Consider the following 144,179-nt stretch of genomic DNA (forward strand, 5'->3'; position numbering starts at 1 on the left):
CCTTGGTTTCCAACCCTACCTCACAGGGTTGTTGGAAAGATTCCATACACACACACACTGGAGATATAAAAATGCATACACCCCATATAATAGTTTGTTGTCAAAACCAGTTGGTAACTGCAGAACATTTTTTTAAAAATATCAGTATTAGTTTCCCACCAAATAAAATCAGTGACACCTAAGTAAGCCCTGCCTAACTGCTTAAAAAAAGAATATTGGAGGGCGATAGAAAGGTTTACAGTACAATCCTAGCCATGTCTACTTAAAAGTAAGTCCTACTGAATTCAGTGGGGTTTACTCCCAGGTATTTGGTATTAGCATTGCAGCTTTACTCCCAGAAAAGTTAGTACAGGCATACCCCGCTTAACGTTGCTTCACTTAACGTCACCTCGCTATAACGTACATGCTCCATATGTCACCATACCCCGCTTAACGTATGTGCACTTCTCAATTATGGACACTTAATGGCATGACGCCACTGCCATCTAGTGGCGATTGCCGTGCAGTACATGCATAGATAATTGCTTCACTTTAAGTACATTTTCACTTTACATACACGCTCCGGTCCCATTGCAGAGTATGCCTGTATAGTATTAAACATTCATACTGGGAAGGTTTTCAAAACAGGCTATGAATTAGACAAATAAACTGCCCTCTTCAACAGCCTAGGAAACTTTGAACTTGTTTAACTCCTTATAATTAGAAAAGAGTAACGCATTGTAGTGCCATCATAAGCTGCAGCATGTACACTTTTTCAAATTTCTCTTCAAAAATTATTTGAAAGATAAAATGTATAATATGCTGTTTTTTGCAAGTAATTTTTTAAAACCCCTGCATGTACACTTTTATTATAATCATAACTGAAATTATTTACTTTGCAATGTGTACCAAGATCCGGTTGTGATCTCCAGTTCTAGATTTCCCACTATATTATTGTAGAGAGAAATGCAATCTTGCTGTTGCTGAAAGTTATACAATCACTCAACTTCTGATGTGCAGACAAACAGGAAAAGGAAGCTTCTTTTCAGGATTTGCAATGGGTTCTAGCTATTGGCTGGAGGTCACCAAATCTCTCATCAATCACAATCCTGACTTCATTTATTGGCTAAAAACCTGCAAGGGTGGGATTAGAGCAGCTGACTTGCAACAGAAGTTGTGGAGGGAGGTGATGGCTGACATTTCGGTGTATATCTCTTGAACCAGCCCACCTAGAAACTTAATTTATTTTTAAATGAAAGCTATGAGTCTGGGGACTGGGGTGTCTCACCTGGAGACCCAGAGAGGCCCCCCCAAAAATGGACTCTTCGGGCAAAAACTGGAGACCTGACAAGCCTATCTAAGAAGATTTCTGCTGTCTTTTTAAAAGCTATCATAACTCTTCTTTGCCCCCTACCCTTTAAGCCAGTTGACAAAACTGGTCAGTCTTTCTTCACAGAATTCATTGGGCTTGAGTGAAGTGGGGAAAATGAATGAGACAAATTGGCTGCAACACAGTTACATGTCTATGGAAATCCTAATTCAGACTTGTTATATCAGCAGGAAATAAAATGCTTCATGATCTCTGACTGCCTTTCTGTGGAACTACTGTTGCAATTGTGTACTTAAGAATCTGGCCATGCAGTTCAAATGGTGAGAGATGCTATGTTTGAACAAGTTAGCTGCCGGTACCAGTATGTTTGAAAGCTTTGTGGAGCCTTTTCAACTAAAAAATGTATAAGAGTGTGTGTGTGTGTGTGTGTGCGTGTGCGTGTGCATGTGCATGTGCATGCAGGGAATCCTGTAGAGCCTTATTTAAAAGACCTATTCTAAACATAATGCTTCTTGACAAATTTGTTGTTAATTTTAATTGTTTTCAGCCTCCACCCTCCATTTCAATACAATTTGTATTAATGGAAAAGACAGATGACTAGAGTTGTCTTGATTCCCTGCTTTTAACTGAAATTAGGGCTTGAGGAGGACTATCCACAGGGTATTATAGATGACGGAGATAAGTTGTCATGGTAGCAAAGGGAGATTCCCCAGGCTCCTGCCCTAATGACGAATCCTCTATGGCATGGTAGGCCTATTCCTAATAAGCAGAGAGGGATTACAAATGGTTTCCTAAGTCTATGCAGAAAAACTTTCCTTCTGTAGTTCCTTAATATCTTCCTTCTGCAAAAAGACTGAAATGCTGGTTTTGCAGTGATTGTGCTTTGCTTTTTTTTTAAAAGGGGGAAAATGCCTCTTAAAACTTGGTACTTTGGTTTTGTGGAATTCTTTTCAAAACGTCCTGCTGTCTATCAGTCTAAATGATTATCTATGTTCCATAGTGCTACTACATATGAATGCAAGGTCAATGAAGTAGATAGCCTTGAATTGATTAACTGGCTTGCTTTTAGCAGGTTTATTGAACAATTAATTTAAGAAATATTATGGCACCACTATGTTGATTTTTAAAAAAGATATTTAATAAAAGTCATTAACAAAATAGTAAATGAAATAAAAATTATGTATAGTTTAAAAAAATATGTTGTAGCCCAATCCTATCCACACTTACTTTGAAGTAAGTTCCATTCCTTTACATAGAGCTTACATCCAACTATGCAGCCAGACTGCAATCTTATACATACATATTTGAGAACATGCCCTGTTGAATATAGTGTGACTTACTTCTCTATTGCTATGCTTGTGATTGGGTTGTTAATCTCATCATCTGAATCAAAGGATGCAAGTATATGATTTTCTCTGTGCGTTGCATTTGTCTGTCTAATTTATATGGTCAAAACACTAACACAACCCATCTTTTCCATGCTCTTATTCCCTATCTTAACTTTTCACTTTTAGTTTTGTTTGAATGTTAGTTTATTTGTATTGTTCAAAAAATTGTCATTAGCTCGTACCGTAGTCCTTGACTAAAACTGAATTAAAATTGAATTTGCCGATTGATTAATTATGCACATGACATAATCAGTTATATAAAAGGTCATTGAATTTTTGGAGATGTCTTGCAAGAGATCTTAATAAATGAAGTAGAAGTGTTCTCTTTTTGAAGAACATATTATTTTATGCACCCTATTTATCAATGATGTAGGATCTCTCATGGTGTTGTGCCCCAGACACACGGGGAGCTAGACCCGGGAGAGGAGTCAGATGAGGAAGAGGTCCCTGGGGCCGTCGGAGGGGGAGGGGACTCTGTCAGCCCACAGACTTTGTTGGCCGGCACCCCCATCGAGGCAGGTCCAGCCCCATCGAGGAGTTATCTGCCTGAGCCGTTGGCCCTTCATGTGCACCATCCCCACCTGGCACTTCAACTGCTTCCCCACAATCCTCTTCACTCCTCCTGAGGTTGCACCATTACCCAGTGAAGTCCCACTGTTGGATGGGCAGTCGGAAGCTCGCTCCTCCTTGTTGCATGCGAGAAGGCGCGAGAAGAGGGACTTTCCGAGGGTGAAACTCCAGCAGAGCCATCATTTACACGTGAAGACCTTCCTACTTAAGCAGGTGTCCACCCAGTCTGGTGCTAAGTCAACTCTCCCCACACACTGCAGAGACTGTTTAGGTAGACTAGGTAGGAAAAGTAGCGAGTCAGGGTAGACAGGTTTATGAAGCGCACTACTTTGGATATAACTATCACACTAATAAAACGGGAATTGGAGCAAACCTCATCTCCGTCTGGTTTTACCGACTGGACTGGACGCATGGCAACTTTATACCACATTTTTAGGCATATGGAACACACATTTGGAGCCTTTGCTGGTAGGGGTTTATATGTGTAGGCTGCTCACGCCTATATGGGTCAATACTTTTTATCAGTTTTGTGGATGTCTGCTGCATGGAATAGGTGGGGCCTACCTCTGTGGTTGTGATTGTATGTACAAACATACAAAAAAGAATGGCTGCACATTGCTTTAAATTTCATTCTTTTAAAAAGTGCTTTGGGTATGCTAGGTTCCTCCCTTTCTGCAGAAACACGTACACAAGCATGATGTACCCTACCTCTTTAAATCTATTGGCATTATTGGTACATTACCAGTGTAATTTGGCCATAGAAATTGTACTTAAGGAAGGCTCAATCCATTCCTATACCTCCATCAGCAAGGTATTGGGCTAAGGGCCTAATTATGAATGTGACATTAATAGTGTGAATTAAATTAAAGGGAAGGCGACATGCAAATAATACCTTTGGAGAAGTGGTGGTTTTTTTTGTTTTGTTTTGAGGCAGTGAGAGAAAGAGTTAGACTCCATATCTTCGTCCTCTTTGATCAGACTTCCTCTCAGATGCATGTTAACTGCATTCAGGCAATTCCCATGTCACATCTAGTTTGGTCTTAACGCTATAACAGCCTGATACAAATTGGAGTCTTCTGCCTTTGGCTATATAGTCAAATACCAATATGACTGATAAGCAATAACATAATAATGGAGCATTTGTCCCACTTTGTGATTGCTTCCCCCCCCCCAAATAATTGATTTTAACAAAATAGTATAATGCTCCAAATTCCTGGATTTGTTTGCCATGTCAGAATGATGCAGGCATATTTTTTAATACAGTGTAATTTTCTATATAATAAGACAAATTGTTCTTTGTTATATGATATGCATTGCAAATTAACATTGTTTTCTTCCCCCTTCTCTGTTCTCCTTCTTCCTCAAGCACATAAGTGAATATAGCCCCAAAGAGTTCTTTGGGGGCATTGGCAATATCAGTTCTTATTCAGTTTTTTAAAAGGATTTTCTTCTATGTAGATAATAAAAAGATTTATTCTAGAAAATGGCACCATGTTGAAATGAAGCCTAATGCTCTGCATTGAAATGGATTCAAGCAGCAACAACCCACATGTTCTCAGTTTATATGCCTGAGGCCAAGAGGCCTGAGAAGCATGCTGCGTGACTCCTTTTTTTGGATAACATTGTGTTTCAAAGAGGATGCCCTTTAGATATGTACATCCACAGAATTTATTTTTCCTAGGGGGTGCCTAAATTCGGAAAAGAGGTTAACATGAGCTCGTGTGGTGCAGTAAACACAGTTATCCCTTCAGTCTTATCATGCATTTCCTCCTGATGGAGATGAAAGTTGACACTTTTAACTCTTCACTTGTTCAGAGTTAATCAGTGCTTTCACACATCCATGAGAGAGCTCTTCTCACCCTGCGTAGAGCATTTTCTATTACTAGATGCAGAAAACATTGGGGCAAATTGGAAAACAAATAGCTTAGTAAGCCTGTCCCACACCCTTCCCTCCAGCATGGAATAAGTGTATTGATTAATTTTGTTCCAATCTTCCTTCAAAGAGCTCAGGATGGGTTGCCCCATTTCATCTACCTCCTTGTGAGGGAGGTAAGGTGGAGTTCACAGGGTTGGCCCTACCTTTAGGAAAAATGAGGTACCTGCCTCAGGTGGTGGATGCTTCAGAATGAGAAGTGATGGTGAGATGTAGGAAGCACAGACCTGTGTGTGTCATGTGGCCTCCCCTCCACCCCCTAAGCTAGCCTCTGTTGGTGGATGCGATGGAGTATGCTCTCACATCATCAGTGCTGAAGTAAGATTCATTCATTTATTGTTCTTATTTTTTACATGTATGTCCCACCTTTTCTCCAGCAGCTCAAGGTGGAAAGAGAGTGACTGAATCCAGGCCTCCCTGGATCCACTAGGTGAGCTTCATGTATAAGCAGATATTTTAAATGCCTTGGTCCAAGTCCGTACTCTAACCATTATACCACACTAGCTTGGGAAATGAAGGGAAAGCCTCATCATCTTGGGAACCTGCAGGTTAGGAGGTCAACGTCTCTCCTTTTCAGTCTCTGTCTATATGAGAATGTACTACTTTCAAGTCGATTCCGACTTACGGCGACCCTATGAAGAGGGTTTTCATGAGGCTGAGAGGCAGTGACTGGCCCAAGGTCACCCAGTGAGCTTCATGGCTATGTGGGGATTCGAAATGCTGAAGAAGGATGGGGCCAAAGTGTGAGTGTGTGGGGACTGTGTATATATGCTCCTCTCTTCCTGCATTCTTTTATACACATTTTCAACAAAATATGTCTGATGGCATTTTGTGCCCAGGTACTTGGCATTTTTGCAAGTGCCATGTTAACACAGGGTTAGGTTTGCCAACTTTCTGAAGAGTCCCATTAACAGCAGTTTGATTTGCAGCAATTAACAGGTGATTCTGTTTAACTTCATGATATGAGAAAATATGCCGATAATCTGGATATCAAACCATTGTGAAAGAAATGGGATGAATAATTTTTTCTGGCCAGTGTGCGACCTTACACAAAACTTCCAGAAAGTTCCTGAACAGAGATTTGAACCACTTAGTTTATTCTGAAAAAAGCTTGGCAGAATTAGAATTTGCATCTGAATGTCTGCTGAGCTTCTGCTGAACAGCATCCGGGGAATACCATTCCTGGACTAGTTACTAGTCAAATATTAGTAAATATTATGATAGGTAGGTGACACAATATTCACTTTTCCTATTATCTGTTTAATGCTATTTGCTGTGATGTTTGTTCTTTCTTTAAGTATTACACCGCTTAGGAATTCTAATGATTAAGCAGTACATAAATGTCTTACATAAATAAAAATAAATAATTTTTACTATTTGCACACAAGTTTGTACCTCCTTAAAGAGTACAAACTTTCCCACAATTTATCTGGGCAGACGTCTTGGGCTGTCCCTCTTCCCTATTTAAGAGGGCGGGGGATAAAACCCTTATGTAACCTTTTTAAAAAAAGAGAGTTAAATTTGTAGAGCTGATCACCTGTACATAGTCTTGCTTGCTAAGTTCTCTCAACTGTTTGTTTGAGGACAGGGTTCCAGGAAGTTACTTTGTTGACATCTGTGTCAGCAGAAACCAAGTCAGGAATCAGGCAAGTTAGAATCCAGCCCTAGGGGCTTTGCCTATCAGATTACGTTTCTTCCACATTCTTCTTCCCCAAAGAGGCTTTCCTTGAGTTTTCTTTTTACTCTTTTGCAGGCAAGATTACTAAAAATAAAAGGCACTATGCAACTGCAACAGGGTGTTGTGGTTACAATGCAAATCAGAGACAGTTAAGGATTAATTAGGCTGTTCCCTAGCACAGAGTCAGCCTGCATTTCACTTAGGATGGCACTACACATTTGCACTTTGTACCATAGACAGCTACTTATCTTGTGCCCAGCTAGGCCTCAATTTTGCCCATCCCTATTATTATTCTTAGTGTTTATAATGTGTATGTGAAATGCTATTAACACTCTAAAGTACTCACATACATGATTTCAATAATCTTTAAAATGACCCTCAAAGGTTGGCCAGTTTTACTCCTACGTTGTAGATGGGGAACTGAGGGGCGAGGTGAGATGTGTCTCCATAAGGCACAGGCCCTCCAGATGCTGATGAACTACAACACCTATAATCCTTAACCATTGGCCATGAACCAACTACAACAACATCAAAGGTCACAGATTCTCTATCCCTAGCCTAAGGACAACAAGTGAATGAATGGCTGGCTGAGATAAGATATAAAGCAGGGGTTGCTTTCACACACTAGCTGTTTTCTTCAGAATGTACATTGTTAATTCATTCAACTATAATGGAGAACCCAGACAGCCATTCTTCTAAACTGTTGCCTTACAGTGTTTTCCTTGTTGTTGTTCTGTCTTTTTAAGGGTCTGGTTGCTGGGGTCTATAGTGATACTATTCAGCACCCTATGGCACCATAGAGTTAATTCCACTTCCAGCAAATTGCAGAAGTGCAGTGCTTCAGCAATGCTAAAAGGACTTAGTGTGGAAAGCACCAGGGACTTTGCGGTTCACAGCACAGTCTCTTAGCTACACTAGTTGTACCCTGAAATCATATGAAAGAGACACGTTGAGGGTGTCTGATATTATGGAGCTCTTTTTCTTTCTTTCAGCTTGATTTAGTCACTAGCAACCACCCCTAAGCAAATCAAATGCTGAGTCTGTTCATTCTCAGTTTGACTGAAGGTGAGACAAAATGAGAAATTTTCTGGCTGATTGAATGCCACTGAGAAGTATGCAAGTGTTATTTGTGAGCAAACCAGCAGAATCCTGTTAATTTTATCTCTGTTACATTAGTATCTGTGCTGTAATAGCATTTCATAATGTTCACAGGCAAATAATATTTTCAAGGGCATTAACAACACTGAAAAACAATATGTCCCATGAGTTGCTCCCCCAAGGATGCTTTATCCTCTACCTTAGAGCAACAAATAAGCAGATATGTAGCAATTAGATGTGCATATAACCTCACTTTTGTGCAATCTGTAAGCCATACAAATATATTTTCTTGTGTCTACATCAGTGTAACTTCTTTATGGATGCTAAAAATTCAATGTTACAACAAATTGGCTGAGACTTCTTATGCTTACTAGACTCCAGGAGGAGCAGCTTCTAAAAAGACTCCAAATACTGTGATACTATTTAATGAAACAGAGAGTTGTCTGTGTATATCAGTGCATTATAAATAATAAATCTTAGTCAGAGTTAGTTACTTGGTTTATATAAATAAAGCATGGGTGAACAGTTTTTTCCACGAAGTTGTTTGCTGAGAGAGTAGTGAAATGGCTGTCATTTGATCTTTGGTTATCTGAGACTCCTAATTGTCCAAAATGCAGTGTGCCCTCTGTGTTATTCTAACTTTGTAGATTTTAATTTTATTACGATTTCCTTAATTTTATTAGTCAGGGTAATAGAAGTTCCACGTATGGAGGCGGTGAACTTCTAAATCCCAGGGGGGGGCTATCACATATAATGCCCTGTTTCTGAGTGCTTGGAGGAATCTAGCTGTCCACCCTCCACTTCAGAATGCTGGATTAGATGGACCTTAGTTTGATCTCTCTCTCTCTCTCTCTCTCTCTCTGTCTCAATCATTCACTGTCTCTCTCTCAATCATTCACTCTCTCTCTCTCTCACACACACACATGTATCTTGCTCTTCCTTCAAGGTACTCAGGGCAGTATATGTGGATTCTGTCTGCCATTTTAATCTCTCAACAGCCCTGTGATGTAGGCTAGGCTGTGAGATGGTGACTGGTACCTGGGTGTAAATTTGGACCTAAATCCCATAGTCCAAAACAAACACTCTACCTGCTCTACATCACACTGATTCTGTAGTGAGCCAATAAGGCAATTATTAGATTCTTGAGCTGGAGTTCTTATTTCCTGAACATTTTGGTAGTGTCTGGCCCATTCAAAGAAGCTTGTAGTGTGTTGATTTTCCAATCAGACCACAAAATTATATTAAGCATTATATTTAATACATATGTATGTGTTTTAAATCCTGCCTTTGAACATAGGATGGCTAGGTACAAAAGAATGAGACTCCATCTTTAGTAACTGCAGAAGAGGGAATCTGAGCATCTTTAACTCTTAATCTGTTTGAGTGCAGCCTAAAGTTAGGGGTCAACCCAGCAGACATATCCCTTCCAAGCACTAGTTAAAGCTCAACGCAAATCACACATAATAAAATGTATCTGGCAAAAGAGCACAGAATGCCAAGCAGTCATAATTTCTGTTAATTTTATTTCTGACATGGGATTCTGAGATGACACATTTGCCATTTAAAAAAATAATGACTCTATGGAGAATTCTCTAGCTTTTGCCACTATTGATTAAAAACAACCATGCTCAAGAAGCCCCTGCAAACGCTTTGGTTTCTAATGATCTTGTGTTCCCATGGATTAAAATCTTGTGACAGTGTCAGGTCGTAAATCTTCAACTTTCCAAAATGATTGTATTTCAAAGTTCTCATTAGATATTCTACAAGTAGGACCTGCAACAAAAAAGGTGCAGTATATTTATTTTATTTATTTATTTTATTTTATTTATATACCGCCCTAAGCCCAAGGGCTCTCTGGGCGGTGTACATAAAATAAAACAGTCAGGAATATATAAATACAATAATACAATAAAATCAAGCCAACAAAGGTAAACAAAAATAATCAAACAGCGGCAAAATACAATACATATAATAAAACGCATTAAAATGCCTGGGAATATAAAAAGGTTTTCACCTGGTGCCGAAAAGATAGCAGCGTCGGCGCCAGGCGCACCTCATTGGGGAGACCGTTCCATAGTTCAGGAGCCACAACCGAAAAGGCCCTATTTCTAGTCACCACCCTCCGAGCTTTTCGATGGGATGGTACTCGGAGGAGGCCCTTAGATGTTGAGCGCAGTGTACTTGATGGGTGTGTATATGTTTGTGCTGTTGGTCTATGTGATTGACAGAGCTTGGAAAAGTTACTTTTTTAAACTACAACTCCCATCAGCCCCAGCCAGCATGGATTGGGCTGATGAGAGTTGTAGTTTAAAAAAAGAGTGCACCTCTTCAGGGTTTCAGCCATACATGCCCTCTTCCAGGATATTTCATTGCAGCTCCTTCTCCTCAGTTTTCTGCCTAACACCCAAAAGAAGTCAGACAGCATTCTGTGGCCACCTGGTCCTCACTGGGCTGTTTTTGCCCCCTCTAACACCTTACTTTTTCTCAGATCTCTTCTATGTGAATATTGAAGGTACAGGTGTCCTGTCCTCTGTAGCATGTGGTCATCCTATCCTAATCTGAGCGAAGGAGCCTATTTTTCAGAGCCAACGTTCTGTCAAAGGAGACAAGCACAAGCACTACTGTTTCTTCATGGATATCTTCTGCTAAACAAGTACAAAGTCCCGGCCCCTGAAGCCACTTATTCTACACAATACTGCTCCTGTTCCCCCAGGAACCACAGCAAATGTTGCTGACTAAACATGCAAGCACCCAGTTCACGCATTACATTTGCCAATATGAGCCCACACCAGGGTTTGATAATTAAAAGAAATGTCTTCTATAAATTGACCCTGGAATCTAATAAATTGGGCCTGAATGCTAGGGGGAAAGCAACATATCTACTTCCATAATTCCCCTTCCTCAATCTGTTGTATAATTGTTTTTCTTGGGCTGCATCAGTGAATGTTGTAGTACTCCTATTGCCACTTGATGGGTGTGTATATGTTTGTGCTGTTGGTCTATGTGATAGACAGAGCTTGGAAAAGTTACTTTTTTAAACTACAACTCCCATCAGCCCCAGCCAGCATGGCCACTGGATTGGGCTGATGAGAGTTGTAGTTTAAAAAAATAACTTTACCAAGCTCTGGTGATAGAGATTACTGTCTGAACATATTGTAACTCTTGACCCACGACGTTCCTAAACATTGTCGTCCCCCCTGCCTGCTGGTATCTCTCCCTTGTGTTGGTGCTATTTTGGGTACAGAAGTATCTACACTTGGAAAATGAAATGTGTTCCTAGTGTATAGGATCTTCATCTCATTGGTGACATAATTATTAGAAGGTATAATCAAGGATGCCCAAATACAAAAAGGAAATTCCCTGTTCTATAGAACTATCAAAGGCACAGGAGCACTGTCCCCTTTTGGGGCCATTTACCTGTAATTTCCATAACAGAAGATCTGCCTGACTATTTTGCCACTGACTGTTAAGGAACATTTGTAGTCAATCTGCCCCCCTCCCCCCCTAACCAATCCCTTTCCTCCCCCCCCCACCTATCCTAATCTAACGGTAGAATTATTTAGATGTGCTGTTGCTGTGCAACTGCTGTTGCTTTTATCAAGCGTGTGCTATTGTTGCTATGTATATCAGTACTAGTAGCATAACATTACTATACAGATGATATAGTTTGAGTGTGCTTCTGGCATTGTTTCTGATGCTAGGTAATTATTTTGTTGCTCCCTCTCTTTTATGGAAGCAAAGTAAGAACCATTGTCCTTTTGAATTACGTGGCAGTTGCCGGCTCATTTACACCATTGAGCTGAAATTGCATCTCTGTAATAACCAGCTAACTTACATCACACTCTGTGTTTGATTTGATGGTAAAAGTGGAGAAGTAGCTGTGGTGGCTGATTGGGAAGTGCAGTCTCCAAGACCACCCCTTGTGCTTGTTTTGCTGGGGTTTAGTGACATCAGGAGTAATCTCAGCAGAAAGAAGAGAGAGGAAACAAAAGGCCCTATTCATTGCATCAACTTGCATTGCTTTCACCACTGCACTACTTTTCCTGAGCAATCGGTTTACAGAGGTCTGGTCCTGCTTTACCTGGATAAATATTCTTTTATGAGTGGGTCTTTAAAAAGCTGGGGTAGTGAACCTCAAGCCCATAGGCGAGTTGCAACCATCCACAATCATCCTGTCCTCAAACTCTCCTCAGGCAGGAGTCTGTCAGCTGCCCAGTCTGTACTTTCAAAGCTCCCACTTATCACGTAGGAGGATGATCAGGCCAGATTAGGCTAGCTGAAGCCAACTTGATTGTTATTTTCAAAGGCATCCCTCAGGCCATTGACCCTTACAGTTGGGGTCTCCAGTTGATGGTCCGGGGTCAATTGTCCTGGATAGAAAAAAAGGTTTCCTTTGATACCTTTGGACGATACATGCTTCAATCCTAAACGTACCAAGGAGTATGGTCCACTGAACACAGTGGGACTTTCTTCTGTGTAAATATGTCTTATATTGTATTATAAGAGATTTTATTTTGCTAAATAATGTCTTTTTTCTGATTCTTAACTTATTAGACAAGGGCTGTACAACTTGTGACCCACCAACTAAACTACATGCCATTACTCTTGCATTGTGAATTGGGTCCTTGACAGCTCCCATTTTCGAGCCCCCAGTGGGCTGCCATACATAGCTGGTAACTGATTTCAGCTTGATGGGTCACAAGTTGTTCAAGCCTGTACTAGACAAATTATGATGTCCGATTCATACTTTACATGATGGAAATGTTTGTCACACGTACATTGGCGTGTATTGCAATCGAATGGTGCAGCACATGAAGGTGAGACAAGTGTCCACTGTGTATCCCTGTCTGTTTATAAACATATTCCCCAAGTGTACATGTATCAAGCATGTCTACTGCCTAAAGTCCAAGTTCTCACTAGTTAAAGTGTTTCTTTCTGTAAAGATTGCAACTCCAGGTGCTGTAGTATTTAAACCCATTGAAAGGTAAAAGTGAAGTTGGGCAATGAAGTTACAGTTAGCTATTTCCCACCCTAATCCTAAACCCTTTTTACACTTTTGGACTCATAAAAAGTAGGTCATGTAATAGATTGTGACTTTTATTCTAGAACAGTGGCTCCCAAATGGTTTTCCCCATGGACTACTTGAAAATTGTACTTCGTGGTTTTTCTGCAGATTTTAGCCATTTTAATGTACTGCTAGATGCTGTATGATTTTAAATTGTATTTTCATTGCTTCTTTTATGTTTTGTATTGTGTTACAATTTGCATTCCATTGAATTCACATTGTAATACCATAAAATATAAGAAATAAAAGAAGCAAAAAATATAAATGTTTAATGCAGACATGCTGCAGACCACCTGAATGAAACTCACGGACCACAGTTTGGGAACCCCTGTTCTAGAGCATAGCTTCAAGAAGTCTGCCCAAAGCATTTATTTGCTAGCATAAGTAAGGACAGAATTACATGTTTTAAAGAAAACTCTGGTCCCCTTGTTTTGCTTGAGAGGGAAATATGGCCATGACTTCTTCCTGGAAAAAGCTCTCTTTAGGCCATGTTTAATTAACTTTTTTAACATCCAGGGTCTAAAACGAGAAGTAAGGCCGGCTGAGCGAAAATTGCCTAAGAGGGTGCGTTTTATAGGACAGAATTGGTGGGCAATGGGAGAGAGTAAGTATTAATTTCTCCTTCCAGTTCTTCCCTATAAATATTCCATTTGCCTCGGCACCTGTGTTTACCTTAGCAAATGTGAATTTGGGAATACATGTTTGCTAAAATAATGTGTAATTATCAGATCAAGCTGCTAGTCCCTTGTGATCTTCTGGCTGTTGGCTTTTGCTTTGTTTAAAAGCTTTTCCATGTACTACTTCAGAATTACCTGTATGGCTTGCCAAGCAGTCTACATGGGGCTTTTTAGGCTTCCGCACACATTGAGAAAACATTAAAATTAGTTTCTGCAATATATTGTGATACCTAAAGTATAAGAGATGGTGGCTGTTGCCTGGTCTGCAAACACCATAGCCCTGTTCAAGCATTATTCCTTGTTTGAAGAACACAGGAAGGGCCAGAGCTTGGAAATAACTAGTTACAAGTAACGGATTACTTGTAATTCATTACTTTTTTGAGTAACGAGTGGGTAATTCCTTTACATTTTGATTGCAATAGAACTAGGAGTAATTTTACTACTTTTGTGGAGTAACTGTAACGTTTCCAGAATTACTTTTGGGCATTACTTGGGGGGCGGGGAGCAGGGGAAGTCTTCGGCTCCTCTGATTTGTGGATGAAAATATGTGCCTCAAACTGGGCTTCTGTGCAGTGTCACTCTTTCCTCGTGCTCTGTGGATGGGTAGGAGGCGACGAGGGAGGAGGCGGAGAGTGAGACGGGGTGGAGTGGAGAAAACAATTATTTAAAAAAACGGATAGTGGTGGTGAAGAATGGAGTGGAGGGGAAAAGGATCTGGAGGTCAAGAACATGGATAAAGGAGGAGAAGGAGGCAGCAGCAGAATGGAGATAAAGAACTGTGGAGATGGAAGATGACAACGCGTGTGTGTGTGTGTGTGTGTGTGTGTTGTGTGTGTGTTACAGTATTTTAACGTTTTTGCATCTCAGGGGAAAATGTTTGCTTGAGTGAGTGTCCCTTAGTTGGTGGCAGGGCAGGGTCCAGGAGGTGGTTAAGTGAGAGAGATTATGCTGGCTGGTTGAGTGGCGGGGTTGCAATTGGCTTGATGTGCAAAGATCTGAGTAGTGGCCTCAGCCTCCCTCCCCACCACCCTTACCAGCGGAGAGACCACCATTGCTATTTTATGAATAAAAATAATTCTACCAACTCTGTATGTGTGTATTTATTTTTAATGTTGTTTTAGGCTACTTAGATGTGCAGCAGCCAAGGCCAGCACATTGTAGGCTTTTTTTAAAGTAACTGAAATGTAATTGTAGTGATTACTTTGAAGGAAAAGTAAAGTAATCAGTTACTTTCAGAGCAATTGTAATTGTAACAGTAATTACTACATTTTTGGGCCATGTAACTGTAACTGTAATTAATTACTTTTTAAAAGTAATCTTCCAAGCTCTGGGAAGGGCTTGGTGGTCACAGACTGCCCATGCATGTGCCAGCCCTACCTGCTTCACCCCTCATTTTCCCATGCTGAACGCAGTTAGACACCTCCCCTTTATCGGGAACACTGATAAAGCTGAAAGTTCAACGTGGCTGGGAGTGGACCAGAACATTTGGGGGCGGGGAACAGATGGGGTTGTTGGAGGTAGAGGAAAAAAGTGACCTCTGCCCTCCCCTACACAAGTTGTGTAATCAGAATAATGTCTGAAGAGGCATTAGATCAGTGCGTTTCACAGCATGTGAGGTGATTTAAGTACTGGATTAGATGCCCTCTGAACAAGATTACACAATTCATAAAATGTCTAACAGCCAGTGTGCCATCGCTATTGGTAGGGTCAATATCATAGCACCAGGGAGGAGTAGAGCTGGCAGGCACTGATATCACATTGCAAGTTATGGAGGCATAAATGTTGCACAGAAAGAATTCATATAGCAGTGAAATTCTCTATGATCCTTTTCTTTTAGTAATTAAACCCTAGCTCTGTATATAAACTGGTTTTGCTACTAAAGCTAATATTATGGACAGAACAACCACTCTTATTTTTATACTGCATTATGTGTCAGGTGTCTGCTGATTAGCAGGACAGATGGTAGTTCCCAGGAGTTGCAGAAAATAATTAGGCTAGCTTTGAAGTAGTATCTTGCATACGCAAACCGCTGTAGTATATTTTGTACAAATCAAACAAAAACATTTGGTCCTTGCTGAGTCTGGAGGTTTGATCTCTGTAAATTACCCCCCCATTTCCGAATAGCTGCTTACAATAGGCAAGATCAAAATGGAATGGAGCAGAAGTTAGAGAGCTCTCCCTTTTTCAGAGCATATTTCCAGAGCATAGACCTATTTGTGCAGCTCATCAGTTTTGGTTCTGTTGTCACAGTTTGATCATCTTGGATGAGCCTCTTCAGTACCTAAGATATGGCTTAGTAACAGGGTCAACAAAGGGTATGTCCTATCCTGTGACATCTGTCTGAATCCTCCTAACTTTTCATGGTGATCCCAGGGCAGGGGTGGAAAACTTGTGATTGTCCAGATGTTGTTCCATCAGCCCAGGCTAGCCTAGGCAATGGCCAGGGATGATGGGAGTTGTAATCTAACATTATCTGGAGGCTACAAGTTCCTCATCCCTGTCTTAAGGGGAGATTAAATTACTGCTCCCCCTATGAGATAGTGCTGATACAAACCAATAAATGTATTGGGTACTTTCATTCCGCTTGTACTTAATGAGTGGGACATCACAAGCCAACATTGCTTTGTAATGCAACACTCATTGCTTGACAGTGTAGCACAGAACGGGGGAGTAAAAGTGCTATCATTAGTCATCCTTGGAAGGAAATGAGAGTAACAAAGTGACCATGAAAAGCTGCACAGAGAAACAGACTCAGGTTATTGCTATAGCAACTATTTAGGTCAAACAACATCAGGGCCAGCCTTGCAGTTAGGCAGGGGAGATAGCCTGCCTCAGGAAGTGGATTTTTGGGAGTATCAAACAGAAATGGTTTAAACTATTTACCATTGCTGGTGGTGCCATTTAGCTTCTCTGGAAACCCTGTTAAGGTTGTCTAGTGGTGTATAAATACATGTAAATTAAATAAAATTGGGATTTCTTACTTCATTCTCAAAATGTCTTGGGGCTGTCTCTTAATAACAGCATGAAAGAGGGTATTAATGTACTTTTCTATGTATTTAAGTTCTAATTAACTGCTGGGTAAATCATACATTAACTTTAAAAAATGTTACAGCTTGACCATCATTACTACCCAGTCTCTGATCACAAAAAGTTAGACGAGTCTTACAGTGCTTCTGGAAAATGCCCAGACTAAAAATATGTTAAAGATTGTAAATGTAGCAATTGAAAACACTCCCCCCCCCCAAATGTTTCTCTATCTAAAATTATGAAAGCGAAGAAGAGTTTTGGACCCAGAAACTGGAACATGTGTCGGTAGAGCAAAGAAGGAGACTGTACCCAGGACCAGTTCATGCATCTGTTATCTATGGAACCCTACTTTACTCTAGCTCTGTTTGGCAGTGTTCCCCACTCATGGATGGAGACTGCAGACAGGGGGGTGAGACCTAAGTGAGGCAAGAACTGGGTTGATAGACAATAGAAAGGGAATGAACACTCCTTCCCTTGTCATCGTCTCTTACTCTTCCTATACACTTTCATAGACCTTCCGTTAGATAAAGCGTCATTAATTCTCTGCTTTAAGGTCCTTTCATCACCAAGACTGGGCCAAGCCATTTTGCTGCTTCTTGAGGCGGAACAGCAAATCACCCCTGCAAGTCAAGGTGTCTAGTACTCAAAGTCAGTCAAATTATGTTCACATTTGAGACAGAAAACACCACCAACACCTGTACACCTCCCTAGCAGTCAAAACACAGTAAGAGTGATTAAACAACTAACAATGTTATACTCTTTCATGACACCCAACACCAGAGACCTGAGACTTACTCTACATAGTGTTAGAGCCAGCCATGAAATGTTAGGCTATAGGTCAAATGCAAGCAACTAAATTTCACCTGAGAAATATTTGTTTTGTTAATTAACTCTTCATTATAATAGGATTTATATGGTGCGAGGCCTTCTATCAGTCCGGTTTCAAAATCTCAGAGCAGCTACTGAACTAAAAGAGGCCAAGGAAGGAGAGCAAGTACTGGGTCTTCCCTCTGTCCTATGTGTTTTATGTTGGCACTATATGGATGGCTTCAAAAGAGGATTAAACAAATTCATGGAAGATAAGGCTATCAGCAGTTACTAGCCATGATAGGTAAGCTCTAACTTCACAGTTGGAGGTGGGATGCTTCCTAATACCAGTTGCTGGAAACCGCATGACGGGAGAGTGCTCTTGCACTCAGGCCCTACTTGCAGGTTTCCCATGGGCAACTGGTTGGCCACTGTGAGAACAAGATGCTGGACTAGATGGACCATTGGCCTGATCCAGCAGATTCTTCTTATGCTCTTATGTTAACGTGACAGGCAGGCAAAGTTGTCCCATTACAGCATCTTAATGGTGAGGAAGCTGCACCATAGTGGGGAGGTGGACCTACCTGTCCCATGTCTGAAGATATTCCACTAAAGCCCTTCTCCAAATGCTTTCCTTATCAGACATGCATTATGTAATCACAAAGGAGAGGGCTTTTTCAGTGGTGGCATCTGGGCTGTGGTACACTTGCCACCTACTTTTCACTTATTTCAGCACCAGGTTACAATGTTTTTATTTACCTAGGCATTTTCAGTTTGTAATCCTTCCGTCAGCTTTGTAATTTTTACCTGCTGTCTTTTATTATGTTTGTTAATTCTAGTGTTTTATTGCATTAAGTTTTAATTACTTCATTAGCTGCTTTGTGTTCACTGCCCCGGAGTCTGCTCGTGAAGGACAGCAGAGAAATGTTTTAAATAAATATTTGTCTGTCACATAATTGTTTAGCACTTGAGTGCTACAGGTGGAAATGCTGGAAGATGGAATGTGCAGCTAAACAGTGATATTTATTATTGTTGTTGTTGATGATTATGATAATAATACCTTGCACATATGTCCCAAGGAGATGTAAAATATATAATAAAATACAGGGTTGCCATGTTGTTATTCCCATGAAAGGGAACAACTGTATAACAGGCAAGAACTGAACAGGTGAAGTCTTTACCAACCATTGCCTTGTTGGGAAAGGCTATGCTTCAGATCTAAAAACATAAGAACAGCCTGCTGGATCAGGCCAGTGGTCTATCTAGTCCAGCATCCTGTTCACACAGCGGCCAACCAGATGCTTATGGGAAGCCTGCAAGCAGGACTTGAACACCAGAGCACTCTACCCCTCTGTGAATTCCAGCAACTCTGACTATGGAGGCAGAGCAAAGCCATCATGGCTGGTAGCCATTGATAGCCTCAGCCTCCATGAATTTTCTAATTCTCTTTTAAAGCCATCCAAGTTGGTGCCCATCAGTGCCTCTTATGGGAGTGAATTCCGTGGTTTAACTATGCACTGGATAAAGAAGTACTTTATCTGTCCTGAATCTTCCAGCATTCAGCTTCATGGATGTACACAAGTTCTAGTGTTATGAGAGAGGGAGATAATTTTTTCTGTATTCACTTTCTCCATGCCATTCATACATTCATACACTTCTATCATGTCACCTCTTAATTGCCTTTTCTCTAAACTTAAAAGCCCCAAGTGCTGCACCCTTTCCTCATAGGGGAATCACTCTATCCCAGCCTTTCCCAACCAGTGTGCCTCCAGATGTTGTTGGACCACAATTCCCATCTCTCCTGACCATTGGCAATGCTGACTGAGGCTGATGGGAGTTGTGGTCCAACAACATCTGGAGGCACACTGGTTGGGAAAGGCTGCTCTATCCCCTTAATAATTTTGGTTGCCCTTTTCTGAACCTTCTCCAGCCCTACAATATCCTTTTTGAGGTGAGGCAACCAGAACTGTACATAGTATTTCAAATGTGGCTGCACAATAGATTTATATAATAGCATTATGACATTGGCAGGTTTTTTTTTCAGTACCTTTCCTAAGGATCCCTAGCATGGAATTTGACTTTTTTTTCACAGCAGTCACACAGTGGGTCAACATCTATATCAAGCTATCCACTATGACCCCAGGGTCATGAACATATATGTGAAACTAAGATTTTTTTGCCCCAACATGCATAACTTGCTCACATTAAATTGCATTTGTCATTTTACTGCCTATTCACTCAGTTTGGAGAGGTCCTTTTGGAGCTCTTCATTTTTTTGTTTGTTTTAACAACCTTGAGCAATTAAGGGCGCATTCCAAGTCATCCTTCCACTGAGCTAGGTTGAGTTGGATGTTGTGGATCTCTGGCAGCACCAGAAGGCTCCCAGCTGTGCCAGACTCTGTTGGCAGCAGCCCTCTGTGGCAGAGATGTGGCTCTGCTAGGAGCCTCCTGGTCCTGCCAGGAGTTCGCCGGGGACAACCAGCCTGGCATATGGTGGCCTGGCAGAACCCAGTGGAAGGTCCAAAAATGGGGTATTCTGAAGGCGTGGCTGTGGCTGGGACTTATGTGAGATCTTTCCTGTGTTCAGATCCCTCCACCAGGTCCTGATCCACCTTCAAAATCCCATTGTGGCCTACATGGAGCTGTGTCCCCTCACCAGCTGCCCAGTGATTGGATTGCTCTGTTAGTATCACCAGCAAACCTGGCCACTTTACTGCTTGCTCCTAACTCTAGATCATTTATGAACAAGTTAAAAAGCACATGTCCCAATACCGCTGCATGGGGGACTCCACTTTCTACATCCCTCCACTGGAAGAATTTATTTGGTATTTTAAAAATATAAAATGAAATAGGAACTAAGTTTCGTGGTCCTATTTCTTAGCAGAGATATAAAATTGCAAGCAGCAGAGTGAGATAAAACCAGTCCGCACCTTTCCCTAGGCACAAATAACAGACACAATCTTCTTAGGTAAAAGATAAAGAATATTTACTCATGACCTATCATATGTTCAGAAACAGGCTCTAGCTTAGATGAAAGAAAAAGTAGAAGTCTTAGTCCATCTTAGTCTTTAATAGTGATGCTCTCAGAGGAGAGCATCTGCCATGCGGCCTCTCCCAGAGGTAAAAAACTCAGTAATGGAGAATATGCAGGAATCTCCAGGACAAAGGAGGAGGAACCTAGGTAACTAACCCCAACCATTAGGAAGTTACATCATGGTAAACAGGTACATGGGATATTTTCCCAAATATCCCTTAAAGTGAACATGCAAGTTTGCCTATTTCAACAGAACTGTCCATTTATTCCTACTCTCTGCTTCCTGCCGCTTAACCAGTTCCTGATTAGAGTTGCCAGATTCCTGGCCTGAGACTGATCCTGTATCTTTAGAAGAGAAATTCAGCCAAGTGCAGGTATTCCAGAATTCTCCCTTCCCCCTGCACAACTTTTAAAGATACAGAAGAACTCTTGGAGGCTGGGCCTGGCAATCAAGAGGTCTTCTGTATCTTTAAAAATTGTGCAGGGGGTAGAATTCCACCTTGTGGTTTTTCTCATTACAATGTTGCAAGAACACAGGCACTTGGCTGAATTTTCTCTTCTACTAAAGGTACAGGATCAGTCTCAGGCCAGGAACCTGGCAACCCTATTCCTGATCTACAAGAGGATCTCTTCTCTTATTCCGTGACTGCTAGGCTTACTCAGGAGACTTTGGCGAGGTATCTTGTCCAAAGCTTTTTGACAGTCCGAGTACACCTGTTGAATTTCCACACAGCTGTTAATGACACAGAGTGTAAGAGCACAACTGGAGCGACTCTGCTGCTCAAATATATTTATTTATCATTTATTACATTAATATCCTGACTCGCCTCCCTTCCCCCATGCATCTATTAGTTCTAGTACTATTTTTTTAGTCGCTATTTTTTTTTCTTGTGTGTGTCTTTCACAGAGGCGCGGTGGACAGATATGCAACAAGTTCAGAATTACAGCTTTTCCTGGCCACGCATTGGGGGAAAAGCTCTCCCTGTTGAATTATTGCCTGTTCCGCGATCTCCCATGGAGACCCGCACCCGTTTCGGATTAGCAAAGGGATCCCAGTTTGTGCCTTCAGGCCATGCCCAGCTGGGAATAAATTCCTGCGTCTAGGGGAGACTGGATGGGCTTGGGTGGGAAATAAAGTTTGAGTCGAAAGTGGCGGGAAAGACGCAGCAGCAGCAGGCAGCCTTAGGGCCAAGAGACGGCGGAGTTTACGCTGGGCGCGGCGGCTTGCGGGGTGTGGTGCCACCTCCCTCCTCCGGGCGCTCCAGGGAGCGGACCAGCCCTCTCGGCGGAGGAGGCGTTGCTTTGCCGTCTCTTCAGTCTGTCGCCGTCGCCAGAGCGTGAGGAGACAGAAGGAAGGCGAAGAGGGAACCGGGCAGAGCCATGCCTGCCGCTGCCCCGCCGCTCCCCTTGCACCCCGCAGCGGGCCTGGGAGGCTCCTGCGGCTGCCCCTCCTCCAGCCATCCCGGTGAGTGGTCCCTCGCGCCGTGGAAACTTCCCGCCCCCCTTAAGTCGTCACATCTCCTGGCCGGGTAGCTGATCCCTTTCTCTCCGGGACCTTCACGGTCCGCTTTCGAGTCTCTCCCCCCCCCCCCCATATCGGCTGCGTGGATTTTGCACGCCATTCCCGGGAGTTTTTGTCGTTCTGTACTCATAAACATTTGCAAGGGGAGACAAAAACGTGCCGGGAGAAAACGTGCTGGAGTAAATCCCCGCCCGCCTACAGATGATATTTCTCTTTACCACCCACCCCCTCGCGCCTCTCTTTTATGTGCTGTCGCGTAAATCTCTTTGCTTCGGATGGTTAACTTCGGGGCGGGGCAGTTTTCAACAGGATCCTAACACGGGATTAGCCACTGCATTTTCCGGATTGCTCGACTTCGGGAAAGGGGGGAAGATTTGTTATGAAAAGGTTAAGAGGATTTAAGCCTCTTCTGGGTTTCCTAGCTTCATAGTCCTTGGAAGAATCTTGGTCTGAAAAGGCGGTCTAAGTAGCGACTTGTTCTCCATCTCTGACATAACCGTTGCAGACTCCTTTTTTTCTGCAGGAGTTCCGACAATAGATCAAATCGCGGCAAGTCGGCACTCTGGCATTTTGTCATTTCTCTGTTTCTTGCCCACGAAGAACAGTACAGTAGTAGTAATAGTATTGCTAGTAGTAACGATACATTGTTTTAAATCATAGAAGCGAACATCGTTAAGGTTATTTTGCAAAGGCTTAAACAGTGACTCGTAATATTGTGCAGAGGGAGCCTAATTTAGTCACCCCAGTGATGTGAGCTCAATGTCTTTCTTTTCATTTGCAGCAGGGTGGGTTGGAGAGAGTTTTGTGAGTTCCTCTATTTGGTCTTGGGGCATCTAGTTTCCTGGGATAAAAGGAACAAAAGAGCCCTTCCAGTGCTCTCTGATTCCTGAGAGCATGTAGGTCTGTTGCCCCCACTTCCTTCTACTGGTGGCTAGGTGATCAGGTGTAGTAGTTGTCAAGATTATGGGAGTAAGTAAGGGTAGGCAGAAGACAGACTGTGTGTGGTCCACTGGGGAATTAAAGGCCAATGTGTGGTGGGCCACCTGTTGAGATTTTTGCAAAAGAATGCCAGACTTGGTGAATCATGATTACAACTTCTACAGTTGCTTAATGCTAATTAGTTGGTGCCTAAATGTTAGTGTCTACATTTATATATCCTCCTGCTTCATAAAATACATAATGCATTAGTAGACTGTGGGGGCTCTATTTTTCAGGCAACTGTTTCACCACCCTCTCTGGTGTTCTCCTTCCATGCTGTAGGTGCAGGATAATATAACTGCCCCCCTGGGGCAGTATTTTTCAAACTCAACGGGCCCCCCTCCCATCTTGATATCAGCCGTCTGGTACACACAGACTAGCATGCTGAGATATTGGTCTGCTGCCAAGTGCGAGGATCTGTGGATTAATCCAGCACTTGTATTAGCTTGCTGTTCTTCTATTTCTGACACCCCTCCTAAAGCCCTTTACTGGAAACTTCATTGGAACAAAGCTGGTACGCTTCCACACCCCAATAAGGATGGGATAATGGGGCAGTTACCCAACCAATTCAACTTGGATCAATAACGGCCCTTTACTTGGGGATATTCAACCCATCTCTGTTCAGGCTGGAAGAAGCAGGAATCCATTTCCTTCATGGTCCTGTCCTGTTCTAGAATTTATTTCCCATGAGACGGTTGTCTCCTGAAAGCCATTGCTTTGGTGGCAGGGCTGTTGGTTGCAAAGTTGCTACAGTGTTCGGATTGCAGCAGGGACAACTTCTAACAGGCTGAAACTAAACCCCGACAAGACCGAGGTATTGCTCGTGGGTGACAAGAGAAGGTTGGGAGACATTCACTTGGTGCTTAATGGGGTGAGATTACCCCTTAAGGACCAGGTCCGCAGCCTAGGGGTCATTCTTGACTCCCAGCTGTCCATGGAGGCTCAGGTTTCGGCAGTGAGCTGGACAGCTTGGTATCAATTACATCTGATACAGAGGCTGCGGCCCTACCTTCCTATGCATCTGCTCCCACAAGTGATACAGGCCCTGGTCTTCTCTCACTTAGACTACTGTAATGCGCTCTACGTGGGGTTACCCTTGAAAACGGTCCGGAAATTGCAGCTGATGCAGAATGCGGCGGCACGCTTGATAAAGCGTAGCCGTCACCGGGATCACATCACCCCGGTGTTGGTAGACCTACACTGGCTGCCTGTGGTGTACCGGGCCCAATTCAAGGTGTTGGTGTTGACCTTTAAAACCCTATACGGTTTCGGCCCAGTTTATCTGAAGGACCGCCTCCAGTATCACCAATTAGGCCGCCTTACAAGATCTGCCACACAGGACCTCCTTGCAGTCCCACCGGTCAAAACAGCTAGGCTGGTGCGGACCAGGGAGAGGGCGTTCTCGGTTGTGCCCCCCACCCTCTGGAATTCTCTCCCTTATGATCTTCGACATGCCTCCTCCCTGATGGGTTTTCGCCGAGCTCTTAAGACCTGGCTATTCAGGCAGGCCTATGGGAATCTTGGGGTGGATTAGCTTGCTGATGTATTAATTGATGTTTCTTGATGTTGGATTAACTGAAATTATGTTTTGGATTGTTATTGTATTTCATTATGTTGTTGTAAGTCGCCTAGAGTGTCCGTTAATTCGGACAGATAGGCGACTAACAAATAAAATTTTATTATTATTATTATTACTAACACAAATGCAGAAGCAGGACCTAAGTGTTCATCTCTGTGCAGAATAGTAGATGTAGTTCTTTAGTGTGGGATACAGCACATGGGTAGTTCTTCAGCAATAGAATTCAGAGTCCTTTTTCATGCCATCTCCAGCTGGGAGCATTTTTAGGATGGATTTAAATAACGTTGGCTGTGTTCAGTTTTGTGCTTCCTAATGAGTTACTTTCTGTATCTTCCTTTTCAAAACTTAATATTTGGAAAAGAATATTTAATTAGAGAATCCTGCAATAGGCTCTTGTTATGGAAGGTGGAATGATTGTGACTGGAGAAAAAGACAAATATTGCTTCACAGATTTTCAGTTAGTTTTTCATTCAAAGTAGAGTCATGCTGTGCTCATTAAAAACCTCTTCTAGTGTCAATCTGAGTCAAGGGCACATGGGACAATTTGCATGTCATATTAAACCGTAGTTAAAAACTATACTTTTAATGTGAATGCACAGTGTGCTAGTACATGTGGGTCAGAAGTTCTTGCTCTGCTGCTCCCCTGCTCCTGTTGTATCTGTTTGTTGCCAGGTCCAGTGGGTGATCAACCACTGCCCTGAAGGTGGGTGGATCTTGTAGAGAAAGAAGTCTGAAGACAGTAATGAAATTACTTTTTATTTTATTTTTTGTTTTAACAGGATAGCGGTACACATTGCTAATATCATTCATACTCGCACAAGCACATGATGGGGGGGGCTAGCACCAGTGTGGCCCATTTGGTTAAGGGGAAGTTGTTGGCAATGCACTTTTAACAAGCCAGAGACTGCCTTGTTCTGATGTCCAAACCTGGCCTTGTGGTTTGTACTTGAGTGATAACCATGGTTTGTTCTTCGCGTACTGCATGTGGTTTGGAGAGAAACAAACCAGAGCCCAGAGGTGAGAGCGGAGCAGAGTGAAAACGTTTCAGCAGTGTGGATGAGCTTGCTGTGTATTCACATCATAGTTAAAAACAAACTATGTTTTTAATGTGATGTATGAACTAGGGCACTGTTTTCATGTATTCTACAAAAAACACCTTTAAAAAGTTGTTTTGAACTGTTGTCATAGTATACATGATGTTATAGTAGCTTGTGATTATTGGGGTGCATGTTAAAGACACTTTGAACAAAGTAAACATTTCTTAAGAACTTCTTGGAAGGAAAATTGAATCTGGTTCTGTGTATGCTGCTATCCATTTTGTTCATTAAAAAGAAAGAAGAAAAGTCTAATAAATTGTAGACAGGTGTGGTTCATCTGGTGGATAGGAAAATCCAAACCTTTCAAAATTCCAGTTGTTTCTTTTATAGGAAAAAAATAAGTATATCTTCTTGTTTCAATTCTACTGAAAATAATCCTTTTTTAAAAGTGTGGCTGCTCTAAAATTCAAGAGCTTTGAATGAGAAAAAGAATTAGACAACTCAGATGAAATAGATATAGATTTCTACAGACATTTTTTGGCCATGTTTGCAGTCTTTGCATAAAATAAATGTGTTGTAGTCACTTGAGAGACAAGCAAACAGCAGGCTTTTTGAAGGTGTTCCCCAAGTTATGTATTTTTTTCACTCATGCATATCTGCCTTTAGGAGAAGCGTAAGTTTTTTGTTTTGGCTTTCCACTCCTCTCTATCATGGTCATTCCATATCCGTACAGCTGTGGCTTCCGCTAAGACCATGTCTAAGGCTCTCTTCCTTTTTTTCCCCTCAAAGGCGGGCAATACATTCCTGCTGCCACCAGAGTCTTTCTTGCCAAAATTGCTGCACAACTTCTCTATGGTGCCCCAATTTGGATAAAGGACTTCGGCCCCAAAATCGAAGCTGTTCTCTCCAGCTTTCTTCGCCTAATTTTTGGAGTCCCCCGTTGTGTTACAAATGCAGTACTACGGCTGGAAGTTGGTCTTCCATCCTTAGACTGCCTTTCTTGGACTCGAACTTTATGTTTTTGGTTCAAGGTGGCTCAAGCAACCCCCTCCTTTGGCTATCTCAATGCCATTCAGAAAGACTGTTTCGTCAGTTCATGGGCTAAAGCCATTCAGCATAAATTATCCTCTCTCGGTCTTTCTTCGGACTTCTTAGCCTTATTTGACTACTGTTCAGCCAAAAGGATCATTGTTAATCGCATAAAGGACATTGACCTCCAACGAGATGTAGCAAATGCCACCAAAATATGTTCTCCACTTCATTTAGGCCTAAAGTTTCATTCCCCTTTCCCAGCTCACTACTTGGAGTTTTTAGATTTCCCATGCTATAGATTGGTTTTTACTAGGGCCAGATTTAATTGCCTAGCATCTGCCTTTCTTGACGGCCGCTATCGCGGGGTACCCTACGATAACCGATTCTGCCCCTGCCGTCAGAAGGACATCGAATCTGTGTTTCATTTTTTTTTATTTGCCCATTTTATTCTAATGAACGTACCAGGTTCTTAAACCCTATGGTTGAGAAACTGCCGGGAAGTTCAACAGCCGAGAAGCTGAAACTTCTCCTTTCAGGCACAGACAAGCTTTTAACTATTGGGGTGGCCAAATTCCTCCACGCAGCCCAACTTATACGTAAAAACCAAGTCCCATAAGTCTAGGTTGGTGCCCCCATTTTTGTTTTTATTTCTGTATCCTGATTGACATTGTTTATTTTAATTTTATATTGTATACCAGGTCTGTGACTGTACAATAATAAATGAATGAATGTTTTGGCTTTCACTTTTAAGTTGCCTTGGTATTACATGCTGAATGACTGAGAGAAATACTTGGGGAACCAATGGGGAAGGCTTGAGTGAAGGTGGCTTCTCTGTGCCATCTCAGAGCTAGCAGCCTTAGCCTGCAGAATTTCTGTCTGGATCTTCTGTCCTTGTCCAGCTGTGTAAAACCTTGTCTTTTTATTTCTGCCGTAGCCTACTAAAAGTCAGGAATCTCTCTTGGCTCTTAACTCCTCACTGTAATGGAACCAAATCTGGGCTCCCAGCTAAATAGCAAGCTGCTGGTTTCCCCTCAGCAACTTGAGTGTATGATATATATGTACTAAGCTTGTTGTGAAGTAAGGAGTGTCGCATGTTTCAAATACTATAAATAGATGCATGAACATTATGGAATCAAACTGTATAGATGGTATTAGTGTAGTGAGTGGTTTCTCTAGATGAGTCTTGGATTCCCATTGAATACTTCAAAAGAAATGTGTAACATTTTCATTCTTTGAAGGTTTGGTAGATATAACTATGAAAAACAGTTTGAACAGTTATTGGTGTTCCTTTTAATATAACATTTTTTGTATTGTGTGAATATTTTTGCTCTTGGGTCCAGAGCTATGAGATAAGGATAAAAAATGTTCCCTTGGTAGAAAAGCATCTCCTAGATTGTGGGGCTTCTTGCACCTTCCTTAGTGCTTAGCAAGCTATCCTCTTTCAGTTCAGTCTGTACAAGAAATGTAATTATTGATAAGAAGGACAATTTGGATATCCTATCAAAATCTAAGTAGTGCTAATTTGTAAGTGGTGAGTTCCTCTCCACAAGAGAGAGATGTGATGCAGTTGCACAGTGATGCTATTTGTACAGTGTCTCTTATGAGGTTCTTATGATCAAGAGGTATATGTCCTTAAAATAAGATGTTTTACTCAGTACTCAGCATGCTGGTTGAAAAGCAAGACTCACAAAGGCCTGCAACAAACCAGAAAGCAAGTAACTAAAACTGAGTCTTTGGGGAGAGGAGGAGGAGAAGGAAAGTGCTTGAGCCCAAGGTTTGATCACTCAACTCATGTAATGCCAGGTCATGACATTACATGACCCTTATGGCTGAATTCAAACTTTATGTTCTGATCCTCCAGATCATAGGTTGGAGCACTTAGAACAAGCCATGAACTTGTTTCCTCATCCATTTCTGGGTTTGCTCTAAATAGCCTGCCATAATGGCTGAATTTGGCAACCTGTATTTTGTGTTAATCTCCAAATCAAACTCCAAACCAGACTTTGGAAAGATACCCTGTCCAGCATCAAGGCAAACTATGGATAGAGGAAAACCAGAAATGGAACAAGTTATTTCCATGGGGTAGAGGAAGGACTGTGGTTCAGTAGGCTCTTGCATATTTTCAAGTGTGTATCTAACAAACTGTGCAAGCTTTAACTGTGATCTCACTTTACTTTTGCAAATTCAGTGTGTGAAAAAAGCGATTTTCCTGAATGTATTAGTTGTAATCCTGATATAAAAAATAATGCTTACACCCCCCAAAAGCAGGAAGCTTCTCTTTCTCCTCCCCCTCCCATGTTGCACAACTATTAGTTGTAAATGATGTTTTTAAGTTGGATATGTTTGTCTGATTTAACTGCAGTCTTTGATTATGTTTTGTGTATGGAAAAATGTTGAATAGATTATTTTTAAAACATGCAACAACAAAGAAAACGGGAAGCAGGTAAACTGGTACAAATAGAGTGTATTGGGAGCCAAGAAGAAATGTTTACCGGACAAAAGATGCCATACCTCTGTTCAGAGCTTGGAAGTAATTCATTAGGAAAAACAAACTGCTTGTAATTTATTACTTTTTAAAGGAACAAGTGGGTAATTTCTTTACATTTTGATTGTAATAGAATGAGGAGTAATTTCATTACTTTTGGGCTGTAATTGTAATGTTTCCAGCATTACTCTTAGGCATTACTTGGGATGGGGAGCAGGGGAAACATTCTGCTCCTCTGATTCGTGGATACAAATCATGTGCTTCTGCACAGCCTTGCTCTTCCCTCATACTCTATGGGTGTTGAGGAGGTGGAGAGTGAGATGGTGTGGAGGGGAGAACAAAATGGCTAAAAAAAATAGAAGGTGGTGGAGAAGAATGGAGTGGAGGGGGAAAGGAGCTGGAGTGCAAGGAGGCAGCAGCAGAATGGACATGAAGAACGATGGAGGTGAGAGATGATGACTTGTTTGTGTGTATTAATACTGTGTTTGTACTTGGTGCGAGGGAGTAGCCCTTCGTGGCTACTTTGCTGCATTTGCAGTTTTAACTTTTTTGCACCCCAGGGCAGGGTCCAGGAGGTGGTTGAATGAGAGAGACTATGCTTGCTGGCTGAGAATGTGTGTGTGGGACGGGGTTGCATGTGGTTTAGCATGCAAAACTCTAAGCAGTGGCCTCTGCCTCCCCTCTCTTACCAGTGGGGAGAGATGAGAGACCACTATTGCTAGCTAGCTGGCTGCCCAGAAGTAGCAGGGCTGCTGAGAGATCAAGGAGCAGAGTTAAAAGCCTCCTCACAGCTGTGGCTTCTGGGCTAGCGAGGGGCAGGCAAAAGTTGCAGCAGCAAACAGCCAGGGTCCTAAGAACTGCTGCTTCCAGTTTTCTTTCTTGCCCTTCCCTTCTTCCTAACAGCAGGATGCATCTTCATTGCCTGAGGAAGGTATTCCCTGGAAGTTCTTTGTGCAAATTAAAAAATCCCAAACAGGCACCGATTAAAAATCATGGTAGTTCAGTACAACATATACAAGTCTAAGGCTCTTTATGTTTAATGGCGCTTACTCCCAGATAAATCAAATTTGGTATAGGATTGCATTAATTAGGAAAAATAAGGACTGGTTGAAGCCTTGAAGCTGTACTAATTTGCGGGGGGGGGAGAGAAAAATATGACACTTTATAGTACAAAGATGCATCAATCTGGTTAAGCCAAGTAAAATTTGATGCCTGTAATACCTGCAATCCAGTACATGTCTGCTCAGAAATAAGTTCCTTTGGGTTTAATGGGACTTATTCCCAGGTGAGTGTGTGTGCTCCAGTACATACTTGCCTGGGAATAAGTCCCATTGAACCCAATAGAGCTTACTTTTGAGTAGACATGTATTGGATTGCAGCCTTACTTTCCTTTTGTAGCCATTTTAATTCTGCCTTTTGTATATTCACAACAGCCATGTAAGGTAGGTTAGGCTGAGAGTTAGGGACTTGCCCAAGGCAGTAAATAAACATAATCAATGATGAGTAAAAAATTAAAATGTGAAAATGCTGATGCTTGAACTATTTTTTTTGCTGTTTGTCAAGGCTTTGTGTGTGTGCTTTTCATGTCTGTCTCATAACTTTTGATTTGTGCATGCCATGACCATTGCCTCCCCCAGTTATCTTTGGAACAACCCTGTGAGGTAGCTTTGGCTGAGACGATATATGTATATAAGTAGCAGTTGGTAGTTGTAGTTGGTACAGCATTAATAAAGTATAGGCCCTGAAATGTATTCTGGTGGAGCCCAGTCCTATACATGTCTACTCCAAATTAAGCCTCATTGAGTTAAATAGATATATGGGATTGCAGATCAATTTTTACTTCTGAAAGGAACGCACTGTCAGAATTTAAGAGAATACTTTTCTAGACATGTTTGAAATAGGTGGTGAGGGAGTTGTGTTAATCTAATTGGGTCATCAATTTAGTGCCCTCCAGATGTTGCTGGACTACAACTCCCATCAGTCTCAGACGACATAACCAGTTAACAGGAATGATGGAAATTGTAGTCCTACAACATCTGGAGGGCACCACGTTGGCAGCATTTCAAGTGTAAAACTTGATTTCGAGTGAAAAAGAATGTGTGTGTTGGGGTATCACCATTGCTGGGTGGGGGGGTGAGATTGTTATTCCATTCTGTTAATCTTATGGATAAAAACATTTATTCTACTGCCCTCTGTCTATGTGTGCTTATTTTTAATGTTGTTTTAGGCACCTTGTAGGCACTCCATTTTTTTAAAAAAGCAACTTAAGTGTAATTGTAGCAATTACTTTTGAGTAAAGGTAAAGTAATCAGTTACTTTCAGAGCAATTGTAATGGTAATTCATTACTTTTTGGGGCCATGTAACAGTAATTGTAATTTATAACTTTTTAAAAGTAATCTTCCAAGTTCTGCCTCTGTTAGTTTCCAGGGGATTAGTAGCTAGTAGCAAAAGGAAGAAGCAAGAAAGAAGAGATTTTACAATTAAAATGTGTGCACTGACTTTCCTGATACAAACTAGAGAAAACAAGATAGTCCCTTATTTATGTTAGTACGTTAAGTAAGATAATGATTGCAGTCATCATGCTAATTATGTGAAAAGATGCAGAATGCTTTTCTCTCCCACCTTTCTTTCCTTCTAGATATTTTTCTTTTTTTCCTTGTTGGTCTCTTTCTTCGCTTTTCTCTTGAAGTAGTTCAGTTAACAACAAAGAATAAATGTCTTATGTGTTGGCATTAGGCTGTACTGCCTAAGGATGTTTTCATCAGGTCTGGAAAGTTACAAGCATGTGTTTTGAGAAGCAGTCTTATCTGCCATGTCTGGCCTGAGAGAGCAGACTTGAAGGTCAGACAGGTTGTCATGGTAACGGGAGATAACAGCTGGGAAAGTTGTAACAGAGTCCATGTGTTGTCGTCTTCTGAATTATGCCTCTGAGCTGAGAGGCTGTCTTTTGTGGTTTATCTATGGAGAGAGATGTACCAGAAGGGGGGTGACTGAAGAATCTCTACATGTATTTACTCTTAAGCCTCTGGCCTTAATGTCTTTCAATAAAGACTCTTAACATGCTCTGAAGAAGTTTCTTGCTCAACTTAACTCCAACGTAATGTATGCTGTTTCACACAACAACGCACACAAGCCAACATTATGACACAACCTTTTGTGGACTAGGGTTCACAAATCTATCAGAATCTTGGGAATGATCCACTTTTGGGTATGTAGAAAGGAGCTTCAGTTGACCAGAATTGTAGCTGGGGTGGGGGAAAGCTTTGAGGCTTGACCCCTGGACCCCAAACTTAGAGGCCTTTTCCTTGAATTTTCAGCTTTTATATCAGAAAATTTGTGTCTGATCATTTTTTTGTGCAGAGACATAAGAACAAAACAAGACTGTTTCTCACCCCATTGTTTCTGGTCAGTGTGCAAAGGTTGAGATGATTAACAATGGTTCGAAATTGTTTTAAATTGTCATTTTATTATCATTAAGTTAAAACAATTAGACTTTGTATTTTTTGTTGTTGCTATTTTGCACTGAAGTAAGATCACCTCCCCCTGCAAATTTCTAGCTACAAGCCTGCATATTTGCTTTCTGTCTTGCTTTTGTTGCTGGAGTTACCACTGTTTTTCACTTTCCTATAATTTTTTTCAAATGAGGTAGTTGCACTTTAAATATACCTACACATTCCTTTCTTTGTTCCCTAAAGAGCTATGCAAGGCATGACAATTCACACATAATGGATTGAGTAGGAGGGTGCTGGAGATTTGTTGAGGGAGACACATGGATATCTGAGGAAAAAGAAGTTGTTGTACATCAGTCTACAGATTACTTTTTACATGATCCATTGTTCCAAAATAACAGTGCCCTAACTAGCATCTGATCTTGTTTAGGTGGATTGAAAAGAAGGGGAGAAAAACTTGCAGAATAAGTAATGGCATGGTCATCATCTTGGATGTGGAAAGGTGGTCTCAATGATGCTTTCAGTGGGCTAAGTTTACGAAGCTGCCTTGTGCCTAGTCAAGTAACTGGTCCGTCTAGCTTTACACAGGCAACAACACTCTAGTGTCTTGAGCGGGCGTCTTTCCCAACCCTACCTGGAGATGCCTGGGATTAAACCTAGGACCTTCTGAATGCCAAGTATGTTCTCTGTTAACTGAGCTATGGTCTTTCCCCTCACTTTGTGATCAGTGGTAAGTAATCTAGGATTTGTAGCCTGTGCAAATAAGAGCTGTTGATTTCAGCCTGTAAAACAATAGGATGGTACATAAATAGGAAAGGGATTGTGCCTTTCTGCACATAGACTGACCAGCATATATAGTATGATTTTCCTAAGTAAAATTCTGTCAAACACTGAGGAATGTAGGTGATTGTTTAGTATGATTGGGCCCTTTCGTTCTTTGCTGTTGTGCTTGACCTAAGCATTGAACCTCCACAGTCTTGCTGACTTCCTTCCATGTGATAGAAAATGATGAATTTCAAAAGGAAAAAAAAATAGCAACTGTCTCTTGTGCATAAACATGCAAATAATAAAAACCTCCTCCCCTTGCCTCCTTCTTCCTCCGCTCCCTCCCTCTGCCCTTCCTTCTCCCCTACCCCTACTCTTTCTCCTTCCTTTCCCCTTCTCTGTGGTCAGTTTCATGTGTCCTAAGCATGATTGCAGAAGAGAAAATCCCATTGAACTCTATAAGCATGCAAATGATTAATCCATTCTCAGCAAACTTGCACAGGATCCCATTTCGAGACCTGACCTCCTCTTTGAGATATTGTACTGCCCTACAAATTTGTCAGAATGCAAACACAATTTGGATCCACTTGCTGTGTAGCTTGGAAGAATTTGGTAACGTGCCTCTGAGCATATGGTGAGTGGTGGCAACACCTGCAATCCGCCTAAATAACAGAATGAGACATGTGGTGCTCTTGTTTTAGCACGGAGAAAGCAACAACATTAAGACAGTTGATATAGTTCAGATAGTCACTTTAAATATGTTTGTTTACTTTGTAATTTTAGTGATGTTTCCTATAGTAAATCATTTTCTTTTGCTTCTGTTTCTGTGAATATGTGAAGTACAGCAACACCTTGCATAGTTTACTAAAAAAATTCCAAAAACAATTGTGGAGTAATGGCCCTGACTATTCTGCAGAATAATCTCCAGTGGACATGAGGAGTGTCCCAGTTTGCACATGATAAAACAGTGGGAGGTGAAATATATTCTAGCAAGGTGTGCTCTATGTTTTTAATTGACTATGCCCACCTTTCCTTAAGTAGAGTCGTTTAAGCATAGCAGGCTTAAAACATGCATCTTGGGCAGTCCAAGTTTGTTTTTTCGAATAGCTAGAGTCATTGCTGAAGTAGCAACATATTGTAATCAGTCTGATTTTACATCAAACTGCAGTGTCAGATTCAACTGTTAATGCACCCAAAATAGAAATAGAACATAACCTCCAGTGTGAAACACAGAAGGCTGTCTTCATCATCATGTGACATTGACCAATAAAAAGGCCTTGAGATTAATGGAAATTTGACAGATTTCTAGGACGCATATTGAGAGAAATAAATGTTCTAGCTTAGATCCTCTGTAGAAACAGTAGTAGCAGGAAAGAAATAAAGCAAGAACAACACCAACAAACATACAAAAAAATGTAATTCTCCATCTTTGGAGAAATAGTCTTGATTGCAGGTGTTGCCACCACTCACCATAGGCTCAGAGGCACATGTTACCAAATTCTTCCAAGCTACACAGGAAGTGGATTGGACTGTGAAAGACCAACCCAAATGGTGTTTGCATTTTGACCAATTTGTAGGGCAGTCCAATATCTCAGAGAGGAGGTCAGGTCTTCTGCTCCCATGGTGCATTCACTATAGCTTCCCAATTTCCTTGCTTTTTAAAGTTTGATAGAAATATCTGTTGGCTATAGGTATAAACTGCAAGGATTTTTTGTGCCTGTTAGTGAATATACAGAACACGATTGACTTAATACAACAGGACAAGTATCTGTGATTATTTTACTTACAGTGGCAACAAATTTTGTAGATTCATAGACAGCCAGAGTAAACAAATCTGTCAATATTGAAAATGGGCTTCTATACAAACATTAACAAAATGTTAAAATATTTTTGCACATAAAAATTATTCATTTAATCATGAATATTCATATTATAAGAAAACTGCAGAGTGCTTCTTCTGCCCAAACAAATGATGCTTTTTTGCCCAATTGTCCACCATGTTGTTTTTTACTTTTGATTTTTCTTTGTAATTTTACTTCTGGATGTCTAGAGGATGTTTTGTTTAGTTGTTTGCTGTGTTTGTTATGAATTTTCTTTGGATTTTTGTAGCTGATATTTATGTGCAATGTTTATTTTGATACTAAAGAGGATGTTCTATTAATTGTGTTTTATAGAATGTAAAATTCCCTGGTATTTTTGGTTTTGCAGTTTATTTAAATTTAAATTATGTTGTCAACTGCTTAGAGTTTTCTTTAAACTTAAGTGGTATATAAATTGTCAAAATAAAATAATTTTTTTTTCAGTGGTGCGGTTTTTTCAGTGGTGGCCTCCCTAGCTATGTAATACTCTCCCTATGTAGGGATGTTCTCAAAAAATCACATTGTTGTCTTTTGGGCATCAGGTTAAGACTTTTCCGTTTCCCCTTTTAAGATGTGTTTTTTAAAGTCCTGAAGGTACAGTTCATAGTTTTAACTGTATGTATTTGCTGAGCGTTTCAGTTCTATGCTGTAAATATTTTATTGTGCTTGTTCAGTTGTGCTGGTTTTGTGTCTGTCTCTTAAGGGTTGTTATAGTATTGTTTTAGTTTTATTTTGTATTTATTTGTACAACACCTCAAGAAATTGTTTTATGAGGAGTCTCAAATATAATTAATAAATAATACAATTAAAATTTGTTTTATCACATTTGTATCCTGCCCTTCTTTAAGGATCTCAAGGAAGCTTACAACAGATAACTCCGTTTACCCTTATGAGTCCTGTGAGAGAGCTTTGGTTGAATGCTCATTACTCATCATTTGGCGCCTTGTAAACTTTTTGGTTCAGAACCTAGGTTTTCCCACATTCAAATTCTAGCCACTAATAGACTACGTTGGCTCAGTACTTCACACCAGCAATTTGAGTTACTTCAGATCCAAAACTACTACAAAAGTGCTAAGCTGTAGTATACCTAAGTGTATGCTATAGTGTATCCTTTGTTGCTGCAAGGCCTCAATTTTTGATTCTGCAAATAAGCTGCTTGAGTGGCAGATCATTTTCAGAAGGATTATTGAAAGCCTCCTTTATGTGTACAGGTAATTGCTTGCATTAGTGCCATAATTGCACTAAATGAAATTATACTAGGAACAGAAGGAAGTCAGGAAACATTCCCAATTTTTAATTCACAATGAAGCAAATTATTCATAGGTAAGATAAACAGCTTTCAGACACTGTACAAAACTGTATTTAATCCAATAAACTATTTAAGTAAAGAGAATATAGGAAGCCTCCCTTGAGTCAGACTGCCTTTCTGACGCCAGGGCTTCGATCTTCTGTTGTCTGTATTTTCTTTTAAATAAGTATCGGCTCTTAACCTGCTTTGAGAAAACATTCACCCTTGCATGCAACGCTCTGCCACTGAGCTATAGCCCTTCCCTTCCAACAGACTTCTTCAGTCTCCCACCCATTTAAAACAGGAGCAGGTTCTAAAGGAGTCTGTTTGACTCCTTGCAGTGTTCTGTGGATAATTACATTTGTGAGATGATATAAGCCACCCTCAAGCAACAGAAAAATAATTCAAAGATCATAAATGTGAAGCATGAGAGCTAATGCATAACATTGATTTCCTTTTGTTGAGACACTTTGTTAGTAGCATTTGAACTGCATCCCCAGGATTTTACTACTTAGTCCACTTCATGAAATATTTTATTTTGGGAGTTTTTCATTGACAGTGCATTTTAGCGTTCTCATTACAAGAATGGTTTTCTTTGATTTCTAAGAGCTGCTGCAGTGAAAGCTCTCTTAACCATTGTTTAAAAAATCTTTAATGGGCTGTGGGATCGTTTACTCACTACCTGCCCAGATCAAATTTCCCTCCTTTGATTTTTAAGAAAGTTTTGGATCTGTCTAGGAATCCTGGTTATGTACAAAACTTTGGCCCAGTATAGACAACCAGCTACTTGGTCATCTGTATTAATGAAAGTGACGTGTGGTTTTTTCCTGCCTCTTTCCCTTATGATGTGTGCTCAAGACCATGGGTAAGGCTTCCCCACTTAACCACTTGTTAAATTGGCCATCTGTATCAGCATTCCATGGCAGATAGCAAAAGAGTGGGGGAGGTATTTCCCTGAGCTATAGAATCTCATGGGTAGGGTTGTCTTTAAAGGAGCAGCTCATCTCCCCTGCTTTTTTAGCATGGTTTTCAGATTTTAAGTTTAAGAATATTTCGGATTACTATTACACGTGGTGTTGATATATTTTGAAATATATAAATATTTGCAACTTTTGTCAAGTATTGCTTAATATACACTTAAGCTTTCCTGTTTTAGAAGAATATATTAGAATAAATGAATTTCAGGCTTCATTACAGACAGAGATATCTGCTGAAATATGCAGGGCAGAGATAGAGGCCGCAATCACAGCATACATTTAGTCCACTATGTTTGTTTTAAATACTTCAAACAACAAAGTATCCTGGGACATGTAGTTTGTGATGGGTGCTGAGAGTGGTTAGACTCCTATTCTCCTCACAGAGCCACAATTCCTAGAGTGATTTAATAGTCAGTTCATCTTCCCAGGGCACTCTTGGAATTGTAGCTTTGCGAGGGGAATAGGGATCTCCTAACAACTCTCAGAACGCTTCACAAACTACACTTCCCAGGATTCTGTGGGGGAAACCATGACTGTCTAAAATGGAATAATGGCAAAATAAATGTATGGTGTGAATGTGGTGAGAGACTAAAGATGGAGTTTTGCTCCAGCCCATATGGAAATGGACTGCCTTCAAGTCTATCCCGATTTATGGTGACCCTATGAATAGGGTTTTAAGAGGTTCTAAATTTAACTCTGTAACGGTCAGAGTACTAGAGTCTCCCCCCATCCCCCAGCTATTAATTGAGAAACTGTAGTCCTTTCTCTGAAGGTACCGTTCTGTGTGTTGTGTGATGAGAGGGCTGTATGTGAATTTGAGATTAAGGTGTGAAATTTTACACAATAGGTAGCTTCACAGACTTAAAATCAACAGTCTGTAGTAAAACTGAAGTCTGTTTTTTCAAAGAGAATAACTCCAAAGAGAGAAATATATTTCATTGACCTTTTTGAAACACCGTTAATCAGTATGAATACACTTCTAATAGGTGAGAAGAGATTAATAATCTACTTCCCTAAATACAGAATTGGGAAGTAGTGGGAAGACATTGCAGCAATGCACGGAGGGCAAAGTCTTCACTCCAAAACAACTGGTCAGTAATTGGGAGTGAACTAACAGCAGCTACAAAGTGTAAAACTGGTCACAGTGGTCTGTATTGCTCCACTTTCGCAGTGGGCAATCTTTCCAACATCAACCACAATTGGTTGTCTTGTATTTGCCCTTGGTTGGCCTTGACCACAGTTAACTTGATGCGGATGTATCCCCATCTCTTGCCTTAATCACAGTTAAGGAAGTGGATGAAGCCCTCCGGCTTGTGCCTGCTCTGTCAATTTTGATTGAGACACCTAGCATTAAAATGGTACAGACCTACAAGAGACAAGGCTGAAACAGTGAACTGAACTGTTCTGGCAGGTTAGTCTCTCACTGTACTAGTGAGTTCTCACGCTATTAACACAGATGGTTCTTCCCTCCTTCCAAACCCTGGACAACTCTGGGTTGTATGCTGACTTCATACCTTCATTCCGTATGCATTGAGTAAGATATGTGGTTCTGAAAAATGACTGGCTCAGGTAAGTATATGATCTTGGGAAACGGGGAAAAATGCATGAAACCTTGCTTCCTTGGGTGTGTTCATTAACGAGTGCAAAATCAAGTGTACTAATCTTGTACTTGGATACTAAGTATGACACTTTTAGAATGGTAAAAGTATTTGAGTCTCAGAGTCTCAAATTTGCTTGTGTATGCATTGTTTTCTATTTTAATGTACACTAATTTTTGCTTTCTTAAATCCTCATAGCCTGTTTTTATTTCCACTTGCTGTCCAGAGGTTTCTATTTCTTAGGTGAATGTAAACAATGCCACCGTAAAATTCACTTGCTGTAAAAGGATGCCTGTGGTCACGTTTTGTTTCCATCTGACTAATTTAATACACTTGTTTGGTATCCTACCTTCTCTCTCCCTCTTTTTGTACAGTCTCATGCACACACAATGTACATTGGCCTTGCCAGTTGCAATTGTGAATAATTTACTTTTAAGGAACAAGAGATCGAAGTCAGTACCGTTCTAAAAGATTCAAGTTACATCTTACAGATAGTTACTTGTGCATTGCAGACCTGTGCGTGTTAGGTAAAGAAGCCATGGCATTACAAATGGCTATCCTGAACTGTGCTTATTTCAAGTGTGCATATGTAAGATTTTCTTTTCTTTAGTCTGCTTTTATGCAGTGATTTGTGAGTCTGTAACAGTACAATCCTTTGTGTACTGTAATTTTGGTATGGTTGGGATTAATGCAGTGACCTGAGTTCGGGTGGGGGCAGGCATGAAAGTGCTTGCAATTTAGTCATCAGGTTCATGAATTGACCAATGAAAGGTCTTTTGCATGATAATATACTAAATTATGGATCACTGGAAATATAAATTGAAATATCATTTTGGTAGCTATGGTCTTTCAAAGGCCTGGATGCATAATAAGTATGCATTTTGAAGGATTTTTTCCCCATTTGAGAGACAGTATTAGTAATGGAAATGCATGTCACTCTCTCTTTAAAAACCCAACAAAGAAAACCCTCTTGTCCACTCCTCTTCTTCGTTCCCCCCAATGAATTGTGAGCAAGAATTTAAAGAACTGGATTGCCTGTTTAAAAACACAGTGCCATGTTTAACTCTTCTTGTACCCCAGTGCCTGCTAGACATTTTGCATGAACAGGAGTCTCTGGAGTGATTCAAGAAAAGCATAAAGGAAATGCCCAGAGTGGCTGCCTCATTCCAGCAGCTCTTCCTGCATGGTACTGGGATGTTTGAGCTGGAGCTGCTGGAACCACACCTGCATCCACCTAACTCCTATCAGCTGTTTTCATCCAGAGGACTCCTCAAGAGGAGGATCTTATGAGAACACCTTAACTCATGAGGAGTCCTTGCCTGCAGTTGGGCACTACTGCTATTTTATGCAGCGCATAGTTAAACTGTGGAGTTTGCTCCAACAAGAGGCAGTGATGGCCACCAACTTGAATGGCTTTAAAAGATTAAGACAAATTCATGGAGGATAAGGCTATGAATGGCTACTTGCCATGATGGCTGTGCTCTGCCACCATAAACATATGCAGTATGCTTTTGGAAACCAGTTGCTGGAAGCCACAGAAGGGGAGAGTGCTCTGGCACTCAGGTCCTGTTCATGGGCTTCCATGGGCATTTGGTTGGCCACTGTGAGAACAGAATGCTGGACTAGATGGGCTACCGGCCTGATCCTGCAGGCTCCTATATTCTTATGAGGGGGCAGGCTTGGGACTCCTTCAGCCTTATTGTTGGAGGCCCAACTCCCCTGTGGTGCAGATGACCCCTCTTCTATGGATCCTGGCTCTTCATCCCTAGATTGAGTCTGATCTTGTGTTTGGTGCAATGTCAGGGCCTCCAGCTCATCCTCTGATGAAAAATCACTTGGCTGAGACATGACAGTTACCTTCTAGTTTTTAAATGGGCACACATAGGTTGGAGATGGAGTCTTGTTACCACATTCCTCTTCTCCACTCCATGCACATTTATCCCACTGACACTGAAAGTCTGAAAAAAAGGTTCATGTTGTGTCCTGGAACATCCTAAAGTATCTTCAAGCACTGAGTTGGACCGTGATTTGGCAACTCACAAAGTGGGAATATGTTGTATGTTCCACAACACTCATTCTCTCTATGCAAATCTGAGAATGTCAACTTTCAAAATGATTATGAAAAGATGCTCTTAGTGTCATTACTGAAAGGCAAAATACATTTGCTCTATAAACTGGTGTCTGGGCATATCATTCAAATAGGAATATCATGCATAGGGTGTTAGAGATAAAGTATTCCCACTTCAAGAGCTGTGTTTCAAAATTGTTGGGTTTTCACTTATGTTTGTACACTAAATACACACACAACACCAGAAAATCAAAATTTATGCATCAGATTAATCCACATTATTTGACAAGAGAAACTAAATTTTGCAGTCAGTATAAAGCACACAAATTGATTTCCATGGTTTTTCTAATGTTTGCATAATCTATTCCATAGTTTTTGCTACTTTATGCCATTTATTCTTTTGGTCATACTTAGGGGCAGTGAGTAAAGCCTCGCCCTGACGACAGGAAAATATGTTCAACAGCTTAACTTTCTTCATTCAATTTATTGGACTAGTCAACAGATCTTGCAGTAAGACTTGTGCAGATTTACCTGGCTTCAAACTTCTCCATAAACACTCTCAGATATGTTTTTGCAAGTATAAGGGGTAGATGTTAAAAAATGTGTGCTATGCTAGCCATGTTGATATTTTTGCAAGCAATTTCTCCTAATAGAATGTATTTTGTATGTTAGTTTTACTAATGTATTCATCTTTATGCACACTTTCTCTAATATCTGCATTTTTGTAAATGTTGGTTGGTTGGAGAACTGGACTGCAAAATTCGGATAAGGGTGAATTGGTTCTCTTACTGTTTCAGAAAGTACAAATTTGAAAAGTACAGGTTCAAAGGTGGACTGAATCGAATTTATTCCCAATCCATAATCTTCCTTCAGCTTAACTTTGTCTTAATTGTTTGTTTCAAACAGGCACTGAATTTGCTCATTCCACAGCTGGGAGGGTGAATCTAATTCCCAAATGGCTCTCTCCTTCCAGAAAGGTCTCTAGTCATTAGCTCCTATGCTATGGTAACAAATCTCCTGCGCTTGAACACTATTTTACATAACAACCTAAGACCTGTTTGGCAGATATGACCAATTACGCAGTCTGTCTGTTGTCTAGGCCCTAACTTTTTATTTGTTTATAGTTTTTAATTAAATTTGTAAACATTTTATATACTTAAACAGAAAATAATAATTTTATATACTTAAACAGAAAATAATACATAAAAGGGGAAAAACAGTAAATCATCATTGTGGATGGTGGGGGAAAGAAGAGGTGTGGGGAAGACCTTCAGATGGCAATCCCGACTTAACAGAGCATTTTTTATACAACCATATGCAAGCATATCCTGTTTCCTTTTATGAAATGTGACTTTCTTAGTATGCTGCTTGCATAGTCGTATCTTTCAACTACTGCTCAATCGGACGGGATGATTATTCTTTCCAGTACTAGAATATCACATGTTTAGCCACCATAATTGCATGTAGAAGCCAGTTGTGTTGTCCCTCCATCAGGCTGCATAGGGTTGGAATTAAATTTTAGAAGATACTGATGTCCTTGAACTTCAGATTAATTTAATTCATAATTATATGGCTGACAACCTCTGACCAAAATGTTATAATGTTAGGGCTTGAACATATGTGATGTAGTGATGCCTTGGGGCAGCATACTGCCATATTTGTTTGTGCCTGATTTAAAAAAAGAACACACAACATTGTGGGGTGTACAGTAAGCTCTGAAGATGGCTTTTGGCTGTATCAGGCATAGCCTGATACCCAGAGAAATCAATGTCATGGATGCCAGAATTGTTGTCCATTGCCTATCATGTACCAGATGTTCTAGTTTGCCACTCCATCCTCATTCCATTGGGGTCAAGTTTAGTCCTGTCCATTAACATTCTATATAAAGATATTATTTATTAGATTTATATCTTGCCCTTCCTCCCGGTAGGAGCCCAGGACAGCAAACAAAAGCACTAAAAACACTTTAAAACATCATAAAAGCTTTAAAATATATTCACCAATAGGCAAATAACTGCATGGTTGTAAGAACATACCTATAGCCAACAGATATTTCTGTCAAACTTTAAAAAGCAGGGAAATCGGGCAGCTGTAGTGAATGTACCAGGGGAGCAGTAGACCTGACCTCTCTGAGATATTGTACTGCCCTACAAATTTATCAAAATGCAAACACAATTTGGATTGGTCTTTCACAGTTACATTCCATTTCGATTACTATAACATGCTCTACGTGGGACTGCCTTTGAAGACTGTTTGGAAACTTAAACTGGTACGAAGAGCTGCAGCCAGAGTGCTAACTGGAGCTGGTTACAGGGACCATACAACCCCCTTGTTGCGACAGCTCCACTGGCTGCCAGTTTGTTTCCGGGCACAATTCAAAGTGCTGGTTTTGACCTATAAAGCCCTACACGGCTTAGGTCCAGGCTATTTGTCAGACCGCATCTCCCTATATGAGCCTGCCCAGGCCCTGAGATCTTCAGGAGAGGCCCTTCTCTGTCCAACACCTTTGCAAGCATGTTTGGTGGTGACACGAGATAGGGCCTTTTCGGTGGCTGCCCATAGGTTCTGGAACTCCCTTCCTAGGGAGGTACGAATGGCCCCTTCCATGCTATCCTTTCATCGGCAGACAAAGACTTTTTTATTCCGACAGGCTTTTGGTATAGACGGTATTTAAGATAGGACTCTATAAGGTCGGTTATATTGTCCCATGGTTTTACCTGTATTATTTTAAAAAAATAATTGTATTTTAGGTGTATGCTTCATGGTTTTAATGTCGTGAATAGTTTAATTGTATTTTAATTGTATATTTTTGTATGCTTTTAACCATATGTAGTTTTTATCTGTAAGCCGCCCTGAGTTCCAGCTTTGGAAAAAAGGTGGGGTAAAAATAAAGATTCATTCATTCAATCCACTTCCTGTGTAGCTTGGAAGTATTTGGTAACATGTGCCTCTGAGCATATGGTGAGTGGTGGCAACCCCTGCCATCTCCAAAGATGGAGAATTACATTTTTGTATGTGTGTTGGTGTTCTTCTTACTTTGCTTCTTTGCTGTGTTACTACTGTTTCTACAGAGGATCTAAGCTAGAAAATTATATTTCTCTTATGATTCATCCTAGAAATCTGTGTCAAATTTATTTTTATTGATTTCAAAGCTTTTTATTGCTCAATGTCATATGATGGTGAAGACAGTCTTTTGTTTTTCAAACTGTAGGTTATGCTGTATTTCTATTTTGGGCGCATTAACATTTGAATCTGAAACTGTAAAATCAGACTGATTATAATATGTTGCTACTTAAGCAATGACTCTAGCTGTACTTGAATGGCAAGGAGCAGCACAGCAAATATCAAGGCAGGTTGGATTCCAAAGGCAGGCTTGTCCTTGGCGGACTTCGGCATATGTTTAGCACTTTCCTTTTCTTTACCAAGCAAGTAAGTAAAGGGGGTCGAGGAGGAAAGTAAAGCGAAGTAGGAAACTTTGTCACAGGTGTGATTAGGAATGGCTGCAGTCTTACCAGTCATGAAGTACTGTAGGCTTCCTCCTATAGAGATCATAACAGGGGATGGGGGGATGCATTTATTAAAATACATTTGTTAACTGCCTTTCAAAATGTGATATTTTCACAAGGTGACATACAGTATCTGATAAAATGAGTTGAAATATATACAACATTAAAATAATAAGCAATACAACAATTAGCAGAAAACAAAATCAAATCATTTCAATTTCATTCAGGTGTTTTTAAAATTATTATTATTCACTAATAGGCAAAAACCCTTGTGGTTTAAGAATGTACCTATAGTCCACAGATACTTGCAGCGCATAGCCGGGAAGTGAAGAGGCAAGACAAGATGAAGTGTGGGCCACGTTTATTGGAATAAAGCCAATTACATGCTTGATTGCATAATAAAATGATCTGCAGAGACAAGTGGGGAACCTAATGTTGATGTGTGTGCGTTGTTGCATGAAACAGCATACATTACGTTGGAGTTAAGTTGAGCAAGAAACTTCTTCAGAGCATTAGATCATGTTAAGAGTCTTTATTAAGACATTACGGCCAAAGGCTTAAGAGTAAATACATGTAGAGTTTCTTCAGTCACCTCCCTTCTGGTACATCTCTCTCCAAAGGTAAACACAGAAGACAACCTCTCAGTTCAGAGGCAATACACAGAAGACACAGCTTAACACAGATAGCTGCTAGAACTTTTCCCAGTCTATCGCGATGGTTACCATAGCAACGGCCTTGGCAGTCCGCTCCCAGACTGGGCAAAGACATAACTCCCCCTAGTTACAGTTTTTCAGACTTGATGGAAAAACAGACTCAGTGACAGTGCGGTTCAATGGTCAACACCTAACTCATACTCAGTCGGGTGAGGATACTCTGCCATGGGAATGGGGGTGGTCCAAGCCCCATCCCCACAGGGTGGTTAGGGAGGCCTTCCTGCTTCACCCCTCCCCTCAGGGCTGCACCACTCTAAGTGGGTGTTACAGATTAGCCCTAGAGGTTTGCCTTATCCTGCCAACAGGGTGCACAACCTGGAAGGCAGGCCTCAGAACCCACCGATCACCTTAAAGGGTGCCTAAGGGTGGTCACCAAACCCTACCTTGTGAAATTCTGCACATATCCACCACCGAAGAGGACAAGCCTCAGCTTAATCCCTCTTCCTCCACCTGTGGCCAATTATTTCATGCAGGGCACTCTGCAGACCACAAAGAAACAGATCATTACCCAGGTCAGACATATGAACACTGTCTGGCCATTAAAGATCAGCCCTGCAGCACTTCACCTCCAGATGATTTATTACCTCACCCTGCTTATGAGCAAGGGGAATCGGACGTCCCTATTTACCTTTTGACTAGCCTTGTTCAGGACCCTGGGATCAATCCCACCCCTCCAAATCCTCCTAGGGAGGATATCGGACCAAACAATCACAGTCCCAGGCCACCTCCTGCGTATGTCTGCAAAGTCCAGGCAAGCCTGAATGATAAGGGCTTTCCCCTTCAATATTTCCAGGTCATTGCCATCCAAATGTGTAATCAAACCCTGTGGAGGGTGCTGCACCAACAAAGCATCAAACAGCATCGGCAGAAGGCATTCCCACAGCATGCTTTGTCTACCCAGCCACTGGACTGAAGCGCAATGGCTGAGCCCCAGCTGGGTTCTGTGCCTGGTCTGCAACACCCTCCTCTTGGCCCAGAACACCATGCTGTGGCCACAAATGAGTACGTTGACTCTCTCCAGCACCCTCCAACCTGTTAAAACAGAAACAATTAACAATACGCTCATTAGCGCAACAGGCAATGTGGGCCCCTGATTAGCCTAACATACGCACAGAAAATACCCGATTGCCAGCATCCCACTGCCTGAATTGCTGTGCTTCCAAATCCCAAAGTAGCTGCTGTGGAAGCTGAAAGAGTGCATCCTGAAAGGGTGCATACCAAACAGCCCAGGGTCCAGACCCAAACATGACAAGGCCTGTCTGGTGATGGACCAGAACTGAAACTTAGTCAAAGGCTGACCACCCTGATGACAAAACAGAAAACCCCCAGACTCACCCCAGACTCGCAGAAATGAACCTAAAGTTTGAACTGGACACAGCCCACCTACCGGGGAAGAGGCCACCACAATAACAGCACCTCGCCTCCTCCGGTCAGTCTTTGACCTGTGCAGACGAATCCGCATATTGCTGCCCTCTACCATCACATCACCTACCTTCATCGCCTGACCGGACCTGTCAGTCCTCAAAGAAGCAAGCAACTCTCCCATGCGAAAAGCCCCCAAAAATGCTAGAACACCAACTGCATGAAATAAAGCTGCCTCATAACTAGAACTACATTTTATTATTATTATTATTATTACACAAGGACAGCCAAAGTCCATGAAAACCCAACAGAATCTCAGGTGTAATGGGGCTACGAGTGTCTGGTGCAGGAGGATGGGCTCTAGACCACCCCTCCAACATCTTCCTTATCCTAAAGTCCCTGGAGGAATCAGTTACGCCCCTCAGTTTAGCCAAGAATCCAATTCCCACTAACTTACCCCAAATGGTCTTCACTGAAAGTCCCTGGTGGTGCAGAGCCACGCAAAATTCCATCAACCAGTCCACTGGTATGGGCCAGGGAAGAGAATACCCCTTGCTCAAGCAAAACTGCTTCCTATCTGCTCTCAAATAGGAGTTTCTTGTGCTGGTGGCAAGGGACAGCATTCTGGCCTCCTCAGCTTCAAGCTGCCAAGTTCCCACAATGCCACCGGCATTGGCTCCGATTGAAGCCTGGCCAAAGGGGCCAACTCCCAAAAACGTGTCATCTGATAGCGAGACAGGGCATCAGCCACGCCGTTGTCCAGACCCAGGAACATGGCGAGCAAGAAAAAGAATATTAAATGTAAGGCACTGAGTTAGAAAAGCACGCACCATCACTCTAACACTCCTAGAAGTAAGAGAGTTGATAACGCATACTGTGGCCTGGTTATCACACCAGAAATGCACCACAGAGTTAGCCAACTCAGCCGCTCACAGGTGCATGGCAACCGCTATTGGGAAAAACTCCAGAAACGTCAAATCCCTAGTGATGCCAGCTTCTGCCCATGCCACTGGCCATGCCTTAGCACACAATCTGTCCCTAAAAATAACCCCAAAGCCTAAAGCCCCAGAAGCATCAGAGTGAACTTGCAACTCCGCCTCCAACAGCAAATCTCTACGCCAAAATGAAACCCCATTAAACTGCTCCAAGAAATGCGACCAAACTAGCAAATCCTTCCTCATGTCCCTAGTAACTGTAACCTGATGATGAAGCCTGCTTAGGCTCCTCATCAGGTCACAAATCCTGCACAGAAATGCTCTGCGAGGTGCTATGACTCTGCACACAAAGTTCAAATGTCCCACCAACTCCTGAAGCTTCCTGAGTGTAACCTTCCTAGCTTCCTGCATGCTATCAACCCTGCACTTCAAATTCCTTAATTTGACTGCCAGTAACTGACAAGTCTGTGCCACCGAGTCAAGCTCAATACCCAAAAAGGTGAGCACAGGTGATGGACCCTCAGTGTTTTCCTTGGCCAAAGGCACACCTAACTCCTCTGCGAACTGGCCAAACGTCCCCATTAGCTGGCTGCATTGCTGTGAACTAGCAGGACCAGCAAACAGAAAATCATCTAAATAATGCACTACTGCATCACAGCCAGCCTGCCTCCTGAGAGCTCATTCAAGGAATGCACTAAAGCGTTCAAAAGCTGAACACGAAATAGAACACCCCATGGGCAAACCTCGATCCCCATAAAACAAACCCTTGAAAGAAAATCCCAACAGATCAAAGTTCAAAGGGTGGACTGTCACTCCCAACAGAGCAGGCAGAGTTGAACCCCCTGCCCCATGGACCCACTTGTAGGAGCCATACTGGCAGACTTACCAAGCAAATGCCCACTATCTGCCCTGTCACCCTGCATGGGTCAAGCTACAGTCATAAACTGCAACCACAACTCTGGGTCCTTCCTGTCCCACTGCAGGTGAACATCCACTGCTGCCCTCATCCTAAAAGATTCATCATAGGCCAGCCATGCTGATCCCACGAATTCCATATGCGCTCTAAAAATTATATCAAGGTACTTAACCAAGGCCGTTGCTCTCATAGACTGGCGCTGGATCACTACCCCCATATAGATCAAAAACCCTGCCAACCAATTGCCCCAGGTCCTATCCACCTTTTTCTTTTTAAACTTCTCATTGTCCCTTTCCTCTTGCCTATCCTTCTGTTTGGGCTCTCGGTATAATAAGGAAAACACATCAACGTATTCCCCTTTCCATATATGCTCTCTTGTTGCTAACAACAAATGAGCCCCCAGGGGAGCACACGTCTCCCCAAATGGCACGGCGCCAGCCCGAACATAAGCTGAAGGACCAGCAGGCATCTGAGCCGGCCCCATGGTAGGACCGCCCATAGAAATCCAGCCTGCAAGCCTCACTTGCAGGCTGCTATTGGATGGGAGGAGACATCCCCCTTCCATACCCAGAAGGCACTGCATCTGCATAAGGAGAATAAGGCCACTCCTGAGCCTTTCCCCAAGGCGTGCCCCCAGGCCCCATTTCAGGCCACCCAGGCATTCCCCACACATTACCTGCGGGTGTGGACTCACCATAACCCAGATGGGCCGCAGTCTTCACCAACACAGGACTCCCAGGAGCCACAGTGCTCCACCTCAGGTGCTGAACAAGGAGGTGCAAACTGACCTGAGGAGCCCTCCAGCGCAGCCAATCAGCCTAAAACAGAATCCCAATCAGTGCCATACTGACTGTTCTTATTCTGTAGAGCCTTAGCTACCTTAACCCTTGGCCCACTAGTTTCCTGAGGCTACCTATTCCACCTCTCTAGCGACTCAATGCAGACTAACGCTGAGGCCATATCAGGCCCCTCATCCTCTGAGGATGAAGATTCCTGAGGTGGAGGAGGCAGCCCCTGAGCCGGCCGCTTCACTGTCTTATCCTTACCTTTTGAGGCCCCGGAGCCCTTCTTGGAAGGTGTAATAGCATCCACTAGGCAACCCTTCTCCAAAGAACCAAAACAGCTAAATCAGAATGGTGTCCCAAAATGGCTGCCACACACGAGGCAGCAAAATGTGCTCAAAATGGCTACCCACATGAAGGAGCTAAATGTGCTTGAAAATAGCCACTCCAAAAGGGCCGCTACACACAAAGCAGCAAAATATGTTCAAAATGGGTTCAAAATGGCCACTCACATGAAGGAGCAAAATATGCTCCAAAATGGCCACTCCAAAATGGCCGCAGCACCCCAGGCAACCCAATGCACTCAAAAGACCTAAAATGGCTGCCCTAAAGCTGGCTGCCTCAAAATGGCTGCCACCCACCCCCCGGAGCAGAAAACTCCCACATAAAAGTGGTGGGAAACCAGCAGAATGGCCTAAAATGGCCACTTGCCACCCCCCAGGAACAGAAAAAAACCCCACCTAAAATTGGCAGGAAACCACCAATGGCCACCAGCTGCTATTGTAAAGGCAAAACGCCATCCCCCCTCAAAAGCTGCCAGGCCACCGCTGCCCTCAGCAGCCCCTGGGAAGAGTCCCAACCGCCGCCCCCTCAAACCATGCAGGCCCAAGAAGGCCTGCCAGCAAGGCCACGCCATATCCTCACCGCTGGTGCTGCTCTACTTGTGTGCTGCTGCCACTCCACTGCGGGAGCACCTGCTAAGCCTACGCAGCCCTGCAGCCGCAGCTGTCAATCGCTGCCGCCCTGCACTCACTGCTGCTTGCCAGGCCCGCACAACCCTGCAGCTGCCAATCACCTCTGCCCCGTATTCTCCGCCAAGTGCCGCCACTCGCCATGCCCATTATCGCACAGGCTCCGCTGCTGCTGCACTCCACTGCTGCTGCTGCTCCATCAGCCTCCTTCTGTCGCCCCAACGGAACAGGCCGCAATCCCAAGGTAGGTCGCGACCCGCTCCACTGTTGCATAAGGGTGGAAAGAGGCTGAAGGGAGACGGAGCAGGGTTTAAATAGCCACCCTGCTCTGCCTCCTATGAGACAGGCGCGCATGGCCATGTCGCACCTAAGGGAAGGGGCTTTTCAAGCTATGCCAGGTCTTCCCTGGCATGGCTGCAAAGGCCCACCATCGCCACAGCCCTTGGGTCTGACGATGGCGGGAATTCTATCAAATTTTAAGAGCAGGGAAATTGGGCAGCTATACTGGATACACCAGGGAAGCAGGAGGCCTGATGTCCTCTCTGAGATACTGTACTGCCCTACAAATTTGTCAAAATGCAAACACACTTTGGGTTGGTCTGTGGGCTATAGGTAAGTTCTTAAACCACAAGGTTTTTTGCCTATTAGTGAATTTCTCTGCTTTTTAATTCAAGAGGTAAGAAATGGGATCCTGATCAAGTTTGCTGAGAATGGATTGATCTTTTGCATGCTTATTGAGTTCAGTGGAATTTACTCCCCTGCAGTCATGCTTAGAATAGGTGAAACTGACCACGGGATGGGGAGGGGAGGGGGAGGAGAAGGAGGAAGGGGAGGAAGGGCAGAGGGGAGGAGACGGATGGGAGCAGGCAGGAGGGGGAGGGGAGGAGGAGGACAGGTTTGATCATTTGCATGTTTATTGAGTTCAGTGGGATTTACTCCCATGCAATCATGCTTAGGATAGGTAAAACTGACTGGGGAGGGAGGGCTGGAGTGGGCAGGGGAGGAGGAGGAAGGGAGGGGAGAGGGAAAGGAGGGGAAAGGCAGGTCTGATCATTTGTATGCTTATTGAGTTCAATGGGATTTACTCCTATGCAGTCATGGTTAGGATAGGTAAAACTGACCATGGCGGAGGGGGAGGAGGAAGGGGAAGGAGTGCATTGGAGGGGGGCAAAGGAAGGGGGAGGGGAGAGCAGGTTTGATCATTTGCAATGGGATTTACTCCCATGCAATCATGCTTAAGATAGGTAAAACTGATGATGGGGGGGAGGGGAAGGAGGGAATTGGAGGGGGAAGGGGATGGGGAGGGAGGGGCAAAGGAAGGGGGAAGGTAAGGGGCAAGAGGGAGGGGATAGGAGGCAGGAGAAGGGACAGTGGGTTTGATCATTTGCATACTTTTTGGGTTCAATGGGATTTATTTCTGTGGGATCATGTTTGAAAATGGAAATGGACTGCCTTCAAGTCGATTGTGACTTATGGTGACCCTATGAATAGCATTGCCTTTCTCTGATGCTGAAAGGCAGTGACTGGCCCAAGGTCACCCAGTCAGCTTCATGGCTGTGTGGGGATTCGAACCCTGGTCACCCAGGTTGTAGTCCAACACTGACCAGGGGGAGGGGCAAGGAGGGGGGAGGGAGAGGGGAGGAGATCGGGTGGGTGGGCACTGGGCAGAGGGGAACCCCCTTTCCTTTCCAAAAGGAAAACATTGGGAACAGTATCATTCTTTTTCAGGGTTTTCCCACTTTTTTATCATACAGCAGGCACATGTAGCCTCCTACCCAAATTTAAACCAAAGCTGTTCCTGGCCACATGCACACCAGGCCTTTATTTCACTTTGGACAGTCATGGCTTCTCTCAAAGAATCCTGGGAAGTGTAGTTAGTGAAGGGTTCTGAGAGTTGCTAGGAGACACCCTATTCCTCTCACAGACCTTCAGTCAGAGTTGCTGACTTTTAAATCAGTCTGGCCACTAGAGCTCTGTCAGCGGAATAGGAGTCTCCTCAGCACTCTTCACAAACTACACTTCCCAGATTCTTTGCGGGGAAGCCATGACTATTTCAAGTGAAACAAAGATCTGGTGTGGGTGCCCCTGATTAGCCAAGTGAAGCAGGTGTGAGTTTAGCTTTTAGAATACTGACAGTTGGTTCTTACTGAGCATGCCTGACACTATCATTCAGTTCAATGCAAAATTTCTAAAATTAATTAAAAATCAGCCAGGCATGATTTTAACTTTTAAACTGCAGAAGATGAAGGTCAGAGTATGGGGCAAGGTCAGTTATAGGATTACAGGTACTCTGTGAACATGGCTGATTTTTAATGAATTTCAACAGATCGTGAAAACTCTGACAAAAAAGTCCAAAAGGGCTCTGGGGTTCCCCCCCCCCTCTTTTTAGATTTTAAATTGTCTATTCTCTCTGACTGTTTTGTGTATCGCCATGAAAATTTAGAGGGTTATTAAGTAAGCTTTTCTGAGTTCAAGACTATAAGTTTTGTCAGGTTTTGTTTTGAAATGAGTTTATGGGAAGCATCAGAATGGCATGGGGTATTTTCAAATTAATATTGCGGAATGTGAAAAATCCATGCTGGCTGTAGTATACAGCCACTCTCGTGGCTGTATATGTTTGGTCAGCCATTCCAGCACAAGTAGTAAAAACAGAAACATAAAGAAACAACTACCAACCTAATCGGTTAGAAGCAATCTGTAGGGTCCACATAAAAGACAACAAGGAAGGAGTTCATTATATTTATTGATGAAGGATGTTGCATGAATGTGGGGCTACCACTGAAAAGGCCTGCCTTTTGTGTCCGCCGATCTGACCTTTCTGGTCAGCATATGATCAGGGGCTCTGTGCTGATCTTAATTCTCTGGTGTGTTCATATGGGTACAAGCAGCCCTTTAAGTAACTTGGCCCCAAACAATTAAGGATTTTAAAGGTCGATACAAGCTCTTTGTAAATTGGGGCTGAAAACAAATAGATAGTGAGAGCAGCTGGTTTGGAATTGGTGTTATATGGCCTGAGTGTTTTGCCCCTCTCTTTACATAAGCAAGTACATTCTTCTCCAGTTGAAGCTTACAAACCATCTTAAAAGGCAACCATTCCCAGAACACATTACAATAATCTAGTCTAGATGTTATCAGGGCATGAAAAACTGAGGCAAGAGCTATCCCATCCAGGTTAGGGTCACAGCTGGTGAATCAGCCTAAGATGGTAAAAGGCACTCCTATTCACTACAACCTCTGTGCTTCCAAAGATAGCATTGCCTCATCTAGGAGCTGTGAAATTGGTCTTTCAGAGGGACTATAACTCCATTCAAAATTGGTTGAACCCCTCTATCTGGAGGAAACCGCTTTCCCATCCAAAATACCTCTCTCTAATCTGGATTAAAGTTCAATTTTGTTCATTATAATCCATATAAAGACTGTCCCCAGATTCCGGTGGTGGTGACTCATTGGCTGTTAGGGATATGTAGGGCATGTAGATGGAAAAGATTGAGGGTAGCACTTGTAGTCCGTAGGTGCTGCACAAAATGTTTAAATGGCAAAGATCCCTGCTTACAAGCCCTCAGTCTAAAAATCGGAACAAACAAGGGTGAAGAGGAGGATAAAGGACCCCCAAGGTCACCAACCTTTTGAGGCTTGTAGGCACATCTGGAAATTTTGAAAAACTGCTGTGGGCACCATCTGAGTATGAGTCATAGCTTGCGTATGCGTCTCAGAATACAAAAGTACTCATTTGAACCCTCGGTTTTGGGTCTAAACAGAATACACACACACGAAGTCAGTTAACTTCTGCAAGCGACCTTTAAATAAAACTCAGTCCCCCAGTCTCTCCCCTTTTCAGTCTTCTTTCCCGCGTGCACATTCTTACATTCACGCACCCGAACCCCATCTATCCATTCACAAGCATGTACCCAATTCATCCAACACACATGTCCTTCCCACCCTCCTCCACGTGGCTATATCTGCTCTCTTTTAACTCCCCCAAGGCCCCATTTACCCAGTCTTCTCCCTCCATGCTGTCCAGAAGTGGCTATGTGTGGCAAAGGCTTAGCAAGGAACTGCAAGCAGCCAGAGGAGTCGCATAGGGAACCCACTTTAATCTGATTTTTCTTTTTTGTAATATGATGCAGAGGGAAGCAGCCTGGAGGCAATGTTAGATGACCTTGGCACTATTAGTATAATACGATGAAAAATGATTGCTGGCAAGCTACTTGTTTTAGGTTTGTGTGAACACTTATCTCCCTGCCCCCCCCCATTCTCGTATCCCATACCTGCATTTATTTATTACATTTATATCCCCCCCTTCCTCCAAAAGGGCCCCAGGGCAGCAAACACTACTGTAATAAAAATACTATTAAAAATAAAAACATATTTGAATAATCTAAAAACAATTAAGCAATAAAACATTTAAAACAAAATTTAAAACAGATGTATCCAAATCGTGTGTCTGGATAGTCCTGATGAAACAGAAAAGACTTCAACAGGCATCTCAAAGAGTACAGTGATTGTACCTGCCTAGTGTCAATAGGCAGGGTGTTCCCAAATACTGATACTGCCACCCTAAAGGAATGACTCCTTACAAATGTGGAATACTGTAAACGTTGTGTGGCACTTGTAGAAGTGCAAGTTCTGCAGATCAAAGTGATCAAATTGGCACTTATAGGTTGTTAAATTAATGGGATGGGAAATTAATTTAGATTTGGACAGAAAAGCAGGTCTCTTTTTCTAGTGATATCTAGTCAATGGAGGAAGCTTGAGCATTGAATTTATGAGGATCCACATTATATAGAGGGTGTGGGCACTCCCTTGTCAGTTTCACTGGAGGGTTTTGGCAGGAACTTCAAGGGCACGTTCTCTTAGCATGCTAGATAGGTAGTTCTCCCCCCACCCCCACCGGTGCTTCAGTCCATCATACCCTAGAAGCCGAGACAAAATGTAGCCTTTTGAGCCAAGGTGCTTCTGAGGTGACACTCAAAAGGGTGATTGCTTTATGGCAGCGATTCCCAACGTGGGCAGTAGCGCCCCCCCCGGGGGGCGTTACAGCCTTTCAGGGGGGTATTGGCGTGACTACAAACTTTAGGGGGGCGTTTGGGTTCATGGGGCGTTGACATTTGGTGGTCTGATGTGACAGTTGAAGCATTTAAGTTTAATTTTATTTAATACACAAATCATTAATTGTTAAACTGTTTTGTTCCCAGTTAGAATGTATTTAATAGTCTCAATTCATGGAAATAACACTATAAATAGTGTGTGCTCTTTAGTAAAGAAATTCTGAATAGTGGCCACTGTCATATCAAGGAATGGGGATATTAGCCACGCCCTGGCACTAGGTAATGTTCCAATGCTGTCTTGAGGGATGTTGGAACCAATCACGAGAGAGTGTTTGATAAGCTGGGTGTATTGATGGAGGGCGCATTCTTCCAACAGATGAATGCCGTGAGCAAACGGGTGATGCAGACAGTCAGTTATTTGCTGGTTTTCTTCAGGAATGTGACACACTCGCTACCCGTTGTTTCTGTGACGTTTAAATGAACTTGTTTAATGAAACAATGCCGGTAAACTGAATGAGTTTGTTGTTAAGTAACACAGTGTATTCTGTTGGTTCATACTGTGCGGACTTCCAGATATTGTGAAGTTAGCCAAAACTCATCAAGCTCAAGGATCACACTAGTATTTTATAATAAATCTCATTTTATTTACTTTTCTATAACTATGTATGTATATTAATAAATCATACTAAGAATTCAGTGTGTAATCTAAGTGCAATAAAAAGGCATGATAAAAACGATCAGTAATAATAATTGAAAATACCTTTTATGCATTACTCATATTTTTAGGGAAGAATAGGAAGCATTGCCATATACTTAATCTGAGGGGGGCATTGGGCACAAAAAGATTTTGCAAAGGGGCATTGGGTCGAAAAAGGTTGGGTAACACTGCTTTATGGCAACAATTCACCTAAGTGAAAATCATCTGTGCTGTAGCATAGTTTGATTACCAACCTATTTAAATATGGGAGGTGTTGTATTGCTGTTTTTGGAGAATTGTACACTACAGCTAGAGAGCTTTTTTTAGGACGGGAATATTTTTATCATAAAAATTTACTTATCTTCTGCAGGGTCATAATTATAGGTGCTCTAAAAGCAGGGTTGTGGAGTCGGAGTCGTGGAGTCGGAGTCGGAAGCAATTTTGGGTGGAGTCTGAGTCGGTAGAAATGTACCGACTCTGGCTTCAAAATAAATTTTGATTGACAATTTTTTAAAAATATAAATTCAAAATGTCAAAGAAGCTTCCCATGAAGTCAGCTGTAGTTGAGCATTTCACCATACCTCAAGATGGAAAACATTTTGTGTGTCAGTGTATGACACAGGACCCAGATGAAGTCAAATGCGGTGATGCCAAGATCAGTGCATATTCAGGCATCGATAAAAATGCTCCTATGAGAGCTTCCAATTTAAAAAGACATTTACAGCCCTTTGCAGGGCTGTGAGTTGGAAGCAATTTTGGGTGGAGTCGGAGTCGGACAGTAGAAAAATATAGGAGTCGGAGTCGAAGGTTTGGCGTACCGACTCCACAGCCCTGTCTAAAAGTATTCCTTAAACAACTTCTGTTTGTTCAAACCTTTGCTACAAAAAGTGGTGCTATACTTTTATATTGTGTTTTTCTCCATTAGAAAATATTTCAATGACTGTTATAAAAAACCAAAACAATGGCAGCTCAGCATGAGAGAAACATTAGGAAACAGCCTTTAAATTGATTGGCTTTTTAATAGATAAATTATTCTGGATATTCTCTGTGGCATCCAAATGCTCAAGACCTATTTTGGGTATGCGACAACACATGTAAATATCTTCCCTGAACATTTAGATTCCAAACTAGACAAAAGTATTCCTGATATAATGGGTCACGTTAAGTAACATGTACATACTATTAGTGATCAGTTAACAGATAGCAGTTCATTAGTTGAGGGTGTCTGTTTTTGAGTACTACACCCATCCGACATGCAGGAAATGTTCATTAGCAATAGTGTAGTGGTAAATCTAGAAGTGCAGGGTCCCTTCATGAGTCATCAGGATCGGCCTCACAGGCCAAACTTGATGGGTGGTGCCACCCACCTGTCAATCACATGACATGATTATGGTGTCAAATGATGGATAGGTGGGCTCTCCAACCCACCAATCAAAAACCCTTGTAGGGGGTCCCCAAGCCACATCAGCTTACTGGCAAATCAGATGCTTGCAAATCACTGCATGTGGGGCTTTGCTAGCCCTGTGCTTGGCACTTCCCAAAGCACCAAACATAGGGTTAGCAAAGTGGTTCTTTCTCCCCTCCCCATGGGGGGTGGGGCAAAGAAGTTGGTATTTTATAGGTATTGCTGTGTGCAAGACAGGTCTTTTCACAGCTGATTTGCAAAAAAAAGTTTCTTCCCATGCTTTTTGCATATCAGCTGAGAGAAGGATTTCTTTCTTGCATACAATGCCTGCAAAATACAAGGGGCATTGCTTGACAAGCAGCTCTTTCTCCTTGCACAGACTCACTGCAGCCATCACAGAGGGTGTGTGGGAAGTAGAGATGAGGCGAATTTTTGCATTTTCGGATTTGTTGCTGAATTCTGTCAGAATCCATAAATCCTGTATGTCTCGGGTTTGACTAATACTTGCAACTGTCAGCAACACTGGCTTTTAAAAAAAAAACAACCCATGGCTTATTTGACAGCTCTGAAGTGCTGCAGTGTGTATTCCTTTGAAGTTTTGGCTCAGTGAGGTGATAACAATCTCTATTAACATCTTTGGTCAGCACTGCAATAACCTGAGGCAAGAGGCAGAATTGACAGGCAATGATCTGCGTAATTTAAATTTAAATAGAAAACCCAAAAGATCATAGGTAGAAAGATCACCAACAGCATTAGCAATTTTGTTAGCTATTATGAGTGGATCAAAAATAGCAAAAAAATGAGGGAGGGGGATGTTGTGGATCAGCACCACAAGCCAGTTGTGAAAACCAAAACATGGACCAGAACCAAAGAGTGAACCCCATCCCTAATGGGGAGACAGGGAAAGAGAAAAGGGCTTAAGAAGAGTCAGTGGAGAGTGAGGTGAGGTGGCATTTCCTCACAAGAAAGTGGGTAAAGGAAGGAAGCCTAAAGAAAGGAAGAAGGAAGGTTGCCTGTTAAATACAAGGGGAATTGCTTGTAAAGCAATTCTTTTTCTCTCTATTGTGTTTTTGTAGATTGTCTGTGAGAAACTGGGGGGGGGGAGAGCCTTGCAGATGGTGGGAGAAGACAAAGTGCAAAGGGCTAAGAAAGTGGGCGGAGAGTGAGGCTGCCTGTATTCTACAAGGGGAAGAAACCTTCTTTTTGTAGATCACTTGTGAGGAGTTCTCTCACGTGCAGTGATGTCTGTAAAATACCCCCACTTTTCTTAGCCCTTTGCCTCCCCCCATCCACTTTCTCATAGACAATCTGCAAAAAGCACCATTGTGGGAGAAAAAATGCTTTACAAACAACGCACCTTGTATTTTACAAGCACCTTTCCTTCTTTTAGCCTTCCTTCCTTTGTCTACCTCCTCTAAGAGAAAAAGCTGCTTTTCCTCAATCTTAGCGCTATGCTTTACTCCTGCTCAGTATAGCTCTCCTCACGCATCCTCCACGTTGGCTGCTATTAGTCTGCATGGATTTGTTTGAAAGCCCTTCATTTTAGTAAGATTCTGATGCAAACCCCCTCTCAAATAGGGCTTGGCTGTCCCTCTCCTCTGTAAGTGTCCCTCTCTTAACCCCTGCTGTTGTCTCTTCCCCACAACAACAAGGAGATTAATATTAACTGCTAATTGGCTGTAGTGACTGCAAACATTGCTAGATTCTCCCTATCTCTCCTAAGACAAGAGGAAAGGGCATAGCTTTTAAAAGCAAGCATGTGGCAGCTTGATTGGCTATAGAGACAGACAGAGGGATGCTTGGAGGGGGCCACCTGCAGAAAGAGTTACAGGTTTTCGTCCTGGAGCATCCCCCCTCCAATACACACCTGTTTAGAAGTTCATGGTGAACAAAAGTTGATCTGTTTTATTTTCTTTTGCAGAACCTCGAGGATTTTATGATCACTCTTTAAACTGTATAAGCTCAAATATAACAGAGAGAAGACTACAAGGTACTTGTCCACCAATTGGCCGTGGAAGTTTTGGGAAGCCATTCTTCGGTACAAACTGCTTCAGTTCCCCATTTATAAATTCCAGGACTGGTTTCCATACAATTCATTCTGAGAATAGCCCAGTAAAGCCAAGGATTGTCACTGTAATAAAACCTTGTGGACACACTGTCAGGAAGATAACATTGCTCCTAAATCGGAGGTCTGTTCAAACATTTGAACAGCTGATTGCTGACATATCGGAAGCCCTGGGATTTCCACGCTGGAAGAATGACCGTGTGAGAAAACTATATAATTTGAAGGGAAGGGAAATCAGAAGTGTTTCTGACTTCTTTAGAGAAGGTGATGCATTTATAGCTATGGGAAAAGAACAGCTAACTCTGAAGAACCTTGAAGTGGCAATCCAAGAACTTTATCCTGAAAACCCCTATGCTTCTTTTACTGGAACTACACAAAACTGGGAACAACCCCAGAAACCCAAAAACAGGTTCTATGAAAAATCTTCCAAATTGGAGAACAGTCTTGAGCCCATAGCTGCCAAGAACTGTATGGATGCCATACCACCTAAGCTAATTAATAGGCATGAAGTAAAAGCTCAAACGAAGGTCAGGCAAGAGGAGAGGGTGAGGACCAAAAAGAGATGGGTCAGAGACGACTGGAATGGAGAGCTAGATGTGAAGCCTTCTAGAAAAGCCAGAGAAACTGAGAAATATTTTAATCAAGAGAAATGTCTTGAAAGTGAAGCAGAACACAGTTTAGAGATAATTGTCAGATGTGAGAAGTGCCAAAGAGAAAGAGAGCTCAGGCAAAAACTGCAGAAGGAACGACAAACTGATTTTCCATTTGAGAGCAGAGACTTGAATCTGAGAACGTGTCAGAGATACAATACAGAAAGGCCTGCAAAATTGAGAAATTGCAGAAAATTGTCAGAAAGCTCAGTGGAACAAGGCAAAATTACATGGAATGATGCTGGTTGTCAAAGTATCCATACAACCTCTCTTAGCCGTGCTAATAAAGTCTCAGAGAAGCAAAAAAGGAGCAATGACAGAGAGGAAACCATGGAAAGACATGAGAAGCACTGTGAAGAATTAGAAAAAATAAAGATAAAGCCCATAGAAAGTCAGCGTACCATAGTAGGAGATGCCTATGAACTAAAAAAGGAATCTAGAAAATGTTCTAGAATGAATCAAAGCTGTTGGTTGATCAAGGGTTCCCAGGCGGATGCAGAAAAAATACCAAAAATTCAGGGGCATAGGGAAGAGGTACGGAAATCAAAAGAGAATGCTGCTGGAGGAGAAGACAAAGTAGGGTATGGTGAGAGCAAACTGACTAGACATGAAAGGGAGGAAGAACCTAAAGCCAACAAAGAGGTTAATAAGACATGTAGGGCCAATGATGTGAAGCTGAGACATGATGTTTCAAGCAGAGCAGATGTGGAGAAGTGCTATGAGATTGGCAGAACCATTGGAGATGGGAATTTTGCTGTTGTGATGGAGTGTCACCACCGCAGCACTGATCAGAATTATGCTATGAAAATCATTGATAAGTCTAAGCTGAAAGGAAAGGAAGACATGCTAGAGAATGAAATCTTGATAATCAAGAGCCTTTCTCACCCCAACATTGTCAGTCTGATTGAAGTATTTGAAACTGATGCAGAAATATATCTAATCTTGGAGTACGTACCCGGCGGTGACCTGTTTGATGCCATAATAGAGAGCGTGAAATTCACAGAATGTGATGCTGCTGTCATGATAATGGATCTGTGTGAAGCCCTTGTTTATATTCACAGCAAGAACATTGTCCACAGAGATCTTAAGCCAGAAAACCTTCTGGTAAGTATTGGGAAATGCATTGCATGCTTTAATCAACTGAGGGGTGGTTGTTGTTATTTATTTATGTATTTATTTATACCCCGCCTTTCTTTCACCCTGGAACCCAAGGCATCAGTCTCCCATCCAGGTACTGACCAGACCCAGACCTGCTTAGCTTCAGCAAGGTGGTGGCCTCATGTGCCTTCAGACCATAAGCCATCAGTCAGTGACCTGACTTGGATGTGTTTTTGGACAGCAGTATTAATATTTACTTCAGAAAATGTATATACACTGTAATGTGTGAATGATAGGTTCTGTTCCTGTAAAGAGAGAGTGCTGAAAGCCTACAATAGCCTTACTTGGGGCACAAGTGCTGACACCACATCAGATTCTGAGTTCTTAAAGGGCCAAGGCATACATTACATTTATAACACACACCTATATTGATCATACTAAACAGGTAACGTGCACACTTATAAAACAGCCTTGCAAACAAGTCTACAAAAGTTACTAGCCCATTAAACTTTATTGGCCTAGCTGTCTATGCAGCTGTTACTCATTTGTGCCAGTGTAGTGGCACAAATGAAAATAAAGTGTGCCAACCCTCTTTCACTTCATAAAACCTTCTCTGTGTCTTGTCACCTGTAGCTAACTTGTACTTGTCTCTGTTACTCAGACAGTTGGTTCTTTACAAGCTTATCATAAGCACCTGATATGGGTAAATGGAGCTTCTGAGTGACTATGATTCTCTGTGGTGTGTACCCATATGGGGGAGACTCCCATGTTTTCAGGCCCTATACTGTAAAGGCTACCCCAGAAGACATTATTCTACGTCTTGCCTAGCAATACTAGGAGTAGTGAGTGGCAGGTCTGCAGTGCAGAGGATATTTGGAAGAGGTGCACTCTTTGACTCATTAAGTCTTATTTAACTTAGAGGTTAAACATAATAGGCACATTAACAACCTTTTGTGTGATTCCTTGGCTTTGGTTTTCTTCTTACGTAGCTTTAAGAAGCTAATAACTTTGCAAGGAAAATGATAACTATAATTAATACAACTAATGCTTTATAGGTTGGCATCTCATTTGTTTCTGTCTCTATTTTGGTTGTGATATTGAAGTTCAGTGACTGCATCTCTTTTCCACCCACATATCCTCCCAAACTCAAGGCCATACTTCTTCCACACCCTTTCTTAGAGACTGATTTTCTGCATTCAAGCTTGAAAATTCAAGCAAATGTTAGCAATAAATAAGATCTGTAGCCTTTCTCAAACAGAAAACTTTCTAGCTAACCAGAATTTGCAATCCACCCACCCCGCAAATTCTGCTGTATGCATCTGAGTAACAGTGTGGATTTAACTGTTTGACAAGAGGAAGAGCAGGCAGACTCAGGTAGTTTTTGGCCCTTATCTCAGCTGGCTTCTCCCTCTCTTCTAGTAGCTTCTTGCTGCTGAAAACAGACACATAGGTAAATGGAAGTGGTTGGGTCTTTCTAGATACTACCAGTGGTAACGTGTAAGTGTGGTTGGGGAACAGGAAAAGGGAGAGAAGAGGCAGGAACTCCTTCCCCACTTTCATTTTAGTGAAAGCACTCTTGGTGTGGAACAGGGCAGTCCAAAGTTTTTGAAGCTGGTCCCTAGCTGGAAGGGGCATGGAGATGTGGTGAGAAGGGCAGGAGTTGACAGTGGGATATAGAAGCAGTTGTTCTTGGTGAGGCATAATTTGTTGGCAGTTTTGTAGCCCCATGAATCTATAATAATATTTTTGCTGGTTGGAAGTCCCTCGCCCCGGTTCCATCTTGCCTGCCTAGTATTTATCCTTGGATGTCTCAAGCTCAACATATCCAAGATCTAAATGCTCATCTTTCCTCCCAACATTCCCTCCCCTCTCTTAGTCTATGTACCCATCAGCATAATCTCTCTCCAAAAGCATAGCTTTTTCTTGGTGCTTCTGGCCTCTTTCCTTTACTCCTTTTCTGTCAACATAGTTGAGGGACTGTGAAATGAATGGCAAAGATTTTATGCTTCAGTTCTTCTATGTGCCACAGTTGTGTTTTGCACAATATCAAAACATGCCCCCCAATTGACAAAAAGTTCCCTTCAGGCTAAACAACTGTGCTCAGGTTTAATTTATTAAAATAAACATGTGCAAGCACATCTCCTTGAGACAAATATTTGAGCACCCTTTTAGTTTACAGCCAAGGTGTGGTGATAACAGTGTCTGAGAGGAGGCAGTGGAGAGGACCCAAGGCAATTGTAAAATGGGAAAAGCCTTCTACGCACTGTCTGTCACTAGGGCACTCAGTTCTGCAGCACCAGTGACCGGAAAGAGAAGGAAGTGGGAACATGGGCAGGAGCTGGAAACAGTAGTGCCCTGTGAGAAAAATACACAGCCGTTAAGAGAAAGGGGAGGGAAAGATTACCACCACTTTCCATCAGACATGTTGCAAGATGCTGGTATGAGAGGCAGTTGCACTGAATGCAAGGCCCGCTTTCAGCAGGACTCTTTGCAGCTTTGACTTGAATTCAAGCTGCAAAGGAAGACTGGAAGAATCCAGAGTACACTTGGGGTGCACACCCAATTCTTCTTTTGAAGTTGAATCACCTGATGTCACCTATTTAATAATATGAAAGAGAATGCAACAAATGAAACATGTAGCTAGGTTTTTTTTTTTAATCTGATTAGATTAATTTACAATGTTTAAACAGACTTTTAATGTTTTGCAAATAGCAATCTTGGAAGTGGAGACTATATCTAGCTACTAATATAATATAATATAATATAATATAATATAATATAATATAATATAATATAATATAATATAATATAAGCTAAAGGTGGGTGCAGAGAAAAGAACAGTGACATTAATACCATGGCTTTGTACTGTTCCCTTAGTTTTGTACTGACCTAGGAATGTACAGGAAGTTTTGTTCCTACAAATGTTTTGAAATAATGTAGTGCTGCCATCTTGTGTTGTGAGGAGATACAGCATGGGAAAATGGAAAGGTTGCAAGCTTGCAGCCTGTGGACACCCATGCCTTCACTAGTGAAATCATTAGTGTCTTCCTTTCCTGACCATATTAACATATGAACATGTGCATAAATGCAGACTGTAATTTGAACTATTCTTTTGTTTCAGATATAGATCTGCCTTATATTGACTTAGATTAATCATCCATCTAGCTGAGTATTGTCTACTCTGACTGAAATTAATCTCCACAGACTCTTGGGCAGCTGCTTTCCCCAAGATCCTTTTTAACAAGAGTTCAAAGATTAAATATGGGATCTTTTTATAAGCAAAACATGTGCTTTAACTCTAAGCCATGATTGTTTCTCCAAAACAGTGTCCAATATATTAAAACCTCCACTTGGAATTGTCTGGTGAGCTATTATTACTTACCCAAATTACAGAGGCAGGTTTATAAAAGGGACAAGAAAGGGAAAGAATCTGTTTGTGGACTGCAGTGATTAAACTTGCACAAGGGACTTGTACTCATCCCAGTAAATCCATTTTTTAAAAAACATTCCATGCCATCACAGTTGCTCAGCTAATATTTGGCAAGCAAGAGCTCACTACTGACAGCCAGCTATGTACGATATTCTCAGTCCTAATCTCAGGCCTTATAGAAATTTGGAAAGCACATGTTAAGCTTCTGCTAAGTTAAAGGTATTCATTTCCTAATATTCTGAATATTTTGTTTCTGCACAGGTTCAACGTAATCCAGATAAAACTACTACATTGAAACTAGCAGATTTTGGCCTTGCAAAGCAGGTCACAAAACCCATATTCACTGTGTGTGGAACTCCAACTTACGTTGCCCCTGAAATACTTGCTGAGAATGGTGAATATAATGTTTAAATCCTTTAATATCAGTCAAGTAGTTTAGTTCGTTGGTTAATTATCCAAATGTTTGTTAAATATATAGTGTTGAATGAGAGAGGCCATTAATTTCTCATTGCTGTCATTTGTTAAAATATGTAAAGATATTCTAAGGTATTGGAATCACTGTCTACTTTTTACCTTTTTATGTTTTTCACACTCGCCGTATTCAGTTCCTTCATAGAGTTAGAATTGATGGACAGCTGAACTGGCAGTATCAGGTTTCTTTTGAAAACCTGCTTGGAAACCACTGTTCTGTAAACTGTGGGGCAACCCTCCCATGTGGGTGGGAGCGTGAAAGTTTAGGTTGTGATCTTCTAAGGAGGGAGAAGAACCTTAAGCAGCTGGTACCTTCGTATCCCTCTAGCCAAGTCCTGGGTGGATTGCTTCCTGGAAGAATGTTGATCCACACTGGATTTTTTGTTTTCTGTTGTTGAGGTGACAGCACACTCACTGTTCCGTCGTCCTAATGCGACTTGGAAAGAAGAGAGCTTGAAGAAGTGCTGCTTGTTCTTATGATGATTCCCTGTGCGTAGTGTTAGGAGAGTGTTGATGCATGATATTAGACACATTGTATTTCTTTGCTAAAGCCGGTGTTGGTATTAGTGCTTCATCCTATGGATCCTTTGCATGTAAAAGATCTGTGCACGCAATTGTCTTGCATTTTCCCCCATAGAACAGTTGATTGATGCTGTCCTGAGAATAGGAGGTGGTGGAGAAACCAGAGCAAGTTTATCAGGGAGGCACAAGTTTTAAAAGATTAAGAAGCACGCTTAGGCTGCATTCCTATGTGGACTTACCTGGAAGTTAAAGACCAATATAGCTTACTTCTGACATGGCATCTGTTAGAGTGCACTGTACGAGTGTCATCTCTATGCCATTTGAAAGGAGATTTTTCATTTTAATCTCATATTTCATTCACATTTTAAATATCAAAGCAACAGTTCCTTACAAATTATTTGCATATATCAATGTTTCTGGAATTATCTGTCTTCTCCAATAGGCTATGGACTAGAAGTGGACATGTGGGCTACTGGTGTTATACTCTATATTTTGCTTTGTGGCTTCCCCCCCTTCCGAAGTCATGAAAGAGATCAAGAGGAGCTGTTTCGAATCATACAAGTTGGGCATTATGAATTTCTGTCACCATACTGGGACAATATTTCAGCTGGTAAGTTTCCTAAAAACAGCCTGAGAAGTTCATGACCAGGGCTCTATGCACTGCATGATTCCATTGTTGTAGCTGTGAGAAATTTGGTATTTCATATAGAATTCTGGTAATTTTTTAAGACAAGATTTTAATATAGCTCTTAAAGCTGGAAAGCTGGCTTGAAAATATGTGCCCAATGCCTGATAAAACTTCAGAAGCTGGGGGGAAGGTGTTGCTCATCTGACTGGGGGTGGGATGTGGGCCTTACATATGCTGCATATCTCTTTGGACATCTTTGAGTAGCAAATTGGAACAAATTACATAATAAGCAAATGCTCATTTGCATATATGTACAGATTATGACAAGAGATGGATTGATTCCATAAAGGAAGCCACAGACCTGAACTTTGAAGGATGGTTTACAACAGATGCTATTGGAGGTCGCTGATTCATAGGATCGCCATAAGTCGTAATTGACTTGAGAGCACATCACCGCCGCCACCACCAGCAGCACAGATTATGGAATACAGTTTCATTGGTCTTGTTGGCACATAACAATAAACTATAGCTTAGTGTTATGAGGATGAGCTGCAGCAAACTTAACACTTGTGTGCTCCCCACCCCTTTGGCAAGACCATGAGCAGTGCAGAAGTTTTGGGTTCTGACTAGCCACAGCTTGTTATTTTGTACAAACCTGTACATAACCATGGTTGGTAGAAACATGCCAGCTTTTAAAAATAGTATTTGAAGCTAACTTGTTTTCATTACACATAGAACAGGAGTGGGAAACCTTTGTGTCCCAAGGGATGCATGCAGTGGGTGAGTGGTTGGTTGGGGCCCACATGCCAATGAATGTGGCCAGAGCTGGTTGTGTTTGGGGCCTCTCTTTCTCTCTCCCCGTCTCCCTCCCTCTCTCTCCCCCTCCCCCTTCCCCTTCCCCCCGCTTGGGCATCCATGTGGACTGCACTGAATGCCTCCAGGGTCCACATGTGGCCCATAGGCTGTGATTACCCACATATGCCTTATACGTTTGGTTAACTGATGTTGAAAGTTGAAAAAGAACACTGAGCTATGTTTAATCTAAAATAGAAGTGTGGAGGAGGGAGTTTGTCAACCTGAGGCTCGCTGCAGCTCAAGCAGGGTGTAAACCTTTGGTCCAAGTGCTGGAAGCAGCCCCCTTTCTAATTTCATCCACCCCCTGAGCAATTCCAGGTTCTTTTTTCCACTGCACCTGCTCAGGGCTGAGGCCACTGCAAAAGGAAAGAGTCCTGCCTAAGCAGCATCTTAGGAAGAAGTGGGACAGTGCCTGGCTACGGAAGGCAGCTTTGGACTCGGCCCAGGGCATCGAAAGGGGAAGAGAAATAGGAAAATGGTAGACACAAGGAAGGAGGGGAAGGTTGAGAAGCCAATGTTCCCGTAGGAGTTACAGAGGGCAGATGCTGCTCTGCCTACCACGAGGTGCAGGTTGTGATGCATTATTGCTTCCTTCCTTCAACTCAGTGTGCAATCATCTCTGTGTTGACTCTGCTGCTGCACAGGGTATTGGGAGAGAGGCACAAGAGAAGGGCTAGGAAGGCTCACTTTGTGCTAACAAGAAAGATTTCCATCTCTGTCCGGTTAAGAGTCTCCTACCTTTCCTGTTTCCCACAACTGTAGTTAAAACCTAGGCACCCAATCCCAAGGACATTTACTTGGGAGAAAGTCACATTTGAAAGCAATAGAATTACTTTTGATTAATTGCATTTAAGACAAGGTGGCTGAACAGTAACTCTAACCTAGGGTACTTGAAACAAACTGCTACTAAAAAGGACAACAGGTTGCTTGCATTGAGCATCATTTACTCCATTAAAAATGTTAGAAACCTTTTAATTTTTTTAAAATCCCTGATAAGAAGGAGTAGGTATGTGTCTTCACCTCCCTCTCTCTGGAGAGATAACTATAACACTGTTCCTCTTAATCATTGGGATCCCAATATGAGTAGCCAGAGTTTCAGGAGATGGCTAGCACCCCAGTACTACCTTCTTAGTCATTACAGTGTTTTTTTCTTTGTTTGTTTTATGGTATTTATAATACAGTTTAATGGAATTCTTGTGTTTCTGCCATTGGTTGGTTCCCACCCCCTGATGTGTCAAGAGCCCTTGATTGAAAAACATTTGTCTTCTCATGTGCTAAGTCATGGTTTAGTGTTTGGAGCAAACAAGGCTGCTATGTGAAATTTGGGTGCAAAATTGTAATTGCATGTTTTTGCAGAATATATACTTTTTTATATTCCATGTTGTGTTTTTTGTGTGAACCCTCAACCCATATTTTAATTGTATGTGAAATTCAGTTTTGTCAGATAATGCCCTGATAAGAAAATGCTGCTTTTAAAAGTATTACTTTATATTACAATGGGCAACAGAAACATGTCCGATGCTTTGCCTATAAGGCTTATCCAGGGTAGTGCAGTTTATAGCCACCATGTTCATAGATTATTTTGATGATTTAAACCTACCGGTGTGTGTCATAATGTTGACATGCACTTACTGTTAACTATTATCCATTTCTGTGTTCTTCCAGTTTGAGAAGCTGTTCAAAGCAAACTCAGGTTAACTACTTTGTGTTTACCCCAATAGCTGCAAAAGACCTGATAAGCAGACTCCTTGTGGTTGATCCCCAAAAGCGTTACACTGCTCAGCAAGTTCTTCAGCATCTGTGGATCCACACCGCTGGAAAAAATAGCAGCAGAAACCTGCAAAGGGAGGTGACAATCAACCTTGAGCGCCACTTTCTGAGCCAGCGCAAGGGTGAAGCTACCAACAAAGATTCATGAAGACTGCACCCACATGTACATAATTTGATGAGTGAGCCCATTGTGGAAGCACACTTACTGTATTTTGTTCAGATATTCAGTCTTTTCTCAAGGACTGAGCTCAGGGGAAATCCATTATTCTTGTTTGAAACTGAAATCTACTGTGCACAAAACTGATTGGCTGGTTTCCTGTGATGTCATCTCCCTCTTACTATAGGGGTGGGAGTGGGAATACTTTGTGTTTTTAAGAATGCTATTGAGAACCCATCTGAGGCATTGGAAAGGGGCAAGACTGAATTGGCATTCGCTTTGCTGGTTAGCACATTTGTCATTAGCTTTCCAAATGTAGAAGGAATCCGGGTTGTCAAAGGACTGTAGCTTGGCGAAGAGCATCTATTTTGCATGCAGAAGGTCCCAATCCAGACCATCTCCTGGTAGGGCTGGGAAAGATTCCCCTTTCTGATATCCTGCAGCGTTACTGCCAGTCAGTGTAGACAATACCAAGCTAGATGTACTGTTGGTCTGACTCTGTACAAGGCAGCTTCCTTAGTTTCTAGCCTATGAAATATATGATGTGTCTTGTTTTCTTTTTGGTACCTCTGTGCACACCAAAAGGCTGCCTTAGTGTTAATCTAGTTCTCTGAATGCTACTGCCTTACACCTACACCATTCCTTTGAAGCTAAGACACTGCATTGTTATTATGGAGACTTCTTTTGAAAAATGCAACCTGCAAAGACCTTGTCAAACTGTGAGTTAAGTGGATGAGATTGGATTCTGTTTGTAATCAGTCCAGATGTTTTATGTTTCCATATTGACCAGAATTCATAGAATTTCTATAAGTGTGCCTGAGAGCTTGTGAAGGGAAATGCCCAGTGGCATTTCTGACTTTAAAAAGCAGATGTGCATCTCTCCTTTAAAAAGTCTCCTCAGTTAAGCTTACCATAGGGCAGTGGTGGACAACCTCTGGTCCACGGGCCTAATTCAACCAGCGAGGCTTCCCTGCCAGGCCTCTTGGGGCGAAACTACAGTCACATTTCTCGGTCTTGATGTCCTATATGATGTCAGGCATGGGGAAGTTCAGCCCACAGTTTGAAACTTGATGCTGCAGCTACAAGGAAGAAGAGTCGGGTGTACTTGAGTGTGGTCCCAATTCTTCGTGGGGAAGATAGTTCCTTTGTAACTCCGGCTTGGATTCAAACCAGGCTATAAATGAAGAATTGGGAGCATGCTTAGAGTGTGCTTCCGATTCTTTTCTTTGAAGCTCCCTGCCCATCTGTCAAAGTGGCCTGGTGGGGTGGGGAGATAAGGGTGAAGTTGAACAGGATCTAGCCCGCTGGCAGGATGCAGTTCACCACCACTGCCATAGGGCATGTTTTGCTGTTTGAGAAACATATGCTGCAAGCCCCCTTGGGCATATAGAATTAGGTGCGAGGTTTTTTTGTTCTGGCTATTGAATTCAGCCTTGGTATTACATTTTTCTTTGTAGATTTAAAGCAGTTGTATGTTTTACTGATAAAGAATTGGGAGGGTTCTCCATGTATGTGCTATGTATTATGTATGTGGGAACCTCATTTCAAGTGTGTGTGTGTGTATATATATCTGGACGTTAGAGATTGTGGGAGAAAATTAATAGATTGTGCTAATAGGATGTAAAATATTATCTCAAAATGATTTAATTCCTCCGTATAAATAGTGAAGAGTTGGAACATATAAGAATAAAATTCCTCTTCTTTTAGCCATGGTGTCCAACACTTATTCCACAAATTTAATCTATGAATTTATACACAGATATTTCTGCTGTTTCCCATATTGTATAATCTGAATATTTAACTTCTGTCCTTTTCTTTGAAACATCGTCTTTAAGTTGTTGCTTCGGCCAACCCATGAGACAAAGAGATAGTTTGTCTCCTGCTTCAACATAACTTTTAACAATGAGTCTGGCACTTAAACCAAGGAACTTACATTCTGAGGCTGTGACCTGGCCTAGATGGCTGCCTGGGATTGTGTTTATTCCAGGCTCAGGGATGTATGACATTGGGAGCTGAACCCTCTGGGGTAGCCTGGTCTGGTGTAGATACTGGGAAGCTTCCCATCTGTCCTGTCCTGGTCATCAGCATCTGCCTGCTCCATGTCAGCCTCCTGCCTCTGACTCCTGATACAGATCTGGGTATGACTACCTGTAACCCTGATAAGATTGTGAGAAGTAGGGAGAAATATGAAGACATTAACTGAGGACAGAATTAATTTTTTTAAAATCAAATTTATGTTAAATCTGGAAAAATAAATTTTTCTAAAATTATTTGCTTCTAGAATAAAAGTCCGGTTTCTGCATAAACGCTAGTTATTACTTTGGAAGGAATATGTGGGAAACAGATTGACATGTGTAGCTAGTGAATGATAGTGACACAATTTGCACAGAAATTCACTTTTGTTCCCCATTGGCAGTTAAGAGGGGTGGGAATTGAACTCTACTGTTTGATCTCAGTTGGGAATTTGCTAGCTCTGTTTTTGTCTCTTTTCATCCCTTGTTTTCACTGGTCTGATGAGCAGAACAATTAAACAAAAACTCAGGAATATCATTCTTGGTGGTGTCTGTTAAACCACAACTGTCACTAGAAGCTAAAATGATGAAACTGAGGTTATCATACTTTAGACACAATGAGAAGACATGATTCATTAGAAAAGATAATAATGCTGGGAAAAACAGAAGGGAGTAGAAAAAGAGGAAGGCCAAACAAGAGATGGATTGATTCCATAAAGGAAGCCACAGACCTGAACTTACAAGATCTGAACAGGGTGGTTCATGACAGATGCTCTTGGAGGTCGCTGATTCATAGGGTCGCCATAAGTCGTAGTCGACTTGGAGGCACATAACAACAATGGAATAGTCTCTAGTGGCAAAGTTCATTTTGGGAACTGTTGGAAAGGAGGCTATGTGAGGTAGACTTGTAAATACTACTGACCTAAATAATAGGTGTACCTTCTTGGTTACTTATGGCAATGGGACTAAAAACATGTGTAATTGTTAACAATATAAACACTTTCCACTGGATTTTGGTGTCTAATCTTTAAAGAATGGGACAGTTCACACTTTTCAGGAACAAGTTAGACGTTTATTCTTCACATGCCTGTCCCATCCATGTCTTAAACAAAGTATGTTGTATTACTTCAGTGCACTGAAAAGAGTGCGAGTTTAATTTCATTTTAATGTAGATTCTGTATGTTTTAATTATATGTGCTTTTATCTGGAAGCTGCCGCGAGTTCCAGTATTGGAAGGGTGGCGGGATATAAATAAAGAATAACTAACTAACTTTCCCCTTCCCCCATTTCTCTTTCCTCTGCTCTACCTCCTAGTGGCTCCATTTTTTCAGGGTCTTCTGAGTCCAGCTTAATACTGGTATGGACTGGACCTGGAAGAAAAGTGAAATGATGAGGTGAGGTGAAGGAGAGGGGGCTCCACACACCCATGCGTTCCCTCTGATGTAAAAATTGAACTTTACCCCTTGTCTTAGAAATGAATGGAAAATATATGCTAATAGACACATATGGCTGTCCCATCATGTTTATCTTGAAAACATACAGGCTATAGTTTATTCAGCCTGCAAGTCGTATTTAGTGTCTGTTGATTCATTCTGTTGCTCCTTCTACCAATAGAGCCAGTGTGGTGTATTGGTTAAGGTGTTGGACTATGACCAGGAAGACCAGGTTTTGAATCCTCACTCAGCCATGAGGCTCACTGACCTTGGGCCAGTCGCTGTCTCTTAGCCCAACCTACCTCACAGGGTTGTTGTGAGGATAAAATGGGGAGGGAAGTGCCATGTGTACCACTTTGAACTCCTTGGAGGAAAGGTGGGATAGAAATGTTAGAAATAAATGTAAGAAATAGCTTGTGTCATGCTAGAGGAAGCTATATGTGGGCCTTCACTATAGGGTTGCCATCAGTTCTGCAAAAAGACAACAAATCCTGATTTATTAAGTCTTAATTTGACTGCCAAAATGACTTTTGTCCATCATGAAGTCTAAACTTGTCCTTTGTGCAAAAGAAATTCTGGGTTCCAGAAATTCTGCATGAAGTATCTGAATTCTACACTTCTATAAACAGATAGGGGTGGGAGGTGAGAGAATTGTTCACCCTTGGTTATAAAAGTGGAACTACTAAACACCAGAAATTACAGCTGGCATGGCCCCATTTTCACAAAACTGGAGGATAAAGATTTTTGTGTGTGATGGGAAATTTTCCAAGTGGGCTCGGTGGTGGAATAAAGCTTGGAAAGCTAAGAATTGCTAATGTAGACCTGAAATGGAGATGTTGCCTCCAGTATTAAGAGAGGATTCAAAGCTGCCTTTCCTTAATTAAGTGTGGATTAGATGTATGCTGTAGAGTTCACCTGCTTATCAAAGTTCTCAGACCTGTGAAGGATTCTAAAACTTTTATCGATTTTCATGAAATGCCACTTCATATAACAAGTCTAAGGATGCAGGAGGCTTTGCGCCATAGTAATTTTAAAAGGTCAGAGCTGGACAAGATGAACACACGTTCGCAAGTTAAATGCTGCTGCCATTCTGGATTTCAGACAGCAAGAATTACCCTATTGTGACTTTCACAGTGTAGAGGAGGAAAAGACTGCTTATAATTAATTATTAAAGAACGTTCTTTGTATTGCCTGTAGCCTATCGTTCTCTAGCTACTTAACTCCCAGCTTAGCCATGCAGACAAAAGACTACGAAACCAGAGCTAAACCAGGCCTTCACATAACTCTTTATTCTCCTTCCCATTCTGCCCCTATTCTCTTGTCTGATTTAGATGTGAGACTGTTTCCTCTATCTGTCTGTGAGATTCCCAGATTAAGGAGGACACCATGGTTTCTGGCAGCGCTCACAAACTGGACTTCTTCATTTTCTGCCATCCTGCTATAACAAATTGCAGTGCACTTGATGAGGATGATGTAGCTGGCGGTGGGAATGTCATACAAAGACATCCGCTATTCACATACTTTGAAAAGTCTAGTATTTTTCTAGTCAAATTGGCCCTTGTAATCAGTGGAACTGTGGAGCAGGAAAGCACACAAGTGCAATGCCGGGATTTTTTCTAGAGCCAGAATGATGTCATTGGCTGAAATAGCAGGGTAATTGATGGGCTTTCCTTGCTCTGGCAAGTGAGTGAGGCGGTAATAGGGCTTTCAAGTTTTACTATTGTTTGTGACAGAGTAGCAGAGAGAAAGTCATATCACTTCTGTGCTGATCCAAAGAAATTGCATATTATGTCATGTACTGCTTTCTCTCTCTGTGAAATCACATATTCAGCCATTTTGGACTTTCCTTAAGAGCATAGCAGCTGAACTCCTGCACTTCAAAATTTACCACTACACCACTGCTTGCAATGCTAGGTTGTCTGAACTCTTCATTGTGCAGCTGTGAAAGGAACAGTAATGCACCATATGGTTCCTCTTTGAGCATATGAAGGTGATTTATGATGTGCCAGATCACTTGGCCATCCAGCTGGCTGCTATCTACACTGATTCAGAGCAGCTCTTCCACTGATGGAAGGATCTTTTGCATGCAAAGCATGAGCTTGGCCACAGAGCTATGGTCCCCCACCACAACAAAAACAATGTTGACTGCAGGCCAGTTCTTTACCAGTACAGCTCCTGTCTGGTTTATGTCACAATTGACTGCAGAGCGAATAGCTGCACTGTATGGTACAGACATCACATCCAAGCCATGAGCAATCTTTAGCATGAACAGCTAAACACTCTAGGTTTTAGTCCAAACTTCAAGGAACTGTCCAAGATGCTTCAGCACCATGGACAGCTCCTTGAAAATTTGTACTAAAAGACAACAGATTCCACTACCCCACTGACATGGAGCCACCACCTGCCACTGCTGTGGCTTATAACTGTTCTGCACCATTTCTGAATACAGAAAATAGTTTTTAAAACATATTTCTCCTGTTTCAGACTGCTCATCTACTGTTTATTACTACCCGTTTAGCCTGTCCTTCCTCTAAGAAGCTCAGGATGCCATACACAATTCTCCGCAGATACACGTTTTAGCCTCTTCTAATCTTTTTGAGGTTACAGGGAGTGGCCAGAGGTTCTCTTAAATTTCATAGCTGAGTGGAGATTATGAATCTGAGCCTCCCCTCTTTAATCACATTCTGCCCCACCGCGCTGGTTCTTCACTTTTAATCAAACCTATACTACTGGGCCTATCATAGCAATTTCTCCTGCAACTTTTTTGTTGTTGCTTTAATTAATCCTATATAGTGAACACCACTCTGAGTGTGGCTCCTTAACATGCGAAAGTGTCATCTTCTACACACAAGTGTCTTCAGTTTAGGGAGAATCTCAAGGCTTGCAGAAGTACAAACACTTTGGGGGGGAGGGGGGAGGAAAAGCTCCCTCCAAACATCCCAATGAGGCCAGAGAATGTAAGAAGGGGGTTGGAACAGACTATCCTGGAAAAGGGCTTGGCTGGTGGAACTCTGAACAGGAGCATTTCACAATGCAGGTCCCAGTCGTATATTTTTTCTAAAACGTATAGAGCAGTCTAGCAATTCAGATGTCCCAAGACTGTGTCTAAATATGTATCAGTGGAACCTTTTAATAAATAAAATATCTTAGGACTTGAGGAGTCAGCTAAACATGGGACACCAAAATGGAAATGGACTGCTTTCAAGTCGATTCCAACTTATGGCGACCCTATGAACCGGGTTTTTGTGGTAAGCAGTATTCAGAGGGGGTTTACCATTGCCTTCCTCTGAGGCTGAGAGGCAGTGACTGGCCCAAGGTCACCCAGTGAGCTTCATGGCTATGTGGGGATTCAAACCCTGGTCTCCCAGGTCGTAGTCCAACACCTTAACCACTCCACCACACTGGCTCTAAGCTTGCCCTAATGAAGACTTAAACCTCTGCTTTAAAAAGCCTCTGTACTATGAAGCAGCAGTAGTCTTGGCCCCATCTGCACTATACAGTTAAAGCAGAATTGTACTACTTCAGACAGAGACCGTAGTCCCTTCACAGGCTACAATTCCCATAGTGGTTTCACAGTCAATCCCTCTTCCCATGGGACTCTGGGAATTGTAGTTCTGCGGGGAGAATAGGGGTCTCCTAACAACTCTCAGCACCCTGAACCTGCTACAGTTCCCAAGATTTTTTGAGGGAAACCATGACTGTTTGAAGCGGTATGATACTGCTTTCAACACTGTATATAGTTCAGATAGTCTTAGGGTCTTTGCTGGACCTGTTGCTACACCTTTCTCCTTGCCCCCCCACTGTTGTCATTGGAGATAAATGCTGGCAGAAGCTGAATTGTAACAGGATCCCTGTTTGAAGGAGCAGACTTTATTCCGCATATAATCACACTGAGATTCTGGGCTTCAGCAGAACCCTAAAAGTTCAGTCTAGTGCTGGAAGAAAAGTCAGCGTAGGTCAGTGAAACAGTCTAGAAAGCATGGAAGTTCCCTTCTGTCTACTCTTCCCCATGCAAACCCATCAGCAAGCTGAATTGCATCGCAACACTTCCAACAACAACAAAAGGGTTTTTATGTGGTAATTTCTCAGTTGGTATCTTTATCTCTGGCCTAGCTCACTGGTGTTTCTTGACCATGTAAAGAAGGAAGATGCCAAAGGCCACAGAGATCCCATTGCTTAGAAAGGGTTTCATATAGTAAATATTAAACCCTTTCTATCAACCAAGAAACAAAGGCTCTTTACATATTGCTTTTTTGTCATTTTATCCCATGCTGTCTCATGCGCACCTACTTGGGGGTAAGCTCCAGTGAACACGGGGCAGTCCCTCTTCCCAGAGAACTTGGAGAATGGTAGCTCTGTGAGGGGAATAGGCATCTGCTAACAACTCTCACAGCTCTTCACAAACTACACTTCCTATGATTCTGTGGGGGAAGCTATAACTGTTTAAAGTTGAATAATAGTGGAATAAATGTATGGTGTGAATGTGGCCAGGATCTGAATTATAGAGGGTAGAGTGGCAAGGTCATTCCTCTGCCAGCATGCAAGGATGGTGCCACTCTAGCAAATATCAACTATGGCAAAGGTTCACAATCATGCACTTTCCTATGATGTGTTACTAGTGTGCTTTAAAATACGAATTTGAAGAGGCATCTGAAGACAATTGGAACACCAAGCAGAAGAGACCAAAGTCTAAGTAATTAGGCAAGTGCCCTTTTCTTTTCCCCAAGATGGCGTTAATTTCTTACATTAATCAGCATGGTAAACAGGACAAGCCCTTAGTGAGTGAGATAAAAGGATGTTTTCTTTTGCACGGGTAACATTCCAGTTGCCATTTGCTAGTTGCTGCTGTGTGGGCTTTGGGGACATTGTGGTTCTGCATAAACATACTAATAACCCTAGCATCCCTCCTTGGGGATTGTCACTCTAAATGTGAGGCAGGGCAGGAAAAAAACATCTTATCAGAAATAAAAACTGCCACTGCCCTACCATATAAATAAATGAATAAATATTCAACAATGATTCTGAGCAACGATTCTGTTGACATTTATTTTTAAGTGCCTGCAAAACTGTCACTTTTAATTCTCAAAGGACTGACATGTCAGACAAAAGGCTGTGATATGGAGAAATCCCTCTGGCATGGAAGAGAGGAGGCTTATAACTTGCTGAATGCCTGCTTCCAGATGCTTAGGGGCTCTATAAAACAGGAACAGTGGGGGAAATGGACAAAAGCTGAAAACAAACCTGTAGAAGATGGGATATTGGATAAATGCTTCTCCAGGGTCTCAAAATTATATTGGATAAATGCTTCTCCAGGGTCTCGGATGGGGGTATTTGGCTGGGAGGCCAAATCCTGAACTCCCCCCTCCCCATGGGCCATTTTGACAGGTGAGTGGAGCCACCCACCTGTCAATCACCTGAGATCACCACAACATCAGGTGCTAGAACTTCAAAGAAAGGAACTGGGGGCACAAACTGTGTGCTCCTGATTTTTCCTTTCATCAAAGGAAGGTTACTCCTTTGCAACCTGGCTTGAATTCAAGCCTTGATTGCAGAGGTCCAATCTTCCTTTGCAGCGGTGGCTTACATCGTGGCTACAAAGGAAGTATCAGGAATGCATTGTAAATCCACTGTCAAGTCTTCCTTCGTATCCCAGAGTTGGCACTTTTTGAATTTGGTACATTTTTCTGTCGCTGTGAACAGTGACAGGAAAAGGCACCACATTCAAAATACGCCACCCTTTCACTGTGAAGGAAGACTGAGCGCAACCTTTGAATTTGCTCCCAATTCTTCCTTTTCGCTGTGGCTTGATGTTTCCCACAACTGACATGATATATGAGTTTCCCACATTTGACATCATGTTTTTTACGCTTCTTACAAAACATTTCCTAACATAAAACCAATGTCACCTTACAATAATTGATTTTGAATTTCAGTGTTTTAAAGTCAAATATCATACAGAATGAAATTGCAGTGTACCATTTGTAATTCAGTAATATGAGAGCATTGGTCAGGGGTCTGAGTACTTTTGCAAGGCACTGAATGTGATGCCAGGCCAGAGAAAGGTGGGTGTGATTTGTCTAAACAGCCTGGCAGGCCAACCTCCATCCAGGCCTGCAGGATGGAAGTTCCCCATCACTGATCTAGGAGAAAGCCATCACCTTCTTTCTCTGCTTGTGATCTAGAAGCATTTCACTGGATGCTGTAGAAAAGAGAATGCAGGACTAGATGCCTCTTAGCAAAGCAAACCTTAAACAGGGCTGGTGTCAAGGTCTTGGGCATCTGCTGAGGGCCCACACCCCAGCCAAGTATCCACCGAGAGATGGAAGGCTTTGTCAACTTCGGTTCAGGTATTTTTCCAGTCGTAAATTCAGTTCTCCAGGGTTTCTGCAGCAATTTCCAATTTTTTATATTAAAAAAATCCTCATGAAAATAATTTGGTATTTTAGAGTGAATTTCTCTTAATAAACACATTTTGAATGCAGCTTTGACTGATGTACATATCTTTGCAAGCAATTTCTCCTAATATAATCCATTTTGTATGTTATTTTCACAAATATATTGTTTTATACACATTTTCCTCTAATATATGCATTTTAAAACATCAGTTGGAGAACTGCATCACAACATTTGAATAAGTGCAAAGTTTGAAGGATAGCCATGTTTTGGTTCTCATATTGTTTTGGAAAGTGTGAATTTGGTAAATTCAGTTGCAAATGTGAACTGAATCAAATTTCTCCTCCAGCTCTAGTAGATGCCACAGCCTGCTTGCTCATTGGCTCTTGGTCTGGCAAGCAAGCAAGTAAGCAGAAGTATCAATGAGGAAGAGGAGGGGCAGTTGATGATGATGACAGTGAGGAGCTAGATTCACTGAGAGAGGAGTGCCCATGGAGGGTATCTTGGTCAACAGTCCTCCAAATCCTGGATTTAGCCGTTGTCACATTCTTGAAACATAGCATAATCAGGAAAGTATAAAAAAACAATGCAAGAAATTGAAATACAAACTGCAATATAATGTGAAACAATAATGCAGAAATCTCAAAAAAAAATCACATTTTGTGAAACCTCATTTCAGATGCCACAAACATGAACCAATTTTCCAATAAAGGATCAGCTTGATGTCCTTTTGTTAATTTCTTCATGGATGCTATTATCCAAGTTTTTCTAAACCTGTTTTGAGGGCATTCAATTTTCTTCTCAATTAGATGCTGTATAGACACTGGTTTTTAAAATTTATATTTTATTTATTTGTTGTTTGTAATTATAGCCCAGCTTGCATTGAAAGGTCCCAAGGTGGGTTATAAAAGTGTCCTAAAGTCCAACCATAGACATGTTTACTTAAAAGTAAGCCCACTGAACTTCAATGTCCTGGCAAAATTGAATAATGAAACATTTAAGTCATTAGATCAAAATCTTTCTCCACATTTTTGCTACAGATGGGGGGGGGAGAGAGACCTTGGTTTTTTAAAAGTCTTTAAGCTATACTGGGCTGAGTGGGTGGGGAGAGAATGCATGTACACTTGCCATTTTCTCCCATTTATTAGATTTATATCCTACTTCCAAATAAATCCAAATGTGTTTCTGGCATTTCTCTGGGAATCATAGAATAGTAGAGTTTGAAGGGCCCTATAAGGCCATGGAGTCCAGCCCCCTGCTCAATGCAGGAATCCAGTTTAAAGCATACCCAACAGGTGGCTGTCCAGCTGCCTCTTAAATGCCTCTAGCCTAAGTAATTGGTTCCATTGTCGTACTGCTCTAACAGTTAGGACATTTTTCCTGATGCTCAGCCGAAATCTGGCTTCCTGCAACTTGAACCCATTATTCTTCGTCTTGCATTCTGGGATGATTGAGAAGAGATCCTGGCCCTCCTCTGTGTGGTAACCTTTCAAGTACTTGAAGAGTGTTATGCTATCCTATCCTATCCTCCTCAGTCTACTTCAAGACGAAACATGCCCAGTTCTTTCAGTCTCTCCTCATAGGACTTTGTTTCCAGTCCTCCAATCATCCTCGTTGCCCTCCTCTGAACCCATTCCAGTTTGTCTGCATCCTTCCTAAAGTGATGTGTCCAGAATTGAATGTATAATAGGAGTATAATAGGACCCACACGACATCTATATGCTGCATTCGTTGATTTGGCTGCAGCCTTCGACTCCGTTGATAGGAATGCCCTTTGGTTAAAACTTTATAACCTGAATATAGATCGCCGTCTATCTCTATACTAAAGCTGTGGTCAGAGTAAGCCAAATTGGCGACATGACGAGCCCGATAGTCATAGAGAGGGGCGTTAAACAAGGCTGTCTCTTAGCCCCCCTTCTCTTCAATCTATTTATTAATAACATCATATCTGACCTTTCCGGTCCACAATACTTTCCACCATCTATCGGCCACAGGAAGGTGTCTGCGTTGTTCTATGCGGACGATATGGTCCTCCTGTCTTTAGTACCAATTGGCTTAAGAAAATTAATGAGAAATTTACAGGCCCTCTGTACAAAGGAAAGCCTAGAAATCAACTATAAAAAAATGAAAGTTTTAGTTTTTGGCAAGAGATTCGTAAGACACCGTTGGTCAATGGCAGACCATCAGTTGGAGCAATGTCGGATGTATAAATATCTGGGAATATATTTTGTGGACACTCTTTCCTGGAAAAGACACCTGCAACATATAAAACAAACAGCCGCCAAAACTGCAGGAGCAATTCTGAAGTTCTATCGCTCTGTTGGAGGTAACTCAATTCTCCCGGCTTTAAAAATCTTCCAATCTAAAGTAATTCCTCAGGTTCAATACGGCACATCAATATGGGGCTGGGACAAGGAAATAGTTCTGTCCTTAGAGACTATCCAAACTAATTTCCTTAGGCGCCTACTATCCCTCCCTCCAGTAACATCAACAGCTATCTTACGTGCTGAGACCGGCCTTCCTCCCCTGGGAGCACATATTCACCTTGCCCTTTTGAAGTTCACGAAATTAGCTGGAAGGTTGCTGGGCAAGGAATTACTAAATTTGTGCCTAAACCACCCCTTTGCCTTTAATCTTTGGGGCCCTAAACTAGAAGAACTATTATCTAGTTATCATATAACTCCTCAGGTTTTTATATCATTATCATCTAATCAAAAATTACGTGAGATTGTTTTCCGCCACTCTGAGTATTTGGATAATTTAACACTAACTAACTCTAGAGTGGCCCCATGGTATGGGAAGTTTAAGACCAGTCATTATCTCTCCCCATACCTCACACATCCTCTTCCTTAAAACCTTAGACACGCGTTCACTGCACTACGTTTCTTCTCCCTCCCTAATGCAGACAGAGAGGGACGAATCCTCGGTATTCCAAAAGATCAAAGATGATGTCCCTGCGGACACAACAAGGAGGAGGATATCCCACATATATTGCTTCATTGCACAATTTATCAGGACCCCAGAACTAAGTTCCTTAAGAAGCTTTTAGATGATTCTGAATATCTTACAGAAGCGGGGAAAGTAATTTCCTTAATGTCCGATTCAAATTTGGAGGTGACACATAAGGTATCCCTGTTTGTGTTAGCAGCTTTGAAACTACGAGCTAATTTTATTCTGAATCTTAATAATAGTTGATGCTCAAGCCTGTTTTAGAATCTAAAATTTAGATGCTGTATAACCAGCACAGATATCCGTCGATTCATGATGCTTTAAATTGCTTTATAGAATCCTTTTAAATTCAATTATAAATTTTAACTTGGTAAGTCTGTTGTATATGTTATATTTTCTAACCTTGTGTTGGCCTATGGCCCTGCAATTTAAATAAATGATGATGATGGAGAATTGAATGCAGTACTCAAGATGAGGTATAACCAGTGTCAAATAGAGGAGAATAGTACTTCAGGCAATTTGGAAACTATAAACTATTAACTTTAGGTTAATGCAGCCTAAAGTAACATCTGTCTTTTTTTGCAGCCATATCACACTATTGGCTTATATTCAGCTTGTTATTAACAATTCCAAGATCCTTCTCACATGTAGTATTCCTGAGCCAAATATCCCCCATCTTATAACTGTGCACTTATCCCTATTAAATCTCATTCTCGTGTTTTCAGCCTAGTGCTCCAGCTCATCAAGATCACTTTGAATTTTGTTTCTGCCCTCTAGGGTATTAGCTATCCCTCCCAATTTTGTATCATTTGCAAATTTGAAGCATTCCCTGAACCTCCTCATCCAAGTCATTAATAAAAATGTTGAAGAGCATTGGCCCAGGACTGAGCCCTGTGGTACCCCACTCATTACCTCCCACAAGTTTGAGAAGGAACCATTGATAATCACTCTTTGAGTATGATTCTGTAGCCAACTGTGAATCCACCTGATAGTTGTTACATCCAGCCCACATTTAGCTAGCTTGCAAATCAGAATATCATGGGACACTTTGTCAAGTCAACCAGGGAGGTTACCTGATCAAAAAATGAGATAAGATCAGTCTGGCGGGATTTGTTCTTGACAAATCCATGTTGGCTTCTAGTAATGACTGCATTGTTTTCAAGGTGCTCACAGATTGACCGCTTTATAATCTATTCCAGAATTTCCCCAGGGATTGATGTCAGACTGACTGATCTGTAGTTCCCAGGTTCCTTGTTTTTGCAGATAGGGACAGCAATAGCCCTCCTCTAGTCATTCGGCACTTCACCCATCCTCCATGATTTTACAAAGATAATAGACAGTGGTTCCAAGAGTTGTCCAGCCAGTTACTTCATTACTATAGGATGCAGTTCATTGGGCCCCGGAAATTTGAACTTTTTCAAAGTGATTAGATATTCCTTGACCATTTGTCTATCAATCTCAAGCTGCAGTTCTGCCCCTTTAACTTCACTTGTGCCAGGAGGGTCATAGAACCTCTTTGGGGAGAAGACTGAGCCAAAGTAGGAATTGAGCACTTCTTCCTTTTCTTTGTCATTTGTTACCATTTTGCCGTCCTCACTGAGTAGCTGAACTACCGTTTATTTTCTCTGTCTTTTTTCTGGATACCTGAAGAAAGCTCTCTTTTTGTTGCTTTTAGCATTCCTCACTAACCTCAGCTCATTCTCATTTTAACCTTCCTGACACCATCCCTGCAATTCTGTGCTACCTGTCTGTATTCCTTTCCTTACTTGTGTCTCCTATATGTGTCCTTTTTTTGTTTTCAGGTCATCTCTAAGCGTTTTATGAAGCCACATTTACTTCTTCTGCTGTCTTCCATTTTTTTCCTTGTGGGAATTGTTTGCAATTGTGCTTTAGAATTTCCTTTTTTAGAAACTCCCACCCATGTTGGACTCATTTTGTTAAGGTTGCTTGCTATGGGACCTTACTTATAATTGTTCTAAGTTTATTAAAATTGGCTTTCTTGAAGTTGAGGGTATACTTACGGCTACTCTCAGCTTTTGCATTCTTTAAAATCAAGAGTTCAAGTATTACATGGTCACTTTTCCCCAGAGTTCCCGTAACTGTCACTTCATCCATTAAGTCATCTCTATTGGTTAGAATCAAGCCAAGGATAGCTGATCCTCTAGTTGCTTCCTCCACTTTCTGTAGGAGGAAGTTATCTTCCACATAAGTCAGGAATTTCTTGGAGGGGCTGTGTTTGGCATAATTTGTCTCCCAACATATATCGGGATTATTGAAGTCCCCCATTATTAATTGATTGATTGATTGATTTCTATCCTGCCCTTCCTCCCAGCAGGAGCCCAGGGTGGCATTACTACTACATCATGCCTCCATGAAACATTGGCGATTTGATGTTATTGGGCTCCAACTCCCATCCCAACAATATCTGGAGGGCCACAGGTTCATCATCCTTGCTATTAGTGTAGGCTTTCACCTTGTATATATTACTTGGCAGTCTGTTAATTTTATTCTCACTCATGCTGCTCACTATCAGTTCTAAGTTCTGTCCAGTAGATGGTGGCATTGGCAAAGGAAAATATAACTAGCTTTTCCAGCAGGGTATTTCTGAGGGTGCAATTGGTTTTATACAGAAAGTTTAGTGTTTTTGAATGCTGTTCCCATTTTGATTTTTAGGGAAGAAAGGAGTAATTTCTCTAAAATATTATTTCATGAAAATTTCCTAAAGCTGATGATGTTCACCTTTTTTTCATGCCTATTCTCCTAATCTGCAACTGCTTTGGCATCATTGCCCACCCCATGTTTACTGGGCTCCCGTCAGGAAATAGGGACAAGGCTTATCAGGGATGATCAGGGATCATGTAATGTAGGGGTAGCCAGTCTACAGCCTTCCAGATGTTGTAGACTACAAATCCCATCATCCCTGATTAGCTACCTTTGATATAGTGAACAGCATGATGTCATACGTAGTCAAACATATTTTGCTATATGCTAATATCACAGAGGGTAAACACAGAAGCCTTTGGGATGCATTGCCCCCACTGTAGGTGAACATATTTATTATACAGCCACAAGAGTGGTTTTATATTTTTAAAAAATTGTCAATCAAAATTTATTTTGAAGCCGGAGTCGGTACATTTCTACCGACTCCGACTCCACCCAAAATTGCTTCCGACTCCAACTCCACGTCTCCGACTCCACAACCCTGCTTTTAGAGCACCTATAATTATGACCCTGCAGAAGATAAGTAAATTTTTATGATAAAAATATTCCCGTCCTAAAAAAAGCTCTCTAGCTGTAGTGTACAATTCTCCAAAAACAGCAATACAACACCTCCCATATTTAAATAGGTTGGTAATCAAACTATGCTACAGCACAGATGATTTTCACTTAGGTGAATTGTTGCCATAAAGCAGTGTTACCCAACCTTTTTCGACCCAATGCCCCTTTGCAAAATCTTTTTGTGCCCAATGCCCCCCTCAGATTAAGTATATGGCAATGCTTCCTATTCTTCCCTAAAAATATGAGTAATGCATAAAAGGTATTTTCAATTATTATTACTGATCGTTTTTATCATGCCTTTTTATTGCACTTAGATTACACATTGAATTCTTAGTATGATTTATTAATATACATACATAGTTATAGAAAAGTAAATAAAATGAGATTTATTATAAAATACTAGTGTATTTTGAGCTTGATGAGTTTTGGCTAACTTCACAATATCTGGAAGTCCGCACAGTATGAACCAACAGAATACACTGTGTTACTTAACAACAAACTCATTCAGTTTACCGGCATTGTTTCATTAAACAAGTTCATTTAAACGTCACAGAAACAACGGGTAGCGAGTGTGTCACATTCCTGAAGAAAACCAGCGAATAACTGTCTGCATCACCCGTTTGCACACGGCATTCATCCGTTGGAAGAATGCGCCCTCCATCAATACACCCAGCTTATCAAACACTCTCTCGTGATTGGTTCCAACATCCCTCAAGACAGCATTGGAACATTACCTAGTGCCAGGGCGTGGCTAATATCCCCATTCCTTGATATGACAGTGGCCACTATTCAGAATTTCTTTACTAAAGAGCACGCACTATTTATAGTGTTATTTCCATGAATTGAGACTATTAAATACATTCTAACTGGGGACAAAACAGTTTAACAATTAATGATTTGTGTATTAAATAAAATTAAACTTAAATGCTTCAACTGTCACATCAGACCACCAAATGTCAACGCCCCATGAACCCAAACGCCCCCCTAAAGTTTGTAGTCACGCCAATACCCCCCTGAAAGGCTGTAACGCCCCCCAGGGGGGGCGCTACAGCCCACGTTGGGAATCGCTGCCATAAAGCAATCACCCTTTTGAGTGTCACCTCAGAAGCACCTTGGCTCAAAAGGCTACATTTTGTCTCGGCTTCTAGGGTATGATGGACTGAAGCACCGGTGGGGGTGGGGGGAGAACTACCTATCTAGCATGCTAAGAGAACGTGCCCTTGAAGTTCCTGCCAAAACCCTCCAGTGAAACTGACAAGGGAGTGCCCACACCCTCTATATAATGTGGATCCTCATAAATTCAATGCTCAAGCTTCCTCCATTGACTAGATATCACTAGAAAAAGAGACCTGCTTTTCTGTCCAAATCTAAATTAATTTCCCATCCCATTAATTTAACAACCTATAAGTGCCAATTTGATCACTTTGATCTGCAGAACTTGCACTTCTACAAGTGCCACACAACGTTTACAGTATTCCACATTTGTAAGGAGTCATTCCTTTAGGGTGGCAGTATCAGTATTTGGGAACACCCTGCCTATTGACACTAGGCAGGTACAATCACTGTACTCTTTGAGATGCCTGTTGAAGTCTTTTCTGTTTCATCAGGACTATCCAGACACACGATTTGGATACATCTGTTTTAAATTTTGTTTTAAATGTTTTATTGCTTAATTGTTTTTAGATTATTCAAATATGTTTTTATTTTTAATAGTATTTTTATTACAGTAGTGTTTGCTGCCCTGGGGCCCTTTTGGAGGAAGGGGGGGATATAAATGTAATAAATAAATGCAGGTATGGGATACGAGAATGGGGGGGGCAGGGAGATAAGTGTTCACACAAACCTAAAACAAGTAGCTTGCCAGCAATCATTTTTCATCGTATTATACTAATAGTGCCAAGGTCATCTAACATTGCCTCCAGGCTGCTTCCCTCTGCATCATATTACAAAAAAGAAAAATCAGATTAAAGTGGGTTCCCTATGCGACTCCTCTGGCTGCTTGCAGTTCCTTGCTAAGCCTTTGCCACACATAGCCACTTCTGGACAGCATGGAGGGAGAAGACTGGGTAAATGGGGCCTTGGGGGAGTTAAAAGAGAGCAGATATAGCCACGTGGAGGAGGGTGGGAAGGACATGTGTGTTGGATGAATTGGGTATATGCTTGTGAATGGATAGATGGGGTTCGGGTGTGTGAATGTAAGAATGTGCACGCAGGAAAGAAGACTGAAAAGGGGAGAGACTGGGGGACTGAGTTTTATTTAAAGGTCGCTTGCAGAAGTTAACTGACTTCGTGTGTGTGTATTCTGTTTAGACCCAAAACCGAGGGTTCAAATGAGTACTTTTGTATTCTGAGACGCATACGCAAGCTATGACTCATACTCAGATGGTGCCCACAGCAGTTTTTCAAAATTTCCAGATGTGCCTACAAGCCTCAAAAGGTTGGTGACCTTGGGGGTCCTTTATCCTCCTCTTCACCCTTGTTTGTTCCGATTTTTAGACTGAGGGCTTGTAAGCAGGGATCTTTGCCTTTTAAACATTTTGTGCGGCACCTACGGACTACAAGTGCTGCCCTCAATCTTTTCCATCTACATGCCCTACATATCCCTAACAGCCAATGAGTCACCACCACCGGAATCTGGGGACAGTCTTTATATGGATTATAATGAACAAAATTGAACTTTAATCCAGATTAGAGAGAGGTATTTTGGATGGGAAAGCGGTTTCCTCCAGATAGAGGGGTTCAACCAATTTTGAATGGAGTTATAGTCCCTCTGAAAGACCAATTTCACAGCTCCTAGATGAGGCAATGCTATCTTTGGAAGCACAGAGGTTGTAGTGAATAGGAGTGCCTTTTACCATCTTAGGCTGATTCACCAGCTGTGACCCTAACCTGGATGGGATAGCTCTTGCCTCAGTTTTTCATGCCCTGATAACATCTAGACTAGATTATTGTAATGTGTTCTGGGAATGGTTGCCTTTTAAGATGGTTTGTAAGCTTCAACTGGAGAAGAATGTACTTGCTTATGTAAAGAGAGGGGCAAAACACTCAGGCCATATAACACCAATTCCAAACCAGCTGCTCTCACTATCTATTTGTTTTCAGCCCCAATTTACAAAGCGCTTGTATCGACCTTTAAAATCCTTAATTGTTTGGGGCCAAGTTACTTAAAGGGCTGCTTGTACCCATATGAACACACCAGAGAATTAAGATCAGCACAGAGCCCCTGATCATATGCTGACCAGAAAGGTCAGATCGGCGGACACAAAAGGCAGGCCTTTTCAGTGGTAGCCCCACATTCATGCAACATCCTCCATCAATAAATATAATGAACTCCTTCCTTGTTGTCTTTTATGTGGACCCTACAAATGTTTTTCAGATTGCTTCTAACCGATTAGGTTGGTAGTTGTTTCTTTATGTTTCTGTTTTTACTACTTGTGCTGGAATGGCCGACCAAACATATACAGCCACGAGAGTGGCTGTATACTACAGCCAGCATGGATTTTTCATATTCTGCAATGTTAAATTGAAAATATCCCCCATGCCATTCTGATGCTTCCCATAAGCTCACTTCAAAATAAAACCTTACCAAACGTACAGTCCTGAACTCAGAAATGCTTGCTTAACAACCCTCTCAATTTTCATGGCGATACACAAAACAGTCAGAGAGAATAGACAATTTAAAATCTAAAAAGAGAGGGGGGGAAACCCCAGAGCCCTTTTGGACTTTTTTGTCAGAGTTTTCACGATCTGTTGAAATTCATTAAAAATCAGCCATGTTCACAGAGTACCTGTAATCCTATAACTGACCTTGCCCCATACTCTGACCTTCATCTTCTGCAGTTTAAACATTAAAAAAATGCCTGGCTGATTTTTAATTAATTTAAGAAATTTTGGCTTGAAGCCAATGATAACGCAGGGCATGCTCAGTAATGACCAACTGTCAGTGTTCTAAAAGCCTCACAGCTGCTGGGCTTGGCTAATAAGAGGGCCACACCCACACCAGACCTTTATTTCAGTGAGACAGTCATGGCTTCCCCCAAAGAATCCTGGGAAGTGTAGTTTGTGAAAGGTGCTGAGAGGAGACTCCTATACCCCTGAGAGAATGGTTTAACTGTCAGCCACTCTGATTGAAAGTCTGTGAGAGGAACAGGGCATCTCCTAGCAACTCTCAGCACCCTTCACTAACTACACTTCCCAGGATTCTTTGAGAGAAGCCATGATTGGCTTTGAACCATGGCTTTGAGAGAAGCCATGATAAATTGTTTTAAATTGTGTTTTAAATTGTTTTTAAAACATGTATTCTTAAATTTGTATATTTGTTTTTAATGTTTTTAGTTATTGGAAACTGCCCAGAGAGCTTCGGCTATGGGGCGGTATATAAATATAATAAATAAATAAATAAATGATTGTCCAAAGTGTAATAGAGGCCTGGTGTGGATGTGGCTAGGGACAGCCTTGTTTTAAATTTGGGTGGGAGGTAGGGTTGCCAGGTTCAGGGCCTGATCCTGATCCTGTATCTTTAGGAGAAGAGAAAGTCAGCCAAGTGCAGATGTTCTTGCAACATTGTAATGGGAAAAACCACAAGGTGGAATTCTTCCTTCCCCCTGCACAACTTTTAAAGATACAGAAGACATTCTGTATCTTATATATATATATATATATATATATACATATATATATTGGGAATACCTTTGCCTGAGTGGAATGGGTTCTTGAACACTGATGATATTTCTTGCTTGCCTGGATGGAGGATAGAGAGGATATAGTGGAAAGCAGGTTACTGTACAAGGGTAAAATTTACATCCATTGCTCCTTTTTCCCTGGCCCTGCCCTCTACTGGCATGTGGCCCTCAGAAGATTGCCCAGAAAGGAATGTGGCCCTTGTGGCCCCACACTTGGCTAAGACCTCCTTGCAATAGCACTATGCCAGAGGGAGGAGAGCCGACTTCTGAAGGTAAGTTGAGGTCCTTTCTCCCAGTTGCGGTGCCAGGATGGAAGGAGGGGAACATTTCCTCCTATGCCAGCACTACAATATGTAGAAAAACTGATCCCTAAAGAGGAAGGGCAGCAGTTTTCCTCCCTATTGCAGTGTTGAGTTGGTAGGAAAGGGCCTAAGACAAGGCCTTTCTGTTTTCTGTGATTATGCTTGGGCCCATATAACTCACTACTGTCTACTCTGACTGGCGGCAGGCTCTCCATGGTTTCAGGCAGGCGACTTTCTCAACTTTATCTGGAGAGGCTGGGGAGTGAATCTGGAACCTGCTGCATGCAACACAGGTGCTCTACCACTGAGCTATGGATCTTTCCCCAAATTTTCCACTGTGTAAAGCAACAGACAAGCTGCACAACAGCCTTCCCATTTTTTCTGAGACATGCCATGAAGTCTAGATACTTTCAGAACACAGAGGAAGTTATATTTGCGCAGAACACTTTGGCCTAGTGAAAGACACTGTTCTTTGCTGAACCAATTAGCTGTTGAAAAAATATTCGGCAAATGTTGCCTCTCCCTTTTCTATGTCAATTTGTACCCACTTGAATCAGCTACATAATGGTGGTTGCAGGTCTCGTCCAAAAAAAATTCTGTTGACAGCAAAGTGGACACATTAGAGAATGAGCCAATCTATCTTTTTGCCAGGCAAGAGTTTTATTTTGGGATTATAATGCAAAGAGTTGACAGTGCCTACATATAAGAGGCATTGCACTTCAACAGGCCAGACCGGTGCAAAGGCTTGGTTGATTTGCGACAATAGCGACCCGAAGCCCATTTTTAGAACTCTCTTTCTAATGAGCATATTTACTCTGCTTTCCATTATAACCCCTTTATGTGTTCTGCCTTTGGTTTGTTTCCAAGAAAACATTAGGCTAACAGCCATACCTTGAATGGACATTCATGCCAATGCCTGTGAAATGGATGAGGGCAGAATAAGGAGACAGCCAGCACTGTGAGAACATTTTGCTGTCTACATGGTTTTTGTTTGAAGCACACTCTGCTGTCCTCCAAATAATATTTAGCTGCCAACACCTGACAGGCCTGGACAATAGCACTTGCTGAAATGGATTCGAGGCCGCCTCTGACTAACAATGTACATGTGTTGCTAGTACTTATCTTTCGGTGGCAGCATCACCGTATTGTTGTATGGTTTTCAGACAATCCTGAGCCATGAATTCAATGGGGGACCCCAAAAACACCAGATTCCTTCTTCCTTTGTGACACATATTACCTATTATTTATTTATTTATTTTTAAATTGCTTCCTAATAGAAGTTTTCTAGGACTCCTGCTGGGAGGAAGGGTGGAATATAAATTAAATAATAAAATAAATAAAAATGCAGTAATTAAAATTTAAAACAAAATGACAAAGACCAATAATGCCATGGAAATGCCACATTAAAATCCAGAACTAGCATGGAGAAGAAAACGTAATACCAGGGATAGGGAACCTTTGGCCCTCCAGATTCCTGACCATTGGTCAAGCTGGCTGGTGCTGATGGAAGTTAGAGTTCAGCAACATCTGGAGATGTGCACACCCTGCATGATGCCAACCACAACTGATGTCACTTAGTCACATAAAGAGAGCTAAAACAACCCTGAAACAAGGTATTCCCCAACTCTGTTGCATTTTTGGCCCCTCACCTTTCTTTGCACTGAGCCACTGAGAATTGGATCAGCTAGATGGACAGACAGATAGAGCTGATATAGATCAGCCTCAGCCTCTTGCAAGAAAATAGTTAAGGAGGCAGCCTGTCAGGCTACAGGTGACATTCATGTAATACTGCTCTGTATACTTACCTCTGCAGCATCTGGACTGCTGTATGGGGATGTGCTCACACATGCATGTTAACCACCTGATGACAAGCAGGTGGGAATGAGTCATTGCAGATCAGGTTTCATATTGGTTCACAATAGAACACTTTTTAGTAGAGGCAGTTTGCACATTCACTGGTGAATCATCAAGTGAGGAGAGACTAGATGAGGCTAAATTGCAGAAACGTATCTTTTGAACCATATTCTGTCAAGTTGCTAGAATATTTTTACTGGCCAGTGATGTGACTATGGGTACTGGGCCACACACTGTAGGGAAGATATGGGATTCTCCTTGCCAGGATTAGACACCAAGTTCTATAGAATCTCCTAAAACAAAAACGGGCCTATCTCGGCAGTAGTCCAGGCTATAAATCACCACAGCAAATTAAAGCGGCAGAAAAGGTAAACTTAGCACCCCTCTCTCAACAGAGACACTTGAGATTATACCACTACTAATAAGACCAATTCACTTAGCACTTAGCTGTTTTCTGCAATGTCAGTGGTGTAGAGGTTAGGACAGGCTTCCCCAACCTGGTGTCTTCCAGATTTTTGGACCATCTTCCCTGATCATTGGCCGTGCTGGCTGGGCTGATGGGAAACAATGATCCTTCAACATCAACTTTGCTGGACTGGCCATGTTTTCAAATGCCTGATCACCATCTTCCAAAGCAGCTACTTTACTCCCAACTTAAGGATGGAAAACGGAATATCGGTGGACAGCAAAAGAGGTTTAAAGATGTTCTTAAAACAAATCTAAAAAAATGTAACATGAACATCGACAACTGGGAAGTCTTGGCCTATGAACGTCCCAAATGGAGGTCAGCTATTATCAAAGGTGCTATGGACTTTGAAGAAGTATGAATACAGGGCAAATGAGACAAACGAGCTAAGGGGAAGGCACATCAAACAAATCCTCATCGCGACCATCTTCCATCTGGAAACCTATGTCCTCACTGTGGGAGGCTGTGTGGATCCAGAACTGGCCTCCACAGTCACTTACAGACCCACTGTTAAAGACCTTATATTGGAAGGCAATCTTACTCGACCATAAGTGATCGCCAATGAAAACATCTGGAGGACTCCAGGTTTGGGAAAGTTGGGTTAGAGCACTGGAAATGGGCTGTGGAGACCCAGTGAACTTCACTCAGAAATTAAACTCACTGATTGTCTGTGGGCCACTCATTCTCTCGCAGCCTAATCTACCTCAGGGCTATTATGAGGATGAAATGGGGTAGGGCATGTATGCCATACTGAATTCCCTGGAGAAAGCAGGGGATAAAAATATAATCAGTTAATAAATTTCCTAGCCAAAATGACTAATTCCTAATAATTCTACCTGCTGAGAGAGTCATCTGGCTGGAACAGGAAAGAAAGAATAACAATGAAGGGGATTTGTTTGACTGGAGAATATGGATTTATGTGGGGTTTGTATGGGCTATTGTATTGAAATTGTTTCTTGATGTAGACTGGTGTCTGAGAACCTTGAAAACAATGTGGCTGAGTCAGAAAACCACAAAAATAAAGGAATGTATTGGTTGGCCAGGCTGCATCTCTGATAATGTTTCCAGAGCTTAGCTGAGGCTTTTGTTAAAACATGTATATGATAGGGATGAAAGCTACATGTAAAATGTACTTTACAAGCTTCAGGAACAAATAAGGCTGGAATGTGTTGAAATCCAGATGGAAACTCACCAAAGCAGGTCGCTGCCACCTGATGTAATATTGTTGTTGTTGTTGGACAACACAGTGTGCTAACATTTATTTATTATTTAGCAGGACTGTATACCATTTAATCAGCAAGAAAAAACTCTAAGTGGTTTACATAAACAAATCCATTAGAAATACCAATAAAATAGAAATTTAGATAAAACTAGCAGTTTAAAAAAATATACCTAATGAAATTATATGTCCGATAGGCACCGCATAATAGTAATAGTTAATATTATTAATATTAATAATAATATAATAATAATAATAAAAAGGAATGACCATATCTAACCTGCAAGGCATCCCATGGTAGGTTTTTTTATAGCAGATTGTGCTGCTGTCATATGTTAATTGATGAGCCTGAGCCATTGGGGATTCACAGGCAGGGAGGTGGTTGTACCTATTGCTAGTTTTGCATTTTGGAGTTCAACATAGAATCATAGAATAGTCGAGTTGAAAGGGGCCTATAAGGCGATCAAGTCTGACCCCCCGCTCAGTACAGGAATCCAACGTAAAGCATACTTGACAGGTGGCTGTCCAGCTGCCTCTTGAATGCCCCCAGTGTTGGAGAGCCCACCACCCACTAGGTAATGTGATGTGGGGTTGTGGTAAACAGCTCTCTGAACAGAATTTACTTTGAATCTTCAGAACACTTAAAAAAAATAAAAGCAAAACAAAATCCTCTCCAGGCAAACAGGCTCCTCTTCTTACCAGCAGAACGCACTGGTCTCACACAGAGAAGTCCCATTAAACTCTGTATGGACCTGCTTCCATCCATACAGTCTGTTTTTTCCTTCACCTCTTCAGGAAGATCTTTCGGCATTCCTGTTTTTCCAATCCCCATGGCGTCACATTGCTGGGGTTGCTGAAGCTGGAGCCTTCAGCTAGCCTGTGGGTGACTGGCTTGGCATTCTACAAGTTGTCCACAAGCATGGACAGGAAGCACCAGTTAAATAAAAACACAAATGTGAATGCGTATGGAAATCAAATTGGAATGGGAAAAAATGGATTTGGGGTGAGATCCTACTCACATGTGGACAAACACTTGGTCTCTGATGCATCTGTATCTGTCAGCGTAGACAGCCCTGAGCTAGAAGGACCAGTGATGTGACTCAGTGCCAGGCAGCTCCCTGTCTTAGCAGCAGCTTATCCTAGTGCATTTGCTCATGCTTTATGAGTTGGAGCAAGACCCCTGCAGAAGTCATTTGTATCTTAAACAATTATTTATTTTTCAAAAGATTCTGCAAACTACAGCCTGGATTAGTTTGCATTTTTGAAATTGCTGGGTGGTGGTGGGAGAAACATACAAAAGGAGTGCACCAAATTGATCTGTGTAACATCAGTAGAGCTCAGGTGTATAAATGTGTGCAGAATTTTATCTCTGTTCTCTTTTATCTCTTGAGAGCCCTCTGCAGATGATCTACACACAGAAGCCTGTAAAGAGTTCATTTTATCTCAGAAGGGTAAAAGGCTGAGTCAGTTCCACTGGGATGTAACCCTGTGGCCTTAACTACTCAGTGTAGATCTCCCATCTGTTCTATTAATTGCTTCTCTCCATGGAATGTGTTGCAAAAGATGTTGCTCTTGCTGAACAGGGACCTGTTGTTTCTGAAGCCAAAGGTCATGAGTTTGATTCATCCTGGAGGGGGGTAGTGTATGGATACTGGTGACCGTATATCATGTCACCCTAAATCTGGAGACTTGGACTGGGGAAATGCTATAAAAACAAATAAAAACTAGTGATAATTCTCCTTTTGTTTTAAGTGCTGTAGCCTTTCCTTTAGGAGTCCATGGATCCAGGTTCAAGTCCCAGGCGGGACAGACTCTGGTGGCCAATTAGTGGACAAGGTTGTTTGACGCTGATTCTGTTGTAATTGAAGTTATACACCTGATTAATTTCCTCCCAGTTTTGCAATTACACAGGCTTTAGTGAACCATGGAGAGAGACGTTGCCACCACATAGCAAAGTGTCTGATATGATTCACTTCATCCACCGTCATATGATAAAGTGGGGAGAGAGAAATATTGTCAGACAGAGTGCCTGTTATATTAAGAGCATAGGAACACTATGTGTTATATCAATGTTCCATCAAGGCCAGTATCCTTTCTGTGGCTACAGCTTTTGCCAGATGGTTATAAGGGCATTTGCCAAGAAACAGGATTATGTATGAGTTATTTCAAGTTGATCTGGATTGTTTCCCAAATCTTCTCTTAATCATCTGCCATAGAGGATTCTTCCATGGGTATCTAGTGAATACATACAATTTATCAGTGCCCCTGTCTTTTAATAATGTGCATGTATTTAGGAAATATGTGTAGGGTATTATTTCTTTCATTGACAAATCCCATTGGTTTGTGACAACTACCGCCTGGTTGCAAATACCCCCTTTTTAGGGAAGGTGATTGAGAGGGTTACAGTGCAGAAATTGCAAGTACTCTTGGATGAAATAGATTATCTTGACCCATTCCAGTCTGGGTTCAGGCCTGGTTATGGGACTGAATCGGCCTTGGTCACCCTGATGGATGGCCTTTATCGAGAGAAGGACAGGGGGAGTGCAACCCTCTTATTCTTACTTGATCTCTCGGCAGCTTTTAATACCATTGACCATGGTACCCTTCTGGGCTGACTTGGTGAGATGGGTATCAGACACATTGTTTTACAGTGGTTCTGATCCTGTCTCCAGGGTTGTTTTCAGAGAATAGCATTGGGTGATTATCTTTTGGCTCCCTAGAAGATGGGCTGTGGGGTGCCACAGGGTACCAATTGTTCCCCATGATGTTTAACATCTACATAAAGCCACTGGGAGCAGTCATCAGGAGATTTGGGCAAGATGTCAGCAGTATGCTGACGATACCCAGCTCTTTTTCTCTGTAACATCTAAATCGGGAGAGGCTGCGCAAGCCCTGGACTGCTGCCTGGACTTGGTGATGGGCTGGATGAGGGTCAATAAACTGAGTCTGAATCCTAGCAAGACAGAGGCGCTGTGGGTTGGTGGTTGCTGCGTTTGGATAATTAGTCAGTTGCCTGGTTTGGATGGGGTCGTACTCCCTCTGACAGAGCAGGTCCATAGTCTGGTGGTGCTCCTGGATCCATCTTTGTTGCTAGAGGTCCAGGTGACCTCAGTGGGTAGGAGTGCTTTTTCCAGTCTCAACTGGTAAGACAGCAGTGGCCTTTACTGGACTGGCCATTGTTGTCCATGCACTGGTAACCTCCAGCCTGGATTACTGTAATGCACTGTATGTGGGGATGCCCTTGAGGTTGGCCTGGAAGCTGCATCTGGTGCAAAATGTGGCAGCAAGACTGCTCACTGGGGCAGGGTATTGCCAACATGTCACCCTGCTGCTGAAAGAATTGCACTGGCTACCTTTTAGCTACCGGGCTAAGTTCAAGGTGCTGGTTTGGTATACAAAGCCCTATAAAGCTTGGGACCACGATACCTGAAAGACCATCTTACCCCTTTCAGTCACTGCTCTCTGCAGGTGAGGGCCTCCTGCAGGTACCATCTTATCAGGAGGTCCATTCTGCACAACATAGGAAATGGACCTTTAGTGTGGTGGCACCTACCCTTTGGAATTCCCTCCCGTTAAATATTAGACAGGCGCCATCTCTGTTACCTTTTTGGCACCTACTGAAGATCTTCCTCTTTCAAAAAAGCCTTTTCAGTAGAGACTTTATCCCAGTCTGCATCTGTGTTAGAATAGCTTTTTCATATTTTTTAAAAGTTTTTTTAAAAAGATGTTTTGTTTTAATATGTTTTTAAGGATGTTTTGTTGCAATATATTTTAAAGTCTGTTTTTATGATGTTTTAGAGTGTTTATAGTTCTTTTGTCGCCCTGGGCACCTACTGGGAGAAAGGGTGGGATATAAATCTAATAAAGAAAGAAAGAAAGAAAGAAAGAAAGAAAGAAAGAAAGAAAGAAAGAAAGAAAGAAAGAAAGAAAGAAAGAAAGAAAGAATCACTTCCTAGGAAGCATCTCAGATTGATTTTACAATAAAGAATGACAATTGAAACATTCACAATAAAACATATACAATACAGATTCATATATAAAAAGTTAAAGCAATTTCATATACAAAAATAATCAAAGCAAAGAAATTTTAATTCCAGTACAGATTCTGACTGCAACAAAAACTTCAACTCTGAAGGCTTGTTGAAAGAGAAAGGTCTTCAATAGGTACCAAAAAGACAATAGAGATGGGGCCTGTCTGATAAATCACAGGAGGGAGTTCCAAAGGGTAGGTACTGCCACGCTGAAGACCTGATTCCGACATCATCCAAAATGGACCTCCTGATGAGATGGTATCCGCAGGATTCACTCTCCTGCAGAGTGTAGTGATTGGCAGGGTATATAAGGGGTGAGATGATCTTTTCAACATCCTGTTCTCAAGCTGTAGAGGGTTTTGTACATCATCATCTGTACCTTAAACTTAGCCCAGCTCATGAATACAGTAGGGCCCCGCTTACCGGCGTTCCGTTTTGTGGCGTTCCGCTGATGCGGCGGCTTTCAATTAGGGGAAATTCCCCATTTTAAAGCTGATTTTGCGCTTTTGCAGCATTTTGCGACATTTTCGCGCGACACGGCCCATTTGCTTTACGGTGGGGGCCTGGTCCTTAACCCGCCATATAAGCGGGGACCTACTGTAAATATGATTCTAGGCATTTCATGACTGGAATGAGAGCGAAGCCTTTTGAACTCTGTTGCCTTATATGCTGATTTTTCTGTTTTTTAAGTCTTTGCTTGGATTATCTATTTGAATATGGTATTATACTTATCCCCTTTTCAATTAGGCTGCTTTCACTGTGCACTTTATTCCATTATTCCAGTGATTTCTTACCTGGTAATTTGCTCATTTTATTTTATCTTTCACATGACATAAAAGCTAGTTCCGGCAATTTAGTGGAATATTGTGGAAGTTTAGCGCTCATTTCCGTGATGAATTATTTCAGAAAGAATCCGTTTGCAAGCTTGGGAACTCAGAAAATTGTGGGAGTTTTGCACTAGCCGTTGCTGCTCACATGATAGGCATCCCAACATGCAATGTGTTCCTGCTATTTAGGTGCATGTCTTCTTTTTTTGTTTTTGCTTTTTTTAAAAAAAATTGCCGGATGGAAACTGTACTGCTATTCTGGCATAGGTGTGGGTAGCAGCTTTCGTTTCATCCTTTCCCCACACATACCTCTGTGCCAAACACACCTCACAAAAATAATGTCAGATGCTAAAGGGATGATGGGATGAGATCTTAGACCTCCTACACATACTGTATGGGATGAGGAAAAAATTCAGCTTCAGCTAAGGAGCGGTCACAGATGTAGTTGTCTATTTGAGGACATTTCAAAAGAAATGATAAAAGGGAGCCATAATAGGTTTGCTCCTGACTGCTGACTGCTATTTCATGCAGTGAATTATGGGGGAACTACAGTGCACATGTGTATAATGAGTGAGGGATTAAAACAAGATGTTAATTGCAGCCATGTGAAAGACATTTGCACGAAATGCCGGTATATGGGCTGAAAAAGCCACGGTGCCTTAATTCAGCAGGTACTGCAGTGTGAAAGGAAGTGTTACCATTTTAATCCGCAAAACTAACACAATAAGCCCCATGTGTGAAAGCAGCCTTAGTAAATATAATTCAGTACCCCAGTGGGGCCAAATACGTACAATATAAAGTACAACATTTATTAAATAAGGAACTGAACAATACCCCTATAATCCCTAATGATTTTTACAGTCCCTTATCATTCTATATAGCAATTTTAATTTTACACAGACATCATTTTGAATTGCAAGGCACTGGCCTAGCAGGTGGGTTATGTTCAGCTTAGGGCATCAGAAGTCACCCAGGTATCACTTGAAAAGAAAGTCAGGTCTTATAGCTCTCAGTTAGTTGTGGCATTGAGAGATTTTACATAACCAGAGTTCACAACCAGAGGCATTTGCTAGGGAAAACTGGCAGGAACACTTAGGCACCTCCTTTCATCCACAAACTAAGTGCTTCCTTGAAGTTGGGACCATGGTGTTTCCTTTGTAATGTCTAGTTCCCCTCTTTCCTGCAAGTGGGAGTGCTCCCAGGGAACAGAGTCTATTTTAAGTAGTGATACTTTTAAAAAATATATAGAGAAGTTATGTTTGGGAATCTAGTTTGTTCTGATTATTTCTATGATAACGAAGGAATTCTACTTCAGGCGCTGGGTACAGATGGTCTTTGATTAAGCGATCTAGCGAGCTGAACGCTTTAAAAACAGGCTGACTCCCTGAAGGACTAAAAGTGGAGGCAATTTAATTGAATTCAAATTACCATGGCCAATAGATTTTTCATGTCAACCGAGCTAAGAAGGTGTCTACATTAAGCCGTGGCAGCATTAGCGGATTCTGCTGCATATATAAGCAGTGGTTACAAAAGTTTACCAATAGGACCTGCTTCTGGCAATTTTCTCACAAGCCTCTCTGTGGTCCAAATTATGGATTTAAGCTTCTCCACTCCAGGAAGGTGCGGGGATGTACCTAAAAATAACAGTATAGCTTTGTCTGTCATGGGAGATACTTGATTTTGTCTTTTTGGAACCTTGAGTGGAGCTCCTGCTTTTTTGCCTTTTAGTTTTAAATATTTATTGCAATTTCCTTAATTCTGCTACAACAGAGAAAATAAAACATTGTGTCAGATGATCAGATAACTTATTATTACAAAAGATTGTAAACTAAGGTCAGTATTTTATAAAACTGTTGCCAGACATGCAACGACCATGGAGCTTTCGATAAGAAGTTAATTTCACTGGAATGGCAAACGTCCACATTCTAAAAGTCGTTATTTTAAAAGTGGAGGAATCTCATTCTTACAGGAGTAATTTTTGCTGCCATAAGACAGTTCATTACCATGCTAACCAGGGCTGCTTCTGTTCACCATATTTGGGAAGTTAGGTGATATTGCTGTGAGTTCAGCTGTGTTATTGTACAAAAATCGAATCCCTAGGCTGGCATTGTCTGATAAGAGACCACAGGCATGCTAAAGAGCAGTTGGCTGTTCTGAGGACAGGGAAAACAAATCACTCCCACATGCCAAAGGAGGGGCTGAAATAAGCTTTGTCCAGAGAAAATGCTTCAGAATAGCTGAATAGAAGCAGCTTGGATTGGGCAGGAAGAAGCAGATCTGGAAACTCTGGGATGCTAATGCTTTGGGGCACGAGTGCCACCTGCCTGTGTGCTTGTTTCTGTAAATCAGCTAATCATGCTCAGAAAGTGTGCATTTAATAACATAAGAGAGTATGTTTTCCGCTATGGAACTTTGAACAGCATCCTGATCGTGCCTGCCTGCCTGCCTGCTTCTTTGCACCTGCAATGCCTGCTTAGCTTGAAGGTTTGACGATAAACAGTTTATTCAAAGATAGCAGAATTCCCCAGTGCGTTCTCCTCCAAAGGCAAAGCACTCTATGAAGGCTGCTCGGTGCTTTCCATGGCTTAAGGAATAGGAAGCACAAAATAACATGATATGTCGGGATGGAGGAGAAATAAATTCAGTTCACATTTAAAGCAGAATCTATCGAATGTGCAGTTTCCAAAACAATATGAGAACCAAAACACAGCCATCCTTTGAAATTTGCACTTATCCAGATTTTACAATACAGTTCTTGTCAGCTATTCTGTGCTATTTAAAATTATTTTTATCACTCATTATTTATAATTAAATTCAGTTTAAAAAGAAATTAAAAAAAAACAATTTTGGGCAGTCACAGGGGTTTCACATAAAGTGACATCATTCCAGGGGATCAGTCAGTAATGCATATATTTTTAAAATGACAAATGGAGAGATGTCACTTTGGGGAGCTGGATTTGGCCCATGGTTCACAGGTTAGCCATCCTTGCATGAAGGTGATGACAGACTTTAGCAGCTGAAAGCAGCATCTCCAGCTGCCAGTCTGATTACCTACTCAAACACAAAAGTGAGATAGAAGAATTAAAGGGGCATATCCCTTGCTGTTCTTCTCTGGAAATAAGCTCTGTAAAAATGCCTTTATTATCTATATAAGGAGTATTCAAGCATTCAGAGCTCTACCTTTTGACCCCAATCTGCAACACTGGACTCCTTTTTAATACTTTCCCCCCTCTTACATGTCTGTGTGTCTGTCTGTCTCTGTCTCTCCTGAAACACTTAAACAAAAATGGTGGTGGTGTAACCAACTTCATAGTTGATTATAGGACTGTGAATAAAACCACAATAAAATAAACAGCAGCTTGATTTACAGAAATCAGTAGATGCAGCATTAGAAGAATGAAGATAAGCATTATCACCTGTGGAGAAACAGTTGACAAATCTAATTAAAGATGATGACTTGGATCCTAACATTAAGTCTATTTAAGGAAGTTCACAAAATGAAAATCTCCCATTCTCCATCCTGCAACTACCAGTGATGCCTCCAAAACACTCCAGAGCAGCCTTTCCCAACCAGTGTGCCTCCAGATGTTGTTGGACCACAATTCCCATCTTTCCTGACCATTGGCAATGCTGGCTGAGGCTGATAGGAGTTGTGGTCCAACAACAGCTGGAGGCACACTGGTTGGGAAAGGCTGCTCTAGAGGGTCAACACTCCCCCTCAAAGCAATGTGGGATGGAACACTAAGAGGAGGAGGAGACAGGAAGCTTTCCTTCCTTGACCATCCCTGAGTTAACTTATCATAGGATCTGTGTCTGATTTGGGGCAATTCTCCCTTTTCCCAGTAACCTTCTGCACCCCATCTCACATTGCCCAGGAGGGGCTCTGACCCTCTGACTATTTTTTTTTTACAAAAATGTACAAACAGCTTAATAAAACAACACCCTAAGCATTGTACATAAAACAATAATAAATAAAACACAGATAAAATTGACAATTATTAAAAATAAGGATATTTGTGTCTGAATAGACTTGCTGAAAAAAACTACTTTTTTTAAAAAAAAGCAGGTGTCTAAAACAATATAGCAATTACCTATTGTTAGCTTCCTTTCAAGATCATTCTTGAGTTAATGACCTTTAGGTCCAAGTTAATATTCACTGTATAGACATGGAGTTTTGGAGACCTGATGGACATCTTTATAAGAAGTTCTGGATAGGGATTGCTATAAAAGTTCACCTGAATGTCACCTGTAAATGGTGTTTTTGATTGCTTTCCTGTAAGACCAGAATCTTTTCTTTCTACTGACAGTTTCTGAAGAGGTACTCTCCTCCCCCCTTCCAGTGTAGTGTATAATGCTCTTAACTGTGTTTTCTCATACTAAGACTTTTCTCTGTATTGGTTAAGACACACATTGTTCAACATGGTCTTGTCGAATTTTAAGGCATTAGCTGGGGATTTGTGGAGACAAATAGTGTTGTTCACAAGGAGCTACTTAAAAGATAAGGTCTGAAAATCCTTTCTTTCTCAAACATGTGGGATCAGGTTACAGAAGCTTGCTGTGATATCTCAACAAAAATATGTAATGAGTTTCACAGATCTTTCATCTTTTCAAGAAAGTATCTATACAACCAAGCTTAAGCAGTATATTAGAAATAGGGTTTGTTCATAATCCTAAACAGCAGTTCTCCTCACCTTGAATTAGAGTTGTTTTTGAGGGGGGGAGATAATCACCACCCCCCAGCCACTCCTTTGAAAACAGCTAGAAGTCTTGAAGCACCTTAAAGATTAACACATTTTTATGACATAAACTTTCCTGGACTAGAGTCCACCCTGTGGGTTTCTTATGCTGTACAAGACCCTCCTGCTACGTCACTGCAACTTTTTGGCAACCATCTGAGTTATTTAGATTTAAAAAAAAAAATCCTAGGGATGAGCTTCCATCATTGCTTCTCCTGCACATGGTTCAGTATAGGAAGGGCCATTGCTCACGGGCAGAGCAGCTTCTTTCGTGTCTTCCAGGGTCAATCCCTGTGTCATGATGAAAGGCTTAGAGGACACATCAGACAGGAAGCTAGACAAGAACTTTGTCTTTCTCCAAAAAGAGCAGAATGACTAGAAGTAACTCCTGACTCTACCCAGATACAACTGAGTCCAGTGCCCACTACGTGATGACACTATTCATTCACACACCCTCACATCTCAGAGCAAAGGATCTCTGTTAGCAGGGCTTTTTTTTTTTGCATTCAGATTGAGTTCTATTGGGACTCAATAGCTTGTTTGCCGACCACCCAATTAACTTGTTTTATGAGGAAAACTCCACACTCAATAGCTGTCTTATCATTCGGCCTGTCTATTTAAGTAGAAGAAAGTGGTACAGTCAAACAGATGTCTTGTCAAAAATGGACAGATTTAGCCCTCTGGCCTGGAAAGCACTTCAGCTTCACTGGCTCTGACGTGCCTGCACAAGAAAGTTATCTCCTGCTCATAGAGGCAGAATCCCTTGGAGGCAAAACAGCTTTTCTTCTCTTCTGAGCCATCTCTTCCATGAAGGACCAGACCGGATAAAGATCTTGATGAATAAAGGACATTCTTGTGGTGCAGAGAAGGCAAGTAGAATTTGGAAACCGTATCATAACAGATCTGAGCCTTGGCCTCTCCTCCTCTGCCTCACTTATCCCTGTGTGGCAGGTAGGTGCTATTTTCTAAGTTCAGTTGCTATGCAGGGAAAATATTTTCCTCAGGATGGCAGCTGGGGTGGCAGAAAGAGAGGAAGGGAGAGAAGGGAAGGAGAGAAGGGATGGCCCCACCCACCACCACTGGCTTTGGCTCCACCCACTTTTGGCTTGGGCTCCAGCTCCTCCCACCTCTGGTTCTTGCCCCATCTGCTCCCAGTATGTGGCCTCTGAAAGATTACCCCTGAGGGACTGTGGGAATAAACTGTTCACATTACAGTTTGAATTCTTCCCTGAAGAAGAAGAAGAAGAAGAAGAAGAAGAAGAAGAAGAAGAAGAAACAAACCTGCAAGTTGGGCTGGCTTGAGATATTTTGCTGCCTGAGGTGGAACAGCGAATAGTGCTACCCTCAAGTCAAGGTGCGCAACACCCAAGGCCGGTCAAGTCAATTTGACACTTGAGGCAGAAACACCACAAGCACTTCTTCCTCTCCCTGACAATAAAAAATACAAATAATAAATTAACGAACAATTCCCTGTCCTTCCATGACATCCAAAATCAGCTGTCTGAAGCAGCTGCTCACTCCTGCCCTGCTGCTGCAAGAAAAAACACTGAACATGTCAGAGGTTCAGCCCCATGTTGCTTCTTGCTGGGTTACTTTCCTGCTTGTAGGGAAACATTAACCATGTGATCCTTTACCTGAATCTTGCAGTAACTGTTCATTCTGTCACTCATTCTGCTGCAAGTGTAAGCCAGGCCTAATTTTCTTAATTTTCATATTTGAGTGGGATAAAATAAACCAAATTTAATGGAACAGATATCACCAACATAAAACCAAGGCACAATAACTGGTCCAAAAAGCCCCTAAGAGGACAATGCTTTCTGCAGGAAATTGCCTCCTAATGCCTCTTCAAAAAGAAGGACTGCAGAGTTAAGTGGAGTTGTGGATGGACGACATCTCTAGAGCTCTGCCCAGGAAGTTGTTGGGTCTTCAGTCTCTAGCCCAGGTATGATCCTCCTTAACCCAAGTGTGATGGTTTCTCTGGAGCATTGTCCAGTACATAGAAGGATATATTCACTCCCAGGCCTTGGAATGCTCAGTTAGTTTGTATTAGACTAGCTCTCATGAGTGTAGGAGGGGATTTGGAGACTTTCAGGTGGGTATGCAAAATTGTAAGCAAGGAAGAATCTTACCTTTAAAGACCGCTTTCCCACCCCAAGTATGCTAATGCTTCATTATGACATAAGGAGTGTCCACATGTTGCATTCAATAAGTGTACAATCTTATTACCCATGTACCCAAACAGTTGAGCTGTATATTTATACAGTTGAATTTTACAAATCAACAAGTGTACACTCGTTCACACAAGCCTTATACATGTGTCCAAATACATTGAACACAGGTACAATCTAATCAGTGGAGACTGGGGGCTCCAATGTCAGTGAGGCAATGAATCTGCTCTGGGTTTTAATCTGAACTTTCAAGGAGCTCTCCAAAGTGCTCAGCACCTTGGGCAGATCCTTGAACCCTGGAGCAGATTCACTGCTCCACTGACACTGGAGCCGCCAGTCTAATGTGTGAACAAGTCTAGTGCCATTCCCAGGAGTATTCTGTTCCCAGGAATGCCACCAGACTTCTGTGGGCATCCAAGCTTCTGCTTGAAGCGTTGGCTAGGCCTTAGGGGGAAAAACAGAAGAACACCTAACCACCTTATATTTAAAGGTAAGGATGTTGCTCCCCCAAAGATTAATTTGATCTTTGTAGGGCATTTTTGCTTCATCTCTATGAATTTCCAGTACTGTCAGTTATTGTCTCATAATTCTGTTGGAATAGGCAAATGTTGCATGGTCACTTTAAGGGATATTTGGGGAATATCCCATGTACCTGTTTTACCATGATGTAACTTCCTAATGGGTGGGGTTACTTACCTGACTTCCTCCTCCTTTGTCCTGGGGGATTTTTGAATATTCTCCATTGCTGATCTATCCACCATTGAGAGAGGCCGCATGGCACAGATGCTTTCTCTGAGAGCATCAATACTAAACCACTAAAATGAACTGAGACTCCTATTTTCTTTCTTCTAAGCTAGAGCCTATGTTTCTGAACATATGAAGAATTCGTGAGTAAATGTTTTTATCTTTTACCTAAAAGATTGTGTCTGTTGTTGTTTATATAGAGAAAGGTGGGCCTGGTTTACATTCTCATTCTGCTGCTTGTATTTGTATATCTCTGCTAAGAAATAGAACCAAACAAATTAGTTCCTATTTCTGTGTGTATTTTTATAATACCGAAAAAAATCTCCCTGCCTCTGCTTTATGAAAAGAAGCCTTGTTAAGCTTCAGGCTCTCTGCCCCTGTGAGAGAATGTGGATTGGGAGGAATCATTCTTCTCTTGTTTGTTGAAAGAATTCTCTTCTGACTTTTGCCTGCCCACAGATTTACAGTGTTATGTTCACACTGCTATAGCACATCTGAATGCACAAAGTACTTCCAAAAGATAATTCTATTTGCATATCATGGCAATTATTACACACCATTGTAAGTGTAGCTGTTTTCCTGGGTCAGACTATTCGCCTACCCTTAGGAGCTGGTGCTGAACAATTTGGGAAGCTGCAAAGGGCAGCTAATGATGTAGTTGGTCACCTGCCCTTTGCTCCCAGCTTTCAACTGGAGGTTTTTAATGATGTTCTTTTGAGCATAGGATTGCGTTCCTTGACAGCCTTGCCTTCTTGAGTTCCAGCCACTGCACGGAGCTTTATGCAAATCGCAGTGGGATTTTCCCTCTCGGACTGGAAGCAATGTAGATGTCCATATAAGATTTGTGCACAAGTTTAATATTTTATTATATAATATCTCCCATTTAATAGATGAATGGAAATCTATTACACTAATAAAACTCAAACATTAGTAACAGGCAAAACAGTTTGTGTCCTAAAAAGGTGGTAAATATTAAAAAGAAGAGGGACAGCAAAAAAGGAAACTGTTGAAAGAAAGAAAAATAAGGGCAGGAGAAAAAGGAAGGAGAGTGGTGGTTGCCAGCTGTGTAAGATGACCTTGTATGTTTTATTTTTATTTTTATTTAACAACACTTATATACCACTTCCTCGACAGAGAGTCTCTAAGCGGTTTTCAAAGAGCAATCTAAAATATTCATTAAACATACTGATAAAAGCAGACATAGAGTAGAAGGGATGGACTAGACAGCCTGCAAGACCCCTTGAAAGGAGGTGAGTCAGCCACCGAGAAGACTCTTTTCAGTAGCTAACGCTCTCCTCTTTCATGCTGATTGGCTCCTAGGGGCATCTGTTGTTGTGGGAGAAGGCACTAACAAGGATCTCATCCTCAACCAAGCAGCAAAAGAAAAAAAGGGGGAGGGGTGTGGCCATGACTCATGAAGGGATCCTGCACTTCTGAATTTGCCACTGCATTTCTGGTCAGATGACTAGTCCATCTAGCTCAGAATTGTCTTCACTGACTGGCAGCAGCTCTCCAGGGTTTCAGGCAGGGGCCTCCAGCCCTACCTGGAGATACTGGGGTTTGAACCTGTGACCTTCAGGATGCAAGGTCCAGCAACATCTGGAGAGTCACAGGTTCCCCAGCCCTGCTCTATAGTTTTGTGAGAAGGGGATGAAAGCACTAGGACAAGCTCTTGATTCCACTCACTCAAAACAGACTGCCAATGAGTCTGATTGTGTAGACATCTCTGCTAATGAGCATACGTCTCTTATCTATGGGTTGAAAATTGGGGGAACAAATCTTTGAACGGCTGGATTGGAACTGGAACCCCTCATTGCTTATCTCTGAAAATGTCTGCCTGCCAGCCCAGAGTAAACTCTGTGAAAGAAAGTGACTCAAGTGGTCAAACATTATTGCCATAGGTGAACTCTGGAGCCAGACACTCATTGGACTGTTCATCCTCGGTAATAAGACAATAACTAGCAAAAAACTGACAAGCTTTGCATTGAACAGATCTAGGCAGTCTCTGTCAAACCGAGCAAAATGAAAGGAAAACTTTGTTAGAATGGCTGAAAAGTATATGAGCTCATTAACTCTTGACTAGGGGGCTGGGGAAGCAACATGTTTATGACAGGCCTAACTCAGAGTCCCAGCATGCTGCCTACCAAACCTGCATTAGCTTTTCCAGAATTAGCAAAGTTGTATGAAACTGACAAGTGCTAAGCAGATAACATCTGAAGGATTTTCAGAAGCAATGGATCTGGAAGAAACAACAGCTTCATTCCCACCCCCACCCCCTTGGTGTATGATGTCCTGGTGTTTCCCCCTCGAATAGCTGGCCACTTCAGTGGTACCTCACATGGTTCCTCACATTCAGTAGGCATCCTTTGGCAGCTCCCTAATGCCTCTGTGATAGTGGACTGGCTCAATCAAAAGAAGGGCACAAAGCATAAATCTCATGGCATAGCTATACCAAAGAGTGGCCTCTATGGCATGATTATTATCTCTAAATATTTACAATCCACTTTTCATTGAGTGTTTCAATCCCAGAGTGCAGAACAATAAAATAAAATAATAAAAATGTGCAAAAATGATACAATCTATTAGAAGTAGTCACTCAATAACAAACAAATCAACAATTCCATCATAAAGCAAACAAGACTAAATTGCAATGAGAACAATTAGAATTTCCAAATTAATGAAATACTTGGGTAAAGAAAATAGGACATCCAACCAATTGAAAGAAGCAAATGGCCTTAGCAATAGTCCCCATGACATCTCTCAGCTGGGGCAGCCTGCTCACTTTCACATAGAGAGCACAGAAGAGAAAGACAGTAGAGTCCTCTCCCTTGTGAAGACACCAAAGTAGTGACTCCAAAGGGGTAACCCTCCCTTTGGTATCTCCCCCTTTGGGGCCCATTAGGCAGACTGAAGGATTTGCCTTAGGCAGCTGATTCTGAATGTCATATAAGGGCAGTAGATGGTTAGCTATTTAATTTATTATAGCATTTTTAGTTCCAGGGAGGGGGAGAGACACTTGTGGGATTTTGTGTCTCAGCTGCCACAGTAGCTTGACTGCCCTTGGATACTATGCACCTTGACTTGAGGGAGGGGATGTGTTTCTTCTCTGCCTTAAGCACCACAACATTTTAGGATGACCCTGTTGTCTTAACACTTGGATATTACCATCCTCCATCTTTTGTGACAACTCCCTTAGCTGCTGATTTTACAAGGCTGATTTTAGGAGGAGTCAGAGACTGAGCCTGCAAATTAAGAGCCATCCTTGCTTTTCACCTCATGCTTTAAGCACTGCCCTCTGCAAGGAATCCTGGGAACAGTAGCTATCTCTAACAGAAAACTTATAGCACCTGTATCAAACTGCAGTTTCCAAGATACCTTGAGGGCAGGGGGAGTGCGGAGGGAGCCATGGCACTTACCTTGAAATGTCTAGCGCAGATATGCCTTCATGTTTTCCACATTCAGATTGAAAACTGGAGTATTCTGTTGGAACAATGGAGAAAATTCACAGTGCTGCTATTGAAAGTACCAAGATTTTTGTAGTGGAGCGCCTTGAATTTAAAATGAGGATTATACTTTAAAGAGTTTAATTTTATAGGGACGATGTTGCAGGTGCTTGTTATTAACTTTTTTATTTGCAAATTTAACAAAGAAGGAAAAGAAAAAGAAGAAAAAAATTAATACAAAACCGCATTAAAAATCTTAAAGATAGGAAAATAAAACAACGAGCTTGTCCAGTGATATATTCTTTCTGGTCTGAAGTTATCCACATTAATTTTGTACTGAAAAAATCCTTGATATGTGCAGATGTTCATGTACTTTTAAATTATATTCTGTAGGATGGGGGTTAAAGACAAGACAGCAAAAGTGGATTTTGCAAGCCCTTATGGTTGCCAAGAACTTATACTTTGATCCTGGAAGGATAAACACTCAGTTTATTACCCTGGCTGCATTTGAACATATTTCATACAGAAGTCCATTTTGTGTGGATACCAATTTGGACATATGGAGGACTTACATTAACTTATATGTTTAACTTAAGATGCATGTACTAATGGTTATTGTATCTATAGTGTAAACTGATGGGTTTATTGTTGCTGTTAGTATAATTCAGATGTAGCAGCTGCTTGACAAAAGATATCTGAAAGACAGTCTTACCCCTTATATACCTAGTCGATCACTGCGCTTTGCAGGTGAGGGGCTCCTGCAGATACCATCTTATCAGGAGGTCTGGACTGCGCAACATAGGAAGTGGACCTTTAGTGTTGTGGCATTGACCCTTTGAAATTTCCTCCCCTTAAATATTAGACAGGCGCCATCTCTGTTATCTTTTTGGCACCTACTGAAGACTTTCCTCTTTCAACAAGCCTTTTAAGTAGAGACCTTATCCCAGTCTGCGTCTGTGTTGCAAATGCTTTTTAAGGTGTTTTTAAAGCTTTTTTTAAAATGATGCTTTTAAAGATGTTTTGTTCTAATACATTTTGAAGATGTTTTGTTTAAATATATTTTAAAGTCTGTTTTATGATGTTTTAGAGTGTTTTTAGAGTTTTGTTTAGGAAGGGTGGGATATGCATTTAATAAATAAATAAATAAATAAATAAATAAATAAATAAATAATAAGATGGTAGAAGACACCTCAGAGAAGCATACAAAACAAGTATGCCAAAAGGAAAGGAAGTACCACACTTGCCAGTCATGGACTGAATCAAAATATTTTACTGAAGATAGGCAGATGTCCATACAGATTACACTGAATTTTGGACTGTGCCTGAGTTGAGGTACCACTGAGTACTGCGCTAACAGATGGATAGGGCTGCAATGAGGAGAAGAACTGTAGCTCAGTGGGAGGGCACCTGCTCTACATGCAGAAGGTCCAAGGTCCAATCCCTGGCATCTTCAGGAAGGGCTCGAATGTCCCCTGCCTGAAACCCCAGAAATCCATTGTCAGTCAGTGCTGAAAATATTGAGGTAGTTGGAACAATGGTCAGTATAAGGCAGCTTCCTGTATTCCAGTACAGGCATACCCCGCTTAACGTTGCTTCACTTAACGTCGTCTCGCTATAACGTAAATGCTCCATACATCCCCATACCCCGCTTAATGTTCGTGCGCTTTGCGATAACATACACTTTATTGGCATGACGCCGCTGCCATCTAGTGGTGATTGCGTGCAGTACAAGTAAAGACAATTGCTTCACTTAAAGTTTATTTTTGCTTAAAGTATGCTCTCCAGTCCCATTGCGAATGTTAAAGCGGGGTATGCCTGTATAATTTCCAGATGTGAACGCCTTCCTGTGTGAAAGGCCCTTTCGGGGCCTGAGATGTTTCTCAGAGAAAACACAATTGTTCATACCTGTATCATCTGCTGCTTCAGCACCCTTTAAAAAAGCAAAGCAAAGCAAAGCAAAAAATTGTCTTCTTCATCCTAATGACAGTGACATCATTACATATATAGCCAATCAGATTTGGCTATGCGATGACATCATCTGTATTAGAAAGAAGACCAGTATGAAACAACGCAGCTGCCGGTGGCACATACCAAGAGGCTCATTCTGTGGTGCTTTTTGCGGAAGTTGAGGTTTGGATAGTGTCTTCAGGTCTGGCCCTACAATTAGGCAAAGGGAGGCAACTTTTTCTGCTTTGGGGTGTCAAAAAAGGGTGGCAAATGGTTAGTTATTAATTTATTGTTATTGCGTTTTTACTGTCAGGGAGGTAGAGAGATGCTTGTGGGTTTTTCTGCTGCCATTGCCCAAATAATTTAGCTATGCACCTGGCCTGGTATGTTCTGGCTCAAGCATCAGCCACCCTCACTATTGCAAGAAGAGCTTCTCTCTTTCTCTCTCTCTGGTGGGGTAAAATATTTTTTTTGTAAAAGCACCTCCCGCTTTGGCTCAGTGATAATTTTATAATGTGTGAATTGTGGGCTATTTGCAAATTTGTGAGTATTGGAAGGGCTGACTGGTGGGGGAGGGAAAGAAGTGACTGTTCAAACCATAAGAGCTTTTGCAAATGTGCAAATGCAGTGTTGAAAATAACAAGTTATATAATGGAGGATGGTTGTGCCTAAAAATATAGAAAATTCTATATTCAGACATGACATGAGCTCAAGCTGTCACATTAGACAGTGCTGTAGTATTTTGCATTCAGTCCTTGTTTTAATATTTTGGGGAACATTGAATCCTTTCTGTAAAATTCTAAATGCAGTACATTTTCCATCACTATTTCTAGTAGCATAACGCTGTGTTATCTACTTCATGCTGGACAAAAAATATTAATTGCTGAATACATATGTCTGGCAAAGACAGATCTAGGTCAGGAGGAGATGCTAAATAAGAAAAAGTTGATCTCTTATTTGAACCTCAAAAGTGGCATTTTGTTTACAAGATCATGGGTGATCTTAATCATAGATGTTTTGGGATGCAAAGAAAACTCCATGTTTCAGGAAGCAGGACTGGTTGGTTATTATTTATTATTGGACTTCCTCATGAATGCACTTGTGGACAAATATAACATGCAATTGTGGACCTGGCTGGCATCAGTTCCTATAATCATTGCTGCTATGCAAACAACCACAGCACTAATCCTTTCCATTTATGGAATAAATATTTATATATGTGTTACTGCTGCTTTAATAAGTGCACAGGAAAGAGGGAAGTTTGTAGAAGACAGATGAGAGAGGACTCCATGTTTGTTGTCTGTTGGGGAAGACTATGATGTGAAGCCTACTGAAGCATTTGCAGTGGCAACCATGACACTTTGATGGATGTTTGACTTTGACTAATCACTGCCCGAGACTATAACATGTGCAGCCCCTAGTACCTAGGTGTGGCTTTGTTACTATATGTCCTGATACCCTTAGGGGAAGGGATGTGGCTCATTGGTAGAGCACCTGCTTTGAATGCAAAAGGTCTTAGGTTTGATCACCGGAATCTTCAAGTAGGACTGGAAGACATCCCATCTGAAACTCTGGAGAACCACTGCCACTTAGTGTAGACAATATTGAACTTGATGAATTGAATGGTCTGACTCAATCTAAGGCAGCTTCTTGTGGCTACCCTGACTGGAGACATCACAAGGTGGCAGAGGCGTGGGGCTATAAGCTCTGGCTAAAACGGCGACCAGACCAGAGGCATCTTGGTGAGCTCCTGATCTTAATCACGTTTGAAAAACACATCTCAGCACAGCTGCTGAGTGGGAAGAAGCACCCAGAGCGGCCTACAGACATTATGGCCCACACCAATGTGTGGGCCGTAATGAAGGCCATGGATGTAGGTGCTGATTTGGTGTGCATTACCGAGACCTGGGTGGGTGAGCTGGGAGGAGTTGATCTGACTCAGTTTTGCCCACCTGGATACTTGGTGCAACAGCAGCACAGGCTGCAGGGATGGGGGGGGGGAGGAGTTGCTGTGGTCTACAAAACTTTCATCTCTGTCACCAGGAAACCACTGTCTTAGAGCTGGCTGTGAGGGCCTGCACCTGGTGTCAGGCCAAGGAGACAGTAAATTAGGGTTGCTGTTGGTGTACCACCACCCTGCTGCCCAGCAGCTTCTCTGACCGAGCTGGTGGAGGCTGTCTCAGCTGTGGTATTGGAGCAACCCAGAACAATTGTCCTGGGTGATTTTAATGTCCATGCTAAGGTTGCCTCTAGTGTTCCGGCTCAGGACTTCATGGCCTCCATGATGACCGTGGGGCTGTCAAGTTGTCACCGGCTCGACACATAGGGCAGGGCATACCCTCGACTTGGTTTTTGCTCCAGATGGAGGATGGGGTGTTCTGGAGATGTCACCCCATTGTCATGGTCAGACCACTTCCTGGTGAAGTTTAGACTTATGCCTCTGATCCTCCCCTGCAGGGGTGGTGACAGATTAAGATGGTCTGCTCCTAGAGACTAAAGGAATCCACTGGATTCTTGGATGCCCTGGGGGAGTTCCCAGTAGATTGAGCAGGTGACCCTACTGAAGCACTTGTCACGCTGTGGAACAGCGGGGTGCATCGGGCTCTTAACACGGTTGCCCCTGAGCACCCTCTCTGGCATTGTGGAGCCCGGTTTGCACCTAGGTACACCAGTGAACTAAGGGCAATGAAACAGGCTGGACGACAGCTAGAGTGCAAGTGGTGAAAGACATGCAGTGAGGCTGATCGGGCACGAGTAAAACACAGCTGTGCTGTGCCTACTGTTTGGCACTGAGGGCGGCAAGGAAAGCCCACTTTTCTACCACCATTGCATCCTCAAGTAACCATCCAGTGGAGCTTTTCCATATTGTCAGAGGTCTGTTGACATCAACTCCAGAAAATGGAGTTTTAGACCTTTGCAGACCCACTGTGAATTGTTTGCAAGGCACTTTGAGGGTAAAGTTGCTCGCCTCCATAGCAATCTTGATGCCCCATCCACATCTACTGTAGTCCCCAGTGAGGTGTCCAATGCAACGTCTGCTGCAACTTCTTGCAAACAGTTTCAGCTGATGCAGCCTGATGACATGAACAAGGTGCTTGCGATGTTGCAGCCAGAGATGTGTCCTCTTGATTCTTGCCCTTCTTAGCTTATTAAAGCTTGCCAAGGGGGGTTGATATGGGTGTGGTGAATGTGTCATTGCCTCCCCTTAAATATTAGACAGGCGTGTGATGTTCCTATATTAATGTATATATGGTAAGTGTTGGTTGTTTAGAAGATACATGGTAAGTGGAGTGAAAGAGGGGGAGTGAATGGGCAGTAGAATGCGAGATGATTGGCTGAGTGTTTAAAATGGCTGAATGTATAAAAGGAAGAGTGAGAGTGGAATCAGGGGGGGAGAAGAGAACTGAGTGGGTTGCTTGGTGGGGTTTAGAGAGTTGTTTACCAGGAGGGAGGTGGAGTTCGGATTAGTATTGAGTAAAACCATATGCTTATGTGCCTTAAGAAGAAATCTTGTTAATCTTGTTAGCTTTGTTATCTGTAATAAATACTTAATTTGGTTTACCAAAGGCCTGATCCTTGGCTGGGGTTTCATAGACCAGAAGGGAGGGTAAGGTAATGACCAAGGCTGAAGGGGAACTGTAACAAATGGTGGCAGCGGTGAAGAGAATAACAATACCAGTATTCAGAGTCTCTGGGAATACTAGTATTGGGACGTTACTGGTGGTTGCCTAGCAGGGGGATCTGTTGAGATCTGTGCTAGAGCGGGGAGAGAAATCATAAGAGAGAGCGGTCCGGACTGGTGGAGTCCCTGGTGGTGCCTAGTGACAGGCAGTAACCACGAGCAGGTAGGAACCTGACAGGGAGAGCCAGGGAAGGACGCATCACAAGGCGCTATCTCTGTTATCTTTTCGGCGCATACTGAAGACCTTCCTGTTTCAACAAGCCTTTTAAATAGAGATCTTATCCCAGTCTGTGACTGTGTTGGAATGGCTTTTTAACATTTTTTAAAGTTTTTTTTTAAAGATGTTTCGTTTTAATATGTTTTTAAAGTCTGTTTTTATGATGTTTTAGGGTTTTTTTATTCCTTTTGTTTGCCACCCTGGACTCCTACTGGGAGGAAGAGCGGGATAATCAATCAATCAATCAATCAATCAATCAATCAATCAATCAATCAATCAATCAATCAATCAATCAATCAAACAAACAAACAAACAAACAAACAAACAAACAAACAAACATTAAGTACTGCTGTCCATTCAGTAGTGGCATGCCTGGATATGCATGGTGCTGACAAGGGAGCCTCATCCTTCTGCTGCCCCTTTGTGATGCCCTTCAGTAAGGGCATTGTCTCTCCCTTTGCCATGCAGCAGTGCTCAGCAGCAGAAGATAGTTGTCCTCCAGAACTGACTGTGAGACTCTGAGGCTGAGGGCCAGCAGATGGGCTGAAGGCAGGCTGCCAGGCCAGAAAATGTCTGTCTGAAATCGAGCAGGGAAACTATAAGTCTGGAAGTGAAGAGGGAGGTCTTGGTTGCCTCCTGCAGCTTGAGGAAAGTCAACCTCTGGACCATTATATCTCAGAGTAACACCAGATTGGCTTTCCAGTATTAGTCGGCTTTCCAAGCCAGGAGGACCATGGCACTCAGCTGCAATGTGCTGGTGGTTCCCTCTTTTGACCGGGAACTCTGGTGGTAAAGACAGTCAAAGCTAATCCACTGGCTTCCCAGTTTGAGCTCTGCAGCACCTGCCAGTGCTGCAGTACCTGTGGTGCCTACGTTACAGATTGGCTACATACTCTGAGGAATGTATGTACTATTCTATTAAAACTTTAAACATGCCACAAGCTGTTTCACTGAACAGACACTTCCTGTGAAGTGTAACATTTCTTATGTCCTAAAGAGAGAGGCTGGTCGTAGTTGACAGCAGTGATTTATGAATATCTTTTGCTAAGCATGGTACATGGATATTATGGGTACCACACCAATTTCTGTTTGGGGTAAAGGGCTTAAAAGGCTCTAAATAAGAAACAGCAATGTGGCTCTTCTGGAGAGATTTGAGCACATGAACTCCACTGCCCACTTTTGTAGATTAAACAGAATGCATAAAGACCTGCAATGAATGTCAGCAAAAGTTCAATGTTTGTTTATTACCCTTTGGAAAATTGCTTCGGTAAATTTATGCAGGTAGCTTTTCTGGCTGGATGAACATGGCAATCCCACTTGGAGGAGCCCATCACATTTCTCACATCAATGGACAGCTTTCATCAACTTTGCACAAAACAGCCTCTGAAATGTCTGGGCAGTTAAAGTGAGCGATAGCTTTTATGGCAATGTCCATCTCCTCAGTGCACATTGCCCATTCCTTGCTTAAAGTCTGTGTTGCAGAAGAGCACTTAGCCAACAATGGCAATCCAGACATTATCAGGAAACAGCAATGATTCATGGCAGATATTATGTATTATAGGCAGGGAAGCATTACTTAGCTACTGACTGAATGTGAAGGAATAATGGCAAGTGGCTCTTCCTCTGTTACCCAGGTAAGGGGGCGAAACCTTGCCTACAGCGTAATAAAGACTGATGGTTCAAAGTTTGATTCCCTTTTATTTATTCCTCCAAACTTGATTGATAAATGAGAACACTTGTTTCATTATAGAAAGGAATATATCTGCTCTGTGCCCTCGACAAAATCATTTGCTTCTAAGCTGTTCTGCCTGCTGATATGCATTTCGCAGCCACATTTGTACACTGACTTGTCAGTCCCATAAATCATTACAGATAAGTAAATCCTTCCCTTAACCTTTCAGAGTGATAGCGTGACTAATATTTTCTGAAAAGTACTACTTCCAGTCTTGCTTCAAGGGATCGATGTGAATGACCCCAGACTCTGCATGAACGTACGACAGAATCAGAATTGGACCTTGCTCATTTCATGGGTCTTTACTAACCCTTTCCCTTGAATACTGTTGTTGTTATATGCCTTCAAGTCGATTACGATTTATGGCGACCCTATGAATCAGCAACCTCCAATAGCATCTGTTATAAACCACCCTGTTCAGATCTTGTAAGTTCAGGTCTGTGGCTTCCTTTATGGAATCAATCCATCTCTTGTTTGCTCTTCCTCTTTTTCTACTCCCTTCTGTTTTTTCCAGCATTATTGTCTTTCCTAGTGAATCATGTCTTCTCATGATGTGTCCAAAGTATGATAACCCCAGTTTCATCATTTTAGCTTCTAGTGATAGTTCTGGTTTAATTTGTTCTAACACCCAATTATTTGTCTTTTTTGCCGTCCATGGTATGCACAAAGCTCTCCTCCAATACCACATTTCAAATGAGTTGATTTTTCTCCGCTTTTTTCACTGTCCAACGTTCACATCCATACATAGAGATCGGGGATACCATGGTCTGAATAATCCTGACTTTAGTGTTCTGTGATACATCTTTGCATTTGAGGACCTTTTCTAATTCTCTCATAGCTGCCCTCCCCAGTCCTAGCCTTCTTCTGATTTCTTAACTATTGTCTCCCTTTCTGTTAATGACTGTGCCGAGGTATTGATAATCCTTGACAAGTCCAATGTCCTCATTGTCAACTTTAAAGTTACATAAATCTTCTGTTGTCATTACTTTAGTCTTCCTGATGTTCAGCTGTAGTCCTGCTTTTGTGCTTTCCTTTTTAATTTTCATCAGCAGTCGTTTCAAATAGTCACTGGTTTCTGCTAGGAGTATGGTATCGTCTGCATATCTTAAAGTATTGATATTTCTCTGTCCAATTTTCACACCACCTTCATCTTGGTTCAATCCCGCTTTCCATATGATATGTTCTGTGTATAGATTAAACAAGTAGGATGATAAACTACACCCCTGTATCACACCCTTTCCAGTTGGGAACTAATTGGTTTCTCCATATTCTGTCCTTACAGTAGCCTCTTGTTCAGAGTATAGGTTGTGCATCAGGACAATCAGATGCTGCGGCACCCCCATTTCTTTTAAAGCATTCCATAGTTTTTCATGATCTACACAATCAAAGGCTTTGCTGTAATCTGTAAGGCACAGGGTGATTTCCTTCTGAAATTCCTTGGTCTGTTCCATTGTCCAACATATGTTTGCAATACGATCTCTGGTGCCTCTTCCCTTTCTAAATCCAGCTTGGCCGACTGGCTTTTCTTGCTCCATATATGGTAAGAGCCTTAGTTGTAGAATCTTGAGCATGACTTTACTTACATGGGATATTAAGGCAATACTTCGATAATTACTGCATTCCCGGGATCCCCTTTCTTTGGAATTGAGATGTATGTTGAATGCTTCCAGTCTGTGGGCCATTGTTTTCGTTTCTATATTTGTTGACAAATTTTTGTCTAAATTTGGACAGATTCAGTCTCAGTAGCTTGTAGCAACTCATATTGGTATGCCATCTGTTCCCGGTGATTTGTTTCTTCCAAGTATCTTAAGAGCACCTTTCACCTCACATTCTAAAATTTCTGGTTCTTCATCATACAGTTCCTCCATGAATGAATATGTCCTCCTTGCATCTCTTTTATAGAGTTCTTCAGTGTATTGCTTCCATCTTCCTTTTATTTTATCTCAGTCAGTCAGTGTGTTCCCCTGTTGATTATTCAACATCCCTACTCTCAGTTTAAATTTCCCTTTAATTTCTCTAATATTTTGGAATAGGGCTCTTGTTCTACCTTTTTTGTTGTCCTCTTTTATTTCTATACAGCAACAATTGTAATAGTTCTCTTTCTCCCTATGTACTAGTTGCTGTATTGTTGCATGTAGGGTTCTGACTGTGTTTCTATCTCCTTTTGCTTTTGCTTTCCTTCTCTCTTTAACCATTTTAAGAGTTTCTTCAGTCTTTCTCTACTTTTTAACTAGAGGTATTGTGTTTTTGCATTCTTCCCAGATAATGTCTCTGACTTCAGTCCACAGTTGTTCTGATTCTCTGTCAACTAAGTTTAAAGCCTCAAATCTGTTCCTTATTTGATCTTTATATTCTTCTGGGATGTTATTTAAATTGTATTTTGGCATTATATATTATTATTAATATATCTTATTGCTGCCCTGGGGTCTTGCTTTGCCACCCTGGGCTCCTGTTGGGAGGAAGGGCAGTATATAAATCAAATCAAATAATAATCATCACATAATAAATAAATAAATAAATAAAATTACGATTGCTTTGTTGTTCTTCTTTAGCTTTACTCTGATTTTCGATATTACCAGTTCATGATATGTACCACAGTCTGCTCCTGATCTTGTTTTCGCAGAATGTATGGAACTTCTTCAACTTCTGCTACCAATTATATATTCAATTTGATTCCTATATTGACCATTTGGTGATGTCCACATGTACAGTCCTTTTTTCGGTTGCTTGAAAAATGTGTTTGCAAGAAACAAATTATTGGCTTCAGAGAATTCAATAAGTCTTTCTCCTGCTTCATTTCTATCTCCTAAGCCCCATTTCCCCCACAATTCCTAGTTCTTCTCTGTTCCCTTAGATGCTTCTACTGCCCTCCAGTGTAAATCTCCCTTAATATGAGCTTGTAGCAATTTTGCTAAGCCACAAGAATAGTACATATACCTGACACATGATTCTTTTCTCATATGTGGAGAATACAAAGTATTATATGTTTGGCACAGGGATACCACTCTGCTGTAAAATTTGCAATCATAGCCATTTGCGGTTCACCTAAAAACATTTCCCCCTATTTTGCCACTGTGCAAGACAAAAAAACAACTTTGACTGTGAAAAGGTGGGAAACATTCTGTTTTATCTGAACAGTTTTATCTGACTGCAACATATGATGTGGCTATTAAAGTCAGGTAGTGGAAAGTCAATGTCCTGGTGACACAGCAGGGACACTTTAATCTCAGATAGGCTACCTCGGAAATAAACATAGAGGAAACCATGAGTAATGGAATAAATTGTCAGTCTGAAAAGAGCTGACACCTTGAAACAAGATGACAACATTAAAACAACACTAAGAACAGGATTGCCATTAAATCTGTTAAATGCCTGTTAAAGTGGCTTGACAACTTTTAACAGATTTTAAGTGAGGGCTGGAAAACCTGTGCATTTTCCGGGACCGCTCAGTAGCAGTCAAAGGCTAGAGCTCTGTTTTGCCTCACAACGAGGCAGTCAGGTGGCATACTAGCGTTCAGAACCTTGGAAGCTGCTTTATACCCATATTGCTCCATCTAGCTCAGTACTACCTACAGTCACTAGCAGTGACTCTCCAGGTTTTAGACTGGGGTCTCGCTCAGCCCTGCCGGGAGATGCTTGGAATTGAACTTGGGGCCTTCTGCATGCAAGGCAGATGCTTTACCACTGAGCTAAGGCCTTTCCCCAAGTTTGCACCATTTAGCAGTATGGGCTTCACAATTAGGAAGTGGCATGCATGGGCATAGCATGACCTTTACGTGCATTTACATACAAACTGGGTATTTTGAAAGCCATTTTGAGAACCTTAGGCTAAAAATACACATACAGCTGAATGAAGTGGTAAAGTCCTGAGGGGTTTAGAATGGATTGTACCACTTCAGCTTGGAGGTGTGTGTGTGTGTACGTTGCATTTTTTAATGTTCTTCATGTTAAAAAGCAACAACTTCCTGTAAAGTAGAAAATGGCATTGCAGAGTGCACTGGTGATTTTTTTTTACTAGCAAGAAAGTTTTTTTTTTTAAAAAATGGGGACCATTCAAAACATGACACACATCCCTAGTCTGAAATGGTACAGTCCATTCTTTCAAGTCATTTTGTTGCATGTATAGAACAGGCTGCTTTGAATATACAACCCAAGAAAGAAAGAAGAGGAAGAAAGATTTAAAAAAGGAAGGTCTGAAAGTGAGGAGAGAGCGTAACTATGTACCTGGGTGTGGATATTGCGTTATGTCAAATTTTGGCTTAATTCACCATGGCACAGGCACAAAAAGGACCAAGCAGCAGCAAAGCAGCGGCGAGCTCCTCTTTGGGTGGCCTTCATGTTTGTGTGGTCCCAGTGAATCATAGTTTGGCTTATTGTGTCATGTGACCAAAGCCACCACTGTGTTTACAGTGCCATTTCACTTCAGAATGTGAAGATTACAGAAATGCTAAGATAGGATAGCTCTTGTTTGATAGGGTGATTTTTTTCCACCTTCCACAGGAGTCCAAAAAATCAGGTTTGGCATTATTCTTGAAACCCACCAAAGTTTTGGCCTTGTAACATGGAAAGCAGGGTATCATTCTTGCACAGCATCTGCCATAGAAGGCAGCACTGACATTTACTAGTTTACACAGAGGAGTGGCAATGAAGTTTGTTCAGTCATCGGCATATCATCCATCACCAAAATGTTGCTTCAGACAATGGGCTGAGAGTTGCTAAATTTGGAGGCTGTATTGTTCTTTTGGAGGTGTGCATGTGTGTTTAAGTGCTCCTTTTGCTTTGTTGTGTTGCCGAAAACATATTTCTTTTCTGTCTCTGAAGTCTCCTCCTTCCTCTAAAAGGAATTTCATTTGCATGAATTTTCTGTTCTTCCAGCTGGGTACAAAATTAATATAACTGATGTGTGCTTGGCCAAAGGGTGCCAATGCTGGAAAAAATGAACATTCTGTACCACCCTACAACAGGTGTAGAGGTAAAATGGGTAGGAATGAAATGAATTTGCTCCACAAAATTCCCAACAAAATTTTCCTGAGTAAATTAATTTTGATGTTGAATGTTAACTGAATATTCTCTGAGTATTGAAATACTTGCTCAGTATTCACAGAATATTTGCTGTCAGTATATGACATATGGTGATATTGCCTGCAATATTTGACATTTATTGTGTAGTGGTATTTAATATTACACATTAATTGATAAGCGACATGCAATGTTATTTGTATGGGAGCTAATGAACTTTCATATTTTACAACCACTAAAATGAAAACAATTAATATATGTCAAATGTTGAGACAAAATTTCACATTCAAAATTAGAATTTCAAACCTTTTTCATTCAAAATTTGTATAGAGATATCTGAAACTCTAGCACATTGTGAATATTCACAGATACTTTCTTCAGCTCTTGCACAGGGCTATTTCATAACCATGGCTTCACCATGTGTTGCTTTTGATGGTGAGATACTCAGAAGTTCTGTGTGGCTCAGGTGATATGGAAGATATATCTAAGGCGCCTGTTCTCTTTATTTCCCTCCTGCTACTCTCAAATGACTTTTTGCGTTGATTGAAGACACTTTATTTTTATTAACAAACAAGCAATGTAAAATAAATTTAGTCTGCAAGACATCAAGTTTAAGGGGATCCAGTCTAATTCTTGTATTTATTTGTTTATGAACTGTTGGGTTTTTAAAAAGCTTATTATTATGGCAGGGATGGACAGCATTTTCATTATCAATAGCAAGTCTATTCTACAAATACTAATCTGGAGGCCAGAACAATATTTTCCTCCTTTATGGATGGTCAGGTTCTAAAGTAAGGCCATCACATGAATAGACAACACGCATTTGGATGTCACGGTCATATATTTTTGAGAGGCAGAAAGCTGAGAAATGAATGTATTTCTGACCATTGTTGTGACACTTCTTCCACATGGCTCTTCCATGTGTCATCCCTGTAATAATCTCATGAGGCTGAGAGATAGTGACTGGCCTTAGGGTCACTCAGCAAGCTTCATATTTGAGTTGACCCAGTCCACTGTAGTCCTATTCCAACACTAGCCACACTGGCTTTCCCAGAGAGAAGTAGCACTTCAAGAGTCAGATTGGTAAGGGTATTTTGTCTTTCCAGAATGTGCATGAAATAGTTAAACAGTAATGTGTACATTTGTTAAGTAAAGCCAGGGAGTGCGCATGGAAGCCCCACCTCCAATGTTCCCAGGCTGCTCTTTACATCTTTGTGTGACAAGTATGAAGGCCCGATACCGGGACACAGCTACAGTGGCTTATTTCTTCTTTTCCTTACTAGTGAGAACATAGAAAGCTGCCTTTTCCTGAATCAGACCAATGATCTGTTTATCTCAACATTGTTTTCATTAATTATGGCTTATCTCCATCATTTCAGATAGGAGTCTTTTCTACCTGTAGCTGGAGATGCCAGGAATTGAAGCTGGGGCCTTCTGCATGTGAAGCATGAGCTCTACCATTGAGCTAAGGTCCTTCCCTTAAGTGAAACTGAGCAAACTTTTCTCTCCTATACCTTGATTAAAATTTGGTAGGCCACTGGGAGCCAGCCTACAGCTCTGGATGGTTGCAGGGCAGTTTGGTGGATACCAGTGTTCCTGAACAACTGTAAATAATTGCTGATGAAATCTACGATTAGGGATTCTCAAAATTTCAGAGGATTTGCACATGTGTGTTTATAGAAAATATATAATAAGAATCTGCATTTCCCTCCTCTCTCTTCCATGGAAGCCACTTGTTTGTTCTTCTATCTCATTCATCATTTTGGTCCCCACATTCCTGCTGAGCAGGCTCACAGCTGTGCAGTGCAGCTGATGCAACTGCCACCAGTTCCTGCGTCTGGCCAATATTAACCTTCCAGGTGTTAGCTGTGGTTTCAGGGTGGGGGAGAGGCTAGTTGTGCCAATGGCTCCTTTAGCGGATCACTCAAGGCTTATGTGCAGAGGGGTTTACCGCTTTAGTTGCTGCTGTATTAAGAAATATGTGCGGTGTTTACCCCTTGAAGTGGCTGCAAACCTTCTAAGCAGTGAATAGAGGTGAGAATCTGTCAAAGGTTTTCTATGGTGTATCTTTAGCAAAACACGAAGTTGCTGATGATAGCTACCCTTGTTAAAAGCTAATTTATTCCAAGCTGAATCCTCTGAAATTGCACTATGTACACACACCTTTTCTATGTGGAAATGGATGGAAGCATTAATAACAATAATTTCTGTCAAGCCAATAGGAAGCCCATCCATCTGAGATACTGATTCCTGGAGCTTTCATTAGGGTTATTTGCTAGAAGAATCTTGCCCTATTCAAGATTATACAGCTTTCAGATAAAAACTAAGCAACCGACTTCTTGGTTCCTTTTGTGTTGCAATAACTTTAACATCAATTGCTGGCTCATATTCTTTCTGAAGGCTTCAACATTTTAAACAAACTAGGTTCTCTTAGTATGTTAGAGTTTCCAGCAATAAGGCTTTGGTTTATAACTTACATTGGAAACAAAATGGGTATCAAATCAATTTTCTTGTATGCAGGATGTATTCCAGTCTTATGTTATTCTTTCTAAAGTTCCCATATATCCTGTGATTTCATTTCTCACCAGGGAAGGGATATAATCTTAACTCAATTATAATAAGCATTACATTTCTTTTATCCCCTCTATAATTGGAAAATGGATCTGTTAAATGCGTAGATGCATGTTGAAAGGCATTTGCATTCCAGAAAAAGGTGGGCAGCCTGTGTCATCAGGGTTTCTGCTTCTGTTAAACAAATTGGTTCAGGATTCATCGAGGAGTATTATAAAGGTTTTCACCTGGGCTACAATCTGTTCTTCTAGCCTGTGGGCAGAAAAACTAGACAGATAGCATCTGTCTTTCTGAAAATGCTTTCTGTCACAATCTACTCTCTGAACTTCTATCTCTTTGTTTTCTTTGGTTAATCAGAGATAGTGGAGGAGAGGGGGGACATTTTTGGACCTAGACTGCTTTTTAGTTCCCCATCAGCAGTGGTATGGATGGGCTTCTGACTCTGGCCAGAGAGAAGGGTTGCTTTCTGGTGAGCAGAAGAGATCCCCTGAAAACATATTTTCATTAATTTCGGCTGAATGTTGGGATTCCAGTGGCCCTCTTGTCTTGTCCAAAGATGTGGCAGAACTTTTGGCATTCAGGCTGATGTCTCGGTCTCACAGCCACAAGCAGCAGGGTGACAAATGGGGGCCAGATGAGAGTCTCCTCTTCCACACTTGTAGGACAGCTTTATGGGTTCAGATGTGCTACTTGTTCTGCTTAATGGATGGGCATTTTGCTTTGTCCAAAGTAGTGGGATTGACTCTTGCGGTGTGGATGGGCACCTTGTCTTGTCAAAAAACGGTACAGTAGTATTTGGAATTCAGATAGATGCTATACTAGATGCTGGCGGAAGCTTTCTTTTAGATTGCAAAGCAGGCAGAAAATATTTTTCCCTTAAGACAGCCACATGGGAATCAGTTACCTAATTCACTTGCTGCATGTTACCATCTGCATATTTCCTGTTTCGTAGCAGCAATGAAAAATACTCCAAGGGAAAAAAAGAATAATGGAAAACTGCTCTGAGTCAACAGGTCCTTTTCTGTTTACTTTCCTGCTGGAATTGAGTCCTAATGAAAATAGTGAGGGCAGAGAGTCATGTTGCTGCCGGCAAAAATAGTGTGGGTGTTCTGAATAAAAAGGTGGTTGACTTCAGTATGATGAGCTGCCACTCTTGGAAAGCACACTATTTGCTAATGCAAATAAATACAAATAAATAAATAAATGGGGTGGAGGGGAGAAAACATTCCTTGCCATTGTGAGGACTGGAAACAAAATGGCAGGAGTATGCTGACATATAGAACTGCTGGAAGTGAGAAGGTGTGGTGAGATGCTTTGATTCCTCAGGTGATTGCAACATGAAACTCACAAGCCCCTGAAAAGCAGTAGAGTTATGCTAAGTAACGGATTGAGCTTTTCTTCCACCTTTTAAAAAGTTGGTTTTTCTGTGGTTGTAAAGCTAATAGAAAAATCACCAGGAAAGCACTAAAGGATTGTGAATGGATGATGAGCTCCCTGTAAAATGTGAGCAAATGAGGTGTTATTCCATGCTGAATGTCTAGTATGGAAATAGCAATTAACATTCTTCCCCACTCCCTATCTCAGACTCTAACCAGGCATCGCTTTAAGGCAAAACCATTAGGCATAATGTGATCAGTTAGAAAACAGACAACATATAAGTAATTTTCCTTGTATAACAGTATTTCTAAAGGTTGTATCTAACTACGTTTTACTCAGAGAAGACCTATGGAAATTAATGAACCTAAGGTAGTCATGCTCATTAATTTAAATAGGTCTACTCTGAGAATGATTAAGATTGGATACAATCCTGATACTTGTCAAGAAATCCTAGTGACATTTTATTTTTTCTAATGAATGCAGAAGTTCATTAAATTCTGCTCAATCCCCCCATGCTTGCACTACAGAGTTTGACTGCTTCTGAGATATTTCAAGACATTAGAACACCATCATATGGCTGTATTAGCTCTGCTGAATCTTAAAGATGACTTTTCTCGTTATCCTGGCAATTACTTTTCTTACATTGCCTATATGCGGCTTCCTCATTGCAGGCCCTGAACTGTAATTTGATATTACTCTTCAAGAACAAATTACTGAAGCATTTGACAGGAAAACTAAAACCTCGTATGTTTTACCTTGGACTTGCATACTGAGGAGAAAGAAGAAAAATTGGTAGGCTGTTAAACTGGTCCTGCTAGTTTTGTCAGCATTATTTTAAGATTAGCAGAAACAAAAATAACGCATTCACTCTCTATGGAGAGGCTGAGGATAGAAAGGATTTAGATAGCAAAAAGGTAGATATAGATTAAAAGTTGGGGAAACCCTTGAAGGCAAACAAAAAGATTGATGTTGGAATGATGAGGTAATAAAGAGATTACAGAGTTACCAACACTGTATTTTTTCAAAGTTTATATGGAGAAATATATGTCAAGAATAGAGCAGGCTGTGCATGAATTGCGGGGGGGGGGCAGAGGTGGCTCTAGTGTTTTTAGAAAGCTATGAAGCCCATAATTTAGTTGGAGACAGGGTAGTTAGGGTTGCATATTGCCCGGTTAGCCGGGTTTTACCCGGATTCTATGCATGCCACCCGGCGCCCAGCTAGCCCTTTAGGTGGCCTGGATTCTCAGCTTTAATTAAAAAAAAAAGTTTCTAGGTGGTCCGGTTCTCGAGATATACATAAAAACGTCAGCCGCCCCCCCGACTGTTAAATCTTTCTTTAAACAGTACTGTATAGCACTTCGTAGCTTTAACCCCGCCCGTTCAGGATTTCAGCCAATCAGGGATTGTGTTTCAGTTTCATTGACCTTAGGCAGTGTCTAGAAAACAAAATGGTGGTTTCACCCCCTGTTTATCTGAAAATCTCATAAATTGGGTAAGTATATATATTTCAGTTTTTTTTCCTCTTGTGTGCAGGAGTCAGATCTTGGGCAGTGTTTTGAAAACCTTCCCAATGCTTGCTTTTTGTAAAAGCAATGCTAATCCCATATGCCCAGAGTAAATCCCATTGAATTCAATAGGACTTACTTTTGAGTAGACATGGTTATGAATGTGCTGAAAATCAATGGGACTTTGGGGTGAATGTAAAAAAGAATTGTGTTTGTGCCCTCCAGTCCTATTTTAAAGCAAGTAGGCAGGGCTTACTTAGGTATTACAGTTTTTATTCTGTAGGAAAGTAATACTGATTTTTTAAAAAACTAATACTGATTTTTCTGCAATGACCAACTGGTTTGACAATAAACTATTATATGGGCTGTATGTATTTATACATCTGCAGTGTGTGCGTGTGCGTGTATGGAGTCTTTCCAACACCCCTGTGAGGTAGGGTTGGAAACCAAGGCAGCTCACAACAAGAAATAAAGCCATTTAAAATCCAATGACCATAAAAACAAGTATAAACAGTTGCAAAACAGCGTAAAGCAGCATGATTCAGAATTTTGGGTTGTGTGAATGAAGTTGCTTATCACTTGAAGTTGCATTTCTGTCCCTGTTTGAGTAAGCCCCACTGAATATGCTGGGACTTGCTTCTGAATAAATAAACCTAGGATTGCACTATAAATATCTTTACAGTTTGTGTAAATAATAAATATATTTGATAGTCATGCTTTTATATAAATATTTCTTCATTTATCATATTTTTGGTTGTGAGATGCTTAGTTTTCTGCCTTACTCATAGGAATCTTGTTGTGGTTGGTATGGTATTACATTTAGGAAAGTGTTACTGCCTTTTGTGTTGTTTTTTTCCTATTTGCATTTCACTTATCTTTAACCTCACTCCATTACAGCCATAGAAGCAACAGCAGCATATGCAAGATAATTAACTCCCATTAGTGATAAGAACAAGAATTTATAATTATTATTTCAATTAAAACAAGAGGCTTATCAATACTTTGAAGAGGACCAGATATTTATTTTCTTTCTGAGCCCAGGACTGGGTCTTTCATGATGCCCGGGGGGGGGGAGCAGGAGAGTAGTCAATAAGACAGACATCCTGGCATTGGTAATCTAATTATCAAGGTATGTGTGGGGTTGTTGCACACTTCCAGGCCCAGATTCATTTTGAGTATGGAGGTGGAACCTGTGTAGATGTGGTTGATCAAAGGGAGAAGAAATTTTGAGTTAAGCAAAGCTCTGCTTTTATAAAACCTAAGAAACATACAGATACTTTGAATGTCTGAGTGCCTGCACCAGTGGAATACTGGAGGAACTTGTAAAGCTTGCTGCAACAGTATTTAGAACTGAGCATGTGGTGTGAAAGACTCCTTTTCCTAACATTTTGGCTTCTTGTTTTTCTCCACCCACCACATCTTTGAAATATATCGTATATGGTTAACCGTACTGTTGCCCTGACTTACTTTATGTTTGTTACTATTTTGTGTTTTTATTATGTTTTTATATTGATTGTGTATTTTTATTGTTTTTATTATATTTGTAAGCTATGCTGAGCTCTGTTCTTAACAGCAAAAGGGCAGAATATAAATTCTCTTAATCAATCAATAAATACTCCATAGTGTTGGAAACTAGAGTCTAGGCATTTAAGGCTAAAAATGTTGCTTTAAAAAAAAAGATTTCTCACATCTTTCCCCAGTTTTTGGTGGTAATTCCTAGGCACAAAAACAAAACAACTGGACAATCCAAGTATTAATATGCAAATATTTGCATAATATGTAAATATTTGCATAATATGCAAATACTTTACATTATATGCAAATTAACCTGCCCGGATTTGTGGAACTGGAATATGGCAACCCTAAGGGTAGTGGGCTTGTAGATTACTTTAATTCAGGGCCCCCACCTACTTACCCCATCCACATTTAAGCATATGCCTTTAGGTGGGCCTTTTCATATATTTGGAAGGATGAAGTGACAAGAACTGGATCACATTTTCTCATTGCTTATTTGCCAGGGAGCAGCGGATGAAGAGCAACTTTGTAAATCCTGCCATTAAAACCTGGACTGTGCCTCAAGCAGTACTCTAAGGATCACTACCACTGTATGATTTATGATGATGTTGGCCTCTGATCATGTACCTACTTCACACTTTATGTTGCAGAATCAGTGTTTGTGAAAAGCAAAGGATGAGGAGACATTCATTTCCAGGTAATTAGGTGTCACAGAGAGAGTTTCACTTTAAATGGTGGCAATCATTAAAGTGCAAAATTATAGGAGGTGGTAGACCTGTGTCTGGCCTGTACCACTGCGGACTGTAGGTAAAAGCTCACATAATTTAGTGCTTCTCCATTTTTTTAAAAATCCCCCATATAGCATACTAGATGTCAGGTGGAAGGGATCGAGCCCAGACCCTCCTTTCCTACAGATCTTTCAAGTGTTGAGGCTGGCAGAGGGGACCTTCTTGGTAGTTTCCTACCACCCTACAAAGTGCAGGGAATGGCAGTCAGGGAGAGGGTGTTTTTTGTGGCAGCCCCTGAATTGTGGTATTCTCTCACTACATCTAGCAACATCACTGTATAGCGTCCACTGTATGCTGAAGATGCACCTCTTTACCCTGGTCTTTGACACCTGAGATATATTTCTAGGGCCCAACCTATTCTAACTGTAAACTGTTGAACATGACATGGACTGCCTTCAAGTCGATTCCGACTTATGGCGACCCTATGAATAGGGTTTTCATGGTAAGCGGTATTCAGAGGAGGTTTACCATTGCCGTCCTCTGAGGCTGAGAGGCGCCCAGGGTCACCCAGTGAGCTTCATGGCTGTGTGGGGATTCGAACCCTGGTTTTAATACTGGATTCTTATATTGTTGTAACCTGCTGTGGGACCTTGAAGTAAGAAATTAATAAATAATCATAATGATAGCCTAGATTTTTATGTAGAGGGTTAGAACGTCTCAAAACAATCTTCTAGAGTAGTTGTATGTTCCTGTGCTTCATTGATGTGTGCAGTTTTTCTTTTAAACAACCATCCTGTGAATTCATGTTGTGCTGGCATTAACAATTTGTAATGCCCCTGTGTGTTTGTTGCTTTAATGTGATTGTGAATTTTAATGTGGACTGAAGTCATTCTGTGACCACTGTTTAGCTGTTTGTTTTAATGTATTTTAATGGTTCTGTAGTTTAGTTGTTACAGTTACTCTAAATATCTTGTAAGTGTCCTTAAACTGATGCAAAAGAGCAGAGGAATCCTGCAGGGCCGGCACCAAAGGGTGGCCAGGTTGAGCCCTGGCCGAGGGCCCCTTGTTAGGGTGGGAGTGTAGCGCTCCCCTTCCTTGATCCGTGGCAGGGACCCTGCTGTGGATCATAGGGAGGGAGCTTTCAGGCCACCCACCCATTCACTCACTCCACCTACTTCTCCCCTGTCTTCTGCTGCTGCATGTGCTGTGCACACAGGGCTGCCATTAACCAAGATGGCAGCGGAGGCTTCTTTAAGGGGCTGATGCCCTTATTGCCATCCTGGTTGGTGGCAGGCATGTGCGCGCACATAGCGTACCATTCATGTGTGCCATCAACCAAGATGGCGGTGGGGGCATCAGCCCCTTAAAGAAGCCTCCACCGCCATCTTAGTTTGTGGCAGCCTTGTGTGTGCAGTGCGTGCAGCAGCAGAAGACAGGAGAGTGGTAAGTGGAACAGGCAGGAGCTGCACACCTGGGGCAGGCTGGTGCCCAAGGGCTATGCCTGGCTCTGGCCTTGGGCTCCTGCATCTTTAACAGGTGAATAGGAGGACTGCTTCACCCACCTGTTAAATGTAGCCCATATTGAGTTGACCATATTTAGATTTGAACCAACATCTGAAACATGTTCCCCACCTCTGTTTTTAAATAAATAAATTATCTATATTATTAGATAGTGATACATAATGGCATGAAACTGTTTATGAGAAGAAATTTTGATGATAGATCTGATGGGAGAAATAACTTCTAAAGTATTCATAATTAAACCATGTACTTGGATTTGCGTTTTACTTACCATGCACCATGTTGTCATACACACCTATGCTTTTCCATTAGGCCAAGTGTTTTTCAATCAGTTTTAAAATTAGAGGGTTTTTTCCCATGTGAAATGCTAACAAAGCATGTCTGCTGCTTCTGAGATTTAACAGTGAAATATTATGCATGTCCACTCAAGAAGTATGCTCCACTGAGCTCAATGGGACTTATTTCCTGAGACTAAGTCCAATTGAACTCAGTGGGGCTTGCTTCTGAGTGGGCATGTGTGGGGATGCACTGTAAAATAGTTCTATTAATATTGAAAGGTATATAAAATTATAAAAGTCAAAAGGCATATAATTCCTTGGCAAGATTTCTGAAGAGCTGTGAAGATTAATTAGAAGGCTATATTGAGGTGACTTCAGGTTAATGGAATTCATCAAATGCCAACCACTTGCCACATGGCTATTCAAAAAGCAGCCCTCTTCCAGATTCTTTGTCCAGCAAGCTAGTTCCCTTCAGCTGCTCAGAGATTTTATTATGTATTATGAAACCTACCAACAATGTTTTGATGAATTTGTGATCTTGTTAACAATCTAAAAGCAGTATATGAGACTGTAAATGTGAAAATTTGACCTACAGTTTGATTATCCTCAAATGATCTAAAATGACCATATTAAATATTATTTTAAAAATGCAGCCACTATTATGGACTACTTTAAGGGATTTTATAGATATATACTAGGAGTGTGCAACAACTTTGGATGAATCCTGAAACCCGAGCTGAATGCTTTGGAAGGATTCTGGGCTTGTTTGAGGCCCCCCATGTTGAAACAGGGCTTCCGAAAAGTACCTAATGGTGCCTCAGTGACTTGGACACAAAACGCCCATGCTACAAGAGACTCTGCTAAAAGTGAATCTAATGTTTCTAACCTTGCCATATAAAGGAAAATGCCAGGGTGGGGGTGAGGAGGAAGTAGAGCAAATGGCAGGATAGGAAGAGCTCTGTGGTAGCAAAAGGTCAAGTTTGTAATCAAAGGGAATGATTTTACTCAGATTTTCCAATCCCAGTGGTTTGTGGGAGGAAAGTGAATCCCCTTTTCTTCTTCCCCACCCAAAAGTCAAAATTAAAGGTGCCTAGCACAAAAACTGATGGACCAACTTGTTTCTTATTAGGGGCACCTTCTCATATCTACTATTTTCAGATCAATTGCTTACAAACACCAGGGGAGAGATATTAAGTTAATCCTTTTTACTCACCCTAAAATTGTAAAGGCTGTCCTTGCAGAAAAACTATTGCAGCTACTCTTTTGAAATTTGGCAGGATTCGTCCCCAGATTTCCATGCTTGCAAATTTCACACAATTCTGCCGAAAATTAAAAACTGTATAGACATTTCCTTTTAAAAATATCAAAATTTAAAGATGCCCAGCACAAAACCTATTTGCCTATAATAAGTCAGGCTTTATCCGCTCTGGAGGAGTTACTATGCCTGCAAATTTCAGCCACTTCTGTCACAAGGAAAGAAAAAGTTTCATTGGTTGTTGACTTTCCTTTAGTGAATAGGGTGGAAATGAAGCCTTGCTCCCCCCCCCCTTTTTTTGGAAGCAGCCTTGGTTGGCAACCCTAAGGCAAATCAGGGAGCTAAATTGGGCTGTTTTTCAAAGTACTGAATACAAGTCAGAATTAAATTTTGTGGTCACTGCACACCCCTAATATATACACATGCATACACAGCTTGTACATCAGGGGTTGCCAAAGTGGTTGTCCTCCACATGTTTTGGACTACATCTCCCATCATCCTTAATAATTGATCATGCTAGCTGGGGCTGATGGGGCTTGTAGTCGCCAACATCTGGAGGGCACCACATTAGCTACCACTATTGTACATCAACATTTGGTTTAGGACAGCCTTTCCCAACTAGTGGGCCACCAGATGTTGTTGGACCACAATTCCCATCTTTCCTGACCATTGGCAATGCTGGTTGAGGCTGATGGGAGTTGTGGTCCAACAACATCTGGTGGCCCACTAGTTGGGAAAGGCAGGTTTAGGATAAGTATTTATTAATCATGTATAAAACTTGCGCCCCAGTCCTATGCACACTTACTTGAAGGCAAACTCATTTGATTTTTGATGAGAGAGTATTTATATCCCACCTTTTTATGCTAAAGGCCTGCACAAAGTATAGTAACAGAAAACAACAACATCAAGAAATCCATGACAGCAAGAAAACACACCAATAACAGCAGATTAAAAAATACGTAAGTTAAATGCTCTAGTAAACTAAAAAAAATGCCCCTAAAAGCTGCCTTAAAGTTGGGCAAAGAACAGCCAGGTGAACTTCCCTTGGCAAGCTGTTCCATGATTGAGGTGCCACAAAACAAAAAAGTCTTCTCTCTTTTGTTCCCACCCATTGCACCTTGGCTGGCAGGGGACCGATGGAAAGTGGCTCAGAAACAGAGCAAACATCTAAGCAATAAGAGTTCGGTGCTTTGACACACTCCAGTGAACCAGGCATGGCTTTGAGGCTGAGTGAGTGACTTTGAACCTTGTGCTTCGCTTGTCATACAAAACTCTTTAGCATTGTCCAATTTCCTTTTCTTTCCAGTCTGCTTTTCTAGACCTTATTTATTTATTTGAAAAACCCAAGTTATTAAGAGAGTCTGTCTCATATTTTTCCATGAGGGACTAGAGTGCTAACAAAACAATGAAAGGCTTTTTTATTTTTTATTTTTACTAATTGACTGTTACTTTTGGGACACAGTGAAAATGAAGAAAGAGAACAAGAGGTCTCTTTCTTTGTAGTCTGACATACCTGAGTTGCTGTGAGAGGCTCTTGTCATTCCTTTGCGGTTACTGTGAGAGTGAACCGTCATGTTAGAGGTTCATATTGCAAGCAAACTTATCCCTTAGAACAGATGGAAACTGCAGTGCTCATACACTGTGTACTGCTGCAAGATTAAAATCCACTCTTTACACGAAGAAGCAACTTGCACTTTATGTGACCTTGCCCACTGACAGGACAGGACATCTTTGGAAACCAAATAAAGGCTGCCCATGCTCTGAAGCGTTTGGTGATGTGGCTATTTGTTACATTCAAAGGAGCATTGCATGCAGCTACTAGTTGCCTCACAAACTTTAAGTTGCAAATCACAATGACACCTACTTAGATGTGAAATATAAGGTATGCTTTATTTGTTGAGCATTCTTAGGAGGGAAGAAAGCAGGGCTTTTTTTGTGACAGTACTCACCCATATGGAGTGCTGACAGTTTTTTTTTTTGCTGCCCATGGAAGCCATTTTGTGCTAGAACCCACAACACTTTTATCAAGGTATGAGTACTGGTAGATTTTCTCCCATGCTCTCACCTAGACACTGGAGGATTACACAATTGGCATAGTCACTGGTGTAAGGTGGGCAACAGGGAAACGTGTGCGCGCATGCACACATGCATGCACGGTGTTGACCTAGCTGATGTCTAAAACTAAAGTCATCTAGATGTGTCATTAGATAATGGGAAGGGATCCTATGGTGGGAGATAACTGCAAGTTTTATATAGTGGACAGGGTGATTTTGGTTTCAGATTCTTCAAGCATAAAGCACATTGGTTGCTCTTTGGCAAGCTACTATATTTCAACCTTCCCTACCTCTGAAGGGTGTTGACCTGTGAGACTAAAATCTCTCTCTCTCTCTCTCTCTCTCTCTCTCTCTCTCTCTCTCTCTGTATAAAATGCAGTGAATACTGACTGTGGAATTATAAAAATTGGAGTAAGGCAGTTGTTGCTTTATGGAATGTAAAGTATTTAGACCCACTTTTGGACATTTTGGCAGTTGCAACTAGGGATGGGTGAGAATTTCGATTTAGTTCACATTTCAAGCAGAATTTTTCAAATTTGCAATTTCCAAAACAATATGAGACCTGAAACACAGCCATCCTTCGAAATTCACATTTATTAGAACTTTGGGATGCAGTTCGCCAACTAAACAAGATTTACAAAAATGCACGTATTAGGGGAAAGTGTGCATAAAAATGAATTCATGAGTGAAAATAACATGCAAAAAGGCATGAAATGATTAGAAATGGCTTGCAAAAATGTATACCTTTGTGCAAACTGCCTACAAAAATGTGTTTATTTGGAGAAACTCGCACTAAAATGGTGGAGAATTTTCATGAGGATTAAAAATTTTTTTTTTTGCAGTTCATTGTAGAAATGTAGAGAACTGAATTTAACATTGGAAAAATGAGAAACTGAGAGGACCGAAACAGACAGATTTCCCCATCCCTAGTTGCAATAAGGAAAGGACATAAAGAGCTGCTTTCTGCTGAGTAGGTCCAATTCTCTTTCTTCTGCCTCAGATGTGGGGAACCTGTGGGCCCCCTGATGTTGCTGGGCTACAACTCCCAGCATCCCTGATTGTTGGCTATGCTATGGTGGCTAAGGCTGATGGGAGTTAAACTCCAGTAATATCTGGACAGCTGCAGTTGACTCATTCTTGTTCTAGCTGAACAGTATTGACATGTAGTGTAGGGGAAATTAGGTCTATCCAATGAACCCAAAACCTCTTCTGGGTGATCAAGCCGGGAGTTGAGTGGGAACAAACAGAGGGAGTTATCAGATCACACCAATATAAAGGTTTTTAAAGGTTTATTGAAAGATGTCCAGTTTTCACAGAGTCAGGAGTACTGTTGTGAGTCACTCCAATGCAAATAAGCAAGTATGCAGAGCTAAAAGTGCCCTAAAGCTTTAAGCATCCATACTTACACACTCATGCAAGTTAACTGGTGGCCAATCAGTTACTACAGTGAGGAAGAAGAGACTTGGGGAAGGGGGAGGAGATGTGCCCTCAGAGTCTCAATGACAGGCTATGGTGGAAAACATCTCAAATCTTCTGGTGAAACTGGGGTGTCTTTATAGTCTGATAATATTCTTTTGGTATCTTTGCTGAGACCCTGGGTATCTCATCTATCAGTCGGTCAGTTGGCCCTTTGTGATATCAGTCTCCTTTCTCAATCTCAGGTTTGCATCTCCTGTTTCCCATGCCAACTTTGTGCCTAATCACGGGTGCTGACTGCAGGATCTCCTTTGAGTATTCAGGCTTGCATGACAATTGTAACATTTGTTTACGTTTGATGTTCTCCAGATTACCATCTCCTTTACGACCTTCAGTGCCTCTAAGCCTCCTGCCAGGCTTGGCCAAAAACATAGAAGGAAGATTCATTCACACTTCATACCTGCACAACCGCTACATGTTATCATAACATAGACCACTCTGCTATCAGTGGCCTTGGGCAACTAGCTAGTTCTGTAGTGCATACCAGCAATGTAACAGACACTGTGCTTTGTTTTACAACAGGACAGTGAAAGTTATAAATGTTCCTGGCTTTATCTCAAACATCCTAGAATTACAAGAAGCTTTATTAAGTGTTAAGCTCTGCAATGCACAGCAATGGTGTGAAAGCTGTATTTCTGCCAGTTTTCTGGTGTGTATCAGTATTGAGAGCAATTATATATATATGATGCAATTATAAATGTGAATGCAATGATAGAATAAATTTTAATAAATGCATACTTTAATACATGTCAGTGTTTACACTGTGGGTAAGCTGCTCTCTTGGGTCTTCCTTGGGCTTGCTACATGTTGTCAGTAAAGGTTGAAGGTTACTGATCTAGGAGAATATTTCTTAAGCTTTGTTGTATTGAGGATCTCATTTTTGCAGACTACTACATTTCTTTACCAAACAGCTGCCACATGGAACAATGTTTCAAAGGCTTTCAAACTTGGCTCCTTCTGCAGTCAGATGTGCCTGTTCTGCAACCAAAAGGATGAAGCAGAAGAAGCAGGAAACAGAAGAGTTGCTAGTAGATTGAATGTCATGCACTTAGACTTTAGCTGTGGTTGTTTGTGTATCTTTTTTTTTTTAAAGGGGCCAACTTGTCATTTAACTACAGAAGTACACTCACTTGCTGTCAGTAGTGTACAGGAGTCTAACAGCATCTCTTTATTCTATAAAAATGTATATCACTTCTGTTTCCCTAGATTAATTTTTTTTAGGCAAATAATGGCTTTCAAGAATATAACTGACTTTGTTTAGACAAATGGAATCTCTCGTGCTTAAGACATTCTGCCAGCATTTGTTTTGTTAAAGTGCCAATAGAAAACATTTCCACTCTTGATTCCTGGATAATAAAATGGTTTGCTCTTGGTTTTTGATTGGAATACACTGAGGCCCTGTTCACACGTTACAGTCAACAAGTGTACAGTCTGTGTACCTGGGTCCACAAGTAGCTGGGCTGTACACTCGTACAGTTATTCACATGTAACATTCAACGAGTGTACAGTCTGTTATATACACATTTGCTGCCAGGGAAAGAAAATGGCTTCAATGACACTTATTAAATGCACCATTGAAGCAATTCCCTTTTACTGGCAACAAGGCAAGGCATGCTGGGTCTGTTATACTTCCTGAAACTGTTTCTTGTCAAGGGCTGCATTCAATAGAAAGAGTGTTGGCAGAAACAGGAATGTAGTTTTACTCTTTTCATTTTTCCTGCAGATTCTTAAGTTTTTAAAATCAAAACCCCAACTTTTAAAAAGAAAATACTAACCTGTAACTATCATAATTATAGTTATTAAAATATTGCATTTTTCATTGCCTGTTATTAGAGTATGTATGGGTTTTGATGTAGGCTTTCATGGAACAATCCTATACATGTCTATACAGTCCTATAGAGATCGATAGGACTTACTCATAGATAAATGTGTGAAAGTGCAGACCTAAATATATTGAATATTTATATATGAAAATATTTTGAGGGGGCTGCAACAAAAAAAAGCTGCTTGAAAGATTATGAACTGAAACTATTCTTTCAACATGGTACACCTGATTCTTTCTTGAGGATATCATGCGTTTTAATACACAAAACTACACTCAAAATATAAATGTGGGGAAAATTATTTATCAGTTGGGCTTTCCAGCCTACTGCTCCCACTGTAACATACTCTGTCCCCTGTGACCTCCTCCCTCCAGGAAGGCAGCTTGGCTGCCAGGAAGGAAGGGGGAAAGCGGCCTTTCCTTGCAGCCTTGCTTCTTTTTGCTTCACAAAAGCCCTCTTGTTCTGAGTAAGGACGTCATCAGTAGTGGTAGTGTGAGGAGACGGCAGTCAGTGGTAGTAATTCCCCCTTCTTTCTGGTAGCTCCACCCTCAGCCTCCTTTGGTGGCTGCCATGTATTTTAGAGGCAGATGCCTGCCTTTGGTGTGCCTGAAAGATGCTCTAGCACTTGAGCAAAAGTCCTCCCTTCTCATTTGGAGCAAGGAGGAGGTGTCATCTGCAGTGGCAGTGGGGAGCAGACAGTGTCCAAGGAGTGAAGACTTTTTAAAAATAATAATTAATTTATTTACTGTTCGCAGCCCCTTCCGGATTACTTCACATACACCCAGGTTGGGAACCACTGATCTATGTCATAATATTTAGCTTTTGGATAGCACTTTAAATGCAGGGTGGGCAGAATGTAGATCAAAATGTATTGGTGTATCTCAGGATGACTCACAGAAGATCAGTGAGGATTTCAGACTCCTGTTTCACAATGAAAACAAGAAAATGACCACCCCAACATTATGCTGCTGAAATGAAGAAAGTGGGAGGTAAGCAGAGAGGATTTTTGTGTGGAAATACTGTGAGCTCAGTTCAATTTTGGAACTCCAAATTCCTGGGCTAAGAATTATTTACCTCTTAAGTGCATATATTTTGTGGCTTGCTCTGGTCGGTGGATCTTGGGTTTTTGTAATAATAATAATAATAAAATCAATACCAAAACCCTGAAGTCTAACCATCCTGATCTAGAGTATTAGATCCTGATCTAGTCTAACCATGAAGTCTAACCATACGAACCATAGAGTATTTGCCATCCTGGGCTCCTGCTGGAAGGACAGGATATAAATAAAAAAATAAAAAAATAAACAAAACATCACAACCCTACAAGGCAGGTTTGTGTTACCATAAAACCATGTGATGCAGCTACTTCTGACAGCAGTTTCTAATGGAGGCAGCCATTAACATGTGTTTGACCATTAGGTGTGTCTAATTTTGATGCACGACACTTGACATAGAAAAGAGCTGCAGAGAGATGAGCAAATCCACATTTTTTTTCTTCTCAATTTCTGGATACACAATAGAAAGGTGACATTGCTTTTTTGAGAATGCCTTCTTTGGCAATGTTTTGAAGAGTCTTACCTCTGCTATTGTAGTTTCATTCTTGTAAGCACTCCTTTGAACCATGCTACAACAACCCTGCAAGGTAGGTCTGTGCCCATACAAATGATTTAGTGCAGGGATGGCCAGAAGATAGACTATAATCTATTGGTAGATCCCTGGGAGATTTGTAGTTAATTGGCAACCGTTTCTGGCTTCTAGTTGTGTAACAATAGCAACAAAAGGACACACATCCATTTGGAAATTTGACAACTGAAATTAAGAATACTTGTGGAAAGTAGGAATAAATCTATGTGTGGAAAGACTGTGAGCTCATCTCAGTTCTGATAACCCTGTGCTCAGCAGCTTCTCAGACACCATGTTCTTTCATACTAGACGTATGTCTTTTGCAGCTGGCTGCAGTTGGTGGTTCTTGAGGTTCTAGTAAACGCAGGGTGGATCCCTGACTCTGCAATAGCAGTGCTCTCAGTAATGGCAACATTGCCACTCACTGAATGGGACAAGGTGCCTGCAAGTTCAGGGCTGGTGGCACCACCATCCTGCAGCACGTGGGCACACACCTGCAAGCTTGTGCTGCATTCCACCAAAGTACCCCCAACCTTGCCATCTCTGTGCCACTGCCATTCTCTCTCTCCCCCCCAATGTATCACTGCTGACCTATGTCATCAAATTATTGGAAGAGTCTTGGCTAAATTTCTCTTCTTGACCTTTAAGAGGAAATAGAAAGCACACAACAGAATTTACCTTACCATTGATTTCAATAGGTTTTAAAAGACCAAGGAAGAGAAGTATGTGATGTTCCTATATATTAGTGTATATATGGTAAGTGCTGGTTGTTTAGAGTATACATGGTAAGTAGTGAAAGAGGAGGGGGAGTGAATGGGCAATAGAATGCTTGATGATTGGCTGAATGTTTAAAATGGCTGACAGTATAAATGAAAGGATGACAGGTAAATCTGGGTGAATGTGAGTTGGTGAATGGTGGAATCTGGGGGGGGAGAAGAGAAAGAGTGGATTGCTTGGTGGGGTTTAGAGAGTTGTTTACCAGGAGGGAGGTGGAGTTCGGATTAGTATTGAGTAAAACCATATGCTTATGTGCCTTAAGAAGAAATCTTGTTAATCTTGTTAGCTTTGTTATCTTTAATAAATACTTAATTTGGTTTACCAAAGGCCTGATCCTTGGCTGGGGTTTCACAGACCAGAAGGGAGGGTAAGGTAATGACCAAGGCTGAAGGGGAACTGTAACAAATGGTGGCAGCGGTGAAGAGAATAACAATACCAGTATTCAGAGTCTCTGGGAATACTAGTATTGGGACGTTACTGATGGTTGCCTAGCAGGGGGATCTGTTGAGATCTGTGCTAGAGCGGATAGGTAAACCATAAGAGAGTGCGGTCTGGACTGGTGGAGTCCCTGGTGGTGCCTAGAGACAGGCAGTAACCACGAGCAGGTAGGAACCTGACAGGGAGAGCCAGGGAAGGACGCATCACAAAGTATAGTGGGTAATTTATATTGGATTTATAGAGGTACTGTAGTGTACAAGTTCTGCAAAAGCCAGTGTGGTGTAGTGATAAGAGTACTGGGCTAGGGCCTGGGAGACCTGGATTCAAACCCTAATTCAGCCATGAAACTCACTGGGTGACTTCTGGGCTAATCACCTTCTCAGCCTAAACTACCTCATAGGGCTGTTCTGAGGATATATTTGAGAGGTGCAGGACTACGTATTCCACACTGAGCTCTTTGCAAGAAAGTTGAGATGTAAAGGAAATAAGGCATTAAATAAGATTAAGGCTACAATCCTTTGCACAATTACTTGAGAGTAAGCTCCATTGAACTGTGAAAGTTACTTTCGATAAACCTGCTTGGGATTATGTTGTTAAGATACAAGGAATAGCTATTACCCAAAATTTCTATTATTTATTGATAACTATCATTTCTGAGCAATGTGTTACCTAGCCATTAAGTTATTTTATTATTGCAGTTGTGATAGCAGCTATTATTCATTACCTGCACAGGGGGGTTGGAGCAAGTTTTGGAATCTATTTGTGGCACTATCCTGAATAGTAGGTGTACTACTCGTAACAAGCAACAATAAGAGTCACGTGATGACACGTTGAACATTTAACAGACATTATAAATTATAATATTTATTGATAAATCACCTAGTATTTAAAGGAAAGGATTGAATTTAGAAGTTAAAGGCTGTAATTCTATATTCACATTCACTTCAGGAGTAAGCCCAATTAAACTCAGTGGAACTTACTTCTGAGTAAACATGGCTAGGACTGCACTGGACTGTGAGCAGACACAGAGGCAAACTCCCCTCCCTTTCTCTGCCCCCCCAACTGTTTCTTTTAAGAGGCCGAAATCCTAATGCTTCTTACCTGAGAGTAAGTCCCACCAAACTGAATGGAATTTACTTTAGAGTAGGCATGGGGTTAGGATTGTACTTTAACAATGTAAACAGTCCTTGCCTAGCTCTAGCTTCTCTGGCAGAACACTTGCTTTTTTTTAGGCAATCCTAACTCCACTTACCTGGGAGTAAGCCCCATTGAACTCAGTGGGATTTACTTCTGAGTAGACATTTTCCCGCCTTCCTTCCCTCAAGCACATTGCTAGGACAAACAAGCTCCACTCCACTTACCTGGGAGTAAGCCCTACTGAACTCAGTGGGATTTACTTCTGAGTAGACATTTTTAAAATTCAAATGTGAATCCTGCAAAGCTCTCTCCTCTCCATTTTTTCCCTCTGTCCTTTCCTCAAACTCACTCATTGCCAGCACACAGAAGCACTGCACTCAATGGGACTTACTTCTGAGTAGACCTTTTAAAAATTGCAGAGAGTCCTTCAAAGCTCCCCCCCCCGTTTTTTTGCCTCTTTCCTTCCCTCAAGCTCATTGGTTGCTTCAGGCTGGTCTCCCTTCCCTTGCCTCCATTTTAGCTTTACTCTTCTTTCCCTCTCCGTGGCTCCAGCAACTGACGTTTCCTTCAGCCCACTTCTGATTGGCTGCTGCTGCTGCTGCTGCTGCTGCTGCTGCTGCTGCTGCTGCTGCTCGAAGGAAGGCTCAGGCTGTCCCCGGGGAGAAACTGATTGCTCACGATCAGCTCCACGGATACAGAATGCAGGGAGAATCACCACATGAGCAGAAGACGGCTTTTTTCAGGATGCCTGTACACGTGATTTTTGAAATCACCAAGTGTACACTCTTTCTCAAGAGCAGCTGTACCCAGGTACAGGGGGCTTTCACCTGGGTACAGAGTAACGTGTGAATACCCCTTGAGAAACTCAATAGAAGGGTACTCTTAACAAGAGATTCCTTGAGAGTCTGCAGTGATCATTCATCCTTTTTCTTTTGTTAATAACAATGCATTTCAGGAAGGATGTGATGTTGCTATTTGGAGGGGGAGGGAAATCTCTGATCTGGCTGTTCTTGAATCTTTTAAAGCAGGGACACTATATCCAAGGTATGAATAATATGTGCTGGGGGGGGGCAAATGTCCCAGTATGATGAATTTCCTTTGACCTCATAAAGCTAAGTTTCATGGCTTGTAAACCAAAGGGTCTTACCTGAGCAACTCACTGAAAACATACAGTAAACTATTTTTGGTCAATGTTACATTACAGTACAGAGGTGGTCTGTTCATTCTTTGATGATCTTTGGACAACAAATGCTGTTGATCTTCAGAAGGGTAGCAATGTTAGATTGCTACATCAAAAACAACAGTGTCTTGTGGCACCTTAAAGGCTAACACTTCTATATGTTTTTATGTGGATCAGAGTTTCTACTTTGTCTGATGCATGGTGGTGAAATTAAATGGCTAGATATAGAAGACAGAGAGGAGGAGAGATTTGTTTACAAAGCAAGAACAAAAGGCCAAACAATGCAAGTGGTGTTGCAAACTGTTGAGTTGCAGCATACCAAAATATTATGTTCTATTCAGTGGAGTCTGAATAGAGACAATGGTTTCCATTCCCACTACATGAGTTAATTTACCCAACAATGATAAGATGCTTTTACTATCACCAGTTACTTCTGCTGTAAGGGGTCATTTTGCATACATGCAAAGTCTAATTGAATTGTCACAGACAGAACTTTTTGCATTCCATTGCCATTTAACTTCAACCTTTACACTCATGTGTATTTGACAACAATTACACTCCATGCAAGTGATGGGGTGGGT

The 144,179-nt window shown here is 41.6% G+C and overlaps 2 protein-coding genes across 3 annotated transcripts in view; both read left to right on the forward strand.

The window, feature by feature from the left end:
• Positions 1-705, forward strand: part of TRANK1 (tetratricopeptide repeat and ankyrin repeat containing 1) — an 85,672-nt gene extending 84,967 nt beyond the window's left edge. Inside the window, exon 24 of the mRNA XM_061587743.1 lies at positions 1-705. This exon is cut by the window's left edge and continues 970 nt beyond it. The gene's annotated coding sequence lies outside the window, so the exon portion shown is untranslated.
• A 20,987-nt stretch (positions 706-21,692) lies between these two features.
• Positions 21,693-71,689, forward strand: DCLK3 (doublecortin like kinase 3). 2 transcript variants are annotated; one of them, XM_061587062.1, is made up of 5 exons: positions 21,693-22,051; positions 59,481-61,378; positions 65,064-65,196; positions 66,238-66,405; positions 69,000-71,689. In XM_061587062.1, the coding sequence occupies exons 1-5, from the start codon at positions 21,967-21,969 to the stop codon at positions 69,194-69,196; spliced, it is 2,481 nt and encodes an 826-aa protein (XP_061443046.1). In that variant the 5' UTR covers positions 21,693-21,966; the 3' UTR covers positions 69,197-71,689. The 2 variants fall into 2 exon arrangements, with proteins under 2 accessions (XP_061443046.1, XP_061443045.1); XM_061587061.1 differs by lacking the exon at positions 21,693-22,051 and adding an exon at positions 29,579-29,664.
• Positions 71,690-144,179: the final 72,490 nt, after the last annotated feature.

Source organism: Rhineura floridana, chromosome 10 (assembly GCF_030035675.1).
Source record: "Rhineura floridana isolate rRhiFlo1 chromosome 10, rRhiFlo1.hap2, whole genome shotgun sequence".
NCBI classification, from domain to species: domain Eukaryota; kingdom Metazoa; phylum Chordata; class Lepidosauria; order Squamata; family Rhineuridae; genus Rhineura; species Rhineura floridana.

Excerpts from the sequence above, each read along its gene's own strand:
- DCLK3 (XM_061587062.1), top strand. The coding sequence starts at position 21,967 with ATGCCTGCCGCTGCCCCGCCGCTCCCCTTGCACCCCGCAGCGGGCCTG. Across the intron at positions 22,052-59,480 it reads CCCCTCCTCCAGCCATCCCG|AACCTCGAGGATTTTATGAT; the intron begins GTGAGTGGTCCC and ends TTTCTTTTGCAG. Across the intron at positions 65,197-66,237 it reads TGAAATACTTGCTGAGAATG|GCTATGGACTAGAAGTGGAC; the intron begins GTGAATATAATG and ends CTTCTCCAATAG.